The following is a 127,730-nucleotide window of genomic DNA, read 5'->3' as shown; positions in this document are numbered from 1 at the left end:
AGAGACCATGCTAATTTGGTAAATTTGGAAATTTAAAACAGACACCCAGTTTCTCTTTGCACCGTACACTTACCATTTGGGATTTTCATTTAGGAAGATATGTTCACCATTTACAAATCAACATTTTCAATTTCTTTTGAATTTTATTGTGGCATTAATCATGCACACTGATATGAAAATATAAATTAATGTATCATTTTCACACACCTATTTAGCATTTATTTACAAAGTGGCACTGATAATCCCTCATAACCACATTCTGTATTCTGATATCCTATCAAATTGAAAAGGCTTTTCTCCTGGAAACACTGGCTGGGTTCCCACTTGATAGGCCAGTTGCAAAGTAAAAAATGGCTATAAAGTAAGAATGTATGTGAAAAAAAATGTAGTTTTTTTTAGGTTAGCAAATGTGATTAGGGTTAGGTTTTAAAGAGATATGAGTTCCTCAGCTAAGGCGAGGCGACGCAACAAACAACGGGCGAACTCTGCTGGTTCACTCTGGGTTCATAACCCTTCCATAGACTTATACAATCATTATGACAACTCCCAGGGACATCCCCGAACCGATCAGAGCTCTTGCAGCATGACGTGACGTTGTCCACCCAAATAAAGGATCAGAGAATGAGTAGTTGACACACAGAGAGAAAGACAAAAGTTGAACTGTTTTTCTCATTCATTTCTTCCAAAATTGAGAAGCAATTGTTGTATTTGAAAAAATACAGTGGGGTGAACAAGTATTTGATACACTGCCGATTTTGCAGGTTTTCCTAATTACAAAGCATGTCGTTTTTTCTACTTATAGTAGCATGTAATTTTTATCATAGGTACACTTCAACTGTGAGAGACAGAATCTAAAACAAATCCAGAAAATCACATTGTATGATTTTTAGATAATTAATTTGCATTTTATTGCATGACATAAGTATTTGATACATCAGAAAAGCAGAACTTAATATTTGGTACAGAAACCTTTGTTTGCAATTACAGAGATCATACGTTTCCTGTAGTTCTTGACCAGGTTTTCACACACTGCAGCAGGGATTTTGGCCCACTCCTCCATACAGACCTTCTCCAGATCCTTCAGGTTTCGGGGCTGTAGCTGGGCAATACAAACTTTCAGCTCCCTCCAAAGATTTTCTATTGGGTTCAGGTCTGGACTGGCTAGGCCACTCCAGGACCTTGAGATGCTTCCTACGGAGCCACTCCTTAGTTGCCCTGGCTGTGTGTTTAGGGTCGTTGTCATGCTGGAAGACCCAGCCACAACCCATCTTCAATGCTCTTACTGAGGGAAGGAGGTTGTTGGCCAAGATCTCGCCATACATGGCCCCTCCATCCTCCCCTCAATACGGTGCAGTCGTTCTGTCCCCTTTGCAGAAAAGCATCCCCAAAGAATGATGTTTCCACCTCCATGCTTCACGGTTGGGATGGTGTTCTTGAGTGGAGTTTAGACCCAAAACGCTATTCTTTGTCTCATCAGACCACACAACCTTCTCCCATTCCCCCTCTGGATCATCCAGATGGTCATTGGCAAACTTCAGACGGGCCTGGACATGCGCTGGCTTGAGCAGGGGGACCTTGCGTGCGCTGCAGGATTTTAATCCATGACGGCGTAGTGTGTTACTAATGGTTTTCTTTGAGACTGTGGTCCCAGCTCTCTTCAGGTCATTGACCAGGTCCTGCCGTGTAGTTCTGGGCTGATCCCTCACTTTCCTCATGATCATTGATGCCCCACGAGATGAGATCTTGCGTGGAGCCCCAGACTGAGGGTGATTGACCGTCATCTTGAACTTCTTCCATTTTCTAATAATTGCACCAACAGTTGTTGCCATCTCACCAAACTGCTTGCCTATTGTCCTGTAGCTCATCCCAGACGTGTGCAGGTCTACAAGGTGTAGAGGTTTGGCTTGGAAAGGTTTTTCACCTGGTCACAGACAGATAATGTGTTGTGCACTGAAGTCCACAAGAGAAGGGAAAAGGTGACAGGAGGAGAGCACATAGATCGCTGCTAGAAGGAATTATATATACAATGATCAAAGTGACCATGCTGTTTTTATGAGGCTGATGTGAAAGTGAACTGATAATAATAATCCTCCCTCGTCTTAAATGACACCAACCACCACTGATACTCAGTGTATATTAATTAATTGGTGAGGGCACTAGAACAGTCTGCAGCACCCGGCCTCACCCTGCTGGACTTGGAAATCAAATGTCTACTGTTTGCAGATGATCTGGTGCTCCTGTACCCAATCAAGAAGGGCCTACAGCAGCACCTAGATCTTCTGCACAGATTCTGTCAGACTTGGGCCTTGACAGTAAATCTCTGTAAGAGATGTAATGGTTTTCCAAAAAAGGTCCAGTAGCCAGGACAACAAATGCAAATTCCATCTAGACACTGTTGCACTAGAGCACACAAAAAACTATACATACCTTGGTCTAAACAAACAACACCACAGGTAACTTCCACAAGGCTGTGAATGATCTAAAAAGACAAGGAAAGAAGGGCTTTCTACTTCATCAAAAGGAACATAAAACTCAACATCCCAAAATTATTCAGTTATATAACCCATTGCCCTCTATGGTTGTGAGGTCTGGGGTCCACTCACCAACCAATCATTTACAAAATAGGACAAACACCCAATTGAGACGCTGCAATAATTTTGCACGCCCAATTTTTCAGTTTTTGAAGTGTTAAAAAAGTTTGAAATATCCAATAAATGTCGTTCCACTTCATGATTGTGTCCCACTTGTTGTTGATTCTTCACAAAAAAAATACAGTTTTATATCTTTATGTTTGAAGCCTGAAATGTGGCAAAAGGTCGCAAAGTTCAAGGGGGCCGAATACTTTCGCAAGGCACTGTATATACTTTGTGTACAATGCAAACCCCAAACAATGCATGCAGAGCAGAATTTAGGATGATACACGCTAGTTATCTACATCCCCCAAAAGAGCTGTTCAGCTCTACATCCACCTAACCTATGAAATAGTCCCCTCAGCCAGCTGGTTCTGGGGCTCTGTTCACAAACACAGACCCCGAAGACAGCTACACAATGACCTAAGCAAAACATATAGGTATTTGACACACTGAAAAGAATCAACCACAAAAACAGAGCAAATGTGAATGCTATCTGGCTCTTAACAGAAAGTACACAGGGGCACAACAACTGCCCACTGTGACTGACTCCAAAGTAAGAAAATCCTTGACTATGTAGAGACTCGGTGAGCATAGCCTTGCTATTGAGAAAGGCCGCCGTAGCCTGTCTTCTCTCGAGAGCCATATCTGCCTATGTGCATCCTGCCCACAAAATGAGGTGGAAACTGAGATGCACTTCCTAACCTCCTGCCAAATGTATGACCACATTAGAGACACATATTTTCCTCAGATTACACAAATCAAACATTCATAAACTCCCATATCAGTTTGGTATTTCAGACTGTGCAATCACAGCAGCAATCCCCGGGTCGTTGCTGTAAATGAGAACGTGTTCTCAGTCAACTTACCTGGTAAAATAAAGTGTTACATTTAAAAAATAATTTAAAGCAAGATTTGTGGTACGCTGCCATGAGAAAAGGGCAACTGGTGGAGCACAAACAACATTCTAAATACCACCAATATGTATCTGTTTATCTTCCCTTACAATTCATACTACTACTATTTTCACATAGCTGATAATAACAGTTGTCTTTTTTTTCAAATATTGAGTGCAATGTTGATGTTTTTGTGTCTTCTCACTTTGGTTTACTGTTTATTTCACTTGTTTTGGCAAAGTAAACACGTTTTCCATGCTAATAAAGCCCCTTAGAATTGAATAAAGAGCCAGTTATTCCAACCTGATCTCGCATCCTCCAGCTTTTGTGGACAACGTGTAAGTTTGAGCGGATCACTCAAACTTGGTGACCTTCTGTTGGAGAAAGTGGTAACTGCATCTTTGTCTCCTTTTCCCCTTGTTGTAGACATGAGACGTGACATTTTGACTTTCTGTCCTCTTTTCCCCCATGTTGTAGACATGAGACGTGACATTTTGACTTTCTGTCCCCTTTTCCCCCATGTTGTAGACATGAGACGTGACATTTTGACTTTCTGTCCTCTTTTCCCCCATGTTGTAGACATGAGACGTGACATTTTGACTTTCTGTCCCCTTTTCCCCCATGTTGTAGACATGAGACGTGACATTTTGACTCTGTCCCTTTTCCCCCCCATGTTGTAGACATGAGACGTGACATTTTGACTTTCTGTCCCCTTTTCCCCCATGTTGTAGACATGAGACGTGACATTTTGACTTTCTGTCCCCTTTTCCCCATGTTGTAGACATGAGACGTGACATTTTGACTTTCTGTCCCCTTTTCCCCCATGTTGTAGACATGAGACGTGACATTTTGACTTTCTGTCCTCTTTTCCCCCATGTTGTAGACATGAGAACATTTTGACTTTCTGTCCCCTTTTCCCCCATGTTATAGACATGAGAGGTGACATTTTGACTTTCTGTCCCCTTTTCCCCATGTTGTAGACATGAGACGTGACATTTTGACTTTCTGTCCTCTTTTCCCCATGTTGTAGACATGAGACGTGACATTTTGACTTTCTGTCCCCTTTTCCCCCATGTTGTAGACATGAGACGTGACATTTTGACTTTCTGTCCCTTTTCCCCCATGCTGTAGACATGAGACGTGACATTTTGACTTTCTGTCCTCTTTTTCCCCCATGTTGTAGACATGAGACGTGACATTTTGACTTTCTGTCCCCTTTTCCCCATGTTGTAGACATGAGACGTGACATTTTGACTTTCTGTCCTCTTTTCCCCCATGTTGTAGACATGAGACGTGACATTTTGACTTTGTCCCGTTTTCCCCCCATGTTGTAGACATTGACATTTTGACTTTCTGTCCCCTTTTCCCCCATGTTGTAGACATGAGACGTGACATTTTGACTTTGTCCCCTTTTCCCCCATGTTGTAGACATGAGACGTGACATTTTGACTTTCTGTCCCCTTTTCCCCCATGTTGTAGACATGAGACGTGACATTTTGACTTTCTGTCCCCTTTTCCCCCATGTTGTAGACATGAGAGGTGACATTTTGACTTTCTGTCCCCTTTTCCCCCATGTTGTAGACATGAGACGTGACATTTTGACTTTCTGTCCCCTTTTCCCCCATGCTGTAGACATGAGACGTGACATTTTGACTTTCTGTCCTCTTTTCCCCCATGTTGTAGACATGAGACGTGACATTTTGACTTTCTGTCCCCTTTTCCCCATGTTGTAGACATGAGACGTGACATTTTGACTTTCTGTCCCCTTTTCCCCCATGTTGTAGACATGAGACGTGACATTTTGACTTTCTGTCCCCTTTTCCCCATGTTGTAGACATGAGACGTGACATTTTGACTTTCTGTCCTCTTTTCCCCCATGTTGTAGACATGAGAGGTGACATTTTGACTTTCTGTCCCCTTTTCCCCCATGTTGTAGACATGAGACGTGACATTTTGACTTTCTGTCCTCTTTTCCCCCATTTTGTAGACATGAGACGTGACATTTTGACTTTCTGTCCCCTTTTCCCCATGTTGTAGACATGAGACGTGACATTTTGACTTTCTGTCCCCTTTTCCCCCATGCTGTAGACATGAGACGTGACATTTTGACTTTCTGTCCCCTTTTCCCCCATGTTGTAGACATGAGACGTGACATTTTGACTTTCTGTCCCCTTTTCCCCCATGCTGTAGACATGAGACGTGACATTTTGACTTTCTGTCCTCTTTTCCCCCATGTTGTAGACATGAGACGTGACATTTTGACTTTCTGTCCCCTTTTCCCCCATGTTGTAGACATGAGATGTGACATTTTGACTTTCTGTCCTCTTTTCCCCCCCATGTTGTAGACATGAGACGTGACATTTTGACTTTCCCCCTTTCCCCCATGTTGTAGACATGAGAGGTGACATTTTGACTTTCTGTCCCCTTTTCCCCATGTTGTAGACATGAGACGTGACATTTTGACTTTCTGTCCTCTTTTCCCCCATGTTGTAGACATGAGACGTGACATTTTGACTTTCTGTCCCCTTTTCCCCCATGTTGTAGACATGAGACGTGACATTTTGACTTTCTGTCCCCTTTTCCCCCATGTTGTAGACATGAGACGTGACATTTTGACTTTCTGTCCCCTTTTCCCCATGTTGTAGACATGAGACGTGACATTTTGACTTTCTGTCCTCTTTTCCCCCATGTTGTAGACATGAGACGTGACATTTTGACTTTGTCCCCTTTCCCCCATGTTGTAGACATGAGAGGTGACATTTGACTTTCTGTCCCCTTTTCCCCCATGTTGTAGACATGAGACGTGACATTTTGACTTTCTGTCCCCTTTTCCCCCATGTTGTAGACATGAGACGTGACATTTTGACTTTCTGTCCCCTTTCCCCCATGTTGTAGACATGAGACGTGACATTTTGACTTTCTGTCCCCTTTTCCCCATGTTGTAGACATGAGACGTGACATTTTGACTTTCTGTCCCCTTTTCCCCCATGTTGTAGACATGAGACGTGACATTTTGACTTTCTGTCCCCTTTTCCCCCCCATGTTGTAGACTCACCTCACGAGAAGCAGTGCATGATCAACACCATTCTCAGCAATGAGATCTGCTGGAAGTGATCTACTTTCTCTCACTCTGGGGGTAAGATATAATTTAAACATCACAGATATAAATTCCCACTGTGCCCATATGATAAAATGCAAATGTGAATTGTGTTGTATTACTGAATGAAACTGTGAGGAGATGCACTCAGACCAGCCTTTGTGATTGAACTTTGGTACAGGCAGGGATGACTTGAGCCTCCAGAAAGTAAGACAAGGGGTTAGAAACAATTTGAACATCACAGATATAATAAATTCCCAATATGCCCATGATAAAGTTAAAGTACATGACTTTAGTTGGCTTTGAGCAAAACTAGAATGTAATATAACCTATTCTGATGTGTGGTGTGTGTGAACTATGTGGAATATGTTGGACCATTTGATTTCCTGAAAACAGGTACTGACTTGTGGCGTGACGAGAACGTTGATCGAGTGCCTCCCGCCACCCCCCTCACCCCCAAAAAAAACAGATTGGAATAAAACCTCAAGGTAAGAACAAAAACTAATTTGTGCAAAAACTATTTACAAGATATTTTACAGATGTTCACTGTTGCAGTGCCAACATTTGGAGCATGCGGTCCTTGAACAACTCCTCTAGTCCAGCATTATGAGTCTGCCAGAGGTCGTCACGCATTATCAGTCTGCCAGAGGTCGTCACGCTGAATAGGGATGGTGATGGAGGCTTTGGTGGTCCAACAAAGAAGCAGGTGTCCCTTCCAGTGATGTGGAACTACCTGGTGCTAGTAAGGATGGTCTTCATGGAGGCTATAAGACCCTCCCAACTTGATATAGAAATCCTTTGACTTCACTGCCTCTTCAATGGTCAAGTCCCTTGCTTGCACCGTAAGGATACTTCACCTCCACCACCACTGTGTTTCCCACCAGACCATCCGGTGAGGCACCCAGGATCCCAGACCCTGTGGCCCAAAGCCCTGACCCCTGTGGCCCAAAGCCCTGACCCCTGCACAACCATCTCTGTAGCTATTTTGAATGGCTTGATGCCGCCCTCTTTGTTATCTGTGCCCCCACTTTACAGACAACAACCCCATCCAACGACTAAACACCTTGAAATGCATTTGTTGTAAGAAAGGTGCTATAACCGTTAGTTAATCTTTATTTAACTTTGCAAGTCAGTTTTAAGAACAAATTCTTATTTACAATGACGGCCTACCCCGGCCAAACCCGGACGACGCTGGGCCAATTGTGCGCCGCCCTATGGGACTCCCAATCACAGCCGGTTGTGATACAGCCTGAAGTCTGTAGTGATGCCTCAAGCACTGAGATGCAGTGCCTTAGACTGCTGCGGCACTCTACAATACAGTTGAAGAATATTTAAGTGCAGTTTTTCCATAAACCTTTCATTGATAACTTGGGATTTTAATCACTTGACATATCAATTATATATTGGAAAGGATCCTATAAATCAAGACTGTGAATGAATGTACCTCTCCAAATAAATAAATACTGTGCCTCTGAAGATGTTCTCTGGCCAATAGAGGCTGGATGTCTAAAAGTCCATTCTGAATGTCAATAGATTTTTTTGATTCATTCTCATCAATGACAACATTCTCGAACTGAGTTATCACTCATCGGAATCTGGTATCCTGGGTAATCTGGTTAGTGATTATGTGTCTCTTTCCTTGTATAAATGTTGACAGCTGTACAGAACATTGTATTGCTAAGATGCTAAAACTTAACTTGATAGCTACACTCACCGACATAGGATAAAGTATATCCCTCATGCTGGCCCTGACCAAACTGCTAAATTTCCCCTCACTAGAGCTGCACTTCTCCACATGGCCAGACTTCTAGTTAGTGGTCTTCTCCCCTTGTAACGCTCTTACGCTCATGCTTGAAAAAATGCCATACGATCTGAAAGACGACATACTGTACAAAGCAATTATCCAGGCTAAATAAGTATCTACTGCTCTGCTAACTAGCTAGCTAAGATGGAGAATATGAATGAGCCGGACAGATTTGTCTGGAACTCTCCACTTTACTGTAGTACAATTTGAATACATGTCACGTTCAACTACGGATACCTGTATAGTACATGACATCCCTCTTCATGAAAGAATGCCTCAAGCTAAACTGAAACAAAGAAATAAAACTTGACGCTTTTTATTTTATTTTTTTCAAATCAGCTTCCATTCAATTACAACACATTGTCCCCATTCTTTTCACTTATATCAAATCAAATGTATTTATAAAGCCCTGCTTACATCAGCTGATATCTCAAAGTGCTATACAGAAACCCAGCCTAAAACCCCAAACAGCAAGCAATGCAGGTGTAGAAGCAAGGTGGCTAGGAAAAACTCCCTAGAAAGGCAGGAACCTAGGAAGAAACCTAAAGAGGAACCAGGCTATGAGGGGTGGCCAGTCCTCTTCTGGCTGTGCCGGGTGGAGATTATAACAGAACATGGCCAAGATGTTCAAACGTTCATAGATGACCAGCATGGTCAAATAATAATAATCACAGTGGTTGTAGAGGGTGCAACAAGTCAGCACCTCAGGAGTAAATGTCAGTTGGCTTTTCATAGCCAATCATTCAGATTATCTCTACCACTCCTGCTGTCTCTAGAGAGTTGAAAAAAGCAGGTCTTGGACAGGTAGCAGGTCAGGGTTCCATAGTCACAGGCAGAACAGTTGCCACTATAAGGAACATAAACTAAGTAAGTCTGTGCTGCATGTCTTTTAGTTGGAACTTTCATCTCTCTACCTGATCTAGTTGTCTGACACGGTTGTAACTGTCTCTGAGGTGTGTCAGGCTCGTACGTACAACACCTGTTCTGGAAGTCACATTTTGTTAAAGATCCCCAAAGCACACACATCCCTGTGTCCCTCTTTTCAGTTCACTGCAGCTAGCGACTGGAACGATCTCCAACAAACACTCAAACTGGACAGTTTTATCTCAATCTCTTCATTCAAAGACTCAATCATGAACAGTCTTACTGACAGTTGTGGCTTCTTAGCGTGATCTATTGTTGTCTCTACCTTCTTGCTCTTTGAGCTGTTGTCTGTGCCCAATAATGTTTGTACCATGTTTTGTGATGCTACCATGTTGTTGTTAGGTTGTGTTGCTACCATGCTGTGTTGCTGTCGTGATGTGTGTTTTGTCCTATATTTTTATTTTATAATCCTAGGCCCCTGTCCCCACAGGAGGCCTTTTGCCTTCTGGTAGGCTGTCATTGTAAAAAAGAATGTGTTCCTAACAGACTTGCCTCGTTAAATAAAAGTTCAATAAAACAAGCATGTGATCTTGTTAGATTTTGACTGATCATCATCATCATCCACGAGTGTTTGTGATCCCAGAGTCAGCACTAATCACGGACTCAGTTTGTGAAAATGCTTGTTCGCTCGTATTCAGTATATTCTTCCATTCAGCGTACGACAGCTGGTTGCCACGTCTCCTCTCTGGAGCGTAAGGTATGTCTGGTAATTGTCTTGTTTGTCTCTCGTAGTATCTTTTCTGTTTAAGCTGTCTGTTCTTCAGCTTGGCGTGGATTTGAACGTTCCCTTCAGGAGTCAGTAGGGTGGTAGAGGTTGGCAACTTGGACTTCAGCCGTCTTCCCATTAGTAGAAGGGGCTGGTGAAAACCCTATGCCCTCTAGTGGTGTGTTGCTGTACTCCAGTAGCGCTACGTAGAGGTCACTCTTTGTGCCTTTTTAAGCAGGTTCTTGACAGTTTGCACAGTTCTTTCCAACTGTCCATTTGACTGAGCGTGTCCTGGACTGGAAGTTGTGTGCTCGAACTCCCAGCAAAACATCTGAACTTGGCGCTTGCATATTGTGGACCATTGTCGGAAACGACAACATCTGCTATGCCATGCCTGACTAATCTAGACTTCATGGCTGTGACGACACATCTGCTCGTAGTTTCAGTCCGTTTGGTGAGCTCTGGATATTTGGAGAACTAGTCGACACAGAGAAGATACTCTGAGATGTTGTAGTGAAACAGATCAGTGCCGATCTTTTCCCACAGTCTTTCTGGTGGACTATGTGGAAGCAGTGGCTCTCGGGTTGCTGCTCTTGTTGGCGTTACAGACAGCGTACTGAGACACAATGTCCTCAATCTGGGTTGACATACCTGTCCTCAATCTGGGTTGACTAACCTGTCCTCAATCTGGGTTGACTAACCTATCCTCAATCTGGGTTGACTAACCTGTCTTCAATCTGGGTTGACTAACCTGTCCTCAATCTGGGTTGACTAACCTGTCCTCAATCTGGGTTGACTAACCTGTCCTCAATCTGGGTTGACTAACCTGGTCAATATAGAATGTCTTTTGCACTTTCTTTGCACTTGCCTCTTCCCAGGTGTGATTCGGCACCTGTTCAGCATTTTCTTGTCTCAGTTGATTTGGTACAATGAGTTTTGCGGCTTTGAACATCAGTCCTGATGTATAGCTGATTTCCTCCTTGAAAATGTCCAGCATGGATGGATTTCTTTGGGAACCACACTCTTTTCACTGGGCCATCCACTCATCGTTGTTACTCCCAGCAGTTGCATTGTGGGATATTCTACTGTTGCTTTCCTGAAGGCTTGTAGCTTCTCCTCTGAGATTGGCAGCGGAGGTGTTATCCAGTTTACCTCCAACTCCTCTCCCAGCAGATCTTCGTGTTCGTTGAAGTTGGCTCTACTGTAAGCGTCTGCTAAGTGCATTTCTTTGCCTGGCTTGTAGGTGACAGTGAGACTGTATCTTTGAAGTCGGAGCAACATCCTCTGCAGCCTTGAAGGAGTGTGATGCAGCAGGCTTCTTGAATATGCTCTCGAGAGGCTAGTGATCACTCAACACCCCTCTGCCATGATCGATGGAACTTTCAGACTTGTACCCCATATCAACTGCCATACAACAGCTCTACCATCTTGGATGGAACTCCTGAACTGGCATCTAGTAAAAGTAATAGGGGTTTATTCATGTCATAGACTATGGTAAAAAACAAAAACAAAAACTGTAGTTGCCATTCAGTGGATCTGTTGCATATCAACGTTGAGTGATGAGCCACCATTAGCATCTATCATCTGGTTTCAGACCACTGGCCAGCATCTGCACCATCTTGGGCATCTGCACCATGGCCCTCATCTGGTTTCAGTAGGACTGACCACTGGCCTCCATCTGGTTTCAGACCATACCTGCACCATGGCCCTCCTGACCACTGGCATCTGCACTAGTAAAAGTAGCATCTGCACCATGGGGTTTATTCACCATGGTCATAGAACTTCCATGTTGGTTTCAGACCATTTTTGCACCATGGCCCTCATCTGTTTTCAGACCACTAAAAAATCTGGTTTCAGAACTGGCCAAAACTGGCCCTTCTGGTTTCAGACCACTGGCCATTAGTTTTTGTTTCAGACCACTGGCCATTAGCATTGCACCATGGTGTCACTCAAGTATGGCTTTTCAGACCACTGGCCATTAGCAGCACCATGGCCCTCATCGTTCAGACCACTGGCCTCATCTGCACCATGGCCCTCATCTGGTTTCAGACCACTGGCCATTAATGATGGCCCTCATCTGGTTTCAGACCACTGGCCATTAGCAAAGCCCTCATCTGGTTTCAGACCACTGGTAGCAGAATGTTCTCATCATCTGGTTTCAGACCACTGGCCATTAGCATCTGCACCAGTGTTCTCATCATCTGGTTTTGCCATTAGCATCTGCACCACGGACCTCACGTTCTCATCATCTGGTTTCAGACCACTGGCCATTAGCATCTGCACCACGGACCTCACGTTCTCATCATCTGGTTTCAGACCACTGGCCATTAGCATCTGCACCATGGCCCTAGTTCTCATCATCTGGTTTCAGACCACTGGCCATTAGCATCTGCACCACGGACCTCACGTTCTCATCATCTGGTTTCAGACCACTGGCCATTAGCATCTGCACCATGGCCCTCACCTCATCATCTGGTTTCAGACCACTGGCCATTAGCATCTGCACCACGGCCCTCGTCTCATCTGGTTTCAGACCACTGGCCATTAGCATCTGCACCACGGCCCTCACGTCTCATCTGGTTTCAGACCACTTTATCTCTGTCATTACCATTTTACATTTCTCCTGTTTAGTTTTAGCATTGTACTCGCTCGTTCTGTGCACCAGCAGCTTGACCAGTCTGCGGTCATGTTCCTCCTTAGTTTCACCACAGACCAACAAATGATCGATGATGACGTCGACGACTCCATCCAGGGCTTCAATCATCTGTGCCAAGGGTCTCTGGAACACCTCAGACGCAGATGAGACACTGAAAGGGTAAACACACAAATCAGATTACATTGTTTAATAGTCACATGTACAGGGTTGCAGGTGTGATTGCAGGGTACAGTGCAAATCTTCAGCTTGGAGCTCCAACATGCAGGACTAAAGTGAAATAGAATAATGACAATGGTCCTAAATAGAATTGAAGTAGAACTATTGGGCATGTTGAAGTTACAGATCTTGGAACTTCTCGAAGTAAAGTTTAATCTGTCAGAACTCTTGGTTCGCGGCCAATACAGAGAATATCTTAGCGTTTGGCATGTTGGACACAACTTCCTCAACAGTGAGCAGTTGGTATTGTTCCTGTTTGATCGCTTTGTTTATTTTATTATTATTATTATTTTTAAATTGTAGTCTTCTGTCTAATGTATTTTGCGTTATATATGTCGGACCACAGTAAGACTAGCGGTCGCCATTGGCTAATGAGGATCCTAATAAATCACGTCAAATCTATACATATCCGGATCGTGTTAGGTTTGTCCACAGTGACCATACTACTAACCCTGTCTGTCAGTTCTGTTTGCTTAGTGATTCACTTCCTTGTGTCCGCTCTGTTTAGTTCCTCAGCGATCTTGTCTTTGAGAGGAACTGGAACCTTTCTCTGGGTGTGTTCAACTGGTGGGTCTAACTGTATATGACTGTATATGACATGGTCCTGGCATGCATCCTAGACCAGAAAACAGATCTTCAAAGTCTTTCAGTATGTCAATATCTTTGAATGTGATATTTTGTTTTATATATATTTTTTATTTCACCTTTATTTAACCAGGTAGACAAGTTGAGAACAAGTTCTCATTTACAATTGCGACCTGGCCAAGATAAAGCAAAGCAGTTCGACACATACAACGACACAGAGTTACACATGGAGTAAAACAAACATACTGTCAATAATACAGTATAAACAAGTCTATATACAATGTGAGCAAATGAGGTGAGAAGGGAGGTAAAGGCAAAAAAGGCCATGGTGGCAAAGTAAATACAATATAGCAAGTAAAACACTGGAATGGTAGTTTTGCAATGGAAGAATGTGCAAAGTAGAAATAATAATGGGGTGCAAAGGAGCAAAATAAATAAATAAATAAAATACAGTAGGGAAAGAGGTAGTTGTTTGGGCTAAATTATAGGTGGGCTATGTACAGGTGCAGCAAGATGAGATAAGGGGGGACTTTGTAGATGACATGGAGCCAGTGGGTTTGGCGACGAGTATGAAGCGAGGGCCAGCCAACGAGAGCGTACAGGTCGCAATGGTGGGTAGTATATGGGGCTTTGGTGACAAAACGGATTGCACTGTGATAGATTGCATCCAATTTGTTGAGTAGGGTATTGGAGGCTATTTTGTAAATGACATCGCCAAAGTCGAGGATTGGTAGGATGGTCAGTTTTACAAGGGTATGTTTGGTAGCATGAGTGAAGGATGCTTTGTTGCGAAATAGGAAGCCAATTCTAGATTTAACTTTGGATTGGAGATGTTTGATATGGGTCTGGAAGGAGAGTGTTATGTGTTCTGTTCACCATGCTTAGTTGTAGACATTGCTGGAGCATCTCTTTCAATCATCTGTAACTCAACCTTGTGTCTATGTACTATGTACACACCGATTCATGACCCAACGGCGACATCTGCTGGCAGTTTTCAGTTGGACTGCTTCAACTTTTCTCTGTCCAAGCGAGTTGAAGATATTACTTTGCATTCAGCGTTACAAGTGTCAAGCTTGTATGTTACATCTTAGTTGTTTATTCTCAGTCCATTTATTTTTGTCACCGTCCATATCTACTGACACCTTGGTTCGAATCTTGGCTGTATCACAACCAGACGTAATTGGGAGTCCCATAGGGTGGCGCACAATTGGCACCAGCGCCGTCCGGATTTGGCCGGTGTATGCCATCATTGCAAAACATTATTTGTTGTTAACCGTCTTGCCTAGTTAAATAAAAGGTTAAATTTAAACAAGAATATATATCTGATGTGACAACTTCAATGTGTTTTAATTTTCCAGTAATCTCAACTTCAATTGTGCCTAGGAACATACTGTCATTCTCCTCACTGCTCAACGGTGTGCATTATCCTCGGTTGGCTCTAATATTCTTCTTCTTTTGGCAGGATTTACATACTTGACCATAGGCTGGGCATTTTCTGTGCTCATGCTTGCAACCACATCTATTGCAATTTACACACATGTTTAGTTCATCTTGAGTTGCCTTTACTCTGTTCTTCTTGAACCTCTGCAGTACTGATACTTTTTATATGGTGTACTTCAACTTCCTCATTGACCATTTTTACCCGACTGGACGTGATTTTACTAGCACAACACACAATATCTTTAGCCAATGTGAGATCTGCCTCTTTCAACAGCTTGTCTCTTTTTCTGTTTCAGCGTGGCAATTGTCTTTCTCGCCTTCGGCAAATTCAAACCTGTTGCATACCTTGATTGCCTCCTCTCCCGCGATGTCTAGAACGTAGCAGATTGCACTTTTTCCTCCTTTTCAGCAATGCCACTCGCGGTCAGAAACAATTCAAACTTGTGTATCCAAATCTTCCAGTCTTCAACAAAAATGTCCTTGTAGACAAGCTAGATGTTGGTTGTAACAGAGCCATCTTCTATTTTTCGCGGTTTATTCTGACACCATGTTATGTTGTTACAATATTAATGAGCCGGACAAAAAAAAGTACAGTATCTCCAAAGTTATAAAAAAAATCTAGTATCTCTGCCCGTGCCTGTTTACCACAGGGTCATTGCTATCCGGGTTCCCTTGGACGTCCCTACCACACATTGAATCTGTTAAATGGTTATGGTTACGTTAGGGGTTTTAGAGTAGGGACAAAGATATTTATAGCCCCTTCTGTCTGTGTTAGGGACGTCCCAATGATTCCAACACTGACACTTGCCACAGAGGCTTGTAAAGCCAATGAAAACAACCTCGGGAGTTTAAATGTCCGTTGAGCAAACCAACGCTAAAATGGGGGAGAGAGGCTAGGGCTGTATTTGAAAATGTATAAATTATGCAAATACAAAACATATTAGCAGTTTCTATGATATTACCATAAATTCCTGATATCAATACAACGTTTGATATATACACTAAACCTTTACTATGAATTTCAGGATACGAACGTTTGACTTAACCCCCCAACCATTATCATGTTGGAATCTTCCCATGTCAAAGTTGACGTGCTTTACTGTCATGTCTTTGTTGCTTCAATGCTAGCAAGTCCAGCGCGAAAGTGATTGAGCACAGTTGTTTTTAAGAAAGAAATAACAAATTCAACAATTTCTGTAATAGGTATGTATGCATTTGATTAATTACATATAATTTGTATTCATTTGATAACGAACCAGCTCATTGCTAGCTAGTAAAGTTAGCAAGTCATTCATCCATGCTAATTAGCGAAATAGCTAGCTAGCTTGCTTGCTAACCAGTGAATAGCTATGCTATCTTGACTATCCATAATGACTTTTAATACGCCAAATCCAGTGGGTTAGCCAACATTGATGTTGATTTTAAGTATACTATAGACGAAGTCGGAGTTAGAATGTGTGTTGGCTGTTTACTTTGTTGACAAAGCAGCGCTGGTTGTCTGCTAACGTAAGCTAGCTAGCTGCCAAAGCGCCTCTAACTACTTGTCTAGGACAAATATCCTTTTTGAGTTCTCGCCCCGATACACTGTTGCTAATTCTACAAAGCCAGGCAGTTTACAAGAATGATGTGCTATATCCAAATCAGAATATTAATGTCTCATCAACATGAATATTGATCTATCTAACAAAGTAAATCCAAGATGGAAGAAAAGCTGTATGGATCAGTGCCTGTCCCCTCGGAATATCTTCAACAGTGGTGAGTTCTTACGCCGTCAAAAACAAGAAGCCCAGGACATTTTGAACGAACTCCCTCCTTCATCCCCTGAATGGCAAAATGTTATGAATCTGAAATAACAGCATGTTTTTGTTTGCTTCTGATGGATTGTGCTATCTGAATCACCTAAATGCTTTGAATTGAGTTTACCACAGAACGACCTGTCTTTACTTGCAAGCCTAGATAATTGTAAGACTGAATTATGAGGACGAATTGTGCAATTGATACTATCAACAGTTATGATAAAAGTGTGGGTGTGGGTGTGTGTGTACACCCACACTGGCCAAACCCAGATGGCGATGGGCCAATTTTGCACATACAGTCTGCATACACACACACACACATATATATATATATATATATATATATATATATATATACATATCACATATAGACTGGCTTTCCAGTTCAGCGTCATCTAGGTGATACCATGCAGGTGCTGTGCTTCCTCAAACTGTTCAACATGCAGGTGGTATAGGCAATAACAGGTTGCTTCTATGCTGTAGAAGCTGTGTCTACTGTAAGCTACCATGTGAATATGGTGGAGGTAGGTCTACCTTTTCTGGACCTTCTGGTACCTTTGAGGAGTCTGGGATTCTGAATGTCCTCGAGGGCATGGTGTATTTGTTTCACAGGACTCACAAATATATTTACAATATTTATACTGGGGCTCTCACTGCAATATATTTTGGCTGTAGAATTAATACTGGGGGTTCTTTTCTTTTGTCTTCCTTGTACAGGATTCAGTCAGCTCAACAGCTTCAGGCTCTGCAGGGCCAGTATCCGGGCATCAACCATCACCACAGTCCTCACCCTCACTACACAGAGGAAACAAGAGAGGAGAGAGTAATGACACATGCACATATGGCTGTCAATGATGAGCTCATGGCTCAGCAAGAACCTGCCAACTTAGCGAAAGGTACCCTGCTTCTTCATTCCCACAGAGCTGTATTCAATAACAATAAGGACATGATCCTCAATGTATTGCTTGCCCAATGGATTTGAAGTTGATTTATTTGTGAGAGAAGTGTTCTTTTGATGCATTTCCCCACAGATTAAAAACAAATGTAAAACAAGTGTAACTCTTGTTTTTGTCGCACTGCTTAGCTTTATCTTGGCCAGGTTGCAGTTGTAAATAAGAACTTGTTCTCAACTGGCCTACCTGGTTAAATAAAGTTGAAAAAAAAATACTTCATCAACAAATTGTTTGGAAGGTTAACAGCAAGGTGATTGGGAGTTCTCTCTACCTCTTGCAGCTCCAGCGAAAAAGCGAGGGAGAACAGCACAACCAAAGGAACCCAAGCCACCCAAAATTCCCAAGCCCCCCAAGGCCAAACCGGGCCCCAAGCCCAAGAAAGGCAAGGAGGGTCAAGAGGCTGACGGCACGCAGGAGAAGATGGACGAGACCGTCCAGAAGGTCAGGAAGAAACGAGACCGATTCAAGGGCATGACGGAAGATGAGGTCATGAGCAGAACTCTGACTGACATTCTTGACTACAACTTGGACTATGTCATTGTGAGTTCTACCTGTTTGTCACTTTATGCCAGACATTATTATTATTATTATTATTAATGATATGAGACTGAAAATCGAGCTACTCATTTGTTTCCAGCTGCAAAATGTTTTCTGTTGCAAGCCCTAAGGCAGTGTTTCCCAACACTGGTCCTCCAGTACCCCCAACAGTACACTGTTTTATTGTAACCCCGGACAAGCACACCTGATTCAACTTGTCAACTAATCATCATGCCCTCAATGAGTTGAATGAGGTGTGTTTGGATACAATTAAACTGTGCACTGTTGTAGGTACTGTAGAACCAGTGTTGAGAAACACTGCAATAATGAACACAACCCAGTTGCATGATGTGAATCTCTCTGTTCTAGATTGGAATCAACCCAGGTCTGGTGGCAGCCTATGTTGGACGATGGTTCCCTGGCCCTGGAAACCATTTCTGTAAGTTGCTTTAGTAGATATTTAGTCTTGATTTGGTGTGTGAACAGCTGTCAGGAACTCTTATTTTGAAAATATTTTCTATTTTTAGTCTGCGCTTTCATTATCTCGACACCGTTTATGAATCAACTGAAATCGCAAAACTTTAAATTCAAGGCATCGTAACTGCAATGTTTTCCTATGCTTAGGGAGCAGAGCATTACAAAGTTGACCTCAATTTCAGAAGAATAATGGTACGACAAATTTAATGAGAACATGTCCTCATCAGGGAAGTGCCTGTTCTTGTCTGGATTCACTGATGAGCAGCTCAACCACATGAGTGACACCAGCCTGCCAGCGAAATATAAGATCGGTTTCACCAACATGGTGGCAAGGACAACGCCTGGAAGCAAAGACCTTTCAACGTAAGCTTAGGAAGAAAATAATCAAATCCTTAAGTCAGTCAGCAATGTGCTGAGAGATGACGAGTGAGACAATAGAGTATATGTCAAACAGTGGCCACACGGCAACATATAAATGGAATACAGTGTTTGACATCTTATGTTAATTCACAGCAAAGAGCTACGTGAGGGTGCCTTAATTCTTGTGGAAAAGCTGAAGACGTACAAGCCTCTCATAGCTGTTTTCAATGGAAAATGTAAGTAGCCACAAAAACCCTGCTAGAGAGGAGAAAATGCCAGTTGCAAGACCTTTCCATTGAAATTCCATATTAAGCGTTGAAATTGTTTCTTTTCAGGTATCTATGAAATGTTCTGCAGAGAGATGTTTGGAAAAAAGCCCAAGAAACTTGACTTTGGTCTGCAGCCACACAAGATACCTGACTGTGAAGTGGTAAGGGCTCTGCTTCCTGATAGTCTGATGTGGTGCTCTGTTACCTGGTAGTCTGATGTGGTGCTCTGTTACCTGGTAGTCTGATGTATAAGACTTCCTGTTCGTGGTTTATTGGGGGTGTGGCTTTCAGTTAGTTAATTTTGGCCACCCATCCCATGAAAGTGAATGTCATTTCAGTGCGCTGCTTGCTATGAATTCTATATGATGGTGCATGTTTAGGTTAAGACACTGACAAGTAGAGCGTAATATCTTTATTTTTCTTTGGCGCAATCTGATTGGGTGGGCCTGACTCCCCAGTGGGTTGGCCCAGGCTTGTGCGGGTGATTATTAACCCCCAAGAGTTGATTGACGCACCGGTGCGTCATAGTAACATTAAACAATGGCCATCTAAATCAGTTAGTTTAAGGTAGAAATCTTTTCTCTTTTTTTTGCATTGGATGCGTCTCCATCCACCACATCTGCCGATGTGGAACTTCTGCATCCGCGGTAAAAGGTGGCAGAGCTAGAGCGGTATTTGTCAGACCATGAGACGTCCCGAAAATCACTTCTCACCAAAACGTATGTAGCATATTACTACCACTGTGTGTCACGGGACTCGTCTGAAGTCGGTACAGTCGATGTGCCAACTTTTTGTTTGTAGGGTCCAAACCACTTGGGTTACAAACTAATGTGACCCCACTGTTGAAAGGGGAGATTCTCACGAACACGATGGTGTTCTCCGTTTCTCTATGACCCCCATGGGACTCGTCTGAAGGTAACCTGGTACCAGCTTTTTTATTTTTATGAATGGAAGTATCAATCAAATCAATTACATTTATTTATAAAGCCCTTTTACACCAGCAGATGACAGTGCTTATAAAGAAACCCAGCCTAAAAACCCAAACAGCAAGCAATGCAGGTGTAGAAGCACGGTGGCTAGGAAAAACTCCCTAGAAAGGCAGGAACCTAGGAAGAAACCTAGAGAGGAACCAGGCTCTGAGGGTGGACAACCGGGTAGAGAGGAACCAGGCTCTGAGGGTGGACAGTCCTCCTCTGGCTGTACCTAGAGAGGAACCAGGCTCTGAGGGTGGACAGTCCTCCTCTGGCTGTACCGGGTAGAGAGGAACCAGGCTCTGAGGGTGGACAGTCCTCCTCTGGCTGTACCGGGTAGAGAGGAACCAGGCTCTGAGGGGTGGACAGTCCTCCTCTGGCTGTACCGGGTGGAGATTGAAGGTACCCAAAAAAGGGGTTAAATATGTATAAGAACTAAAATATTTCCTGAGCTTTCTTATCTCTTAGATCTAGGACAAACATATCAAAACCTTATTCCTTATGATACATTTTTAACTTTGTTTGCAGCTTTGTCTTTGTTTGCTGCCATATAAATGTGTTATTCAATTAGTTTCTCTGGGATATAGTAGTTCAAGCAACAACAAAAAAATATATACATACATACAGTGGGGCAAAAAAGTATTTAGTCAGCCACCAATTGTGCAAGTTCTCCCACTTAAAAAAAAAGAAAGGCCTGTAATTGTCGTCATAGGTACACATCAACTATGACAGACAAAATGAGAGAAAAAATCCAGAAAATCACATTGTAGGATTTTTAATGAATTGATTAATGAATTGATTTGCAAATTATGGTGGAAAATAAGTATTTGGTCACCTACAAACAAGCAAGATTTCTGGCTCTCACAGACCTGTAACTTCTTCTTTAAGAGGCTCGCTCCTCTGTCCTCCACTCGTTACCTCTATTAATGGCACCTGTTTGAACTTGTTATCAGTATAAAAGACACCTGTCCACAACCTCAAACAGTCACACTCCAAACTCCACTATGGCCAAGACCAAAGAGCTGTCAAAGGACACCAGAAACATAATTGTAGACCTGCACCAGGCTGGGAAGACTGAATCTGCAATAGGTAAGCAGCTTGGTTTGAAGAAATCAACTGTGGGAGCAAATATTAGGATATGGAAGACATACAAGACCACTGATAATCTCCCTCGATATGGGGCTCCACGCAAGATCTCACCCCGTGGGGTCAAAATGATCACAAGTACGGTGAGCAAAGAACCACACGGGGGGACCTAGTGAATGACCTGCAGAGAGCTGGGACCAAAGCCTACCATCAGTAACACACTACGCCGCCAGGGACTCAAATCCTGCAGTGCCAGATGTGTCCCCCTGCTTAAGCCAGTACATGTCCAGGCCTGTCTGAAGTTTGCTGGAGAGCATTTGGATGATCCAGAAGAAGATTGGGAGAATGTCATATGGTCAGATTAAACCAAAATATTACTTTTTGGGTAAAAACTCAACTTGTTGTGTTTGGAGGACAAAGAATGCTGAGTTGCATCCAAAGAACACCATACCTACTGTGAAGCATGGGGGTGGAAACATCATGCTTTGGGGCTGTTTTTCTGCAAAGGGACCAGGACGACTGATCCGTCTAAAGGAAAGAATGAATGGGGCCATGTATCGTGAGATTTTGAGTGAAAACCTCCCATCAGCAAGGGCATTGAAGATGAAACATGGCTGGGTCTTTCAGCATGACAATGATCCCAAACACACCACCCGGGCAACGAAGGAGTGGTTTCATAAGAAGCATTTCAAGGTCCTGGAGTGCCTAGCCAGTCTCCAGATCTCAACCCCATAGAAAATCTTTGGAGGGAGTTGAAAGTCCGTGTTGCCCAGCAACAGCCCCAAAACATCACTGCTCTAGAGGAGATCTGCATGGAGGAATGGGCCAAAAACGTTTGACCTCTGTCATTGCCAACAAAGGGTATATAAACTTTTATTGACCAAATAGTTATTTTCCACTATAATTTGCAAATAAATAAATGTAAAATCCTACAATGTAATTGCCTAGATTTTTTTTCTCATTTTGTCTGTCAAAGTTGAAGTGTACCTATAATGATAATTACAGGCCTCATCTTTAAGTGGGAGAACTTGAACAATTGGTGGCTGACAAAATACTTTTTTGCCCCACTGTGTATCTATATATACAGTGCTTTACGAAAGTATTCGGCCCCCTTGAACTTTGCGACCTTTTGCCACATTTCAGGCTTCAAACATAAATATATAAAACTGTATTTTTTTGTGAAGAATCAACAGCAAGTGGGACACAATCATGAAGTGGAACGACATTTATTGGATATTTCAAACCTTTTTAACAAATCAAAAACTGAAAAATTGGGCGTGCAAAGTTATTCAGCCCTCTTAAGTTAATACTTTGTAGCGCCACCTTTTGCTGCGATTACAGCTGTAAGTCGCTTGGGGTATGTCTTTCAGTTTTGCACATCGAGAGACTGAATTTTTTCCCCATTCCTCCTTGCAAAACAGCTCGAGCTCAGTGAGGTTGGATGGAGAGCATTTGTGAACAACAGTTTTCAGTTCTTTCCACAGATTCTCGATTGGATTCAGGTCTGGACTTTGACTTGGCCATTCCATTGTAGATTTTGCTTTATGTTTTGGATCATTGTCTTGTTGGAAGACAAATCTCCGTCCCAGTCTCAGGTCTTTTGCAGACTCCATCAGGTTTTCTTCCAGAATGGTCCTGTATTTGGCTCCATCCATCTTCCCATCAATTTTAACCATCTTCCCTGTCCCTGCTGAAGAAAAGCAGGCCCAAACCATGATGCTGCCACCACCATGTTTGACAGTGGGGATGATGTGTTCAGGGTGATGAGCTGTGTTGCTTTTACGCCAAACATAACGTTTTGCATTGTTGCCAAAAAGTTCAATTTTGGTTTCATCTGACCAGAGCACCTTCTTCCACATGTTTGGTGTGTCTCCCAGGTGGCTTGTGGCAAACTTTAAACAACACCTTTTATGGATATCTTTAAGAAATGGCTTTCTTCTTGCCACTCTTCCATAAAGGCCAGATTTGTGCAATATACGACTGATTGTTGTCCTATGGACAGAGTCTTCCACCTCAGCTGTAGATCTCTGCAGTTCATCCAGAGTGATCATGGGCCTCTTGGCTGCATCTCTGATCTGGTCTTGGTAGATTTGCAGTGGTCTGATACTCCTTCCATTTCAATATTATCGCTTGCACAGTGCTCCTTGGGATGTTTAAAGCTTGGGAAATCTTTTTGTATCCAAATCCGGCTTTAAACTTCTTCACAACAGTATCTCGGACCTGCCTGGTGTGTTCCTTGTTCTTCATGATGCTCTCTGCGCTTTTAACGGACCTCTGAGACTATCACAGTGCAGGTGCATTTATACGGAGACTTGATTACACACAGGTGGATTGTATTTATCATCATTAGTCATTTAGGTCAACATTGGATCATTCAGAGATCCTCACTGAACTTCTGGAGAAAGTTTGCTGCACTGAAAGTAAAAAGGGGCTGAATAATTTTGCACGCCCAATTTTTCAGTTTTGATTTGTTAAAAAGTTTGAAATATCCAATAAATGTCGTTCCACTTCATGATTGTGTCCCACTTGCTGTTGATTCTTCACAAAAAAATACAGTTTTATATCTTTATGTTTGAAGCCTGAAATGTGGCAAAAGGTCGCAAAGTTCAAGGGGGCCGAACACTTTCGCAAGGCACTATATATATATATATATATATATATCTTTAAATATATTTTGTTCATTAAAGGGGTCCTAAAATGTAAAATCAAATTGCTAAATGATCCATAGTATGACCATCTTAAAACAATTCCACATGTCGGCTTAGACTTTTTAAAGAATGAACTATGATCATTGGGCATACAGAGGAAGTACAGTACCATTCCCCTTTTGAAATGACACCGTATAACCCTGCCCTCTCCCCGACAGGCGTTGTATTTGATGCCGTCGTCCAGTGCCCGCTGTGCCCAGTTCCCCGTGCCCAGGACAAAGTGCACTTCTACATCAAGCTGAGGGAATTAAGGGACCAGCTCAGGGCGTGGCCAGAACAGACGACATTCAGGAGTTGGAGTACACCTTTGACCTGGGACTGGCCAAGGGTAAGAGAACGTACTGCAGAGTGCTCTGAGTATTCAATTACATTTACATGAAAGCACATCAAATGTCAATTATTATTAAAAGGTGAATTTTAAAATGAAAAGCCATCACAGTTCTGCCCAGTCTCATGACCTTGTTCATCTGAGTGAGCTGTATGAGAACAGTCTTGTTCATCTGAGTGAGCTGTATGAGAACAGTCTTGTTCATCTGAGTGAGCTGTATGAGAACAGTCTTGTTCATCTGAGTGAGCTGTATGAGAACAGTCTTGTTCATCTGAGTGAGCTGTATGAGAACAGTCTTGTTCATCTGAGTGAGCTGTATGAGAACAGTCTTGTTCATCTGAGTGAGCTGTATGAGAACAGTCTTGTTCATCTGAGTGAGCTGTATGAGAACAGTCTTGTTCATCTGAGTGAGCTGTATGAGAACAGTCTTGTTCATCTGAGTGAGCTGTATGAGAACAGTCTTGTTCATCTGAGTGAGCTGTATGAGAACAGTCTTGTTCATCTGAGTGAGCTGTATGAGAACAGTCTTGTTCATCTGAGTGAGCTGTATGAGAACAGTCTTGTTCATCTGAGTGAGCTGTATGAGAACAGTCTTGTTCATCTGAGTGAGCTGTATGAGAACAGTCTCATGACCTTGTTCATCTGAGTGAGCTGTATGAGAACAGTCTCATGACCTTGTTCATCTGAGTGAGCTGTATGAGAACAGTCTTGTTCATCTGAGTGAGCTGTATGAGAACAGTCTTGTTCATCTGAGTGAGCTGTATGAGAACAGTCTTGTTCATCTGAGTGAGCTGTATGAGAACAGTCTTGTTCATCTGAGTGAGCTGTATGAGAACAGTCTTGTTCATCTGAGTGAGCTGTATGAGAACAGTCTTGTTCATCTGAGTGAGCTGTATGAGAACAGTCTTGTTCATCTGAGTGAGCTGTATGAGAACAGTCTTGTTCATCTGAGTGAGCTGTATGAGAACAGTCTTGTTCATCTGAGTGAGCTGTGAGAACAGTCTTGTTCATCTGAGTGAGCTGTATGAGAACAGTCTTGTTCATCTGAGTGAGCTGTATGAGAACAGTCTTGTTCATCTGAGTGAGCTGTATGAGAACAGTCTTGTTCATCTGAGTGAGCTGTATGAGAATAGTCTTGTTCATCTGAGTGAGCTGTATGAGAATAGTCTTGTTCATCTGAGTGAGCTGTATGAGAACAGTCTTGTTCATCTGAGTGAGCTGTATGAGAACAGTCTTGTTCATCTGAATGAGCTGTATGAGAACAGTCTTGTTCATCTGAATGAGCTGTATGAGAACAGTCTTGTTCATCTGAGTGAGCTGTATGAGAACAGTCTTGTTCATCTGAGTGAGCTGTATGAGAACAGTCTTGTTCATGTGAGTGAGCTGTATGAGAACAGTCTTGTTCATCTGAGTGAGCTGTATGAGAACAGTCTTGTTCATGGTAACAGTTTGTTTGTTCCATAGAAATACGTTTATTTAATTTTGTGTTTTCTCCCCCCTACAGAGGACGCCAAGAGGATGGCGATTAAAGAGGAGGCGTACGACCCGGGCTATGAGGCGGCCTTTGGCGGCGCATATGGCGAGGGTGGGCCGGGGCCTGAAGAGGGCCAGAGCAATGGCAACGGGCACTGTAACTTCTCGTCGGCGGAAAACACAGGTCAGTACAGAGATGCCTTGATGGACCTTAGAACTGGGATAAGCAGTAACTAGTTATATGGTATAGGCTCCCCACAGCAGGGTTGTCGATACACACACCTGCTGAGTACGGCTGGGTGGAGGACCGGAGGGGGGGGCGGGGCAGCGCCCCTCTTTTAACTCATATCTTTTCATGTTTTAACACCTGTAACTGTCATTATCTGCAATCTAGAGCAAAAAAAAAAAGACCTGAGATGATAACATAAAGTAATGATTCTGTTCCATTCTTTGGGGAGAACCCTGCCACAGGACACGCATTAAAAATGGCAGTTAACACAAATGACAAAAGTATTTAAGCATCCTCACCTTGAAATGAGTAGATTCCAGGAGGTATTGTGATCCACACACTGGATGTGTATGTACCCTGAATACCTCCTCCCTGGACACTGTTACCCGTCTCTGTTGGAGAGCTGGAAGTAATGTGGCTGATATTCTAGCCAGCCCTTCAGAAGGCAACCATGAAGTGCCATATTGTGTATTCCTGTCCAAGATGTTCAGATGTTTAGGAGTGTCTCGGGGTTGATGTGGAATGCAGGGATAGTATACTATAGAAACACAGTCACATTGCTGTTGGCCTAAATAAACAAGACTGAATGATGTTTTGAATCCAACTAGCCAGCCTATAGAATATTTTGAATCTCACTGTCGAGCTAACTGGGACATAACCTGATATTAATGAGTCATTAATATTAAAGACTAGGGTTTTTCCTACCATTATACACTTTCTGTACCATACCGGGATATATGGTATTACTTTAAAGGGACGCTATTTGTGATGTTTTTTTTTACGCACAAAACAATTTAGGCATCATGGATCTTGATCCAGGAAGGGGTTGAATATCTCTGTTCTAACCAAGAAGCTTGATCTTACCACCTAGACACTTAGCTAGCAAGTTAGCAAAACAAAATGCATAGCTGGAGCCCTGAGATGGATATCATTTGTTTGACACATCTTAGATAGTTAACTTGTAGTTACAAGCAGTGGCGTAGCACGCACCCCCGTGAGGTTGGGGGGGGGTGAAAATCATACCTTCAGTAATACCCTGGTATACTGTATATCGTCCAAGCCTATTAAAGAGTACGAGGATTGCTGTGGTCTGTAATGTACCTAGGAGACACATGCCAGAGACTACAGATGAAAAATGAGCTATCCCGCTAAATCTGGTGCAATGACATGTCATACATGGTCCATGACAAGTAAACAATAAACACCAGGGACAACCGTAGTCAGCCAGTCCAATAAACACCAGGGACAAACGTAGTCAGCCAGTCCAATAAACACCAGGGACAACCGTAGTCAGCCAGCCCAATAAACACCAGGGACAAACGTAGTCAGCCAGTCCAATAAACACCAGGGACAAACGTAGTCAGCCAGTCCAATAAACACCAGGGACAACCGTAGTCAGCCAGCCCAATAAACACCAGGGACAAACGTAGTCAGCCAGTCCAATAAACACCAGGGACAACCGTAGTCAGCCAGCCCAATAAACACCAGGTTCAACCGTAGTCAGCCAGTCCAATAAACACCAGGGACAACCGTAGTCAGCCAGCCCAATAAACACCAGGGACAAACGTAGTCAGCCAGTCCAATAAACACCAGGGACAACCGTAGTCAGCCAGCCCAATAAACACCAGGGACAAACGTAGTCAGCCAGTCCAATAAACACCAGGGACAAACGTAGTCAGCCAGTCCAATAAACACCAGGGACAAACGTAGTCAGCCAGCCCAATAAACACCAGGGACAAACGTAGTCAGCCAGTCCAATAAACACCAGGGACAACCGTAGTCAGCCAGTCCAATAAACACCAGGGACAAACGTAGTCAGCCAGCCCAATAAACACCAGGTTCAACCGTAGTCAGCCAGTCCAATAAACACCAGGGACAAACGTAGTCAGCCAGCCCAATAAACACCAGGGACAAACGTAGTCAGCCAGTCCAATAAACACCAGGGACAAACGTAGTCAGCCAGCCCAATAAACACCAGGGACAAACGTAGTCAGCCAGTCCAATAAACACCAGGGACAACCGTAGTCAGCCAGCAACACCAGGGACAAACGTAGTCAGCCAGCCCAATAAACACCAGGTTCAACCGTAGTCAGCCAGTCCAATAAACACCAGGGACAAACGTAGTCAGCCAGTCCAATAAACACCAGGGACAAACGTAGTCAGCCAGTCCAATAAACACCAGGGACAACCGTAGTCAGCCAGTCCAATAAACACCAGGGACAAACGTATTTCAGCCAGCCCAATAAACACCAGGTTCAACCGTAGTCAGCCAGTCCAATAAACACCAGGGACAAACGTAGTCAGCCAGTCCAATAAACACCAGGGACAACCGTAGTCAGCCAGCCCAATAAACACCAGGATCCAGGGACAACCGTAGTCAGCCAGCCCAATAAACACCAGGATCCAGGGACAACCGTAGTCAGCCAGTCCAATAAACACCAGGGACAAACGTAGTCAGCCAGTCCAATAAACACCAGGGACAACCGTAGTCAGCCAGTCCAATAAACACCAGGGACAACCGTAGTCAGCCAGCCCAATAAACACCAGGATCCAGGGACAACCGTAGTCAGCCAGCCCAATAAACACCAGGGACAAACATAGTCAGCCAGTCCAATAAACACCAGGGACAACCGTAGTCAGCCAGTCCAATAAACACCAGGATCCAGGGACAACCGTAGTCAGCCAGCCCAATAAACACCAGGATCCAGGGACAACCGTAGTCAGCCAGCCCAATAAACACCAGGGACAAACGTAGTCAGCCAGCCCAATAAACACCAGGGACAAACGTAGTCAGCCAGTCCAATAAACACCAGGGACAACCGTAGTCAGCCAGTCCAATAAACACCAGGGACAACCGTAGTCAGCCAGCCCAATAAACACCAGGGTCCAGGGACAACCGTAGTCAGCCAGCCCAATAAACACCAGGGACAAACGTAGTCAGCCAGTCCAATAAACACCAGGGACAACCGTAGTCAGCCAGTCCAATAAACACCAGGGACAACCGTAGTCAGCCAGCCCAATAAACACCAGGGTCCAGGGACAACCGTAGTCAGCCAGCCCAATAAACACCAGGGACAAACGTAGTCAGCCAGTCCAATAAACACCAGGGACAACCGTAGTCAGCCAGCCCAATAAACACCAGGGACAAACGTAGTCAGCCAGCCCAATAAACACCAGGATCCAGGGACAACCGTAGTCAGCCAGCCCAATAAACACCAGGGTCCAGGGACAACAGTAGTCAGCCAGCCCAATAAACACCAGGATCCAGGGACAACCGTAGTCAGCCAGCCCAATAAACACCAGGGTCCAGGGACAACCGTAGTCAGCCAGCCCAATAAACACCAGGGTCCAGGGACAACCGTAGTCAGCCAGCCCAATAAACACCAGGGTCCAGGGACAACCGTAGTCAGCCAGTCCAATAAACACCAGGGACAAACGTAGTCAGCCAGCCCAATAAACACCAGGGTCCAGGGACAACCGTAGTCAGCCAGCCCAATAAACACCAGGATCCAGGGTCAACCGTAGTCAGCCAGCCCAATAAACACTAGGGACAACCGTAGTCAGCCAGCCCAATAAACACCAGGGACAACCGTAGTCAGCCAGCCCAATAAACACCAGGGACAACCGTAGTCAGCTAGCCCAATAAACACCAGGGACAACCGTAGTCAGCCAGCCCAATAAACACCAGGGACAACCGTAGTCAGCCAGCCCAATAAACACCAGGGACAACCGTAGTCAGCCAGCCCAAGCAGGGCATATATGCTCAATTGTGACAACAAATGATGTATACAAAACAAGTAGAAGGCCAAAATGAAAGATTCAAACAATGTCCTCCTCACTCTGCAATGACCTGCTAATCACCCGCACCTGTGAACAATCACAAACTTATGTTGCTGTCACTCGCAGCACCTAGTCCGGATGCTGCTGCCCCCTATGTGTGATTTGTAGTGGACGGGTTTATCTTTGGCCTAGGTAACATGGTCCAGTCACCTCAGATGTTATTTTATTCTAGTTTCAGACGCTGTCGAGAAGGCAGACACTTCTCAACTTCCTGCCGCCACCGCCGCTGCCACAGAGGGACAACTCCCGGACGGACAGTGGATGATGCAGTCTTTTGCTGATCAGATTCCAGACATTGGGGGCTCTAAAGAGCCCCAGGCATGGGCGGGCAATGTATAAGGAAGGGGATAGGGCTACTAACTAGCCCTATCTGGACGTACAGAGACCTCAACCCACACATCCTTAATCCCTTCCTTCAACAAGACACTGCACCTCAGTTTGAAGACTCAAATTGTAGCCTTTTCATTTTTTTGTCAAGTTGTATTAGCCATTTTATGGATTTACACATTTAACTACTTGATAGATGGAATTTTGAAAATTGAGGATTTTTTAAATTCAAATATTTTATCCTGTTTTGTCATCATGTGTGTTTTGATTGGTGGTCTTTTAATGTGAAATCAGGGACTTGACAATGATTCTTGATTGTCTTTGGAGATTGTCACCTATTTAAATCTTTTGCTTATTTTGTTGTCATACTGTACTTGGCCACAGGATGGCACAGTAGGTGTAAGCAAAGCGGGACACTTCTGATATTACAAATGGCCCTAAATCAGACTTTTACACATGAACAGTCAGTCCCAAATGAACCTGTGGCAAAACACACACACTGTATGCAACTGGAAGTCATGCATAGTGAAGTGTAGGATTAGAGAACAGGTACTGAGTGATATGTGAACAAACTAAACATGGTCCAAAAGTGATTCCACAGAGAGCTGTTTTATAGTGGATTTACATTACTGAAGGTGGGTGCTGTTCTCTTGTTGCTTTATGATCCGTTTAGTATGTTTCTGAACATTTTTGTTCATTAAAGCTTAAAATCCTTAAAACGTTACATACATACATACAGTGGTTTAGTCAGCCACCAATTGTGCAAGTTCTCCCACTTAAAAAGATGAGAGAGGCCTGTAATTTTCATCATAGGTACACTTCAACTATGACAGACAAAATGAGAAAAAAAAATCCAGAAAATCACATTGTAGGATTTTTTAATTTATTTATTTACATATTATGGTGGAAAATAAGTATTTGGTCAATAGCAAAAGTTTATCTCAATACTTTGTTATATACCCTTTGTTGGCAATGACAGAAGTCAAACGTTTTCTGTAAGTCTTCACAAGGTTTTCACACACTGTTGCTGGTATTTTGGCCCATTCCTCCATGCAGATCTCCTCTAGAGCAGTGATGTTTTGGGGCTGTTGCTGGGCAACACGGACTTTTAACTCCAAAGATTTTCTATGGGGTTGAGATCTGGAGACTGGCTAGGCCACTCCTGGACTTTGAAATGCTTCTTACAAAGCTACTCCTTCGTTGCCCGGGCGGTGTGTTTGGGATCATTGTCATGCTGAAAGACCCAGCCACATTTAATCTTCAATGCCCTTGCTGATGGAAGGAGGTTTTCACTCAAAATCTCACGATACATGGCCCCATTCATTCTTTCCTTTACACGGATCAGTCGTCCTGGTCCCTTTGCAGAAAAACAGCCCCAAAGCATGATGTTTCCACCCCCATGCTTCACAGTAGGTATAGTGTTCTTTGGATGCAACTCAGCATTCTTTGTCCTCCAAACACGACGAGTTGAGTTTTTACCAAAAAGTTATATTTTTGTTTCATCTGACCATATAACATTCTCCCAATCTTCTTCTGGATCATCCAAATGCTCTATAGCAAACTTCAGATGGGCCTGGACATGTACTGGCTTAAGCAGGGGGACATTTCTGCCACTGCAGGATTTGAGTCCCTGGCGGCGTAGTGTGTTACTGGTGGTAGGCTTTGTTACTTTGGTTCCAGCTCTCTGCAGGTAATTCACTAGGTCCCCCTGTGTGGTTCTGGGATTTTTGCTCACCATTCTTGTTATCATTTTGACCCCACGGGGTGAGATCTTGCATGAAGCACCAGATCAAGGGAGATTATCAGTGGTCTTGTATGTCTTCCATTTCCTAATAATTGCTCCCACAGTTGATTTCTTCAAACCGAGCTGCTTACCTATTGCAGATTCAGTCTTCCCAGCCTGGTGCAGGTCTACAATTTTGTTTCTGGTGTCCTTTGACAGCTCTTTGGTCTTGGCCATAGTGGAGTTTGGAGTGTGACTGTTTGAGGTTGTGGACAGGTGTCTTTTATACTGATAACAAGTTCGAACAGGTGCCATTAATAGAGGTAACGAGTGGAGGACAGAGGAGCCTCTTAAAGAAGAAGTTGCAGGTCTGTGAGAGCCAGAAATCTTGCTTGTTTGTAGGTGACCAAATACTTATTTTCCACCATAATTTGCAAATAAATTAATTAAAAATCCTACAATGTGATTTTCTGCATTTCTTCTCATTTTGTCTGTCATAGTTGAAGTGTACCTATGATGCAAATTACAGGCCTCTCTTGTCTTTTTAAGTGGGAGAACTTGCACAATTGGTGGCTGACTAAATACTTTTTTGCCCCACGGTATATCCATTCATTCTTGAAGTATATATATATTTTTTATAAATGCCTCAGGGGCTTAGTTCAACTGTCGTACCCCACCAGAACCTCAAATATAGGCTTGTTTTACTCCAATGTTTTTAAACAAACACTGTATAGACTCAACATGGTTCAAACTATAATTGTGATACCATGGATGGTCAGTCCTTGCATCCATAGTTCAGTCTGAATTTGAGTGGATTCATTTCTTTATGCCCATCCCTCAGATTTTTTAAAACCAAAACAGAGGCGAGTTGATTACATTGTTTTAAATGAAGGACTTTTAGATGTCAATGTTCCTCGTGGAGTTTTTCTATTTTACTTGAAGTTATTTTGTTTAACTTTCCAGCCTGAAAAGATTTGGTCGTCTTGGTTTGGCCGGGTTCTGACGGTTTGACTGATCTTCATGCATGTCAAGACATTTTCATCCGTCTGCATGCTCAATGAGTCAACCCTAGATCGTATTTAGTTAGGAAAATGTTTTAAATGTGTTTGCAACTGATTCATCTTTTTTGGTTTCTTATTAGAAAAAACGGATTGTCTTCTGTTTGGTGCCTATGAGAACACCACCCTGTTCTTTCTTTAAACTGTTTCATATTGTACATTACAATACTCTTTGCACAAGTTTTAACTTCTGAGATACTGCACATGATCCCTCTGGGTAAATGTATGGATGCACGCTGTGAGAATAACTGGGTAATATGACTTTTTTTTATTTTGAAATGCGTAGCTGTTCCAGTATGTCAGAAATAATAATACTTTAGCATTACAGTTCTACATCAGTAGTCGAAGTTTGTAGGCGTGAAGCTACTACAGCATCACAAAGGTTTATACCGTGAGATGGATTAGGGTTTAAATAGTTGTGGCAGCTACAAGCTACCTCACCTTTTAATTTCCTCACCCGTTAATTTCCTCACCCTTTAATTTCCTCACCCTTTAATTTCCTCACCTTTTAATTTCCTCACCCTTTAATTTTCTCATCTTTAATTTTCTCATCTTTAATTTTCATTACCCTTTAATTTCCTCACTCTTTAATTTCCTCACCCTTTAATTTCCTCATCTTTAATTTCCTCATCTTTAATTTCCTCATCTTTAATTTCCTCATCTTTAATTTCCTCATCTTTAATTTCCTCATCTTTAATTTCCTCACCCTTTAATTTCCTCACCCTTTAATTTCCTCACCCTTTAATTTCCTCACCCTTTAATTTCCTCACCCTTTAATTTCCTCATCTTTTAATTTCCTCACCTTTTAATTTCCTCACCCTTTAATTTCCTCACCTTTTAAATGTTTCTTTATTTCCTTTTATTCTGGACTGGTTTAATTTTTGTGACCAAATGTGGATAAAAAAAAAGAAAAGGGATTTTCCCAATTTGTGTGAATGGAATTGGTCATACATGCAGTTACTGTACGTAAATCCTCTTTGTTAAAAAGACGAAGGCTGGGATTCAATCAGAAACCAGGATTTTAGCTTTAAAGGACGTTTCCATTTGAGACATCTGCAGCATTTACCTTGAATGCGATCTCTGTAAAAGCAGTGACGTTGCTGAATGCTGCAGCATCCCTACAGACCCTGGTTCGATTCCAGGCTGTATCACAACCGGCCATGATTGGGGTGCGCAAAATTGGCCCAGCGTCGTTAGGGTTTGGCCAGGGTAGGCCGTCATTGTGCTTCAACATCTGCGTAGCTTGCTGTTTGGGGTTTTAGGCTGGGTTTCTGTATAGCACTTTGACATCTGCTTATGTAAAAAGGACTTTATAAATACATTTGATTGATTGAGAATAAGAATTTGTTCTCGACTTGCTTAGTTAAATAAAGGTAAAAATACATTTTAAAAAAGCAGCATTTTCTCTTTCCTGGTGACGACACACAAAATTATTTTGCTGGTCAATGTTCGCTACACACCTCAGTCTGAGACTGCTATCGTGGAAGTCGTTTGTGATGACGAGGGGTCTGAGAGGTGTTGTACAAAACAAAGTCATCAGTGATTCTACCAATCAGGGTATTAAAGCCAATGATGAATTTACCACAGACTATCAGTTTAATTGATTAAATGGTTTTGAAAATGGAATGAGGCAAAATCAAGTGGGACCATTCTAGCCAATGAGAGGGCAAATATGCGTGTTAGGCATAAAGTTAGCAGTGTGGTTAAGGTAATGTTTTTAAAAAATGTAATACTTTTTTTTTTATTGTAGAAAAAGGCAGATTTTTTATTATTTTGTTGCTGCGGTAACTCGAAGCCCTTGACATAAAGTGCTTTTTCTCAAAGTTGCCAGGATGTTGGTCCTTCTGTGGCTCAGTTGGTAGAGCAGGGCTCTTGTAACGCCAGGGTAGTGGGTTCGATTCCCGGGACCACCCATACGTAGAATGTATGCACACATGACTGTAAGTCGCTTTGGATAAAAGCGTCAGCTAAATGGCATTTATTATTATTATTATTATTATATTATGTTACGTGTCCTACTTCTGGTAAAAAACCTTATCATTACAAAGCTTATATTCCAGCAAATAAGCCATTACATTTTTTGCTAACCAAATACGACAGCTATTGACCTCCATACAGAAAGTCCTCACTTGGAGGCCAATTATTATTATTATTTTTAAACGCTACAATCTGAAGAAGACAGATTCTGGGTCCAGTTAACCCTTTCACTTCACGTCTTCCTCTCTGGCTTTACCCACGTGGGTTCTGGCTCTGGCCATCGGTTTCTGGACCAATCAGACGGCCCTGAATGCCTTCGGGGGAAAAGTCGGGAATGTACACAGATACAGACTCCTTGCAGAGAAGAAAGGAACATGCTGACCACACCGATCACAATGAGCGTCTGATTAGTCAGACGCTAAAACAGAACTTTGTTCTATTTGTGACGCTTGACGCGCTGCAAGTCCCGCCTCTCCCATCTCATTGGTTTCTAGGAGCATATACCCACGTGGGTGATTGAAAGATGAACTGAGGTCCACACTCCAGTCCAGTTGGTGGTGGTAATGCACCTTAAAGTTGGTTGCCAACCGCCATATGAAGTCCAGAGAAGAAGAAGAAACTCACGAGCGGTCTGGTCAGCCTGTGCCGTCCATGTGCACGGCATAGCGTTTGACCGGTGCAAGGAGTCAGGGCAACATTTTGTCCACAATGTGATCGGATTCAAACAGTAGCGGTGAATATCACTGTTCTAGCGTGATTGAAATGTAAAAGCGATGTTTCTGCGTTCGCAGAGACTGCATCCATTGTACAACTAAATGTTCCGGTTGTCAGGGGAAATGGAATGAGAGCCAGTGATAGGACTTCTACATTTGGACATTAACAAGAAGATTCCTCCTTCACATTTACTGGATTGGTTGAACATTGATGTTTTGTGTTTTTTTCTCTCGTCAAGACCAGGATGTAGGGGATCTAGTTTCAGGAGTTTATTTTTTACGCCCTCTATGGTAAACGCTGCATATGTCTGCTCAATCGAAAATTACCTTTACATTTCAACTAACACTACAACACTGACCTTTACATTTCAACTAACACTACAACACTGACCTTTACATTTCAACCAACACTACAACACTGACCTTTACATTTCAACTAACACTACAACACTGACCTTTACATTTCAACCAACACTACAACACTGACCTTTACATTTCAACCAACACTACAACACTGACCTTTACATTTCAACCAACATTTCAATTTCCAACACTACAACACGGACCTTTACATTTCAACCAACACTACAACACGGACCTTTACATTTCAACCAACACTACAACACGGACCTTTACATTTCAACCAACACTACAACACTGACCATTTTACATTTCAACCAACACTACAACACTGACACTGACCTTTACATTTCAACCAACACTACAACACTGACCTTTACATTTCAACCAACACTACAACACTGACCATTTACATTTCAATTTCCAACACTACAACACTGACCTTTACATTTCTGACCTTTACATTTCCAACACTACAACACTGACCTTTACATTTCAACCAACACTACAACACTGACATTTCAACTAACACTACAACACTGACCTTTACATTTCAACCAACACTACAACACATTTCAACTAACACTACAACACTGACCTTTACATTTCAACATTTCAACCAACACTACAACACTGACCTTTACATTTCAACCAACACTACAACACGGACCTTTACATTTCAACCAACACTACAACACTGACCTTTACATTTCAACCAACACTACAACACTGACCTTTACATTTCAACTAACACTACAACACTGACCTTTACATTTCAACCAACACTACAACACTGACCTTTACATTTCTAAACCAACACATTTCAACAACACTGACCTTTACATTTCAACCTTTAATTTCACTACACAACACTGACCTTTACATTTCAACTAACACTACAACACTGACCTTTACATTTCAACTAACACTACAACTGACCTTTACATTTCAACCAACACTACAACACTGACCTTTACATTTCAACACTACAACACACTTTACATTTCAACACTGACCTTTACATTTCAACCAACACTACAACACGGACCTTTACATTTCAACCAACACTACAACACTGACCTTTACATTTCAACCAACACTACAACACTGACCTTTACATTTCAACCAACACTACAACACTGACCTTTACATTTCAACCAACACTACAACACTGACCTTTACATTTCAACCAACACTACAACACTGACCTTTACATTTCAACCAACACTACAACACTGACCTTTACATTTCAACCAACACTACAACACTGACCTTTACATTTCAACCAACACTACAACACTGACCTTTACATTTCAACCAACACTACAACACTGACCTTTACATTTCAACTAACACTACAACACTGACCTTTACATTTCAACCAACACTACAACACTGACCTTTACATTTCAACCAACACTACAACACTGACCTTTACATTTCAACCAACACTACAACACTGACCTTTACATTTCAACCAACACTACAACACTGACCTTTACATTTCAACCAACACTACAACACGGACCTTTACATTTCAACCAACACTACAACACTGACCTTTACACCAACACTACAACACTGACCTTTACATTTCAACCAACACTACAACACTGACCTTTACATTTCAACTAATTTACAACACTGACCTTTACATTTCAACTAACACTACAACACTGACCTTTACATTTCAACCAACACTACAACACTGACCTTTACATTTCAACCAACACTACAACACGGACCTTTACATTTCAACCAACACTACAACACTGACCTTTACATTTCAACCAACACTACAACACTGACCTTTACATTTCAACTAACACTACAACACTGACCTTTACATTTCAACCAACACTACAACACTGACCTTTACATTTCAACTAACACTACAACACTGACCTTTACATTTCAACCAACACTACAACACTGACCTTTACATTTCAACCAACACTACAACACTGACCTTTACATTTCAACCAACACTACAACACTGACCTTTACATTTCAACCAACACTACAACACTGACCTTTACATTTCAACCAACACTACAACACTGACCTTTACATTTCAACCAACACTACAACACTGACATTTTACAACACATTTCAACCAACACTACAACACTGACCTTTACATTTCAACCAACACTACAACACTGACCTTTACATTTCAACCAACACTACAACACTGACCTTTACATTTCAACCAACACTACAACACTGACCTTTACATTTCAACCAACACTACAACACTGACCTTTACATTTCAACACTACAACACTGAACACAACACTGACCTTTACATTTCAACCAACACTACAACACTGACCTTTACATTTCAACCAACACTACAACACTGACCTTTACATTTCAACCAACACTACAACACTGACCTTTACATTTCAACACCAAACACTACAACACTGACCTTTACATTTCAACCAACACTACAACACTGACCTTTACATTTCAACCAACACTACAACACTGACCTTTACATTTCAACCAACACTACAACACTGACCTTTACATTTCAACCAACACTACAACACTGACCTTTACATTTCAACCAACACTACAACACTGACCTTTACATTTCAACCAACACTACAACACTGACCTTTACATTTCAACCAACACTACAACACTGACCTTTACATTTCAACCAACACTACAACACTGACCTTTACATTTTTACAACACATTTCAACCAACACTACAACACTGACCTTTACATTTCAACCAACACTACAACACTGACCTTTACATTTCAACCAACACTACAACACTGACACTTTACATTTCAACCAACACTACAACACTGACCTTTACATTTTTCAACACAACTTTACATTTCAACCAACACTACAACACTGACCTTTACATTTCAACCAACACTACAACACTGACCTTTACATTTCAACCAACACTACAACACTGACCTTTACATTTCAACCAACACTACAACACTGACCTTTACATTTCAACCAACACTACAACACTGACCTTTACATTTCAACTACAACACACCTTTACATTTACAACACTGACCTTTACATTTCAACCAACACCTTTACATTTCAACCAACACTACAACACTGACCTTTACATTTCAACCAACACTACAACACTGACCTTTACATTTCAACCAACACTACAACACTGACCTTTACATTTCAACCAACACTACAACACTGACCTTTACATTTCAACCAACACTACAACACTGACCTTTACATTTCAACCAACACTACAACACTGACCTTTACATTTCAACCAACACTACAACACTGACCTTTACATTTCAACCAACACCACAACACTGACCTTTACATTTCAACCAACACTACAACACTGACCTTTACATTTCAACACTGACCTTTACATTTCAACCAACACTACAACACTGACCTTTACATTTCAACCAACACTACAACACTGACCTTTACATTTCACTACAACAACACATTTCAACAACACGGACCTTTACATTTCAACCAACACTACAACACTGACCTTTACATTTCAACCAACACTACAACACTGACCTTCATTGCTATGGATTGAATCCTTCATTTATGTAGATGTGTCACTCTGATGCTTAGTGTGCTTAGCAGGTTATAGACATGTCAAGTCACATCCCTTTTCACGGGGCTGGATAAACATTCAGTGGTGCTTCAACACAGACCATTATAAGTTTCGATCATCCAAACCAGTCAGGTCTCTTTCCCAAGAGCACCACACCCATGTTCAGTGGTGCAAATATTCCCTCCCTTGCACCTATGTTACGAGAATTATGTTCTCAAAGTTCATAAATCAATTCAATTAAACTACTCAGTCTGCTGATCAGGATTTGTAAGATACTGATCGAAATGAAACAGACAGAGGCCCAGCTAAAATAGTCAATAAGTTTTATTCTCTAGAGCGCGCTGGCCTGTTGTACAAAAAAAATAATTTTATACAGGCTTCTCACGCACACACATTCACACAAACATACGCACCCACATTCACACTAACATTAGCACACAATGTCCTGCTACCCAGCCGACAAAGATTAGGGGATTCTTCAAGATAGGGAGACCGAAACCCTGGGAAGTAATCTCAGTGGCCTCAGCCAAGGAGACAGAGACCCTGGGAAGTAATCTCAGTGGCCCCAGCCAAGGAGACAGAGACCCTGGGAAGTAATCTCAGCGGCCCCAGCCAAGGAGACAGAGACCCTGGGAAGTAATCTCAGTGGCCCCAGCCAAGGAGACCGAGACCCTGGGAAGTAATCTCAGCGGCCCCAGCCAAGGAGACAGAGACCCTGGGAAGTAATCTCAGTGGCCCCAGCCAAGGAGACCGAGACCGGTTTTGTATGGTTTGCATGGTTTGCATGGTTTTGCATGGTTTTGTATGGTTTGCATGGTTTTGTATGGTTTGCATGGTTTTGTATGGTTTGCATGGTTTGCATGGTTTTGTATGGTTTGCATGGTTTTGTATGGTTTGCATGGTTTGCATGGTTTTGTATGGTTTGCATGGTTTTGTATGGTTTGCATGGTTTTGTATGGTTTGCATGGTTTGTATGGTTTGTATGGTTTTGTATGGTTTGTATGGTTTTGTATGGTTTGCATGGTTTTGTATGGTTTGTTTGCATGGTTTTGTATGGTTTGTATGGTTTGCATGGTTTTTGGTTTGTATGGTTTGCATGGTTTTGTATGGTTTTGTATGGTTTTGTATGGTTTTGTATGGTTTTTGTATGGTTTTGTATGGTTTGCATGGTTTGTATGGTTTGTATGGTTTTGTATGGTTTTGTATGGTTTGCATGGTTTTGTATGGTTTGCATGGTTTGCATGGTTTTGTATGGTTTGCATGGTTTTGTATGGTTTGCATGGTTTGCATGGTTTTGTATGGTTTGCATGGTTTTGTATGGTTTGCATGGTTTTGTATGGTTTGCATGGTTTTGTATGGTTTGTATGGTTTGCATGGTTTTGTATGGTTTTGTATGGTTTGCATGGTTTTGCATGGTTTTGTATGGTTTGCATGGTTTTGTATGGTTTGCATGGTTTGCATGGTTTTGTATGGTTTGCATGGTTTTGTATGGTTTGTATGGTTTTGCATGGTTTTGTATGGTTTGCATGGTTTTGCATGGTTTTGCATGGTTTTGCATGGTTTTGTATGGTTTGCATGGGTTTGCATGGTTTTGTATGGTTTGCATGGTTTTGTATGGTTTGCATGGTTTGCATGGTTTTGTATGGTTTGTATCTTTGCATGGTTTTGTATGGTTTGCATGGTTTTGTATGGTTTGCATGGTTTTGTATGGTTTGTATGGTTTGCATGGTTTTGCATGGTTTTGTATGGTTTGCATGGTTTTGTATGGTTTGCATGGTTTGCATGGTTTGTATGGTTTGCATGGTTTTGTATGGTTTGCATGGTATGGTTTGTATGGTTTGCATGGTTTTGTATGGTTTGCATGGTTTTGTATGGTTTGTATGGTTTGCATGGTTTTGCATGGTTTTGTATGGTTTTGTATGGTTTGTATGGTTTGCATGTTTTGCATGGTTTTGTATGGTTTGTATGGTTTGTATGGTTTGCATGGTTTGTATGGTTTGCATGGTTTTGTATGGTTTGTATGGTTTGCATGGTTTGCATGGTTTTGTATGGTTTGTATGGTTTGCATGTGGCATGGTTTGTATGGTTTGCATGGTTTTGGTTTGCATGGTTTGCATGGTTTTGTATGGTTTGCGTGGTTTTGTATAGTTTGTATGGTTTGCATGGTTTTGCATAGTTTGTATGGTTTGCATGGTTTTGCATGGTTTTGTATGGTTTGTATGGTTTGCATGGTTTTGTATGGTTTGTATGGTTTGCATGGTTTTGTATGGTTTTGTATGGTTTGCATGGTTTTGTATGGTTTGTATGGTTTGCATGGTTTGCATGGTTTTGCATGGTTTGTATGGTTTGCATGGTTTTGTATGGTTTGCATGGTTTTGTATGGTTTGTATGGTTTGCATGGTTTTGCATGGTTTGTATGGTTTGCATGGTTTTGTATAGTTTGTATGGTTTGCATGGTTTTGCATGGTTTTGTATGGTTTGCATGGTTTTGTATGGTTTGCATGGTTTTGCATGGTTTTGTATGGTTTGTATGGTTTGCATGGTTTTGCATGGTTTTGTATGGTTTGTATGGTTTGCATGGGTATGGTTTGCATGGTTTTGTATGGTTTGCATGGTTTGTATGGTTTGCATGGTTTTGTATGGTTTGTATGGTTTGCATGGTTTTGCATGGTTTTGTATGGTTTGCATGGTTTTGCATGGTTTTGCATGGTTTGCATGGTTTTGCATGGTTTTGCATGGTTCTGTATGGTTTGCATGGTTCTGTATGGTTTGCATGGATTTGTATGGTTTGCGTGGTTTTGTATAGTTTGTATGGTTTGCCTGGTTTTGCATGGTTTTGTATGGTTTTGTATGGTTTGCATGGTTTTGCATGGTTTTGTATGGTTTGTATGGTTTGCATGGTTTTGTATGGTTTGTATGGTTTGTATGGTTTGTATGGTTTTTGCATGGTTTTGTATGGTTTGCATGGTTTTGTATGGTTTTTGGTTATAGTTTGTATGGTTTGTATGGTTTGCATGGTTTTGTATGGTTTGCATGGTTTTGTATGGTTTGCATGGTTTTGCATGGTTTTGTATGGTTTCGTATGGTTTGCATGGTTTTTTGTTTATGGTTTGTATGGTTTTGTATGGTTTGTATGGTTTTGCATGGTTTGTATGGTTTGCATGGTTTTGTATGGTTTGTATGGTTTGCATGGTTTTGTATGGTTTGCATGGTTTTGTATGGTTTGCATGGTTTTGTATGGTTTGTATGGTTTGCATGGTTTTGTATGGTTTGCATGGTTTTGTATGGTTTGCATGGTTTTGTATGGGTTTGTTTGGTTTGTATGGTTTTGTATGGTTTGCATGGTTTTTGGTTTGCATGGTTTTGTATGGTTTGCATGGTTTTGCATGGTTTTGTATGGTTTGCATGGTTTGTATGGTTTGCATGGTTTTGCATGGTTTGTATGGTTTGCATGGTTTTGTATGGTTTGCATGGTTTTGTATGGTTTGCATGGTTTTGCATGGTTTTGTATGGTTTGTATGGTTTTGTATGGTTTGCATGGTTTTGTATGGTTTTGTATGGTTTGTATGGTTTGTATGGTTTTGTATGGTTTGTATGGTTTGTATGGTTTTGTATGGTTTGTATGGTTTGCATGGTTTGTATGGTTTGCATGGTTTTGTATGGTTTGTATGGTTTGTATGGTTTGCATGGTTTTGTATGGTTTGCATGGTTTTGTATGGTTTGTATGGTTTGTATGGTTTGTATGGTTTGCATGGTTTTGTATGGTTTGTATGGTTTGCATGGTTTTGTATGGTTTGCATGGTTTTGTATGGTTTGTATGGTTCGCATGGTTTGTGTGGTTTTGTATGGTTTGTATGGTTCGTATGGTTTGTGTGGTTTTGTATGGTTTGTATGGTTCGTATGGTTTGTGCGAGTACCTACGTGCTCCAGACAGTACGGGAGAAAGAAGACTAAAACTCAAAGGACACCTTATTACCCATATCAGAGTCCTATTCATTAATATTAACACTGACCAAAACTTAGGCAAACAATATGCAATGAAAAACAAAAATTAACATTTCTTATTGGGCAACTTCAGGTAGGCCATTCCTGTTTGAGTCTAATTTCCTTTGTTTGGTGCCTAATGAACAGGCAACAACCCAGCTTAGGTGTAGTCCTAATGAACAGGCTACAACCCAGCTCAGCTGTAGTCCTAATGAGCAGGCTACAACCCAGCTCAGCTGTAGTCCTAATGAACAGGCAACAACCCAGCTCAGCTGTAGTCCTAATGAACAGGCTACAACCCAGCTCAGCTGTAGTCCTAATGAACAGGCTACAACCCAGCTCAGCTGTAGTCCTAATGAACAGGCTATAACCCAGCTCAGCTGTAGTCCTAATGAACAGGCTACAACCCAGCTCAGCTGTAGTCCTAATGAACAGGCTATAACCCAGCTCAGCTGTAGTCCTAATGAACAGGCTACAACCCAGCTCAGCTGTAGTCCTAATGAACAGGCTACAACCCAGCTCAGCTGTAGTCCTAATGAACAGGCTACAACCCAGCTCAGCTGTAGTCCTAATGAACAGGCTATAACCCAGCTCAGCTGTAGTCCTAATGAACAGGCTACAACCCAGCTCAGCTGTAGTCCTAATGAACAGGCTATAACCCAGCTCAGCTGTAGTCCTAATGAACAGGCTACAACCCAGCTCAGCTGTAGTCCTAATGAGCAGGCTACAACCCAGCTCAGCTGTAGTCCTAATGAACAGGCTACAACCCAGCTCAGCTGTAGTCCTAATGAACAGGCTACAACCCAGCTCAGCTGTAGTCCTAATGAACAGGCTACAACCCAGCTCAGCTGTAGTCCTAATGAGCAGGCTACAACCCAGCTCAGCTGTAGTCCTAATGAACAGGCTACAACCCAGCTCAGCTGTAGTCCTAATGAACAGGCTACAACCCAGCTCAGCTGTAGTCCTAATGAACAGGCTACAACCCAGCTCAGCTGTAGTCCTAATGAGCAGGCTACAACCCAGCTCAGCTGTAGTCCTAATGAGCAGGCTACAACCCAGCTCAGCTGTAGTCCTAATGAGCAGGCTACAAACCAGCTCAGCTGTAGTCCTAATGAACAGGCTACAACCCAGCTCAGCTGTAGTCCTAATGAACAGGCTACAACCCAGCTCAGCTGTAGTCCTAATGAACAGGCTACAACCCAGCTCAGCTGTAGTCCTAATGAACAGGCTACAACCCAGCTCAGGTGTAGTCCTAATGAGCAGGCTACAACCCAGCTCAGCTGTAGTCCTAATGAACAGGCTGCAATCCAGCTCAGGTGTCTCACACACAGAGGATCACATCCATTTCCTCCAGGTAACTAAACTACATGTGATATGAAATTTTAACTCAACGTGGTTCTGTTCTCTCTCTCTCTCTCTCTCTCTCTCTCTCTCTCTCTCTCTCTCTCTCTCTCTCTCTCTCTCTCTCTCTCTCTCTCTCTCCAGAGTTATCTGTCTCTTTTTTTCTCTGTCTCCAGAGTTATCTGTCTCTCTCCAGTATCAGTGTATCTTCAGACTTACCCAGCATCGTTGTCAGTCCTCTTCAGTACTTTGGAGATGTGAGTAAGACTGTGTCTGAACTGAGAGAGAAACTAGAAGACTTCCTTAAAGGAGAATGGAACAAGATCTCCACTACAGGTGTGTTGAAAATAATAAGAACATCAACTTTAGACCATTGAAAGTTCCCTACTAGTCAAATACATGGGGAATATGGTATGATGATAACATTCCCTCTCTCTGTCAATGTGTTTGTGTCTGTAGTGAATATAGTGGATGTTGTACTGCCTCCAGAGCCCAAGACCAGAGAACAGTTGTTACAATGTGAGTCTCTTTATTGTGAAGTAACTAACAGTCTCTTTTTACTGACACTCCTAACAATCCCTCTAGAAATATATAGCAATAGTAGATCTAATCAAAGACTGGATATCTATCTGACTCCTCATAGTTCTCTGATTTGATCTCTGCTGTGCTCTAATCAAAGACAGGGTAGATACAGTATCTGACTTAACTTATTGTTCTAACTCCCCTCATTGGTCTCTGCTCTTCTCCCAGATTCCTGTCAGCTCACACTGGACCCAAACACAGCATACACACAACTCTCTCTGTCTAAATGGAACAGAAAGGTGACCTATAAACGTGAAATCCAACCATATCCTGACCATCCAGACAGATTCACCAACCACTACCAGGTTTTGTGTAGAGAGGGTCTGTCTGGACGCTGTTACTGGGAGGTGGAGTGGAGTGGTATGTTGATATAGCAGTCTCATATAAAGACATCAGCAGAACAGAGACAGGTGGTATATTTGGACTCAATAACAAGTCCTGGAGTTTACAGTACCAGTGCTTTAATGATGGTTATTGTTTCAGACACAATAATGTTAAGACTAAAGTATCAGGCCCTCAGTCCTCCAGAGTAGGAGTGTACCTGGATCACAAGGCAGGTACTCTGTCCTTCTACAGTGTCTCTGACACAATGACCCTCCTCCACAGAGTCCAGACCAAATTCACTCAGCCCCTCTATCCTGGGTTTTGGCTACGTAGTTGTAAAAGTACTGCTGAGCTGGTTAAACTGTAGTAGGGTCCACATAGATACTAGTCATGCTGGTGTAGTCTATAGCTGAGCTGGTTAAACTGTAGTAGGGTCCACATAGATACTAGTCATGCTGGTGTAGTCTATAGCTGAGCTGGTTAAACTGTAGTAGGGTCCACATAGATACTAGTCATGCTGGTGTAGTCTATAGCTGAGCTGGTTAAACTGTAGTAGGGTCCACATAGATACTAGTCATGCTGGTGTAGTCTATAGCTGAGCTGGTTAAACTGTAGTAGGTTCCACATAGATAGTAGTCATGCTGGTGTAGTCTATAGCTGAGCTGGTTAAGTTGTAGTAGGTTCCACATAGATAGTAGTCATGCTGGTGTAGTCTATAGCTGAGCTGGTTAAACTGTAGTAGGGTCCACATAGATACTAGTCATGCTGGTGTAGTCTATAGCTGAGCTGGTTAAACTGTAGTAGGGTCCACATAGATACTAGTCATGCTGGTGTAGTCTACAGCTGAGCTGGTTAAACTGTAGTAGGGTCCACATAGATACTAGTCATGCTGGTGTAGTCTATAGCTGAGCTGGTTAAGTTGTAGTAGGTTCCACATAGATACTAGTCATGCTGGTGTAGTCTACCGCTGAGCTGGTTAAACTGTAGTAGGGTCCACATAGATACTAGTCATGTTGGTGTAGTCTATAGCTGAGCTTTTTAAACTGTAGTAGGTTCCACATAGATACTAGTCATGCTGGTGTAGTCTATAGCTGAGCTGGTTAAACTGTAGTAGGGTCCACATAGATACTAGTCATGCTGGTGTAGTCTATAGCTGAGCTGGTTAAACTGTAGTAGGGTCCACATAGATACTAGTCATGCTGGTGTAGTCTATAGCTGAGCTGGTTAAGTTGTAGTAGGTTCCACATAGATAGTAGTCATGCTGGTGTAGTCTATAGCTGAGCTGGTTAAACTGTAGTAGGGTCCACATAGATACTAGTCATGCTGGTGTAGTCTATAGCTGAGCTGGTTAAACTGTAGTAGGGTCCACATAGATACTAGTCATGCTGGTGTAGTCTATAGCTGAGCTGGTTAAACTGTAGTAGGGTCCACATAGATACTAGTCATGCTGGTGTAGTCTATAGCTGAGCTGGTTAAACTGTAGTAGGTTCCACATAGATACTAGTCATGCTGGTGTAGTCTATAGCTGAGCTGGTTAAACTGTAGTAGGGTCCACATAGATACTAGTCATGCTGGTGTAGTCTATAGCTGAGCTGGTTAAACTGTAGTAGGGTCCACATAGATACTAGTCATGCTGGTGTAGTCTATAGCTGAGCTGGTTAAACTGTAGTAGGGTCCACATAGATGCTAGTCATGCTGGTGTAGTCTATAGCTGAGCTGGTTAAACTGTAGTAGGGTCCACATAGATACTAGTCATGCTGGTGTAGTCTATAGCTGAGCTGGTTAAACTGTAGTAGGTTCCACATAGATGCTAGTCATGCTGGTGTAGTCTATAGCTGAGCTGGTTAAACTGTAGTAGGGTCCACATAGATACTAGTCATGCTGGTGTAGTCTATAGCTGAGCTGGTTAAACTGTAGTAGGGTCCACATAGATACTAGTCATGCTGGTGTAGTCTATAGCTGAGCTGGTTAAACTGTAGTAGGGTCCACATAGATACTAGTCATGTTGGTGTAGTCTATAGCTGAGCTTTTTAAACTGTAGTAGGGTCCACATAGATACTAGTCATGCTGGTGTAGTCTATAGCTGAGCTGGTTAAACTGTAGTAGGGTCCACATAGATACTAGTCATGCTGGTGTAGTCTATAGCTGAGCTGGTTAAACTGTAGTAGGGTCCACATAGATACTAGTCATGCTGGTGTAGTCTATAGCTGAGCTGGTTAAACTGTAGTAGGGTCCACATAGATACTAGTCATGCTGGTGGTGATGGCCCCCAGATATAATGGTCTGTTTTTCTGTACAATAATTTGTCTGACTGTAGAGTTGAATTAAAATGTTTATAATTATTTTTATCAAATACAATGTTTTAATCTTGTACATTTCCATGAATCATGATGGGTGGTGTTGATGTATATTGGTTGTCATTCAGAACCATTGATATGTTTTCTCAGTTTTCTTAATCTATGTAATTCTCATTAGTGGCATTGAACAGGTAGTATCACTAACTAACTAAACTATATGGTCTGGTTTCCCAGACACAGATTAATCCTAGTCCTGGACTAAACAGTATGTTCAATGTAGATGTCTGGGAAACCAGCCCTAAATGTGTCATCTTTCATCCTCCCATACTGCTCAGTCAAGCAATATTAAACCTGTCCAGCAGGTGGTGGTATTGACCAAACAATAAAACCAGCAGATATCTTGACTTGCCACTCAGTATATCAGTAATGTTCAGAATAGTGCTTTAATATCATTGGAGATTGATGGTCTTTTTACTCCACGATCCAGAGTCAGGAACAGATGAAGTTAGGTCTGCTACTGTTCAGTGATTAAATATGATTTATGGTGATGGGAAATAAAAAATACAACACTAAACTTAATCTAGTAATAGTTTTCCTTTGTTATTTATTCCAAGGTGTGTCTTTAACTTCTAAATGTATTGTGTGGAGGTGAGCTAGTGGTGTGGCTGATAGAATGAAAAGGGAGGATGGGAGGGGAAATGGGCAGATATATCAGCCCATGCCAACACCAACCCAATGCTTTTACATTTGTGAGGAGTAGTGAAGGAATCCTACTCTTCAGGAGGAAGGAGAGATTATCGGGACGTCCCCATGGAGTGATGATAGAGGGATGAGAAAGAGGAGAGAGGTAATGGTTGTACTCCCCCATGGAGTGATGATAGAGGGATGTGAAAGAGGAAGAGGTAATGGTTGTACTCCCCATGGAGTGATGATAGAGGGATGGTAATGGTTGTACTCCCCCATGGAGTGATGATAGAGGGATAGATGGTTGGATGATGAAAGAGGAGAGAGGTAATGGTTGTACTCCCCATGGAGTGATGATAGAGGGATGTGAAAGAGGAGAGAGGTAATGGTTGTGATGATAGAGGGATGTGAAAGAGGAGAGAGTTAATGGTTGTACTCCCCATGGAGTGATGATAGAGGGGATGGTTGTACTCCCCCATGGATGATGATAGAGGGATGTGAAAGAGGAGAGAGGTAATGGTTGTACTCCCCATGGAGTGATGATAGAGGATGTGAAAGAGGAGAGAGGTAATGGTTGTACTCCCCATGGAGTGATGATAGAGGGATGTGGAAGAGGAGAGAGTTAATGGTTTTACTCCCCCATGGAGTGATGATAGAGGGATGTGAAAGAGGAGAGAGGTAATGGTTGTACTCCCCCATGGAGTGATGATAGAGGGATGTGAAAGAGGAGAGAGGTAATGGTTGTACTCCCCATGGAGTGATGATAGAGGGATGTGAAAGAGGAGAGAGGTAATGGTTGTACTCTCCCATGGAGGGATGATAGAGGGATGTGAAAGAGGAGAGAGGTAATAGTTGTACTCCCCCATGGGTGATGATAGAGGGATGAAAGATAGAGGGATGTCCCCCATGGAAAAGAGGATGTGAAAGAGGAGGTAATGGTTGTACTCCCCCCCATGGAGTGATGATAGAGGGATGTGAGGATGAGAGGAGAGAGGTAATGGTTGTACTCCCCATTGAGTGATGATAGAGGGATGTAAAAGAGGAGAGAGGTAATGGTTGTACTCCCCCATGGAGTGATGATAGAGGGATGTGAAAGAGGAGAGAGGTAATGGTTGTACTCCCCATGGAGTGATGATAGAGGGATGTGAAAGAGGAGAGAGGTAATGGTTGTACTCCCCATGGAGTGATGATAGAGGGATGTGAAAGAGGAGAGAGGTAATGGTTGTACTCTCCCATGGAGTGATGATAGAGGGATGTGAAAGAGGAGAGAGGTAATGGTTGTACTCCCCCATGATGATAGAGGGATGTGAAAGAGTGATGATAGAGGGATGTGAAAGAGGAGAGAGGTAATGGTTGTACTCCCCCATGGAGTGATGATAGAGGGATGTGAAAGAGGAGAGAGGTAATGGTTGTACTCCCCCATGGAGTGATGATAGAGGGATGTGAAAGAGGAGAGAGGTAATGGTTGTACTCCCCCATGGAGTGATGATAGAGGGATGTGAAAGAGGAGAGAGGTAATGGTTGTACTCCCCCATGGAGTGATGATAGAGGGATGTGAAAGAGGAGAGAGGTAATGGTTGTACTCCCCATGGAGTGATGATAGAGGGATGTGAAAGAGGAGAGAGGTAATGGTTGTACTCCCCCATGGAGTGATGATAGAGGGATGTGAAAGAGGAGAGAGGTAATGGTTGTACTCCCCCATGGAGTGATGATAGAGGGATGTGAAAGAGGAGAGAGGTAATGGTTGTACTCCCCAGGGAGTGATGATAGAGGGATGTGAAAGAGGAGAGAGGTAATGGTTGTACTCCCCCATGGAGTGATGATAGAGGGATGTGAAAGAGGAGAGAGGTAATGGTTGTACTCCCCCATGGAGTGATGATAGAGGGATGTGAAAGAGGAGAGAGGTAATGGTTGTACTCCCCCATGGAGTGATGATAGAGGGATGTGAAAGAGGAGAGAGGTAATGGTTGTACTCCCCATGGAGTGATGATAGAGGGATGTGAAAGAGGAGAGAGGTAATGGTTGTACTCCCCCATGGAGTGATGATAGAGGGATGTGAAAGAGGAGAGAGGTAATGGTTGTACTCCCCCATGGAGTGATGATAGAGGGATGTGAAAGAGGAGAGAGGTAATGGTTGTACTCCCCATGGAGTGATGATAGAGGGATGTGAAAGAGGAGAGAGGTAATGGTTGTACTCTCCCATGGAGGGATGATAGAGGGATGTGAAAGAGGAGAGAGGTAATGGTTGTACTCCCCATGGAGTGATGATAGAGGGATGTGAAAGAGGAGAGAGTTAATGGTTGTACTCCCCAGGGAGTGATGATAGAGGGATGTGAAAGAGGAGAGAGGTAATGGTTGTACTCCCCATGGAGTGATGATAGAGGGATGTGGAAGAGGAGAGAGGTAATAGTTGTACTCCCCATGGAGTGATGATAGAGGGATGTGAAAGAGGAGAGAGGTAATGGTTGTACTCCCCCATGGAGTGATGATAGAGGGATGTGAAAGAGGAGAGAGGTAATGGTTGTACTCCCCATGGAGTGATGATAGAGGGATGTGAAAGAGGAGAGAGGTAATGGTTGTACTCCCCCATGGAGTGATGATAGAGGGATGTGGAAGAGGAGAGAGGTAATGGTTGTACTCCCCATGGAGTGATGATAGAGGGATGTGAAAGAGGAGAGAGGTAATGGTTGTACTCCCCATGGAGTGATGATAGAGGGATGTGAAAGAGGAGAGAGGTAATGGTTGTAGGTAATGGTTGTAATCCCCCAGGGAGTGATGATAGAGGGATGTGAAAGAGGAGAGAGGTAATGGTTGTACTCCCCATGGAGTGATGATAGAGGGATGTGAAAGAGGAGAGAGGTAATGGTTGTACTCCCCATGGAGTGATGATAGAGGATGTGAAAGAGGAGAGAGGTAATGGTTGTACTCCCCAGGGAGTGATGATAGAGGGATGTGAAAGAGGAGAGAGGTAATGGTTGTACTCCCCCATGGAGTGATGATAGAGGGATGTGAAAGAGGAGAGAGGTAATGGTTGTACTCCCCCATGGAGTGATGATAGAGGGATGTGAAAGAGGAGAGAGGTAATGGTTGTACTCCCCCATGGAGTGATGATAGAGGGATGTGAAAGAGTGATGATAGAGTGATGTGAAAGAGGAGAGAGGTAATGGTTGTACTCCCCCATGGAGTGATGATAGAGGGATGTGAAAGAGTGATGATAGAGGGATGTGAAAGAGGAGAGAGGTCATGGTTGGACTGGACTTATTTATTCTCTCATGACTTATTCTGTTTCAACATAACTGTATAACACAAACTAATTACATTCAAGGATTTATTATTGTATTTTTATTATTTATTTATATTTAACCAGGCAAGTCAGTTAAGAACAAATTCTTATTTTCAATGACGGCCTAGGAACAGTTTCTCGCATGGAATAGCCTTCATTTCCCAGATCAAGAATAGACTGACAAGTTTCAGAAGACAGTTAACGCCTGTTCAGGGGCAGAACGACAGATTTGTACCTTGTCAGCTCGGGGGTTTGAACTTACAACCTTCCAGTTCCTAGTCCAACGCTCTAACCACTAGGCTACCCTGCCACCTCTACACTCTAACCACTAGGCTACCCTGCCACCTCTACACTCTAACCACTAGGCTACCCTGCCACCTCTACACTCTAACCACTAGGCTACCCTGCCACCTCTACACTCTAACCACTAGGCTACCCTATTAAAGGAAACTTGTATTAAAATTCACCACAAAATGTACAGTTCATTCCATAGTTTAACATGGGAAATTGTCCCTCCCTCCTATAGAGTCATGGAAGTGTTGGATGAGACAGGACCCTGCCTTCACTGGGGGATGTTTGTTGGATCCGTCACAACAGGTTATGAGGACCTCATCCTCAAGCTGCAGTGCGCTCCAGTTTCCAACAGGGGGCAGTAGAACCCTATGGACCTGAAAGGGAAAGTGAGGAGTAAAAATTAAAGGTGATTTTACATGGATGTTTCCATAGAGACCTGAGTCATATTCACTAGGCATCAAACTAAAGAAAATGAACTCAAACAGGGAGGGACTAACTGAACTTGTCCAATAAAAAAGTTTGTTTTCATTTTCTTTTTGAAAATGTTTTGTTACAGCCCTAATTAATACGACCCTGGCAGAGTTGCAAAGAAAAAGTCATATCTCAGACTGGCCAATAAAAGGAAAGATTAAGATGGGCAAAAGAACACAGACACTAACAAAGGAACTCTGCCTAGAAGGCCAGCATCCCGGAGTCACCCCTTCACTGTTGACATTGGGACTGGTGTTTTGCGGGTACTATTTAATGAAGCTGCCAGTTGAGGACCATTGAGGTGTCTGTTTCTTAAACTAGACACACTCATATACTTGTCCTCTTGCAGGTTCACCTACGGAAACCTTGTTACGACTTTTACTTCCTCTAGATAGTCAAGTTTGATCGTCGTGCACCGGGGCCTCCCACTCCTCTTTCTATTCTGGTTAGAGACAGTTTGCTCTGTTCTGTGAAGGGAGTAGGACAAGACCTTCAGTTTCTTGACAATTTCTCGCATGGAATAGCCTTCATTTCTCAGATCAAGAATAGACTGACAAGTTTCAGAAGAAAGTTATTTGTTTCTGGCCATTTTGAGCCTGTAATTGAACTCACAAATGCTGATTCTCCAGACACTCAACTAGTCTAAAGGCCAGTTTTATTGATTCTTTAATCAGGACACAGTTTTCAGCTGGGCTAATATAATTGCAAAAGGGTTTTCTAATGATCAATTAGCCATTTAAAATGATCAACTTGAATTAGCTAACACAACGTGCCATCGGAACACAGGAGTGATGGTTGCTGATAATGGGCCTCTGTACGCCTATGTAGATATTCCATAAAAAATCCTCAATTTTCAGCTACAATAGTCATTTACAACATTAACGATGTCTACACTGTATTTCTGATCAATTTTATGTTATTTTAATGGACAAAAAATATACTTTTCTTTCAAAAACAAGGACATTTCTAAGTGTCCCACAACTTTTGAACGGTTGTGTATATTTGACAACTTTTACTTTTACTTCACTACATTCCTAAATAAAATTATGTACTTTTTACTCCATACATTATCCCCGACCCACAAAAGTACTAGTTACATTTTAGAATGTTTAGAAGGACAGGAATATGGTCCAATTCACACACTTATCAAGAGAACGTCCCTGGTCATCCTGTCTCTGATCTGGCGGGCTCACTAAACACAACATCTTTGTTTGTAAATTGTGTCAGAGTGTTGCAGTATGTAAAACAAGAAAAGGGTACAATATGGTTACATAGGTCATTTTACATTTTTGTACATTTACTTTTGATACTTAAGTATATTTATAACCAATTACTTTTAGACTTTTACTCAAGTAGTATTTTACAGGGTAGCTTTCACTTTCACTTGAGTCCATTTCCATTAGGGTATCTTTACTTTTACTCAAGTATGACATTTGAGAACTTTTATTCCACCAGCTGACTGCACTGTATTGAACTGAACTGAACTATACTGGACTGTACTGAACTGAACTATACTGTACTGAACAGAACTGAACTATACTGGACTGTACTGAACTGAACTGAACTATACTGGACTGTACTGAACTGAACTATACTGTACTGAACAGAACTGAACTATACTGGACTGTACTGAAGTGAACTGAACTATACTGGACTGTACTGAACTGAACTGAACTATACTGGACTGTACTGAACTGAACTGAACTGAACTATACTGGACTGAACTGAACTGAACTATACTGGACTGAACTGAACTATACTGTACTATACTATACTAAACTGAACTATTCCTTACTGTACTTTACTATACTGTACTATACTGAACTGAGCTATACTGAACTATACACTATTGTACTGAACTGAACTATACTGGACTGTACTGAACTGAACTATACTGTACTATACTAAACTGAACTGAACTATTCCTTACTGTACTTTACTATACTGTACTATACTGAACTATACTGAACTATACACTATTGTACTGAACTATACTGGACTGTACTGTACTGAACTGAACTATACTGGACTGTACTGAACTGAACTATACTGTACTATACTATACTAAACTGAACTGAACTATTCCTTACTGTACTTTACTATACTGTCCTATACTGAACTGAACTATACGGAACTATACACTATTGTGCTGAACTATACTGTACTGAACTGAACTATACTGTACTGAACTATACTGTAATGAACTGAACTATACTGGACTGTACTGAACTGAACTATAGTGAACTGAACTATACTGTATCAAATCAAATCAAATGTATTTATATAGCCCTTCGTACATCAGCTGATATCTCAAAGTGCTGTACAGAAACCCAGCCTAAAACCCCAAACAGCAAGCAATGCAGGTGTAGAAGCACGGTGGCGAGGAAAAACTCCCTAGAAAGGCCAAAACCTAGGAAGAAACCTAGAGAGGAACCAGGCTATGTGGGGTGGCCAGTCCTCTTCTGGCTGTGCCGGGTGGAGATTATAACAGAACATGGCCAAGATGTTCAAATGTTCATAAATTACTAGCATGGTCCAATAATAATAAGGCAGAACAGTTGAAACTGGAGCAGCAGCACGGCCAGGTGGACTGGGGACAGCAAGGAGTCATCATGTCAGGTAGTCCTGAGGCATGGTCCTAGGGCTCAGGTCCTCCGAGAGAGAGAAAGAGAGAAAGAGAGAAAGAGAGAATTAGAGAGAGCACACTTAAATTCACACAGGACACCGAATAGGACAGGAGAAGTACTCCAGATATAACAAACTGACCCTAGCCCCCCGACACATAAACTACTGCAGCATAAATACTGGAGGCTGAGACTATACTGTACTGAACTGCACTGAACTATACTGGACTGTACTGAACTGAACTATACTCTACTGAACTGAACTACTCTACTCTACTGTACGGAACTATACTGTACTGAACTACTCTTCTGAACTGAACTATACTGAACAATACTCTGCTGTAATGAACTATACTATACTGTACTGGACTGAACTATACCCTACAGTACTGAACTATACTGTACCGAACAATACTCTACTGTACTGAACTATTATCTACTGTACTGAACGGAACTATGCTATACTGTACTGAACTATACTATACTGAACTACTCTACTGTACTGAACTACTCTTCTGAACTGAACTATACTGAACAATACTCTGCTGTAATGAACTATACTATACTGTACTGGACTGAACTATACCCTACAGTACTGAACTATACTGTACCGAACAATACTCTACTGTACTGAACTATTATCTACTGTACTGAACGGAACTATGCTATACTATACTGAACTGTACTGAACTATACTGTACTGAAATGAACTTAACTACTCTATTGTACTGATCTATACTATACTGTATTGAACTATACTGTACATAACAATACTCTATACTATACTGAACTACTCTACTGTGCTGAACTATACTGTACTGTACGGTTGTACTGTACTGAACGATACTATACTGTACTGAAATGAACTTAACTACTCTACTGTACTGAACTATTCTCTACTGTACTGAACGGAACTATACTATACTGTACTGAACTATACTATACTGTACTGTACTGAACTACTCTACTGAACTATACTATACTGTACTGTACGGTTGTACTGTACTGTACTGAACTATGCTGTACTGAAATGAACTTAACAACTCTACTGTACTGAACTAGACTCGACTGAACTGAACTCTACTCCACTGTATTGAACTGAACTATACTCTACTGTACTGAACTATACTTTAATGTGCTGAACTATACTATACTACACTGAGCTGAACTATTCTCTACTGTACTGAACTATACTTTAATGTGCTGAACTATACTGTACTGAACGTAACTTAACTACTCTACTGAACTGAACTATACTGTACTGAACTAGACTCGACTGAACTGAACGCTACTCCACTGTATTGAACTGAACTATACTCTACTGTACTGAACTATACTCTACTGTACTGAACTAGACTCGACTGAACTGAACGCTACTCCACTGTATTGAACTGAACTATACTCTACTGTACTGAACTATACTTTAATGTGCTGAACTATACTATACTACACTGAGCTGAACTATTCTCTACTGTACTGAACTATACTATTCTGTACTGAACTGAACTATACTCTACTGAACTATTCTCTACTGTACTGAACTATACTATTCTGTACTGAACTGAACTATACTCTACTGAACTATACTCTGCTGTGCTGAACTATACTATTCTGTACTGAACTGAACTATACTCTACTGAACTATACTCTGCTGTACTGAACTATACTCTACTGTACTGAACTGAACTATACTCTACTGAACTATACTCTGCTGTACTGAACTATACTCTACTGTACTGAACTATACTCTACTGTACTGAACGTAACTTAACTACTCTACTGAACTGAACTATACTGTACTTAACTCTACTTTTCTTTCTGTGCCGTTAACTTGTGAAACATAGACATCTATGATTAGTTCAGATTTGGTCCAGATGTTTGTGTTGATCTTAGTTTGCAGGGGTATTTGGACTTTTTCCAATAGATATTTTCTAAAAACCCATTTCCCATCTGACTGACAAGAAATCAAAGCCTTTGCTTATTCAACATTTTTCAGATGGAGAATGGTTCAAATGTATATATGCTTTCATTTCTTAAATATAGACTACTCTACTGAACTGAACTATACTCTACTGTACTGTATTGAACTGAACCATACTCTACTGTACTGAACTATACTTTAATGTGCTGAACTATACTATATGATACTACACTGAGCTGAACTATTCTCTACTGTACTGAACTATACTATTCTGTACTGAACTATACTCTACTGAACTATACTCTACTGTGCTGAACTATACTATAGTTTACTGTACTGAACTGAACTATACTCTACTGTGCTGAACTATACACTACTGAACTATACTCTACTCTACTGTACTGAACTATACTCTACTGTGCTGAACTGAACTATACTGTACTCTGCTGTGCTGAACTATACTATACTGTACTGAACTATACTATACTCTACTGAATGGTTCAAATGTATATATATATGCCTTAATTTCTTAAATATAGACTCTTGGCTTTCATTTGACCCCCAATTTGGCATGCTTCTATGACCTTCACATGTTGGTTCTCATGGGTCCATTTACATGGAAATGACCTTCACATGTTGGTGCTCATGGGTCCATTTACATGGAAATGACCTTCACATGTTGGTGCTCATAGGTCCTTTCACGTGGAAATGACCTTAGACTACCGGTCTACTTTACTTTCAAACATGCTTGGCTATTGAATGAGCGATAGATAAATGGTCGTCTAATTGCAGTTGTGCAGCGGGAATAAACCAGTCATGTCAGAACATCTGATAGCGATTTAGATATAATACAAGTCAAGGAAACATATGAGGCTACATGTTGCTATGCCGTCTCCTTACTAACGGCAAATACATCTCTTTTAGCATTACATTTAAATGTTTTTATTAGCTTACCATTATTATAATTCCTGCTTGTCAAACGCCAACATTTCACCCAAGATAACAAGATTTGCTTGTAATACAATTCTTGAACCACTAGAAGTTCTAGTGTTAGTGTTCTTGTGTTCTGAGCTGTGTGTGGAGATATACATACTTTCCCATCAAGTTCAGACTTCATAAATACCAACCTTTTTGGGGAAAAATACAGCACGCAATGTTTAGTCTTTTTTGTATGTACGCACCTTTGATATATGAGGCCCTAGGTCATCAACTAGCTGAGGGCTGTTTGTTTTTTTATTGAGCGGATAGTCAGGTGGCGAAACACAATTATAAATAAATTGTAGACTGCAAATTGACCATGAGAAACAACAATTATGTGTTAGAATTTTTTGGAACAGGTTTCTAAAATGAAAATTACTTGGAGCTGATTTGCTGGTGTTTTTAGTCTCGTGTCCAACAATAAAAAACAAAAGGCCGACACCGGCCTCGAGGACGACCTGGAGGTCGAGGTGCAGGGTGATCCGGAAGGAACTCCCGCAGCATTGAAAGGTCCAACATGTCCTCCACCGGAACCCAGCATCTCTCCTCCGGAAAGTACGGTATGGTCCTTCTGTAGCTCAGTTGGTAGAGCATGGCGCTTGTAACGCCAGGGTAGTGGGTTCGATTCCCGGGACCACCCATACGTAGAATGTATGCACACATGACTGTAAGTCGCTTTGGATAAAAGCGTCTGCTAAATGGCATATATATTTATTATTTACCCCTCCCAGTCCACGAGGTACTGAAGGCCCCTTGCCCAACGAATGGAGAACGCCGGAGCCCCCTCTGGACAGAGGGCAGAGGGACCTCCCGCACCTCTGACTCCTGGAGCAGGTATAGCCACCAGGAGAGACACATGGAACGAGGGGTTAATACAGTAATCGGGGGGAAGCTGTAACCTATAACAAACCTTGTTCACTCTCCTCAGGACTTTAAATGGCTACACAAACCGCGGGCCCAGCTTCCGACAGGGCAGGCGGATGGGCAGGTTTCGGGTCGAGAGCCAGACCCGGTCCCCCGGTGCGAACACCGGGGCCTCACTGCAGTGACGGTCTGTGCTGGTTTTCTGGCGCAGCACGGCTCGCTGGAGGTGTACATTGGCGGCTTCCCATGTCTCCTCCGCGTGTCTGAACCAGTCTTCCACCACAGGAGCCTCGATCTGACTCTGATGCCAAGGCGCCAGAACCGGCTGGTAACCCAGTACGCACTGGAAGGGGGAGAGGTTATTGGAGGAGTGGCCGAGCGAGTTCTGAGCCATCTCTGCCCAGGGCACGAACGCTGCACACTCCCACGGCTGATCCTGGCAATACGACCGCAGAAACATGTGCACATCCTGGTTCACTCTCTCCACCTGGCCATTACTCTGAGGATGAAACCCCGAAGTAAGGCTGATCGAGACCCCCAGACCCTCGAAGTGAACTGGGGACCTCGATCAGACATTATTTCCGTCTGTAAAAAGGGCCTCTGCAGTCTGTAGGACCGTAGGGAGACGACAGGACTTAGAGAACCGATCCACAACAACCAGGATTGTGGTGTTTCTCTGTGAGGGGGGAAGATCGGTAAGAAAATCCAACGACAGGTGCGACCAAGGCCGCTGTGGAACGGGTAAGGGATGTAACTTCCCTCTGGGCAGGTGCCTAGGAGCCTTACACTAGGCACACACCGAGCAGGAGGAAACATAAACCCTCACGTCCTTGGTCAAGGTAAGCCACCAGTACTTCCCAGCTAAACAGTGCACCATCCAACCGATTCCAGGATGACCAGAGAAGGGTGACGTGTGGGCCCAATAGATCAACCGGTCACGGACATTAGATGGAATGTACAGGCGCCCAGCGGGACACTGGAGGGGAGCGGGCTATACAAGTAACGCCTGCTCAATGTCCGCGTCCAGCTCCCACACTACTGGCGCCACCAGGCAGGAGGCAGGGAGTATGGGAGTGGGATCCATGGGCCACTCCTCTGTGTCATACAGTCGGGACAGTGCGTCTGCCTTCACGTTCTGGGAACCTGGTCTGTAGAACAGGGAAAAAACAAAATAGGTGAAAAACATGGCCCAGATTGCCTGGTGAGTGTTCAGTCTCCTCGCTGCCCGGATGTACTCCAGATTGCGGTGGTCAGTCCAGATGAGAAAAGGGTGGTTAGCCCCCTCAAGCCAATGTCTCCACGCCTTCAGAACCTTGACAACAGCCAACAGCTCCCAGTCCCTCCCCGTAATAGTTTCGCTCCGCCGTGCTAAGCTTCTTCGAGAAGAAGGCACAGGGGCGGAGCTTTGGTGGTGTACCCGAGCACTGAGAGAGCACGGCTCCTATCCCGGCCTCGTCCACCTCCACTATGAACTCCAAAGAGGGATCTGGATGGGCCAGCACGGGAGCCGAGGTAAACAGAGCCCTCAGGTGACCAAAAGCCCTGTCCGCATCAGGTGACCACTGCAAACGTACCGGGCCCCCCTTCAGCAGTGAGGTAATGGGAGCCGCTACCTGAACAAAACCCCTGGATAAACCTGCGATAGTAATTGGCAAACCCTAGGAACCGCTGCACTTCCTTTACCGTGGTGGGAGTCGGCCAATTACGCACGGCTGAAATGCGGTAACTCTCCATATCCACCCCTGAGGTGGAGACATATGTTTCCATAGCCTCCGTCTCCACCTGTCACATGGGATACACGTGACTCCTGGGAAGTGCAGCGTCTACCAGGAGATTTATCGCACAATCCCCCGTCGATGGGGTGGTAATTGAGTCGCCTTCCTTTTTGAGAAGGCGAGAGCCAAATCGGCATATTCGGGGAGAATATGCATGGTGGAGACCTGGTCTGGACTTTCCACCGTAGTGGCACCAACGGAAACCCCTAAACACCTCCCTGAGCACTCTCGCAACCACCCTGTGAGAGCCCTCTGTTGCCATGAAATGGTGGGGTCATTACGAGCTAACCAGGGAAGGCCTAGTACCACGGGAAATGCAAGAGAGTCAATGAGGAAGAGACTGATTCTCTCCTCGTGACCCCCCTGTGTCACCATGCCCAGAGGAGCGGTGGCCTCCCTAATCACTCCTGACCCTAATGGTCGACTATCTAAGGCGTGAACTGGGAAGGGCATAGCCACAGGAACAATGGGGATCCCTAAACTGTGGACAAATGATCTGTCAATGAAATTCCCAGCCACGCCTGAATCGACAAGTGCCTTATGCTGGAAATGCGGGGAAAATCCCAGGAAAGGTAAAGTACAAAAACAAGTGAGCAACAGAGGGCTCTGGGTGAGAATGGTGCCTTCTCACCTGGGGTGACGCCAGAGTGCCCTGCCTGCTGCCTCGACCCCCAGAGGAACCAACCCGTATGACTTCTGCGGCCACAGATGGTGCACGAGACAGAACCTCCTCCGATCTCCCTGAGTGTAACGGATGTGAAACGGCTAGCTTAGTTAGCGGTGGTGCGCGCTAAATAGCGTTTCAATCGGTGACGTCACTTGCTCTGAGACCTTGAAGTAGTAGTTCCCCTTGCTCTGCAAGGGCCGCGGCTTTTGTGGAGCGATGGGTAACGATGCTTCGTGGGTGACTGTTGTTGATGTGTGCAGAGGGTCCCTGGTTCGTGCCCGGGTATGGGCGAGGGGACGGTCTAAAGTTATACTGTTACATGAGCGCAGCACCTCCCAGCTCCATGGGCATCGGAGCGGTGGTGCTGGGGGATGGAACCCCGATCTGGACGTCCGCGAGTAGCCAGCAGGTTATCCAGCTGAATGGACAGGTCCACCAGCTGGTCGAATGTGAGGGTAGTGTCCCTGCAGGCCAACTCTCGACGGACGTCCTACAGCGATATTGGTTGATCAGGGCCCTGTCCTTCCATCCCACTCCGGCAGCCAGGGTCCGAAAGTCCAATGCGAACTCCTGTGCGCTCCTCGTCTTCTGCCGCAGGTGGAAAAGACATTTACCTGACGCTCTGCCCGTTTCTGGTCGAAGACTTCCTAGAAACGACGGGTGAACTCCTCAAAGTGGTCCAGCACCGTATGTCCTTCCACCCACACAGCGTTGGCCCACTCCAGGGCTTTCCCCGAGAGGCATGAGACGAGGATGGACACCCTTTCACGGCCCGAAGGAGCCGGGTGGACGGTTGTCAGGTATAACTCCAACTGCAGCAGGAAACCCTGGCAGCGGGCAGCCGTCCCATCCCGGGGAGAGCGAGGCGAATCACACTGGAACCGGGTGCAGGGGGAGCAAGTGGAGGCTCCTGTTCTGCTGGTGGAGGTGCTGAAGGAACTCTCCGTCTCTCCCAGCGGTCCATCGCTTGGACGACGAGGTCCATGGCGGCGCAGAGATGGTGGAGCATCGCTGTGTGTTCCTGGACGCGCTCCTCGACCCCCATACCAGGGGCACCTGCTCCTGCTGACTCCATATTGTTGTGTGGAATTCTGTAAGGGGTGCGTAACCGGTGGCAGGGAAGTCAGATGCAGGAGAGCAGAACTAAGTAATAGCCGAAGCAGTTTAATAGCAAAACCAACGGCATAAAGAGTAACTAGACATGGGTACAAAACCCGTCGCGCACCAGTCAACATGGTCACACGCACTTACAATAAACAATTACACACAAAGACATTGGGGGAACAGAGGGTTAAATACACAACACTTAATGAGGGAAATAATAACCAGGTGTGTAGGAAAACAAGACAAAACAAATGGAAAATTAAAAGTGGATCGACGATGTCTAGAAGACCGGTGACGCCGACCGCCGAACACCACCCGAACAAGGAGAGGAACCGACTTCTGTGGAAGTCCCGGGGAAGTCCCACGGTGCCCAGGGAACAGTGGGTTAACTGACTTGCTCAGAACGACATATTTTTTTAAGTATTACCTCATTCTCAATGATCAGTCAATACATACATGTACAATATTCATTTCAACTACAGTATATTGTATCAATATCAAGTTCCCCCTCATTACAACCACTTATGAATTATTATAGACACATATAATCACATGTTATAACAAGTGTATTATAAGGCATTTTAAAGATCATTACAATAATTATAATATGTACTTCATAGAAACTGTTACCCTTTAAATACTCTAACAACTCACATTTGTTAGATTTTTTCCATATTAAGGGCCCTAACCTAGGAACTCAACACTTTGTCTCCTTCTAGACGTTGAGTGCAGTTTGCTCTCCCTCCCTCCAACCCCACCTTTCTGGCAGAACCAGGAAGTCCCTCCCCCTCCTAAAAACAATTTTCTGAGAAAACAAACTGATCTGAGTCTCTCTGTCGTCTGTCTCTGTGAGAGTGAACAACCGTCCAAATGGCTCAGCGAGGAGTTCTGCTGGACAAGGACCAGTTCTGTTGTTCTGTCTGTCTGGATGTACTGAAGGAACCAGTCACCATCTCCTGTGGACACAATTACTGTAGAAGCTGTATTGAGGGCTGCTGGGATCGGGAAGTTCTGAAAGGGGTTTATAGCTGTCCTCAGTGCAGACAGACCTTCAATCGAAGGCCTAATCTGAAGAAAAATAACATGTTGGCAGAGATGGTGGAGAAACTGAAGAAGACAGGACTCCAGGCTGCTCCCCCTCCTGCTCTGTGCTATGCTGGACCTGGAGATGTGGCGTGTGATTTCTGCACTGGGTCCAGAAAGCAGAAAGCCCTCATGTCCTGTCTGGTGTGTCTGGCCTCTTACTGTGAGACTCACCTCCAACCTCACTATGAATCCCCTGCTTTCAAGAAGCACAAGCTGGTCAAAGCCACCGCACAACTACAGGAGAAGATCTGCTTTCATCATGACAAACTGCTGGAGGTTTACTGTCGTACCGATCAGCAGTGTATCTGTCTGCTGTGTACAATGGATGAACACAAAGGCCATGATACAGTGTCAGCTTCAGCAGAGAGGACTGAGAAACAGGTAAGACTAGAACAACTTGTTGGTGACTGTCTGATAAACAAAGAATTAAATATACAGTTGGAACTAAGGCTGTTTGAATATGAGGTCATTCAAATGAAATCGATCCACAGCAGAACAAATATGGACACAAACCTTGAGTATATAGATATGTTAACCCAGATTCTCCAAATGTATCACCATTTTCTAATGTCAAACACTATTATCATCCTGAATGCCCTTTTATCAGTTCAAAGTTCAGTCTCAACCTCTTGATACATGTAGGCCCACCGTAAAAACGATAATCATTCACATAGCAACATAATATAATATTGTAAAGGGACTTACTCAATATTTTAGACCTTCCTCTCTATGGGCCCTATGTCACATGACTATACTATTGATCTACTGGACAAATAAACCTTGATTGCTCATTGAAGAGTGATTATCCACAGAGGCAGCTGGGGAGGAGTCAGCAGACGGTCCAGCAGAGATTCCAGGAAAGAGAGAAGGAGCTGAAGGATCTCCAAAAAGCTGTGAAGTCTCTCAAGGTGAGTATTGTTGACCAGAGCAGACACACCATTTCACTTCTCCCCTCCAGTCAGAGAGAGGGAGAGGGGCCCCTTCCCAATTCCATTGACCCCACTGTTGGGAACAGGCTGCCTGGACTGCTTCATGTAACCGACTGGGTTACCTCATCGCATAACCATGAGTAACCATGACAGACTCATGTCCCCTACACATTAAAATGGAGCTGTCTCTCGCTCTCAATTTAATTATATTCATAGGGCTTTATTGGCATGGGAAATATATGTTTACATTGCCAAAGCAAGTGAAATAGACAATGAACAAAAGTGAAATAAACAATCAGAAATTAACAGTAAACATTGCACTCACAAAAATGTCAAAGGAATAGAGAAATATCAAATGTTGTAATTCAAGTGCAAACAGAATGAGCCGTGCACCAGACCGAGTTTGGGAGGTGAAATGGATATGAATGAGGGAGAGTTAAGTGAGTGAGAAGGTGTGGTGAAGAGCTCAAAACCAGAGCCTGACATCAATGGACATGATAAAGAAGAATCTGGTGCAGTAGGAGTTACATTTTTGGAGAAAGTGGATCCATGACTTTTGGCAGATCCATGTGTGGTTTCAGGGTGGGTGGGAAAGGAGTTGGGTGCAGTTGAATCAGTGAAGGTAACCTGTAGTTTATTTTATTTTTTATATCTGTAGTGGATATTTGTTTGTTTCTTCTGACCAGAGGGAGTGGGCGCTCTGTGTCACGCAACTTGGGTCAAGGTCTGTTTCTTGCTTTGCTCTTAGGAACAGGGCACCATTGAAAGGAGTTTCAGGTGCAAAGTTCACAGTGATTTCGACAGAGTTTATAGGAGGGAGATTCCTAGATGTGGGAACTGTGCAGGAGGTCATGGGATAGAGGATTGTGTTGTTTTGGTGGATAACTGTAGGGGTGTCCATGTTGCTAGGGATCAGAAGTGTCCGGTGAGAGAGAAGCAGGTTGAGGTGGCTAGAGTCAGAGAGGTGCAGAGGGTGTCGTATGCTGAGGCAGTGAAGAAAGTAGAGGAGGATGGGTCAAGGGTGAGGGATCCTGAGAGGATCCCTGCGAGTAGTAGATCTGTGCAGCACAGAGGGATATGCCAACGAGTGATATATGCTTCAGTAAGGTTGGCTTCTTAGCGTTCATAGCAATGGTTATCAACTGTACCACAGAAATGGAACGTAAATCACAGAATATTGATGCTGTGGTGGCAGCTGCAGAGAAGTATTTGGTCACATGAGATTTGACTTCAGAAGAGTTCCAGGGTGTGTTGAGTGGTGGTGTCCCGTCCTCCCAGTCCGTTGGAATGGTGCAGGAGCAGATCGGGTCAAAGTAGTGGAATGGGGTAGTGGGTTTTTAATGAGTGTAGGGTTAGTTGGAAGCGTGTTTTTAGTATTATCAGAATTTCCCCTTTTACCATTTTGTATCACAAAGTAAAAATATATTCCAGTTGGGGGCGGTAAATGCAACATATTGGAAGCCAACCGCCTTTAGTTAAACTCCAAAGAAGAAGAAACGTTATATTAAGGGGAATACCTAGTCAATTGTACAACTGAATGCATCTTCTGCATTTAACCCAACCCCTCGAAATCAGAGAGGTGCAGAGGGCTGCCTTAATCCACATCCACTTCTTTGGCATCCGGGAAAAAGTGGGTTAACTGTCTTGCTTAGGAGCAGAACGACAGGTTTTTAACTTGTCAGCTCGGGTATTCGATCTAGCAATGTTTCGGTTACTGGCCCAATGCTCTAACCACTCGGCTGTGGCTAGTGTTGTAAAGATGTAAATTCAATTCAAGGGGCTTTATTGGCATGGGAAAAATATATTAACATTGCCAAAGCAAGTGAAGTAGATCATAAACTAAAGTGAGGAGTTGGTTCTGTGTGGGTGCTGTGGGTCGTGAGGCGGGCTACTATACTTATTCCTTACTTTTGGTTCTTGGAGGGTTTGTTTGTTGGTTTCCACTGTTTATTTGTTGGAGTTGAGTAGGGGTAGTTTATTTGGGCGGCGTGATGGCCATCATGTTGTCAGTGGAATGGCTGTCGCTTCCGAATGGCTTTCGGTACGTTCTGGAGAATGGTGTGGAGTACGTTTTTGCTCATGGTCGGCGAACAGGTGGGAGCGGAACATATACACTCTGCATCCAGAATGAACAAGGCGGTGGTTGTGGTAATGAAAAGTCTTGTATCCTGACTGGTTGCGAGTGGGGTGTAATTGTTCTGATTACGCCTATTTCGACCCCGTCAACAAGAGTAGTGGTGGCTAATCTGCCTCAGTTTATTACGTACAAACAGATCAACATGGAGTTGGTTTGTTTTTTTGTAAATTTGCAATTGGTTTTTGTGTGCTCTGGCTAGGTGCCAAGCCTTTTGCATTTTGGTACACCAGAAGTACATTAGTTTCCAATGGAACCCTGCGTTTTCCTTGCAGCGTTGCTTTGCAGAGGCAGTTGCAGTGCGTTCTGTGTGGTGTACACGTTGGATTTATCGAACGTATGTGTCAGACTGTATGTGTAGACAGAAAGGGGAGCAGAAGGTGAATGTTGAACTTCTGTTGCATATATATCCAGATGATGCTGCGTACTATTTTGAGGAAGACACTATTGGTGTTATCAAGGCATTCAAGGGTAATCAGGGAGTGCTGGTAACAGGGTTTGCTATCACAGATAGTTTATGGTGTTTTGAGGGGACATGGGGCATAATGCTAGTGCAGGGAAGCGCGACCAGCCGGCAGTGGGGGCTAGGACTCCGGGGGCTAGGACTCAGGGGGCTAGGACTCAGGGGGCTTGGACTCAGGGGGCTTGGACTCAGGGGGCAGAGCTCTGCTGAATTTTGACTTGTTCTATTGTCCAGCCTACTAGGACTCAAGTGGCAGAGCTCTGCTCGTCTGGATTGTATCTATACATTCTAGAATCAGCAGTCGGTTATTGAGGGCCTCCATTCTCCGAGTTGGGTTCAGACCATCATAGTGCCATGGCTCAGTTCTATGTTTCACCAGGGTCCAGACAGGCGTCCTATTGGAAATGACATGTAAAGGTCTTACGAGATACTACTTTTTGCTCAAGCTTCCAATGCTTTTGGGAGAGGTGGGGACAGCAGAAGGGGGAGTTTGAGTCTCTGCCAATGGTGGGATGTAGGGAAAACTCAGATTCAGGTTTTCTGTCAGCAGTATATAGATTTTTCCTCTTCAGAAGCCAGGAGAGTACTGGGGGAGCTTGAGAGGTTCATAAGTGTGGTGGAGGCTGAGCTGGTAGGGCAAGGTAGGGTGGTGCTGTTAGATAATCTATCTGAACTACTCAGGGACCATGCTGCTAGATCAACTATCTGAACTATTCAGGGACCGTGCTGCTAGATAATCCATCTGAACTACTCAGGGACCATGCTGCTAGATAATCCATCTGAACTACTCAGGGACCGTGCTGATAGATCAACTATCTGAACTACTCAGGGACCGTGCTGCTAGATCAGCTATCTGAACTACTCAGGGACCGTGCTGCTAGATCAACTATCTGAACTACTCATTGACCATGTTGCTAGATCAACTATCTGAACTACTCAGGGACCGTGCTGCTAGTTAATCTATCTGAACTACTCAGGGACCGTGCTGATAGATCAACTATCTGAACTACTCAGGGACCGTGCTGCTAGATCAGCTATCTGAACTACTCAGGGACCGTGCTGCTAGATCAACTATCTGAACTACTCATTGACCATGTTGCTAGATCAACTATCTGAACTACTCAGGGACCGTGCTGCTAGATAATCTACCTAAACTACTCAGGGACCGTGCTGTAAGATAATCTACCTAAACTACTCAGGGACCGTGATGCTAGATAATCTACCTAAACTACTCAGGGACCGTGCTGCTAGATAATCTATCTGAACTACTCAGGGACCGTGCTGCTAGATCAACTATCTGAACTATTCAGGGACCGTGCTGCTAGATAATCCATCTGAACTACTCAGGGACCGTGCTGCTAGATAATCTATCTGAACTACCTAGGGACCGTGCTGCTAGATAATCTATAAGAACTACTCAGGGACTGTGCTGCTAGATAATCTACAAGAACTACTCAGGGACCGTGCTGCTAGATAATCTACCTAAACTACTCAGAGACTGTGCTGCTAGATAATCTACCTAAACTACTCAGAGACTGTGCTGCTAGATAATCTATCTGAACTACTCAGGGACCGTGCTGCTAGATCAGCTATCTGAACTACTCAGGGACCGTGCTGCTAGATCAGCTATCTGAACTACTCAGGGACCGTGCTGCTAGATAATCTATCTGAACTACTCAGGGACCGTGCTGCTAGATCAACTATCTGAACTACTCAGGGACCGTGCTGCTAGATAATCTATCTGAACTACTCAGGGACCGTGCTGCTAGATCAACTATCTGAACTACTCAGTGACCGTGCTGCTAGATAATCTATCTGAACTACTCAGGGACCGTGCTGCTTGATAATCTGTCTGAACTGCTCAGGGACCGTGCTGCTAGATAATCTATATGAATGACCTAGGGACCGTGCTGCTAGATAATCTATATGAATGACCTAGGGACCAAGGGGCTTTCTTTTTACATGAAAGATAAAGGAAAACTTGTAAGAACTAGAAGGTCTGACTGTGGATTTTTATAAAATGTTCTGGGTAATTATTGGAAATTACTTGTTTTGTGTGTTGCGTGAGTGCGTCGGGTGGGGGAGCTACTACTAAGCTGAAGACAGGAGGCTTTGACTCGACTTAAAGATCTGGAAGCCTGTGGCATTGCGCTGTGTGGACTATAAGGTCTTTGCCAAGGTCCTCGCTAACAGGCTCAAGTCGTACCTGGCCTCTATTGTACACAAGGACCAAACGTACTGTGTACCAGGAGACTCAATCACAGACAATCTGTTCATAATAAGGAGAAATCCATTGATAGACTATGAATATCTGTTCAATGTGTTGTTTTGGTTGTGGGGAGAATTGTGTGGCTGCGTTCGAATGTTGTATTCTGGGGCTTCATGTATGGTCAAGGTGGGGGGAGGGCTCAGTCGGCCAGCCTGGGTAGGGAGGGGCATTCACCAGGGATGCCCTCTGTCGGGGCAGCTATACACTCTTGTTATTGAGTCCTTTCTGGACCTGCTACGCAGGAGGCTACAGAGAGTGTGGAAGCCAGGCACAGGGTTGGGGACAGGCATAGCATTGTCAGCATACCCTGATGACGTCTGTGTTGGTTAGGAATGAGCAGGAGCTACGGGCCCTGAATAGTTTGAGGGTGTACGAGGGGGCGTCTTCTGCTTAGGTAAACTGGGGCAAGAGTGAGACTCTGTTATGTGGGGCATGGAGGGACAGGGCACCTCCACAGTTTCCAGGGGGGTGGCAGTGGGGCTGTGAGTGACTCAAGATGCTTGAGGTGTAACTGGGCTCAGAGGGGTGGGTTAGGAAGAACTGGAAAGGAGTGTCACAAGCGGTGTTGTTGAGGCTGACGAAGTGGAGGTGGTTCCTCTCCCAAGTGTCATACAGAGGGAGGGTGCTGATCATCAACAACTTGGCAGCATCCTCCCCATGGCAGAAACTGTCCATTCTCAACCCCCCCGGTGGTCTGCTTGTGGACTTGGAGTGAAATAATTTATGCTGAGGGCGGCGGTGCTGTACCTGTCTGTCCAGGAGGGGGGACAAGGCCTTTTGGACCTGGAGAGCAGGGTGGCAGCGTTCTGACTCAAAGCAGCTCAGAGGCTACTGTAACGTATGGAGGTGGGCTGGAGGGAACCAGCATGTGCTCTGTTGAGGAGGTCTGGCGATTTGGGGCTGGATCAGCAGCTCTTCATCACGAAGAGACTCAATAGAGCAGGGGTCACTAATTTCTATGCTCAGTACCGAGGGCCTGGCAGCTGCTGAGGCCCAAACGAGAGGGAGTTGTGTTGCCTGGGCCGTGGGTGAGGGCTATCTTCCACAACCCACTGATCCTGTTGAGGTCCGCTCATTCAGCCACTCTGATAGGGACCTTAAATGGCAGCAGGCATCAAGAGACTAGCAGACCTGTGGCTGCCAGGGGGTGGAAACCCCCCCAAGAGTTGGCACAGCAGGCAGGACTAATGTCTCTTAGGCTGCTGCAAGTGACAGCAGAGACTGGGGACTGGCAGGAGAGTCTAAAGGACTTACTGACTTTTAACACTTTGAGCCTGGGGGACTTTTCAGAGGTGGGGGTAAGGTGCTGTACACCTTCACTGTCAAGGTTAGACACATCAGGAGCTTAGAGGGAGTGAAGGGGCATCAGTGAAAGGGTTTGTGGGGGCATGGCAGGTCATTGGGTACTGTATAATGTGATTGTGTGGCGGTTCTGGTGGCACGTAAAGTGTTTTTAGGAGGGGGGGTGTTAGTGTAATGAGGTTGGCTCATTAAAGTAAGGCAAGTCCGTTTCACGCTCTCTCTCTCCCTCTTTCTCTCATTCTCCCTCCCTCTCCCTATTAACAGATCTCTGCACAGGCAGCAGTGAAGGACAGTGATCAGATCTTTACTGAGCTGATCCGCTCCATTGAGAGAAGGCGCTCTGAGGTGAAGGAGCTGATCAGAGCCCAAGAGAAGGCTCAAGTGTGTCAAGCTGAAGGACTCCTGGAGCAATTGAAGCAGGAGATAGCTGAGCTGAGGAAGAGAAGTACTGAGCTGGAGCAGCTCTCACACACAGAGGATCACATCCATTTCCTCCAGGTAACTAAACTGTCTGTGATATGATATTAAAATTAAATTTGACACTCAATCATTTGGTGTCAAATGTAATTTTAATATCATATCACAGGCAGTTTCTCTCTCTCTCTCTCTCTCTCTCTCTCTCTCTCTCTCTCTCTCTCTCTCTCTCTCTCTCTCTCTCTCTCTCTCTCTCTCTCTCTCCAGAGTTATCAGTCTCTCTCCAGTATCAGAGCATCTTCAGACTTACCCAGCATCGTTGTCCGTCCTCTTCAGAACTTTAGAGATGTCAGTAAGACTGTGTCTGAACTGAGAGAGAAAGTAGAAGACTTCCTTAAAGGAGAATGGAACAAGATCTCCACTACAGGTGTGTTGAAAATAATAAGAACATCAACATTAGAACATTGGAAGTTCCCTACTAGTCAATATGGTATGATGATAACAATCACTCTCTCTGTCAATGTGTTTGTGTCTGTAGTGAATATAGTGGATGTTGTACTGCCTCCAGAGCCCAAGACCAAAGAACCGTTGTTACAATGTGAGTCGCTTTACTTTGAAGTAACTAACAGTCTCTTTTTACTGACACTCCTAACGATCCCTCTAGAAATATATAGCAATAGTAGATCTAATCAAAGACTGGTTATCTATCTGACTCCTCATATTTCTCTGATTTGATCTCTGCTGTGCTCTAATCAAAGACAGGGCAGATACAGTATCTGACTAAAATTATTGTTCTAACTCCCCTCATTGATCTCTCCTCTGCTCTTCTCCCAGATCACTGTCAGCTCACACTGGACCCAAACACAGCAGGAACACGCCTCTCTCTGTCTGAAGGGAACAAAAAGGTGACCTCTGCACGCCAAGTCCAACCATATCCTGGTCATCCAGACAGATTCACCAACCAGTGGCAGGTTCTGTGTAGAGAGGGTATGTCTGGACGCTGTTACTGGGAGGTGAAGTGGACTGGTAATGTTATTACAGCAGTCTCATATAAAGACATCAGCAGAACAAAGACAAATAATATATTTGGAGACAATAACAAGTCCTGGGGTTTACAGTGCTATAGAGGTGGTTATTGTTTCAGACACAATAATGTTGAGACTAAAATATCAGGCCCTCAGTCCTCCAGAGTAGGAGTGTACCTGGATCACAAGGCAGGTACTCTGTCCTTCTACAGTGTCTCTGACACAATGACCCTCCTCCACAGAGTCCAGACCACATTCACTCAGCCACTCTATCCTGGGTTTTGTCTCTGTGGAACTGCTGAGCTGGTTAAACTGTAGTAGGGTCCACATAGATACTAGTCATGTTGGTGTCGTTTATAGCTGAGCTGGTTAAACTGTAGTAGGGTCCACATAGATACTAGTCATGTTGGTGTAGTCTATAGCTGAGCTGGTTAAACTGTAGTAGGGTCCACATAGATACTAGTCATGCTGGTGTAGTCTATAGCTGAGCTGGTTAAACTGTAGTAGGGTCCACATAGATACTAGTCATGTTGGTGTCGTTTATAGCTGAGCTGGTTAAACTGTAGTAGGGTCCACATAGATACTAGTCATGTTGGTGTAGTCTATAGCTGAGCTGGTTAAACTGTAGTAGGGTCCACATAGATACTAGTCATGCTGGTGTAGTCTATAGCTGAGCTGGTTAAACTGTAGTAGGGTCCACATAGATACTAGTCATGCTGGTGTAGTCTATAGCTGAGCTGGTTAAACTGTAGTAGGGTCCACATAGATACCAGTCATGCTGGTGGTGATGGTCCCCAGATATAATGGTCTGTTTTTCTGTACAATAATTTGTCTGACTGTAGAGTTGAATTAAAATGTAATGTATGAAATAGAATGCTTTAATCTTGTACATTTCTATTAGTTGTCTATTAGTTGGCATTCAGAACCATTGATATGTTTTCAGATTTTTACCTTGTCAGCTCGGGGATTCGATCTTGCAATCTTTCATTTAATCACCCAAGACTCTAACCACATGCCGCACCATTCTCTGTCTCTATGTAATTCTTCCCAGTGGCATTGAACAGGTAGTATCACTAACTAACTAACTAACTAAACTATATGGAACAGGTAGTATCACTAACTAACTAACTAAACTATATTGGACAGACACAGTTTAATCCTCGTCCTGGGCTAAAAAGTATGTTCAATGTAGATGTCCATGAAACCATCCCTAAATTTGACATCTTTCATCCTCCCATATTGCTATGTCAAGCAACATTAAACCTGTCCAGCAGGTAGTGATATTGACCAAACAATATAACCAGCAGATATCTTGACTTGCCACTCAGTATATCAGTAATGTTCAGAATAGTACTTTAATATCATTGGAGATTGATGGTCTTTTTAATCCACTATCCAGAGTCAGGAACAGATGAAGTTAGGTCTGCTACTGTTCAGTGATTAAATATGATTTATGGTGATGGGAAATAAAAAATACAACACCAAACTTCATCTAGTAATAGTTTTCCTTTGTTATTTATTCCAAGGTGTGTCTTTAACTTGTAAATGTATTGTGTGGAGGTGAGCTAGTGGTGTGGCTGATAGAATGAAAAGGGAGGATGGGAGGGGAAATGGGCAGATATATCGGACAGGTGAGGGAGAGAAAGATTTTCATACATGAGTTAGTGCTCTGTTCCAAATAGCTCCCTATTCTCTGCGTAGTGCACTTGGCTTCTTTAGACCAGATCTAAAGTAGTGTTCTAGATGTGAGATTGTTTCTCCCTGTCATTACAACATGACAATATGGTCATGACTTTAGTGGTTTCCTCCTCTTTGTTTTTAGTGTTATTTTTATATGTGTGTTGTCAGGTTGTTCCTCTGTGTTCCTAATTGAAAATCCATTAACAATGAATCACTAACTAATGATATTCCAGTTGTGTTTAGACAACTTCATGTCTGACGTCCCCCAGTTCTGTTCAGACCCATTGAACTGGGTCACATTCTAAATGGTGACTTGTATTGATCGTCTATACTGGACCTGACTGTGGTTAACCAGACTGGAGGGGTTCTGATCACATATTCCCTCATCTCCACAATTTTACCTGATGTTCTCTCTCTGTGTCTCTCTCTCTCTTTCTCATACTCTCTCTCTCTTTAGAAAGCAGACACCCTCAATATGGTTTAATTCCTGTAGTTATCAGGACACATGGGGTGTGTTCCAATTATCTCTCCTTTCTAAATGTGAACTTGTCCACACCCCTTCATGGATTATAAAGGAAATGACTGGTATAGGAATGCTACACTTCAGAAGGAAGGAGAGATTATTGGGACACCCCCATGGAGTGATGATAGAGGGATGTGAAAGAGGAGAGAGGTAATGGTTGTACTCCCCCATGGAGTGATGATAGAGGGATGTGAAAGAGGAGAGAGGTAATGGTTGGACTCTCCCATGGAGTGATGATAGAGGGATGTGAAAGAGGAGAGAGGTAATGGTTGTACTCCCCCATAGAGTGATGATAGAGGGATGTGAAAGAGGAGAGAGGTAATGGTTGTACTCCCCCATAGAGTGATGATAGAGGGATGTGAAAGAGGAGAGAGGTAATGGTTGTACTCCCCCATAGAGTGATGATAGAGGGATGTGAAAGAGGAGAGAGGTAATGGTTGTACTCCCCCATGGAGTGATGATAGAGGGATGTGAAAGAGGAGAGAGGTAATGGTTGGACTCTCCCATGGAGTGATGATAGAGGGATGTGAAAGAGGAGAGGTAATGGTTGTACTCCCCCATGGAGTGATGATAGAGGGATGTGAAAGAGGAGAGAGGTAATAGTTGTACTCCCCCATGGAGTGATGATAGAGGGATGTGAAAGAGGAGAGAGGTAATGGTTGTACTCCCCCATGGAGTGATGATAGAGGGATGTGAAAGAGGAGAGAGGTAATAGTTGTACTCCCCCATGGAGTGATGATAGAGGGATGTGAAAGAGGAGAGAGGTAATAGTTGTACTCCCCCATGGAGTGATGATAGAGGGATGTGAAAGAGGAGAGAGGTAATGGTTGGACTCTCCCATGGAGTGATGATAGAGGGATGTGAAAGAGGAGAGAGGTAATGGTTGTACTCCCCCATGGAGTGATGATAGAGGGATGTGAAAGAGGAGAGAGGTAATAGTTGTACTCCCCCATGGAGTGATGATAGAGGGATGTGAAAGAGGAGAGAGGTAATGGTTGTACTCTCCCATGGAGTGATGATAGAGGGATGTGAAAGAGGAGAGAGGTAATGGTTGTACTCCCCCATGGAGTGATGATAGAGGGATGTGAAAGAGGAGAGAGGTAATGGTTGTACTCCCCATGGAGTGATGATAGAGGGATGTGAAAGAGGAGAGAGGTAATGGTTGTACTCCCCCATGGAGTGATGATAGAGGGATGTGAAAGAGGAGAGAGGTAATAGTTGTACTCCCCCATGGAGTGATGATAGAGGGATGTGAAAGAGGAGAGAGGTAATGGTTGTACTCCCCCAGGGAGTGATGATAGAGGAATGTGAAAGAGGAGAGAGGTAATAGTTGTACTCCCCCATGGAGTGATGATAGAGGAATGTGAAAGAGGAGAGAGGTAATGGTTGTACTGGACTTATTTATTCCCTCATTACTGACATTCTTTTTCAACATAATTTCATAAGACAAAATAAATAATGTTAGATAATGCTCACTTCTTCCTATAAGAGTCATTGAAGTGTTGGATGAGACAGGACCCTGCCTTCACAGAGGGATATTTGTTGGACCCGTAACAACAGGTGATGAGGGCCTCATCCTCCAGCTGCACAAAGAAAACCAGGGAATACAAACTTAATCAAGCACCGCTTATTTTATCATAAGTATTCAACATTATTATAAATAGTATTTAAACGCAGGTCTGTTTCCAATAATACAATGAGCCTGTAACATCTTGTATGATCTCATCAGGTAAAGGTGTTTCAAATGGAAGGGCAAGTCTCACCACTGAGAGGAAAACATCACTGGTCCACCTCTGCATCAGGTCAGCTATGTTGATCAGTACTGTCCCAGGGATGCTGGGAGCAGAGATGAACTCCCCTGACCTGGTACCACCTATGGAGTTGTCATTTTAATATCAGTTTAACCCCATTACTGCTATAACACACATACACCATGTTAATAGAATGAAATGTATCCAGGGTCCATTTATTCTACAATAGATTTACTGCCTGTGGATCACTTCTCCAAAGTGGTCTGAAATCAAGATGACTGCAGGTCTGAATCCTAAACTAATGGGGGGAAATGGCTCCATCTAATAAGATGGTATTTAGAGGTATGAACCTTTCTATTGGGGTGAACCATCCCCTTAACATACAGTACCAGTCAAAAGCTTGGACACGCCTACTCGGCCTAGGGCCTCATTGTCCGGCTGCACAAAGAAAGCCAGGGACTGCAGTGTGATACGGTGTTGTTTTCTCAATTAAACTTTTAGTGCAATGAGAAAAGACTGCGAATTCCCCAGGAATATGGGTGGAGACCAGAGCAATCGATCTCAGGCTCATAGATTAAGAGCATTTCGTAGATCACAGATTAACATTTTTCGGCACCACAAAATAAAGTAATCAATATAACGTGTACACATTACTCTCACAATTCGTACCCTTTGTACGCAATCTCTATCAACTAATACTGAATGCATGATCTTTTTAACCTTAGATGTTTTAAGATCCTCACATACTATGAACTTACTAATACTTTTTAATGTATAACAGACTATGAATATTTCCTTTAACCTGTCACATTTCCACATGTAACATCTTGTTCTTGATCTTATGAGGTAACGGTGTATCAAATAGAAGGGAAAGTCTCACCACTGAGAGGAAAACATCACTGGTCCACCTCTGCATCAGGTCAGCTATGTTGATCAGTACTGTCCCAGGGATGCTGGGAGCAGAGATGAACTCCCCTGACCTGGTACGCACCTATGGAGTTGTCATTTTAATATCAGTTTAACCCCATTACTGCTATAACACACATACACCATGTTAATAGAATGAAATGTATCCAGGTTCCATGTATGCTACAATAGATTTACTGCCTGTGGATCACTTCTCCAAAGTGGTCTGAAATCAAGATGACTGCAGGTCTGAATCCCAAACTAATGGGGGGAAATGGCTCCATCTAATAAGATGGTATTTAGAGGTATGAACCTTTCTATTGGGGTGAACCATCCCCTTAACATACAGTACCAGTCAAAAGCTTGGACACGCCTACTCATTCAAGGGTTTTTCTTTATTTTTTATATTTTCTACATTGTAGAATAATAGTGAAGACCTCAAAACTATGAAATAACACATGGAATCATGTAGTAACCAACAACGTGTTGAACAAATCAAGTGGAGGTCAGGTCATCTGATGCATCACTCCATCACTCTCCTTCTTGGTCAAATAGCCCTTACACAGCCTGGAGGTGTGTTGGGTCATTGTCCCGTTGAAAAACAAATTATCCCACAAATGATCCCACTAAGCACAATCCAGATGGGATGGTGAATCACTGCAGAATGCTGTGGGAGCTATGCTGGTTAAGTGTGCCTTGAATTCTAAATAAATTACTGACAGTGTCACCAGCAGAGCACCAACACACCTCCTCCTCCATGCTTCACAGTGAGAACCACACATACAGAGATCATTTGTTCACCTACTCTACGTCTCACAAAGACACGGCTGTTGGAACCAGAAATATTACATTTGGACTCATCAGAACAAAGGACAGATTTCCACAGGTCTAATGTCCATCGCTTGTGTTTCTTGGCCCAAGCAATTTTCTTATTATTATTGGTGTCCTTTAGTAGTGGTTTCTTTGCAGTAATTGATAGTCATTTGCATTTCACTTGATAGGAGATGGTGTGGGGGTGCTTTGCTGGTGACAGTGTCGGTGATGTATTTAGAATTCAAGGCACACTTAACCTGCATGGCTACCAGAGCATTCTGCAGCGAAACGCCATTCCATCTGGTTTGAGCTTAGTGGGACTACCATTTGTTCTCATCTGATTGTCTGTCAGGTGTCCCAACTTTTGACTGGTCCTGTAGTTTCTGTAGTGCAGGAAGTATGATGCCGTCCTAGTTCTGCTCTGTGTTCCTGCTCCAAGGAAAGACTCATCTCTGGACACTCTCACATACCCTGTTACCTGCTGCACTGCTCCCCACCTGCTCTGGTCTGTCTCTCCCAGTCTGGTACAGGTGTCCTCTCCTGCTCTGGTCTGTCTCTCCCAGTCTGGTACAGGTGTCCTCTCCTGCTCTGGTCTGTCTCTCCCAGTCTGGTACAGGTGTCCTCTCCTGCTCTGGTCTGTCTCTCCCAGTCTGGTACAGGTGTCCTCTCCTGCTCTGGTCTGTCTCTCCCAGTCTGGTACAGGTGTCCTCTCCTGCTCCGGTCTGTCTCACCCAGTCTGGTACAGATGCCCTCGACACTCTCTCTCTCCCCGGAGCTTTGCTCGCCTACATCATACATCGCTGACTTGTTAAATTATCTGCTGTTGGAATATTTGATTAGTAATATTTGCTATGTTTGTATTATTATTTAGGAAAAATGTTTATATGAATTCATAGCTCATTTAATGAGAGTTTGAGTTGAGTTTGTGTTGGCTACATGTCTTAGATTGCTTAGTGCTGTGTTTCTCTCAGGTCAAACGATGAGGCAATAAGTAACATGTTGCTGTTGTTCATGTTGCTGTTGTTCAAGCGTGTGGGAGAAACCACACGCTTGCTCTGTGAATGAGGAAATATATGACTGTTTCTCCCTCGAGTTTTGGGAGAAACCACACGCTTGCTCTGTGAATGAGGAAATATATGACTGTTTCTCCCTCGAGTTTTGGGAGAAACCACACGCTTGCTCTGTGAATGAGGAAATATATGACTGTTTCTCCCTGGAGTTTTGGGAACCTTAACCTTGGCTCCTCTTTAAATATTGTTGTATCTTGTTGTTATAGACCATATGCTACTGCTGGCTCTCTGGATTATATTTTCAGATTATCACAGCATGTCAACTCTGAGTTTGTCCTGATTGGTGATCTGAATCAGGATTGGTTAACATCTAGTTCTGATCATCTCAAAATTCTATGCAATACCTACAATCTCACTCAGATTGTCAACAGTGTAACGAGGTTGAATATAAAGTATCCTCTTTGATTGATTGGATTTTAACCAATACTCTTCATTGTTTTAATGCTTCTGGTATTTTTGTTTTTACAAATTACATCTGTGATCACTGTGCTATTGCCTGTGTGAGAGATGGTAAAATTCCGAAGCATTCTCCACATGTCATCACGAAAAGACACTGGAAGAGGTTTGATAATCAAGGTTTTTAACATGATGTATCTAGCATTGAATGGAATGAATCCCTGATGTTGAACTAGCCTTTTGTTACTTCCACAACGTATTCCAGTATGTATGCAATTGTCCCCTTTAAATAAATTCAGGTTGAAGGGCAGAGAGAACCCCTGGTTTACTGAGGAACTTACTAAAATCATAAGGGAACAAAATTCTATATGGGCTAAAGCAAGAGGGTCTGGTTCAGCGGGTGATTGGATGGCTTTTAAACGTCTTTGAAATATGGGTGTGGCTTTGATCTGAAAAGTGAAAGCAGACCACTACCTGAAATCTACTTCAGATCATTTAAATAATCCCTCCACATTTTGGCAAGTAGTGAAAGGTTTGGAGTGAAAAGAAGATTCACAGCTTCCCAAACTATTGTTGGTCGACACTCAGGTTGTAACTGAGAGAACCTCCCTTCTGAAAGCCTTGAATCAGCATTTAATAGATGCAGGCAGTTTAGATGCAGGAAGTTTTCGCCAGGTTCTCCTTCTCACCCGTCTCTGGTTCAGAAGTGTGTAAAGCCCTGAAAGAAATTGCTAGAAAGAAATCCCCTGGCCCCGATGAACTAGATCCCCGCTTCCTATACCTAGCTGCTGACATCATTGCTCCCCCCTATATTTTTAACCTCACGCTTGACATTAAGGAAATCCCCATGTTATGGAAATCTGCTTTTGTACTGCCTCTCCTGAAAGGTGGAGATCCTTCGCTACTTGACAAAGATGGACCCATATCAAAATTGTCTGTACTGTCAAAGGTACTGGAGTCCTTAGTTAGTAGGCAGCTGAAGGCCTACCTCCAAGAAAACAACATCTTAAATGAAATGCAGTCAGGCTTTAGGTCTGGCCACAGCACTGTTTCAGCAACATGGACGGTTTTAAATGACATCCACTGTGCTCTTGATAAGAAGTGTGTCTGTCTTTATTGATTTGTCGAAGGCTTTTGACACCATGGACCATGCTGTGGTAGTGCTAAGGTTAAAATACTGTGGAATTACAGGTCATGATCTAGATTGGTTTTTAAATTACCTATCAAATCGTACACAATGTGTAATGGAGGATGGTTATAAATCTGAGTCCATAGAGTTGTGCTCAAGTGTTCTGCAAGGTTGTATTTTGGGCCCACTGTTGTTCCTTTTGTATATCAACAACATTGGGTTATCATATTGAAACAGCAGATTTTTATGCAGATTATACTGTTCTTTATTCAAGTGGTAGTAGTTTATCTTTATCTTTTGAAAATGCCCTGAGAGCATTTAACATCATACAACAGAAACTGTATGATTTGAAGCCGGTTCTGAATTTCAAATGCCAGGCATGTTACTAATCATGTCATTGCTACATTGGCTGGACATAGTATAGAGCCAGTCAAAGTGTATAAATATTTGGGTGTGTGGGTTGATGTCAAACGGAGCTTCACTGTTCATGTGGAGAACTTGATAAGGAACTTGATAAGGAGATCTTGATAAGGAGAACTTGATAAGGAAGCTCTAGCTGAGAATAGGTTTTTATTACCGGCATAAGGCGTGTTTTTCTCTGGAGTTCAGGAAGGAGCTGGTACGATGTACATTACTGGCAGGTTTAGAGATGTTATATATATATGCAGGCCTCAACCACTACCCTTGATTCAGTATATCATTCAGCCCTCAGGTTCATTACTAATCAAAAATGTCTAACACATCATTGTGATCTCTACAGCGCCATTGACTGGTCGTCATTGACCTTGTGTAGGCTTAAACTACAGCAGGGTGCGTAAGTGGTGGCAGAGAGGTCAGGAGCAGGAGAGCAGAAATGGGTAATAACCAAAGATTTATTAAGCAAAACCAACGGCATCCAGAACAACAAGATAAATGGGCACAAAAATAACCCATCGTGTGCTCACGGGTCACGGGGAACGTGCACAAGCACTTCAATAAACAATCACACAAAGACATGGGGTGAACAGAGGGTTAAATACACAACAAGTAAAAAGAGGGAATTGAAGCCAGGTGTGTGGAAACACAAGACAAAACAAATGGAAAATGAAATGTGGATCGACGATGGCTATAAGACCTTCGGCAGAAGTCGGGTCCTCTCCTTGTTCGGGCGACGCTGATTTATAAGGCTATATTGGGTAAAATTACATTTTATCTTTGTTCTTTTTTAATCAGGTCAGTAAATAAATATCAATTACAGTCTTATTCTCATTTGCTTCTAACAGTAACAAAAATTAGAACAGGTAATGGTAGAAATAGTTTTAGTTACTCAGCTCCGTGGTCCTGGAATTCTCTCCTGAACATTTTAAATTTGATGATCTATATTCGTTGGTGGAGTTTAAACACTTGATCATTGTAAATATCGTAGAGTGTAATTGTCTTTAGGACAGCTGTTTTTTAGTCAAGACTTGTGTGTTTTTTAACGTAATATGTAATTGTTGTACTGTGTGTGTTTATAGTTTTGTTTAATGTTAGTGTATGTAAGTTGTTTTGTCTGAAACGTCGTTCCCCGTGCTGCTATTGGACCAGGTCTCTCTTGTTGTTGTACTGTATGTGTGTTTAATGTTGTGTTAGTGTATGTAAGTTGTTTTGTCTGAAACGTTGTTCCCCCTGCTGCTATTGGACCAGGTCTCTCTTAGAAAAGAGATGTTATCTCAATGAGAAAAACCTGGATAAATAAAGGTTAAATAATATATTTTTTTATGAATGGATAGCATACGATCATAGATACAATTTGGCCACATAAGCCTGCAAACATTTACAACAGCAAAATCACAATAATCACGAGAATGGCTTCAGATCAAAGTCGACGTTAAGACCAACGGGAGCAATGGTCTGTAAATTAAAGATCCAGACAGCCTCTCGTTTTAACAATAAATCGTCGAGGTCACGCCCTCTCCTAGGGAGGGTGGCATGTTCGGTGCCGATATAACGTAGGGACGAAATCGATTGGTTTGCAAGCAAAAAGTGGGCCGCAACTGGGTATGTCGGGTTTTTTAACCTAATGGTGCTACGATCGATCGCTCTTTCTTTTACCCAAATAATCCCCCCCCCCCTTGAACAAGTTATAAGATAACTGCCTGTCTGTCTACACTATGTATGTATGGAGGGGGAAGCCTGCTATTATCTGTCTATACTATGTATGTGATGTAGGAGGAAAACCTGCTATTATCTGTCTACACCAGTTGTCACAACCGGTAGATCTCGATCGCCATACGTTTCTGTAAAAAAAAAAAACTATAAAGTGTTTATATTTGTTTTATTAGTCTCGGGCTGTTGGTGGTAGGTGGAGCCAAATCAGCTGCCCTGCGCGCCGGGTAAGAAAACTGTTGTCATTTCATGTGTCTGAAGGAACAAACTGCCTTCCCGGTGGGCGTGGAGAGGAAATCAAGTGCACTATGCCCCGCTGGCCAATCTGATTCCTCAGATGACCGAGTCTGCAGTAACGTAGCAGGCATAAAAGAAAGCTGGGGCAAAATTAATACTTTGAGATTTCAAACAAATGACTAGTGAGAGACTGTCAACTAATACAGCAAAGAGCTGCTGTTTTTATGAGTTCATGTTTAAGTTCTTACTCAGCACTGTCAACACTTTGTATTCAACACTTTTATAAGCCATAAAATGCGCGTTGTTCCTATTTCCAGTCAGCGTTACAACAAGCAGTGCAGCAGTAATGAATGAGGAGGGACGTGTTTATATAGGCCTGCGTTGTTACTATTATTAGCGGCTTGGGTCTTTTTTAATATTGAGGAATATTTCACTTTCTCAGTTCATAGGAGTAACAACATGAATTTGTGCACGAGGCAGAAGTAATGCGGTGCGACTCGAGTTTCGCCATCAGCTGGAAGACTGTCCTTTTTGGTCAGTGTCAGTGGAGGAAAGAGAGAGTGGAGGGATGTAGAGAGATGGACCCTCAGTCTGCTGAGACTGACCCTCAGTCTGTTGCTCTCTCCCTCTGCTGAGACTGACCCTCAGTCTGTTGCTCTCTCCCTCTGCTGAGACTGACCCTCAGTCTGCTGCTCTCTCCCTCTGCTGAGACTGACCCTCAGTCTGCTGCTCTCTCCCTCTGCTGAGACTGACCCTCAGTCTGTTGCTCTCTCCCTCCGCTGAGACTGACCCTCAGTCTGCTGCTCTCTCCCTCCACTGAGACTGACCATCAGATGCAGGCACCATCATCCCAGTAAAATAAAAAGCTAATCATTTAAATGTATGCTCACTCAGCTGTGACTCAAGTAATACAACAATGGATCTATTACCGGTGTGATCATATAGCCTTCCTCAAATGTTTAAATATATATTTTTTTAAATTCCCGAACAACAATGCATTGGCAGGTAAATTCAAGCAAAGCCATTATGAGGTGATAATGTATTGGGCCTATAGTTTACTGTACATACCTCATTGCTACAGTACTGTTTTTAACTGGTTAATGTTACATAGGCTTACGTTTCTTAAGTCATGTTAATAAAGAATCAGAGCGGTAGATCTCTGCATTTTGACACAGAAAGTGATCTTGACTCAGAAAAGGTTGGTGACCACTGGTCTAAACTGTTATAATTAATAGCTTATCCCATGTTCTGTTTTCCCAAAATATTTTTGTACGTGAGCTAATAGCCTGCTGTGTCCTCCCTATTTCATGATGGAATAGATTCTAGATGTATTTTCGTCATGTCTGTTATGGCTTGATGGTTCCAATCTGTCTGTTGGCGAGCTGGCTGCATTTAGGTGAACTATGTGTCAGCCACAAATGTCAGCTTGCTACTCTGAATATAATTGTTTATATAACTTCTATTTGTTGGATTTGTATTGTTGAAATAAGTACAGGGTACTGCAGCTTGAACTGAGACAGCTGTTAGTTTAGTTTATTTGTTATCCCCCAGAATCAACCTTACAGTTCAAATGTTTCAGTGTAAATCTTGTTTGCATGAATCTAATACAGTATTATCATTCAGACAGCACATGAAACCTCAGAAATGCACCCAATTGATCTTTTAATTGTGGCCCAAATGTTCCCGTTCATTCAGGCAATTTACTGCCTTTAAGTCTCACTTCTACAGAGACCAGGGCTCCGGGCAGCCGAGCGGAAATGGAGGAAAACTCGCCTCCCTGCGGACCTGGCATCCTTTCACTCCCTCCTCTCTAAATTTTCCTCCTCTGTCTCTGCTGCTAAAGCCACTTTCTACCACTCTAAATTCCAAGCATCTGCCTCTAACCCTAGGGAGCTCTTTGCCACCTTCTCCTCCCTCCTGAATCCTCCCCCTCCTCCCTCTCTGCAGATGACTTCGTCAACCATTTTGAAAAGAAGGTCGACGACATCCGATCCTCGTTTGCTAAGTCAAACGACACCGCTGGTTCTGCTCACACTGCCCTACCCTGTGCTCTGACCTCTTTCTCCCCTCTCTCTCCAGATGAAATCTCGCGTCTTGTGACGGCCGGCCGCCCAACAACCTGCCCGCTTGACCCTATCCCCTCCTCTCTTCTCCAGACCATTTCCGGAGACCTTCTCCCTTACCTCACCTCGCTCATCAACTCATCCCTGACCGCTGGCTACGTCCCTTCCGTCTTCAAGAGAGCGAGAGTTGCACCCCTTCTGAAAAACCTACACTCGATCCCTCCGATGTCAACAACTACAGACCAGTATCCCTTCTTTCTTTTCTCTCCAAAACTCTTGAACGTGCCGTCCTTGGCCAGCTCTCCCGCTATCTCTCTCAGAATGACCTTCTTGATCCAAATCAGTCAGGTTTCAAGACTAGTCATTCAACTGAGACTGCTCTTCTCTGTATCACGGAGGCGCTCCGCACTGCTAAAGCTAACTCTCTCTCCTCTGCTCTCATCCGTCTAGACCTATCGGCTGCCTTCGATACTGTGTACCATCAGATCCTCCTCTCCACCCTCTCCGAGTTGGGCATCTCCGGCGCGGCCCACGCTTGGATTGCGTCCTACCTGACAGGTCGCTCCTACCAGGTGGCGTGGCGAGAATCTGTCTCCTCACCACGCGCTCTCACCACTGGTGTCCCCAGGGCTCTGTTCTAGGCCCTCTCCTATTCTCGCTATACACCAAGTCACTTGGCTCTGTCATAACCTCACATGGTCTCTCCTATCATTGCTATGCAGATGACACACAATTAATCTTCTCCTTTCCCCCTTCTGATGACCAGGTGGCGAATCGCATCTCTGCATGTCTGGCAGACATATCAGTGTGGATGACGGATCACCACCTCAAGCTGAACCTCGGCAAGACAGAGCTGCTCTTCCTCCCGGGGAAGGACTGCCCGTTCCATGATCTCGCCATCACGGTTGACAACTCCATTGTGTCCTCCTCCCAGAGCGCTAAGAACCTTGGCGTGATCCTGGACAACACCCTGTCGTTCTCAACTAACATCAAGGCGGTGGCCCGTTCCTGTAGGTTCATGCTCTACAACATCCGCAGAGTACGACCCTGCCTCACACAGGAAGCGGCGCAGGTCCTAATCCAGGCACTTGTCATCTCCCGTCTGGATTACTGCAACTCGCTGTTGGCTGGGCTCCCTGCCTGTGCCATTAAACCCCTACAACTCATCCAGAACGCCGCAGCCCGTCTGGTGTTCAACCTTCCCAAGTTCTCTCACGTCACCCCGCTCCTCCGCTTTCTCCACTGGCTTCCAGTTGAAGCTCGCATCCGCTACAAGACCATGGTGCTTGCCTACGGAGCTGTGAGGGGAACGGCACCTCAGTACCTCCAGGCTCTGATCAGGCCCTACACCCAAACAAGGGCACTGCGTTCATCCACCTCTGGCCTGCTCGCCTCCCTACCACTGAGGAAGTACAGTTCCCGCTCAGCCCAGTCAAAACTGTTCGCTGCTCTGGCCCCCCAATGGTGGAACAAACTCCCTCACGACGCCAGGACAGTGGAGTCAATCACCACCTTCCGGAGACACCTGAAACCCCACCTCTTTAAGGAATACCTAGGATAGGATAAAGTAATCCTTCTCACCCCCTTAAAAGATTTAGATGCACTATTGTAAAGTGGCTGTTCCACTGGATGTCATAAGGTGAATGCACCAATTTGTAAGTCGCTCTGGATAAGAGCGTCTGCTAAATGACTTAAATGTAATGTAAATGTACCACAAGAGAGATCAAAGATCTGTGAAAGCTGCTCCATTTCAATCAGCAGACAAAATGTTTATTTGCCCAATAGATTTTTGACTGAAGGATTGTTTGCTAGAGGGCAGAGAAATGAGTTATCCTTTTATGGGATGTGAAAAAACATATGCTGTTAAATGTACATTTGCGTCTCATTTATCCAGAACACAAAAACAGCTCCATCAAACATGCTTATGATACAGTGTTGGAAACACAAAGTGAAAATGTTCCTGAGGCCCCTGGTGTTTCTACAGACAACTACTTTTCCCAGGACTTGGAGGCAGGCGGCCCCTTATATAATTGACAGCTTAGGATAGAAAACACTCTAAAGTTTCCAAAACTGTAAAGTGAGTATAACAGAACTGATATTGCAGGCGAAAGCCTGAGAAAAATCCAATCCGGAAGTGCCTCATGTTTTGAAAGCGCTGCGTTCTAATGCGTCCCTATTGAGCAATGAATGGGCTATCAACCGGATTACTTTTTCTCCGTATTCCCCAAGGTGTCTACAGCATTGTGACATAGTTTACGCATTTATGTTGAAGAATACCTGTAAGCGGCTACATTGCGCAACTGGTCACCTGATTGCTCCCTGAGTGATTCTCGTGTAAAATACAGAGGTAGCCATTACTCCAATCGGTCCTACTGAATAACCAATTGTCCCGGTGGATATATTATTGAAAAGATATTTGAAAAACACCTTGAGGATTGATTATAAACAACGTTTGCCATGTTTCTGTTGATATTATGGAGCTAATTTGGAATATTTCTCTGCATTTTCGTGACTGCAATTTCCGGGCGATTTCTCAGCCAAACGTGAAGAACAAACAGAGCTATTTCGCCTACAAAAATAATATTTTTGGAAAAAAGGCACATTGGCTATCTAACTGGGAGTCTCGTGAGTGAAAACATCTGAAGCTCATCAAAGGTAAACAATTTAATTTGATTGCATTTCTGATTTCCGTGACCAAGTTACCTGCTGCTAGCTGGACAAAATGCTATGCTAGGCTATCGATAAACTTACACAAATGCTTGTCTAGCTTTGGCTGTAAAGCATATTTTGAAAATCTGAGATGACAGGGTGCTTAACAAAAGGCTAAGCTGTGTCTCAATATATTTCACTTGTGATTTTCATGAATAGGAATATTTTCTAGGAATATTTATGTCCGTTGCGTTATGCTAATCAGTGTCAGTTGATGATTACGCTCCCTCATGCGGGATGGGGAGTCACTAGAGGTTTTAAGAGATGTGAAGGAGTAGAGGATGGTGTTTTAGCAGATGGATGAGTTGGTAAGAGATGTGAAGGAGTAGAGGATGGTGTTTTAGCAGATGGATGAGTTGGTAAGAGATGTGAAGGAGTAGAGGATGGTGTTATATCAGATGGATGAGTTGGTAAGAGATGTTAAGGAGTAGGGGATGGTGTTATAGCAGATGAGTTGTGAGAGGTGCTTGATGTGCCATAGCTGGAGATCATCTGGGATCTCCCAGTATCAGGGCTCTGTGGAACATTTCAGCCGGAGTACATATTTTTGTCGATATTGCCGTGCTGCTGCTCCAGTTTCAACTGTTCTGCCTGCTGCTATGGGACCCTGACCTGTTGACCGGACGTGCTACCTGTCCCAGACCTGCTGTTTTCAACTCTCCAGAGACAGCAGGAGTGGTAGAGATACTCTGAATGATTGGCTATGAAAAGCCAACTGACATTTACTCCTGATGTGCAGACCTTTTGCACCCTCGACATCAACTTTGATTATTATTATTTGACCCTGCGTGTCATCTATAAACATTTGAACATCTTGGCCATGTTCTGTTCTAATCTCCACCTGGCACAGCCAGAAGAGGACTGGCCACCCCTCACAGCCTGGATCCTCTCTAGGTTTCTTCCTAGGTTCTGGCCTTTCGAGGGAGTTTTTCCTAGCCACCTTGCTTCTACACCTGCATTGCTTGCTTTTTGGGGTTTTAGGGTGGGTTTCTGTACAGCACTTTGAGATATCAGCTGATGTACGACAGGCTTTATAAATACATTTTATTTTATTTGTTTTAGAGGGAGACAAATATTTCAGTTCATAGGTTAGGGCCCTTCATTTGGAATAAATCTTACAAATGTGAGTTGTTAGAATATATAAAGCGTAACAGTTTCTATGAAGTACATATTATAATTATTTTAATGACCTTCATGCCTTATAATACACCCATGTGTTATAACACTGATTATAAGTGTCTATATTAATTAATTAGTGGTTGTAATGGGGGGGAGCTTGATATTTATACAATGTACTGTTGTTTAAATGAATACTGTATGTATTGACTGATCATTGAGAATGAATTAATACTTTACATTACTGTGTGGTTATTACTGTTAGGCCTATGGTCAGGGTTAGAGGTATTACATTCAGCAGTAACATATCTAGGACTTAAAAGAGAAGACGTTTTACAATCAGAGTTCTTTGTGTCTCTTCTTAGTCATACAGATACACATCTTATAGGTGGACGGGGTTATGGACATATACAATACATTATTTCTGAAACCAGATGAAATGAAACTGTCTTTCAGCAGGAAAAGCTTCTCTAATAATCCTAACCATGGCTTGGTGTCTTCAGAGACTGAGAGGTACAGAGACACACTGTCAAGATGACAGGTATCCTAGTGGTTTAGAGACTGAGAGGTATAGAGACACACTGTCAAGTCAAAACATCTGGCTCTGCTTTCATGTCCAAACCCCTTATTCTATTATTTTCTAGTCATTCTATTATATTCTAGTCATTCTGTTATATTCTATTCTGTTATATTCTATGATAATATATTATATCCATAGTCTCCACTCAGTATAGTGTTGTGTACATTGACTGTTTGTTGTGTACATTGATTGAATGGTTAGGACAATCTCTCTGTATTCACAGTTTAAATCCCAAGAGACCAGGAGACCTAAAGGAAGCCTTCAACACTGCATCCCTTCATCCAGACATAGTAAATAACGTCTGTGTGCCCGCCCGACCGCCTCTCTATTGTGACAGTTGTAGACACAGCCAACCTATCTGCTGTGGTTGTTGTTGCTATTAGTGTTCAGGTCAAGGTACAACGTGATTCACTCATTGAACTCATCAGGCTGATTGAACTCCATCTAGGAACAGAACTCACCAGGCTGATTGAACTCCATCTAGGAACAGAACTCACCAGGCTGATTGAACTCCATCTAGGAACAGAACTCACCAGGCTGATTGAACTCCATCTAGGAACAGAACTCACCAGGCTGATAGAACTCCATCTAGGAACAGAACTCACCAGGCTGATAGAACTCCATCTAGGAACAGAACTCACCAGGCTGATTGAACTCCATCTAGGAACAGAACTCACCAGGCTGATTGAACTCCATCTAGGAACAGAACTCACCAGGCTGATAGAACTCCATCTAGGAACAGAACTCACCAGGCTGATTGAACTCCATCTAGGAACAGAACTCACCAGGCTGATTGAACTCCATCTAGGAACAGAACTCACCAGGCTGATAGAACTCCATCTAGGAACAGAACTCACCAGGCTGATTGAACTCCATCTAGGAACAGAACTCACCAGGCTGATAGAACTCCATCTAGGAACAGAACTCACCAGGCTGATAGAACTCCATCTAGGAACAGAACTCACCAGGCTGATTGAACTCCATCTAGGAACAGAACTCACCAGGCTGATTGAACTCCATCTAGGAACAGAACTCACCGGGCTGATTGAACTCCATCTAGGAACAGAACTCACCAGGCTGATAGAACTCCATCTAGGAACAGAACTCACCAGGCTGATTGAACTCCATCTAGGAACAGAACTCACCAGGCTGATTGAACTCCATCTAGGAACAGAACTCACCAGGCTGATTGAACTCCATCTAGGAACAGAACTCACCAGGCTGATAGAACTCCATCTAGGAACAGAACTCACCAGGCTGATTGAACTCCATCTAGGAACAGAACTCACCAGGCTGATAGAACTCCATCTAGGAACAGAACTCACCAGGCTGATAGAACTCCATCTAGGAACAGAACTCACCAGGCTGATTGAACTCCATCTAGGAACAGAACTCACCAGGCTGATTGAACTCCATCTAGGAACAGAACTCACCAGGCTGATTGAACTCCATCTAGGAACAGAACTCACCAGGCTGATTGAACTCCATCTAGGAACAGAACTCACCAGGCTGATTGAACTCCATCTAGGAACAGAACTCACCAGGTCACCCAGAGGAATACATTGAACGTTGTCAAAGCCTGTCATCTTTTATATCCTACATTGTACAGTATATACCTCTGATTTCACTGTTCTTAAACAACTCTTCCAGGTCTATAGAAATAGTCGTCATGGGAAGGAGGGAGTGGATTCTGTGAGATCCAGTCGTCGTTCTTTCTGTGCTATAAGGACCAATTTGGAGATATTGACAAACTTACCATGTGACCTGGGGTGAAATCTATTGTAGGATAAATGGAACCTGCCTCCAGAGTGGCACAGTGGTCTAAGGCACTGCTTCACAGCGCTAGCTTTGCCACCAGAGATTCTGGGTTCGAGACCAGGCTCTGTCGAACCTGGAGACCCATGGGGCAGTGCACAATTTGCCCAGCGTTGTCTGGGTTATGGGATGGTTTGGCCGGCAGGGATGTCCTTATCCCATCGCGAATTAGCGACTCCTGTGGCAGGCCGGGCGCAGTGCATGCTGACACGGTCGCAAAGTGTACTGTATTTCCTCTGACACATTGGTGCAGCTGGCTTCCGGGTTAAGTGGGCATTGTGTCAAGAAGCAGTGCGGCTTGGTTGGGTTGTGTTTCGTGGGTGGCAAGGCTCTCGACCTTTGCCTCTCCTGAGTCCGTACGAGAGTTGCAGTGATGAGACAAGACTGTAACTACCAATTAGATACTATGACATTGGGGAGAAAGTTAAACGTAACTACGAAATTTTAATTTAAAAAAATAATAAATGGATCCTGGATCCGTTTCATTCTAGTAACATGTCTTATGTGTGTTATAAAAGTAATAATATTTAAAATAATGTTGAATACTTAATAAGCTGTGCTTGTAGTCAGAGTTCTCCACAGCACAGCTGGGGTAATACAGAGACATCAAGGTACTGCTTTACTCATCACCTGCAGGGGAAAACAACAATCAAGCCTGATTCACACAATAGGGCCCAACTGTACTGGCTCGAATATTTTATTTTCAAATTTTCATAGACACATGGGTCTAGAGGTCTCTAATGGTTGAGTCTTGGTCTGGGTCTCACTGGTTCTGTTCCAGTCTGTCCTTTCATCATCTCTGGTATATTCAGTGGTATATATTCAAACATCAACATCATCCACTCCTTAAAGGTTTCTTCTGCACTGTTCAAGTAAATGTAAAAAAAGAGATTGTTTAATGTATTCCTTGTGCATAGAGTTGTAAGGCTTTTTAATACTGATAACAACAACAACCAGACCTCTCTGTCTCCAAAGACACCCAGCCATGGTTAGGATTATTAGAGAAGCTTTTCCTGCTGAAAGACAGTTTCATTTCATCTGTTTTCAGAAATAATGTATTGTATATGTTCATAACCCCGTCCACCTATAAGATGTGTATCTGTATGACTAAGAAGAGATACAAAGAACTCTGATTGTAAAACGTCTTCTCTTTTTAGTCCTAGATATGTCTAGGGTTACTGCTGAATGTAGTAACTCTAACCATGACCCTAAACTGTAAAAAATGTACTGTAGAAATTACAGTAAATTAACGGCAAAAAAGTTCCCAGTACAAGTACTGTAAAACATTGATTTACTGTAAATTTGAATTACAACATGTTGCTGTAGATGTACTACAATAACTTACTGTTTATAAATAACAGCAATTTGCTGTATTTTTTGAGTACCTGTACACCTTTCTGATTACAATATATTATTGTGTCACAACTTCTGCCGAAGTTGTTGCCTCTCCTTGTTCGGGCGGTGCTCGGCGTTCGATGTCACCGGTCTTCTAGCCCTCATTGATCCATTTTTCATTTTCCATTGGTTTTGTCTTCTCTTCCCACACACCTGTTTTCAATCCCATTCATTACATGTTGTGTATATAACCCTCTTTTTCCCCTCATGTCTTTGTCAGAGATTGTTTAATTGTCAGTGTTGTTATTTTGTTGTGTTGGTGCGCGACGGGTCCTCGTACTCGTAAATTCCTTGTAAACGATGCCACTCTCTGCCTTTGTCATCCTTACTCGCACGGACAGTCCCATACCTCTTTCACTTCATGGGGAGTTGAGTTGTAGCAGGGTGTTGCTTTCCCTCTTCTTAGAGGCGTGCGTAACAGTATGATGTTGGCGAGCAAAACTCCGGGGAGAGAGAGAGTGTCAAGGGTATCTGTACCAGACTGGGAGAGACAGACCAGAGCAGGTGGGGAGCAGTGCAGCAGGTAACAGGGTATGTGAGAGTGTCCAGAGATGAGTCTTTCCTTGGAGCAGGAACACAGAGCAGAACTAGGACGGCATCATACTTTCTGCACTACAGAAACTACAGGACCAGTCAAAAGTTGGGACACCTGACAGACAATCAGATGAGAACAAATGGTAGTCCCACTAAGCTCAAACCAGATGGAATGGCGTTTCGCTGCAGAATGCTCTGGTAGCCATGCAGGTTAAGTGTGCCTTGAATTCTAAATACATCACCGACACTGTCACCAGCAAAGCACCCCCACACCATCTCCTATCAAGTGAAATGCGAATGACTATCAATTGCTGCAAAGAAACAACTACTAAAGGACACCAATAAGAAGAAGAGACTTGCTTGGGCCAAGAAACACAAGCAATGGACATTAGACCGATGGAAATCTGTCCTTTGGTCTGATGAGGCCAAATTTAAGATTCCTTGTTCCGAAAGCTGTCTTTGTGAGACGCAGAGTAGGTGAACAGATGACCTCTGCATGTGTATTTCCTACCGTGAAGCATGGAGGAGGAGGTGTGATGGTGCTTTGATGGTGACACTGTCAGTAATTTATTTAGAATTCAAGGCACACTTAACCAGCATAGCTACCAAAGCATTCTGCAGCGATTCACCATCCCATCTGGATTGCACTTAGTGGGACTCTCATTTGTTTTTCAACAGGACAATGACCCAACACACCTCCAAGCTGTGAAAGGGCTATTTGACCAAGAAAGAGAGTGATGTAGTGGTGCATCAAATGACCTGGCCTCTACTTGATTTATTTAACACGTTATTGGTTACTACATGATTCCATGTGTTATTTTTGAGTTTTGATGTCTTCCCTACTATTCTACAATGTAGAAAATAGTACAAATTAAGAAAAACCATTGATTGAGTAGGTGTGCCTAAACTTTTGAATGATACTGCATGTTAAGGGGACATTTCACCCCCCAATAGCAAAGGTTCATATCTCTAAATGCAATCTTATTAGATGGAGCCAGTTCCCCCTATTAGTTTGGGATTCAGGCCTGCAGTCATCTTGATTTCAGACCACTTTGGAGAAGTGATCCATAGGCAGTAAATCTATTGTAGAATAAATGGAACCTGGATCCATTTCATTCTATTAACATGGTGTATGTGTGTTATAGCAGTAATGGGGTTAAACTGATATTAAAATGACAACTCCATAGATGGTACCAGGTCTGGGGAGTTCATCTCCGCTCCCAGCATCCTTGGGACAGTACTGATCAACATAGCTGACCTGATGCAGAGGTGGACCAGTGATGTTTTCCTCTCAGTGGTGAGACTTTCCCTTCTATTTGATACACCGTTACCTCATGAGATCAAGAACAAGATGTTACATGTGGAAATGTGACAGGTTAAAGGAAATATTCATAGTCTGTTATACATTAAAAAGTATTAGTAAGTTCATAGTATGTGAGGATCTTAAAACATCTAAGGTTAAAAAGATCATGCATTCAGTATTAGTTGATAGAGATTGCGTACAAAGGGTACGAATTGTGAGAGTAATGTGTAAACGTTATATTGATTACTTTATTTTGTGGTGCCGAAAAATGTTAATCTGTGATCTACGAAATGCTCTTAATCTATGAGCCTGAGATTGATTGCTCTGGTCTCCACCCATATTCCTGGGGAATTCGCAGTCTTTTCTCATTGCACTAAAAGTTTAATTGAGAAAACAACACCGTATCACACTGCAGTCCCTGGCTTTCTTTGTGCAGCCGGACAATGAGGCCCTCATCAATGCAGGTACTGTATGCAGAACCATAGTAAAGCCCAGTATGGAATATCAATACAGATACTGAATGTAGAACCATAGTAAAGCCCAGTATGGACTATCAATACAGATACTGTATGTAGAGCCATAGTAAAGTCCAGTATGGACTATCAATACAAAGTGACCATTTAGAATCAAATCAAATCAAATGTATTTATATAGCCCTTCGTACATCAGCTGATATCTCAAAGTGCTGTACAGAAACCCAGCCTAAAACCCCAAACAGCAAGCAATGCAGGTGTAGAAGCACGGTGGCTAGGAAAAACTCCCTAGAAAGGCTAAAACCTAGGAAGAAACCTAGAGAGGAACCAGGCTATGTGGGGTGGCCAGTCCTCTTCTGGCTGTGCCGGGTGGAGATTATAACAGAACATAGCCAAGATGTTCAAATGTTCATAAATGACCAACATGGTTGAATAATAATAAGGCAGAACAGTTGAAACTGGAGCAGCAGCACGGCCAGGTGGACTGGGGACAGCAAGGAGTCATCATGTCAGGTAGTCCTGAGGCATGGTCCTAGGGCCGAGGTCCTCCGAGAGAGAGAAAGAAAGAGAGAAAGAGAGAATTAGAGAGAGCACACATAAATTCACACAGGACACCGAATAGGACAGGATAAGTACTCCAGATATAACAAACTGACCCTAGCCCCCCCGACACATAAACTACTGCAGTATAAATACTGGAGGCTGAGACAGGAGGGGTCAGGAGACACTGTGGCCCCATCCGAGGACACCCCCGGACAGGGCCAAACAGGAAGGATATAACCCCATCCACTTTGCCAAAGCACAGCCCCCACACCACTAGAGGGATATCTTCAACCACCAACTTACCATCCCGAGACAAGGCTGAGTATAGTCCACAAAGATCTCCGCCACAAATGAGGCCCAGTTCAATGAGAGGATGTCTTAACAGAACTGGGAGATGACAGACATGAAGTGGGTGGGTGGAGATCTAAGATTTTATTGTGCCAAACATTAAAGCACGATATTGTAATACATCTACACCCTATTCCCTACGTAGACCACTACTTTAGACCTGGTCAAAAGCACAATAGTGCACTATGTAGGGAATAGGGAACCATTTAGAACAGAGACAGTAATTCCCCTGAACATCTTTCTCGTCCTCATCTGGTTTCTTTAACAGCCATTCACTCCTCCCCTCTTCCTCCCCTCCTCCCTTTTCATTCTATTCTATCAGCCACACCACTAGCTCACCTCTACACAATACATTTACAAGTTAAAGACACACCTTGGAATAAATAACAAAGGAAAACTATTACTAGATGAAGTTTGGTGTTGTATTTTTTATTTCCCATCACCATAAATCATATTTAATCACTGAACAGTAGCAGACCTAACTTCATCTGTTCCTGACTCTGGATCGTGGATTAAAAAGACCATCAATCTCCAATTATATTAAAGTACTATTCTGAACATTACTGATATACTGAGTGGCAAGTCAAGATATCTGCTGGTTTTATTGTTTGGTCAATATCACTACCTGCTGGACAGGTTTAATGTTGCTGGACTGAGCAGTATAGGAGGATGAAAGATGACAAATTTAGGGCTGGTTTCCAGGACATCTACATTGAACGTAGTTTTTAGTCCAGGACTACGATTAATCTGTGTCCGGGAAACCAGTCCATATAGTTTAGTTAGTTAGTGATTCTACCTGTTCAATGCCACTGAGGAGAATTACATAGAGACAGAGAACCAATTGAGAAAACATATAAATGGTTCTGAATGCCAACCAATATACATCAACACCATACATCACAATTCATGGAAATGTACAACATGAAAACATTGCATTTTATTAAATATGAAAACAAATTATTTTAATGCATGAAATCTCTGAAGATCAAAACAGTCAAAAAAATATTTTGTAAAGAAAAACAGAGCAGAATGAATCATCACCAGCATGACTAGTATCTATGTGGACCCTACTACAGTTTAACCAGCTCAGCAATAGACTACACCAGCATTACTAGTATCTATGTGGACTCTACTACAGTTTAACCAGCTCAGCAATAGACTACACCAGCATTACTAGTATCTATGTGGACTCTACTACAGTTTAACCAGCTCAGCAATAGACTACACCAGCATGACTAGTATCTATGTGGACCCTACTACAGTTTAACCAGCTCAGCAATAGACTACACCAGCATTACTAGTATCTATGTGGACTCTACTATAGTTTAACCAGCTCAGCAGTACCAGAGAGCCAAAACCCAGGATAGAGGGGCTGAGTGAATGTGGTCTGGACTCTGTAGAGGAGGGTCATTGTGTCAGAGACACTGTAGAAGGACAGAGTACCTGCCTTGTGATCCAGGTACACTCCTACTCTGGAGGACTGAGGGCCTGATGCTTTAGTCTCAACATTATTGTGTCTGAAATAATAACCATCACTAGAGCACTGTAAACTCCAGGACTTGTCATTGTATCCAAATGCATTACCTCTCTCTGTTCTGCTGATGTCTTTATATGAGACTGTTGTAATAACATACACCCCACTCCACTCCACCTCCCAGTAACAGCGTCCAGACAGACCCTCTCTACACAGAACCTGGTAGTTGTTTGTGAATCTGTCTGGATGACCAGGATATGGTTGGTCTTGGCGTGTTTGGGACACCTTTCTGTTCCCTTCAGACAGAGAGAGACGTGTGCCTGCTGTGTTTGGGTCCAGTGTGAGCTGACAGGAATCTGCGAGAAGAGCAGAGCAGAGACCAATGAGGGTAGTTAGAACAATAATTTTAGTCAGATACTGTATCTACCCTGTCTTTGATTAGAGCACAGCAGAGATCAAATCAGACAAATATGAGAAGTCAGATTGATACCCAGTCTTTGATTAGATCTACTATTGCTATATATTTCTAGAGGGATTGTTAGGAGTGTCAGTAAAAAGAGACTGTTAGTTACTTCACAATAAAGAGACTCACATTGTAACAACTGTTCTCTGGTCTTGGGCTCTGGAGGCAGTACAACCTCCACTAAATTCACTACAGACACACAAACACATTGACAGAGAGAGGGAATGTTATCATCATACCATATTCCACATGTATATGACTAGTAGGGAACTTTCAATGGTCTAAAGTTGATGTTCTTATTATTTTCAACATACCTGTGGTGGAGATCTTGGTCCATTCTCCTTTAAGGAAGTCTTCTAGTTTCTCTCTCAGTTCAGACACAGTCTTACTCACATCTCCAAAGTACTGAAGAGGACAGACAACGATGCTGGGTAAGTCTGAAGATACACTGATACTGGAGAGAGACCGATAACTCTGGAGAGAGTGAGAGAGAGAGACAAAGAGAGAACAGAAGCAAATGATTGAGATGAATAGTTTCAGCATTCAGATCATTTCATATCACATGAATCAAGGCAGTTTAGTTACCTGGAGGAAAGTGATGTGATCCTCTGTGTGTGAGAGCTGCTCCATCTCAGTGCTTCTCTTCCTCAGCTCAGCAACCTCCTGCTTCAGTTGCTGCAGGAGTCCTTCAGCTTGACTCACTTGAGACTTCACTTGGGCTCTGATCAGCTCCTTCACCTCAGAGCTCCTCAGCTCAGCAAATATCTTATCACTGCCCTTCACTGCAGAGCGCTGTTGAGAGAGAGACTGACTTGTCTTAATTTAATGAGCCATCCTTATTACACTAACACCCCCACCCCTCCTAAAAACATAGTGTGTGCCACAACAACCTCCACACAATCACATTATACAGTACCCAACACCACAGTACAATACACCATCCAGCACCACATTCCAACCGTACATCCAACCCCTCCTCTCCAGCCGTACAGACAGCCCCTCCTCTCCAGCCGTACATCCAACCCCTCCTCTCCAGCCGTACAGACAACCCCTCCTCTCCAGCCGTACAGACAGCCCCTCCTCTCCAGCCGTACAGACAACACCTCCTCTCCAGCCGTACAGACAGCCCCTCCTCTCCAGCCGTACAGACAGCCCCTCCTCTCCAGCCGTACAGACAGCCCCTCCTCTCCAGCCGTACAGACAGCCCCTCCTCTCCAGCCGTACAGACAGCCCCTCCTCTCCAGACGTACAGACAGCCCCTCCTCTCCAGCCGTACAGACAGCACCTCCTCTCCAGCCGTACAGACAGCCCCTCCTCTCCAGCCGTACAGACAGCCCCTCCTCTCCAGCCGTACAGACAGCCCCTCCTCTCCAGCCGTACAGACAGCCCCTCCTCTCCAGCCGTACAGACAGCCCCTCCTCTCCAGCCGTACAGACAGCCCCTCCTCTCCAGCCGTACAGACAGCACCTCCTCTCCAGCCGTACAGACAGCCCCTCCTCTCCAGCCGTACAGACAGCCCCTCCTCTCCAGCCGTACAGACAGCCCCTCCTCTCCAGCCGTACAGACAGCCCCTCCTCTCCAGCCGTACAGACAGCCCCTCTTCTCCAGCCGTACAGACAGCCCCTCCTCTCCAGCCGTACAGACAGCCCCTCCTCTCCAGCCGTACAGACAGCCACTCCTCTCCAGCCGTACAGACAGCCCCCCTGAGCCCCCATTCCTCCTGAAACATCTCCACACTGTTGATCATTTTGTAAAACTCAAACTCATCCCGAAGGCATCAATGGTAATGGCATTACCCTCACCACCACTTGGCCCTGCCCTACTCTCTTCCCTCCTGGTACTCCCTCCAGCAGCCTGCCCTGTATCAGAGCTAGACCCATCCTCTGCCCCCTGAGTCCTAGGCCACACACTCTTCTCAATTTACATCAACAACATAGCTCAAGCAGTAGGAGGCTCTTTCATCTATTTATATGCAGATGATACAGTCTTATCCTCAGCTGGTCCCTCTCTGGATTTTGTGTTCAAAGCTTTCTTATTGTCCAACAAGCTTTCTTATTGTCCAACAAGCTTTCTTATTGTCCAACAAGCTTTCTTATTGTCCAACAAGCTTTCTTATTGTCCAACAAGCTTTCTTATTGTCCAACAAGCTTTCTTATTGTCCAACAAGCTTTCTTATTGTCCAACAAGCTTTCTTATTGTCCAACAAGCTTTCTTATTGTCCAACAAGCTTTCTTATTGTCCAACAAGCTTTCTTATTGTCCAACAAGCTTTCTTATTGTCCAACAAGCTTTCTTATTGTCCAACAAGCTTTCTTAGTGTCCAACAAGCTTTCTTATTGTCCAACAAGCTTTCTTAGTGTCCAACAAGCTTTCTCTTAACCTTGTTAGGAACACCTCCAAAACAAAGGTCATGTGGTTTGGTAAGAAGAATGCCCCTCTCACCACAGGTGTGATTACTACATCTGAGGGTTTAAAGCTTGAGGTCATCACCTCATACAAGTACTTGGGAGTATGGCTAGACGGTACACTTTCCTTCTCTCAGCTGCAGGCTAAAGTTAAATCTAGACTAGGTTTCCTCTATCGTAATCACTCCTCTTTCACCCCAGCTGCCAAACTAACCCTGATTCAGATGACCATCCTACCCATGCTAGATTACGGAGATGCCATTTATAGATCGACAGGTCAGGGAGATGTTCTTTACCAGTCGGCCATCAGATTTGCCACCAAAGCTCCTTATAGGACACATCACTGCACTCTATACTCCTCTGTAAACTGGTCATCTGTGTATACCCATCGCAAGACCCACTGGTTGATGCTTATGTATATAAAACACTCTTAGGCTTCATACCCCCCTATCTGATATATCTATTGCAGACCTCATCTTCCACATACAACACAAGTTCTGCAAGTCACATTCTGTTAAGGTCCACAAGCACACACATCCCTGGGTCGCTCCTCTTTTCAGTTTGCTGCAGCTAGAGACTGGAATGAGCTGGAAGAAACACTCAAACTAAACAGTTTTATGTCAATCTGCTTTGCTTTATCTTGGCCAGGGCGCAGTTGTAAATGAGAACGTGTTCTCAACTGGCCTACCTTGTGAAATAATATATATCTTTTTTGGACCTCTTCCAGGTTAGCCAGGTGCCATTTGTCTGTGCACCATGTTATGATCTTTGTCATAAAGATGCACTGGGTTCCTGGGATTCCTTACAAATCTGGTCAATAGTTTGTTGCCAAATGGCTGGGGATGATGCAATGCCAAACCCCCGAGCTAACAAGGTACTGTCGTTCTGCCCCTGAACAGGCAGTTAACCCACTGTTCCCAGGCCGTCATTGAAAATAAGAATGTGTTCTTAACTGACTTGCCAAGTTAAATATAAATAAATAAAAAAGGTTTGTAGATCAACAATTGCCTGTCAACACACCATTCAGAGACCCACACAACCAACTGTGATGGAATGAGAGAGAGAGACATCATTACAACACTGAACATAGACATAATATAATGTTTCTTCTTCTTTGGAGTTTAACGGCGGTTGGAATCAAATATGTTGCATTACCTCTATAATATCAAACTATACTATAAACTATAATATCAACTTTACTTCGTGATACAAAATGGGAAAAGGAACATTTAATGGAATAAACAAGAACAATACTAAAAAACACTCTTCCAACTAGCCCTAAAAACCCCCTACCCCATCCCACTACTTTGACCCTATCTGCTCCTGCACCATGACAACTAACCCTACAGTCATTAAAAACCCACTACCCCATTCCACTACTTTGACCCTATCTGCTCCTGCACCATGACAACTAACCCTACAGTCATTAAAAACCCACTACCCCATTCCACTACTTTGACCCTATCTGCTCCTGCACCATGACAACTAACCCTACAGTCATTAAAAACCCACTACTCCATTCCACTACTTTGACCCTATCTGCTCCTGTACCATGACAACTAACCCTACAGTCATTAAAAACCCACTACCCCATTCCACTACTTTGACCCTATCTGCTCCTGCACCATGACAACTAACCCTACAGTCATTAAAAACCCACTACCCCATTCCACTACTTTGACCCTATCTGCTCCTGCACCATGACAACTAACCCTAAAAACCCACTACCCCATTCCACTACTTTGACCCTGTCTGCTCCTGCACCATGACAACTAACCCTAAAAACCCACTACCCCATTCCACTACTTTGACCCTGTCTGCTCCTGCACCATGACAACTAACCCTAAAAACCCACTACCCCATCCCACTACTTTGACCCTGTCTGCTCCTGCACCATGACAACTAACCCTAAAAACCCACTACCCCATCCCACTACTTTGACCCTATCTGCTCCTGCACCATGACAACTAACCCTAAAAACCCACTACCCCATCCCACTACTTTGACCCTGTCTGCTCCTGCACCATGACAACTAACCCTACAGTCATTAAAACCCACTACCCCATTCCACTACTTTGACCCTGTCTGCTCCTGCACCATGACAACTAACCCTAAAAACCCACTACCCCATCCCACTACTTTGACCCTGTCTGCTCCTGCACTCTTCCAACTAACCCTAAAAACCCACTACCCCATCCCACTACTTTGACCCTGTCTGCTCCTGCACCATGACAAGTAACCCTAAAAACCCACTACCCCATCCCACTACTTTGACCCTATCTGCTCCTGCACCATGACAACTAACCCTAAAAACCCACTACCCCATCCCACTACTTTGACCCTGTCTGCTCCTGCACCATGACAACTAACCCTACAGTCATTAAAAACCCACTACCCCATTCCACTACTTTGACCCTGTCTGCTCCTGCACCATGACACCCTGTCTGCTCCTGCACCACAACTAACTAACCCTAAAAACCCACTACCCCATTCCACTACTTTGACCCTGTCTGCTCCTGCACCATGACAACTAACCCTACAGTCATTAAAAACCCACTACTCCATTCCACTACTTTGACCCTATCTGCTCCTGCACCATGACAACGACCTGGGAGGACGGGACACCACCACTCAACACACCCTGGAACTCTTCTGAAGTCAAATCTCATATGACCAAATACTTGTCTGCAGCTGCCAGCACTACGTCTATATTCTGTGATTTATGTTCCATTTCTGTGGTACAGTTGATAACCATTGCTATGAACTCTAAGAAGCCAACCTTACTGAAGCATATATCACTCGTTGGCCTATCCCTCTGTGCTGGCACAGATCTACTACACACAGGGATCCTCTCAGGATCCCTCACCTTTGACCCATCCTCCTCTACTTTCTTCACTGCCTCAGCATACGACACCTTCTGCACAACTCTGACTCCATCCACCTCAACCTGCTTCTCTCTCACAGGACCCTTCTGATCCCCAGCAACATGGACACTCCTACAGTCGACACACAACTTTATCCACTAAAACTACACAATCCTCTATTCCATGACCTCCTGCACACTTCCCACATCTTGGAATCTCCCTCCTACAAACTGCTGCAACATGACCATAAACGTTGCACCTGAAACAGCTCAGTGGATTCAACACAGTGGTCCTTCTGTAGCTCAGTTGGTAGAGCATGGCGCTTGTAACGCCAGGGTAGTGGGTTCGATTCCCGGGACCACCCATACGTAGAATGTATGCACACATGACTGTAAGTCGCTTTGGATAAAAGCGTCTGCTAAATGGCATATATTATTATATATATTATTATATATTAACACAAAGACTCTAACAGGATAACTGATATATCCTAACATGTCATGTTAAGACTCAAAATTCAAAAGGACTGACAGTGACTCCACTGTTTCACCACGCTCACCACCGGGTCTGCGTCGTACCAAACGGTGGTCATCACAAACACCAGGAGTCTTCAACTTCAATTGCTCCACCTCCACACTTAACACTACCCCAGAAATCATTCATTTCAATAGTGTCCTGTTCCCAAGACCAAAGCAAGAAACATATCCTGACCAATGTAAACATCTGTTTCCCATGCCAATATAACCCATTTGAAGAGAGAGAGAGAGAGAGAGAGAGAGAGAGCTCCATGTTAATGTATAGGGGACACGAGTCAGTCATGGTTATGTGATGAGGTAGGCCCGCTTGCGACTTCAAAATCAATGTCGGCCCAATGGTGTAACGGTCAAGATGTTGGTCTCTCCCGCAGTAGACCTGGGTTCATATCCCGTTGGTTACATTAAGCAGTCTATTGTCTGAAAGGGGTCCAGACAGCCTGTTCCCAACAGTGGAGTCAGTGGCATTGGATAGGGGCCCCTCTCCTCTCTCTCTGACTGGAGGAGAGAAGTGAAATGGTGTGTCTCCTCTGGTCAACAACACTCACCTTGAGAGACTCCACAGCCTGTTGGAGCTCCTTCAGCTCCTTCTCTCTCTCCTGGAATCTCTGCTGGACCTTCTGCTGACTCATCCTCAGCTGCCTCTGTGGAGAATCACTCTTCAATGAGCTATCAAGCTTTATTTGTCCAGTAGATCAATAGTATAGTAATGTGACATAGAGAGGAATTGTGATAGAAAAATTACATACTTATCTGATTTATTTGATATTAATAGTAAACAGTTATATAATTATCCAAGAGTAAGACTGGCCTGCTAAGGCTGAGATCGCTTGAAGCTGGCAATTGATTAATGTCTCGGTGATAAAATGCATGTGAGCCAAATGTCTCTGGTCTGACTGAGCCTGTATTCTATAGATAAGATTGTGTGAATGACTCGAGATAGAGAGAACCTGAAAAAATAGAATCCTTTCATCTGGGAAACTTATCCTGAAGGAGTAGAATAACCCCCCCATGCAGATAAACATCAGTATGAACACAGGGTGGGTTATAGTGCCCAATCTGCATGGGGGGCAGACATGGTTGATGCAGTTTTAGGTTTGGTATATAAAGACCCGGTATTCTCTGAATGATTCAAGCACTCGGTCCGACAGTCAAGACAATAATTCATCGATATTAAATAAAGATGGTAGTTTGAAGAAATGACAGAGTCTCTCTCAGTACTGACTTTCCACAACACTATCAAGCTGTATTTGTTCAGTAGATCAATAGTATAGTCATGTGACATAGGACCCATAGAGAGGAAAGTCTACAATCTTGATGGTCCCTTTACAATATAATGTTGATTTGCTGCTATTTGAATTATTATAGTTTTAACAGTCGGTGTAAATGTATCAAGGAGTTGATACTGAACTTTAGACTCATTAAAGGCCATTCAGAATGATAATAGTGTTTGACTTTAGAAAATGGTGATACATTTGGAGAGTCTGGGTTAACATGGCAATATACTCAAGGTTGTGTTCATATTTGTTCTTCCGTGGATCAATTTCATTTGAATGATTTCATATTTAATTCTTTGTTTAACAGACAGTCACCAACATGGTCTTACCTGTTTCTCAGTCCTCTCTGCTGCAGCTGATACTGTATCATGGCCTTTATGTTCATCCATCACACACTGATAACAGATACACTGCTGATCGGTACGACAGTAAACCTCCAGCAGTTTGTCATGATGAGAGCAGATCTTCTCCTGTAGTTGTGCGGTGGCTTTGACCAGCTTGTGCTTCATGAAAGTAGGAGATTCATAGTGAGGTTGGAGGTGATTCTCACAGTAAGAAGCCAGACACGCCAGACAGGACATGAGGGCTTTCTGTTTTCTGGTCCCAGTGCAGAAATCACACGCCACATCTCCAGGTCCAGCATAGCACAGAGCAGGAGAGGGAGCAGCCTGGAGTCCTGTCTTCTTCAGTTCCTCCACCACCTCAGCCAACATGTTATTTTTCCTTAGAGTGGGCCTTGGAGTGAAGGTCTCTCTGCACTGAGGACAGCTATAGACCCCTCTCAGAACATTGTTATCCCAGCAGTCCTCAATACAGATTCTACAGTAACTGTGTCCACAGGCAGTAGTGACCGGCTCCGTCAGTAGCTCCAGACAGACAGAACAACAGAACTGGTCCTGGTCCAGCAGAACTCCTTGTTGAGCCATTTGGATGGTTGTTCACTCTCACACAGACAGATGAGACAGAGACTCAGGTCAGTTTTGTTTCCTCAGAAGAGAGTTTGTGGGAGGGGGAGGGACTTCCTGGTTCTGCCAGAGGGGTGCGGTCAGCAGGGTAGCCTAGTGGTTAGAGCATTGGACTAGTAACTGGAAGGTTGCAAGTTCAAACCCCCGAGCTGACAAGGTACAAATCTGCCATTCTGCTCCTGAACAGGCAGTTAACCCACTGTTCCTAGGCTGTCATTGAAAATAAGAATTTGTTCTTAATTCACTATACACAAACTCAGTGAGCATAACCTTGCTATTGAGAAAGGCCGCTGTAGGCAGCACTGGCTCTCAAGAGAAGACAGGCTATGTGCACACTGCCCACAAATTGAGGTGGAAACTGAGCTGCACTTCCTAACCTCCTGTCAAATGTATGAGTCTTTTAGAGATATTTCCCTCAGATTACACAGATCCACAAAGAATTTGAAAACAAACCCAATTTTGATAAACTCCCATATCTACTGGGTGAAATACCACAGTGTGCAATCACAGCAGCAAGATGTGTGACCTGTTGCCACAAGAAAAGGTCAACCAGTGAAGAACAAACACCATTGTAAATACAACCCATATTTATGCTTATTTGTTTTCCCTTTTGTACTTTAACCATTTGTACATCGTTACGACACTGTATATATACATATAATATTACATGTTTTTATTCTTTTGGAACTTCGGTGAGTGTAATGTTTACTGCTCTTTTTTATTGTTTATTTCACTTTTGTATATTATCTACCTCACTTGCTTTGGCAATGTTAACATATGTTTCCGATACCAATAAAGCCCCTTGACTTGAATTGAATTGAAATGAGAGAGGGAGGGATTAGAAGGAGTAAGAGAGAGAGGGGGGGATAGAGAGAGAGAGAGGGGGAGATAGATAGAGAGATTAGAGAGAGGGATTAGAGAGAGAGAGATTAGAGAGAGAGAGAGAGAGAGAGAGATTAGAGAGAGAGATTAGAGAGAAAGATTAGAGAGAGAGAGAGAGAGAGATTAGAGAGAGAGATGAGAGAGAGAGAGAGAGAGAGAGAGAGAGAGAGAGAGAGAGAGAGAGAGAGAGAGAGAGAGAGAGAGAGAGAGAGAGAGAGAGAGAGAGAGAGAGAGAGAGAGAGAGAGAGAGAGAGAGAGAGAGAGAGAGAGAGAGAGAGAGAGAGAGAGAGAGAGAGAGAGAGAGAGAGAGAGAGAGAGAGAGAGATTAGGAGAGAGGCCACATTTAATCTGATCTGTCCTACAGGCCACATTTAATCTGATCTGTCCTACAGGCCACATTTAATCTGATCTGTCCTACAGGCCACATTTAAACTGTATTTTACCCACTCCTGATCAAGACCAAGCTAAATTAGAAATGGTGGTTTAGTGCTAGACTCAAAGATACGACTCTGCTGTGCTCTACAACTAAAGCTGCCTAACCAGTATAACAGATACATACCTTTATATGGCTCTGGGACACATCTATATACTGTAAGGCTCTGGGACACATCTATATACTGTATGGCTCTGGGACACATCTATATACTGTATGGCTCTGGGACACATCTATATACTGTATGGCTCTGGGACACATCTATATACTGTATGGCTCTGGGACACATCTATATACTGTATGGCTCTGGGACACATCTATATACTGTATGGCTCTGGGACACATCTATATACTGTATGGCTCTGGGACACATCTATATACTGTATGGCTCTGGGACACATCTATATACTGTATGGCTCTGGGACACATCTATATACTGTATGGCTCTGGGACACATCTATATACTGTATGGCTCTGGGACACATCTATATACTGTATGGCTCTGGGACACATCTATATACTGTAAGGCTCTGGGACACATCTATATACTGTAAGGCTCTGGGACACATCTATATACTGTATGGCTCTGGGACACATCTATATACTGTATGGCTCTGGGACACATCTATATACTGTAAGGCTCTGGGACACATCTATATACTGTATGGCTCTGGGACACATCTATATACTGTATGGCTCTGGGACACATCTATATACTGTATGGCTCTGGGACACATCTATATACTGTATGGCTCTGGGACACATCTATATACTGTAAGGCTCTGGGACACATCTATATACTGTAAGGCTCTGGGACACATCTATATACTGTATGGCTCTGGGACACATCTATATACTGTAAGGCTCTGGGACACATCTATATACTGTATGGCTCTGGGACACATCTATATACTGTATGGCTCTGGGACACATCTATATACTGTATGGCTCTGGGACACATCTATATACTGTATGGCTCTGGGACACATCTATATACTGTATGGCTCTGGGACACATCTATATACTGTAAGGCTCTGGGACACATCTATATACTGTATGGCTCTGGGACACATCTATATACTGTATGGCTCTGGGACACATCTATATACTGTATGGCTCTGGGACACATCTATATACTGTATGGCTCTGGGACACATCTATATACTGTATGGCTCTGGGACACATCTATATACTGTATGGCTCTGGGACACATCTATATACTGTATGGCTCTGGGACACATCTATATACTGTATGGCTCTGGGACACATCTATATACTGTATGGCTCTGGGACACATCTATATACTGTAAGGCTCTGGGACACATCTATATACTGTATGGCTCTGGGACACATCTATATACTGTATGGCTCTGGGACACATCTATATACTGTATGGCTCTGGGACACATCTATATACTGTATGGCTCTGGGACACATCTATATACTGTATGGCTCTGGGACACATCTATATACTGTATGGCTCTGGGACACATCTATATACTGTAAGGCTCTGGGACACATCTATATACTGTATGGCTCTGGGACACATCTATATACTGTATGGCTCTGGGACACATCTATATACTGTAAGGCTCTGGGACACATCTATATACTGTATGGCTCTGGGACACATCTATATACTGTATGGCTCTGGGACACATCTATATACTGTATGGCTCTGGGACACATCTATATACTGTAAGGCTCTGGGACACATCTATATACTGTATGGCTCTGGGACACATCTATATACTGTATGGCTCTGGGACACATCTATATACTGTAAGGCTCTGGGACACATCTATATACTGTATGGCTCTGGGACACATCTATATACTGTATGGCTCTGGGACACATCTATATACTGTATGGCTCTGGGACACATCTATATACTGTATGGCTCTGGGACACATCTATATACTGTATGGCTCTGGGACACATCTATATACTGTAAGGCTCTGGGACACATCTATATACTGTATGGCTCTGGGACACATCTATATACTGTATGGCTCTGGGACACATCTATATACTGTATGGCTCTGGGACACATCTATATACTGTATGGCTCTGGGACACATCTATATACTGTATGGCTCTGGGACACATCTATATACTGTATGGCTCTGGGACACATCTATATACTGTATGGCTCTGGGACACATCTATATACTGTAAGGCTCTGGGACACATCTATATACTGTATGGCTCTGGGACACATCTATATACTGTATGGCTCTGGGACACATCAATGGCCAAAAGTTTTGAGAATGACACAAATATTAATTTCCACAAAGTTTGCTGCTCAGTGTCTTTAGATATTTTTGTCAGATGTTACAATGGAATACTGAATTGGACCGACCACCCAGTGCTCCCGCACATTGGCTACCCGGGCTATCTGCATTGGTTACCCGGGCCATCTGCATTGGCTACCCGGGCTATCTGCATTGGCTACCCGGGCTATCTGCATTGGTTACCCGGGCTATCTGCATTGGTTACCCGGGCTATCTGCATTGGCTACCCGGGCTATCTGCATTGGCTACCCGGGCTATCTGCATTGGCTACCCGGGCTATCTGCATTGGCTACCCGGGCTATCTGCATTGGTTACCCGGGCTATCTGCATTGGTTACCCGGGCTATCTGCATTGGTTACCCGGGCTATCTGCATTGGTTACCCGGGCTATCTGCATTGGCTACCCGGGCTATCTGCATTGGCTACCCGGGCTATCTGCATTGGCTACCCGGGCTATCTGCATTGGCTACCCGGGCTATCTGCATTGGCTACCCGGGCTATCTGCATTGGCTACCCGGGCTATCTGCATTGTCTACCCGGGCTATCTGCATTGTGTCCCACCACCCGCCAACCCCTCTTTTACGCTACTGCTACTCTCTGTTCATCATATATGCATAGTCACTTTAACCATATCTACATGTACATACTACCTCAATCAGCCTGACTAACCGGTGTCTGTATGTAGCCTCGCTACTTTTATAGCCTCGCTACTGTATATAACCTGTCTTTTTACTGTTGTTTGATTTCTTTACTTACCTATTGTTCACATAATACCTTTTTTTGCACTATTGGTTAGAGCCTGTAAGTAAGTATTTCACTGTAAGGTCTACTACACCTGTTGTATTTGGCGCACGTGACAAATAAACTTTGATTTGAAGTATTATCACAAGCATTTCATAAGTGTTAAAGGCTTTTATTGACGATTACATGAAGTTGATGCAGAAAAAATATTTGCAGTGTTGACCCTTCTTTTTCAAGACCTCTGCAATCTGCCCTGGCATGCTGTCAATTAACTTCTGGGCCACATCCTGACTGATGGCAGCACATTTTTGCATAATCAATACTTGGAGTTTGTCAGAATTTGTGGGTTTTTGTTTGTCCACCTGCCTCTTGAGGATTGACCACAAATTCTCAATAGGATTAAGGTATGGGGAGTTTCCTGGCCATGGACCCAAAATATCGATGTTTTGTTCCCCGAGCCACTTAGTTATCATTTTAGCCTTATGGCAAGGTGCTCCATCATGCTGGAAAAGGCATTGTTCATCACCAAACTGTTCCTGGATGGTGGGAGAAGTTGCTCTCGGAGGATGTGTTGGTACCATTCTTGATTCATGGCTGTGTTCTTAGGCAAAGTTGTGAATGAGCCCACTCCCTTGGCTGAGAAGCAGTCCCACACATGAATGGTCTCAGGATGCTTTACTGTTAGCATGACACAGGACTGATGGTAGCGCTCACCTTGTCTTCTCCGGACAAGCTGTTTCCCCGGATGCACCAAACAATCGGAAAGGGGATTAATCAGAGAAAATGACTTTACCCCAGACCAGAACAACTTGTTGGTGACTGTCTGATAAACAAATAATTAACGATACAGTAGGAACTATGGCTGTTTGAATATGAGATCATTCAATTGAAATAGCCACGCAAAACAAATATGAACAAAAACCTTGATTATGTTAGCCCAGATTCTCCAAATGTATCACCATTGTCTAAAGTCAAACACTATTATCATTCTGAATGGCCTTTAATGAGTCTAAAGTTCAGTCTCAACTCCTTGATACATTTACACCGACTGTTAAAACTATAATCATTCAAATAGCAACAAATCAACATTATATTGTAAAGGGACCATCAAGATTGTAGACCTTCCTCTCTATGGGTCCTATGTCACATGACTATACTATTGATCTACAGGACAAATACAGTTTGATAGTGTTATGGAAATTCGGTACTTTCAGGTTCTCTCTATCTCGAGTCACACACACAATCGTATCTATAGAATACAGGCCCAGTCAGACCGGAGACATTTATCTCAAAAGCATCACTAATCATAGACTGGAATGTGGCTGTTTGGTTTTTATCACCAGGACATCAATCAATTCTCTACAAACGGTGTCAGTGGAGGAGGTGTTAAACCTATTGAAGTCATTACCTGGTGGTAAATCTACAGGTTATGGTCTTATGGACAATTCTTTGCTTCTATCAATTTTTTTGCTTCGCTGTGCTGCTCCCCAGATTGCAGTTCCACTGAGATACATATTTAATTGGTCACTGGAAAAGGGGATGTTTGCAGATGTATGGAAGCGTGCGAAACTGTGTCCTATTCCGAAAGACAGCAAAGAACCCATTACTCCTGCTAATAGTCGACCAATTAGTCTACTCCCTACACTCAGTAAGATATTGGAGCGTATTGTGAGTAGACAAATGTGGGAGTACATGGAAAAGAATGATCTGATTACAGCCAATCAGCATGCTTATCGCAAAAACCATTCCACGACACTGCATTGGTTGACATGACTGATCAGTGGCTCAATGATTTGGATAATGGCAAATTTGTAGGTGTACTATTTTTAGATTTCCGTGCAGCATTTGATTTAGAGGATCATTAAATAATTTTGACAAAATTAATGCATTATGGTTTTAAGGAGGTAGCATTGAATTGGGTAAAGTCATATCTAACTGACAGGAAACCTATATCCACCTATATCAATGGTTAATTTTCTTCCCCTAATGTGTTAAACTGTGGAATACCGCAGGGAAACTGCCTTGGCCCACTTCTTTATTTAAAATATACCAACGACCTTCCCTATGCCATGGTTGAAACTCAATCTACTATATTTGCAGATGATACTACAATTTATGCAGCAAGACAATCGATTCAACAGGTACAGCAGGCTTTACAAGGAGATTTGGAGAATATCAAGAAGTGGGTTTGCCAAAACAAACTTGCTTTAAACACCAAGAAAACCAAAGTTCTGTTGGTCTGTTCAACTAGGAAAAGGCCAAAACAGCATGGGATACAATTAAGCATGGGAGGAGTACAAATTGAAGAAATGGCAGAAACCAAACTATTGGGAGTGCAGCTAGACAGCTGCTTATCATGGTCGTCTCAAATAACTAATCTATGTAAAAAAAAAAAAATATTAAAACAGCATGCATAATCAGAAGGATAGCTAAATATTTACCAGGAAAAATTATTCAGCAAATAACACAAGCATTAATTGAGAGTCAGGTGAACTATTGTTCGGTGGTCTGGTGAAATGCATCATCTAGTAAAGTTAGGATGCTGCAGAATGCACAGCATAAAGCAGCAAGGATTGTTTTAAGGCGGAGATATGGTTCTTCTGTTGCAGTCATGGGTTGTTTTAAGGCGGAGATATGGTTCTTCTGTTGCAGTCATGGGTTGTTTTAAGGCGGAGATATGGTTCTTCTGTTGCAGTCATGGGTTGTTTTAAGGTGGAGATGTGGTTCTTCTGTTGCAGTCATGGGTTGTTTTAAGGCGGAGATATGGTTCTTCTGTTGCAGTCATGGGTTGTTTTAAGGCGGAGATATGGTTCTTCTGTTGCAGTCATGGGTTGTTTTAAGGCGGAGATATGGTTCTTCTGTTGCAGTCATGGGTTGTTTTAAGGTGGAGATGTGGTTCTTCTGTTGCAGTCATGGGTTGTTTTAAGGCGGAGATATGGTTCTTCTGTTGCAGTCATGGGTTGTTTTAAGGTGGAGATATGGTTCTTCTGTTGCAGTCATGCGCAGTGTTCTTGGTTGGTCATCAATCGACAAGGTCATTGAAAAAAACATGCTTATTTTATTTTATATTATACATCATTTAAAACGGCCAAGTTCTATTCACAACGGTATTCAGTCGGTAAGAGACAGACATTCCGTAAATACTAGGAATAGATTGTCCCCCATCTATGTGTTATCCAGACAGAACAGTATTCAGTTGGTAAGAGACAGACATTCAGTAAATACTAGGAATAGATTGTCCTCCATCTATGTGTTATCCAGACAGAACAGTATTCAGTTGGTAAGAGACAGACATTCAGTAAATACTAGGAATAGATTGTCCTCCATCTATGTGTTATCCAGACAGAACAGTATTCAGTTGGTAAGAGACAGACATTCAGTAAATACTAGGAATAGATTGTCCTCCATCTATGTGTTATCCAGACAGAACAGTATTCAGTTGGTAAGAGACAGACATTCAGTAAATACTAGGAATAGATTGTCCTCCATCTATGTGTTGTCCAGACAGAACAGTATTCAGTTGGTAAGAGACAGACATTCAGTAAATACTAGGAATAGATTGTCCTCCATCTATGTGTTGTCCAGACAGAACAGTATTCAGTCGGTAAGAGACAGACATTCAGTAAATACTAGGAATAGATTGTCCTCCATCTATGCGTTATCCAGACAGAACAGTATTCAGTTGGTAAGAGACGGACATTCAGTAAATACTAGGAATAGATTGTCCTCCATCTATGTGTTATCCAGACAGAACAGTATTCAGTTGGTAAGAGACAGACATTCAGTAAATACTAGGAATAGATTGTCCTCCATCTATGCGTTATCCAGACAGAACAGTATTCAGTTGGTAAGAGACAGACATTCTGTAAATACTAGGAATAGATTGTCCTCCATCTATGTGTTGTCCAGACAGAACAGTATTCAGTTGGTAAGAGACAGACATTCAGTAAATACTAGGAATAGATTGTCCTCCATCTATGCGTTATCCAGACAGAACAGTATTCAGTTGGTAAGAGACAGACATTCAGTAAATACTAGGAATAGATTGTCCTCCATCTATGTGTTGTCCAGACAGAACAGTATTCAGTTGGTAAGAGACAGACATTCAGTAAATACTAGGAATAGATTGTCCTCCATCTATGTGTTGTCCAGACAGAACAGTATTCAGTTGGTAAGAGACAGACATTCAGTAAATACTAGGAATAGATTGTCCTCCATCTATGTGTTGTCCAGACAGAACAGTATTCAGTTGGTAAGAGACAGACATTCAGTAAATACTAGGAATAGATTGTCCTCCATCTATGCGTTATCCAGACAGAAAAGAGAAATAGGCTAAATAACATTTAGATTTAGAGCAATACAGAAATTGAATAAATTAACTGAGAAAACTAGAAACCTTTCAATATATACATTTAAACATTATTTTAAAACAATTTAAATATAGTATATAGAAATGTTGTGGGACTATAGTAGATGAAGAATCAATCTTTTTTTTAGATTGACTATTTATTGGGTCATTATGCTAGTGTATTATGTATGTTTGTAATAGTGTATTATGTATGTTTGTAATAGTGTGTTATATGTGAAAGTGTGTTTGTATTATAAATTGTATTTTAATGTTTAAGGACTCTTGGAAGATAAGTCCAAATGGGGACTAAAAGAGATCCAAATCAAATCAAAATTGTCAGCTTCAAGCTCTCTCTAGTAAAACCCATGTCCTCTACACCCAGACTATCTCTAGTAAAACCCATGTCTTCCTCACCCAGACTATCTCTAGTAAAAACCCATGTCCTCTACACCCAGACTATCTCTAGTAAAACCCTTGTCTTCTACACCCAGACTATCTCTACTAAACCCCAGACGAGCTGCAGGAAGATAGAGTGGACACAATAAACCTCAGCCTTAGCAGGCCAGTCTTACTCTTAGATAATTATATAATTGTTTACTATTAATACCAAATAAATCAGATAAGTATTTAATTTTTCTATCACAATTCCTCTCTATGTCACATTACTATACTATTGATCTACTGGACAAATAAAGCTCGATAGCTCATTGAAGAGTGATTCTCCACAGAGGCAGCTGGGGATGAGTCAGCAGAAGGTCCAGCAGAGATTCCAGGAGAGAGAGAAGGAGCCGAAGGAGCTCCAACAGGCTGTGGAGTCTTTCAAGGTGAGTATTGTTGACCTGAGGAGACTTCTCTCTTCCAGTCAGAGAGAGAGGAGAGGGGCCCCTCTCCAATCCCACTGACCCCACTGCTGGGAACAGGCTGTCTGGACCCCTTTCAGAGAATAGACTGCTTAATGTAACCAACGGGATATGAACCCAGGTCTACTGCAGGAGAGACCAACATCTTGACCGTTACACCAAGAGGACATTCCCCACTGGGCCGACACTGATTTTGAAGTCACTTTTGGGCCTACCTCATCACATAACCATGAGTAACCATGACTGACTCAAATGTAGAGGTGTCCATGTTGCTGGGGATCAGAAGTGTCCGGTGAGAGAGAGGCAGGTTGAGGTGGATGGAGTCAGAGTAGTGCAGAAGGTGTCGTATGCTGAGGCAGTGAAGAAAGTAGAGGAGGATGGGTCAAAGGTGAGGGATCCTGAGAGGATCCCTCTGTGTAGTAGATCTGTGCCAGCACAGGGATAGGCCAACGAGTGATATATGCTTCAGTAAGGTTGGCTTCTTAGAGTTCATAGCAATGGTTATCAACTGTACTGCAGAAATGGAACCTAAATCACAGAATATAGACGTAGTGGTGGCAGCTGCAGAGAAGTATTTGGTCATATGAGATTTGACTTCAGAAGAGTTCCAGGGTGTGTTGAGTGGTGGTGTCCCGTCCTCCCAGGTCGTTGTCATGGTGCAGGAGCAGATAGGGTCAAAGTAGTGGAATGGGGTAGTGGGTTTTTAATGACTGTAGGGTTAGTTGTCATGGTGCAGGAGCAGATAGGGTCAAAGTAGTGGAATGGGGTAGTGGGTTTTTAATGACTGTAGGGTTAGTTGTCATGGTGCAGGAGCAGATAGGGTCAAAGTAGTGGAATGGAGTAGTGGGTTTTTAATGACTGTAGGGTTAGTTGTCATGGTGCAGGAGCAGATAGGGTCAAAGTAGTGGAATGGAGTAGTGGGTTTTTAATGACTGTAGGGTTAGTTGTCATGGTGCAGGAGCAGATAGGGTCAAAGTAGTGGAATGGAGTAGTGGGTTTTTTTAGGGTTAGTTGTCATGGTGCAGGAGCAGATAGGGTCAAAGTAGTGGAATGGAGTAGTGGGTTTTTAATGACTGTAGGGTTAGTTGTCATGGTGCAGGAGCAGATAGGGTCATAGTAGTGGAATGGAGTAGTGGGTTTTTAATGACTGTAGGGTTAGTTGTCATGGTGCAGGAGCAGATAGGGTCAAAGTAGTGGAATGGAGTAGTGGGTTTTAGGGTTAGTTGTCATGGTGCAGGAGCAGATAGGGTCAAAGTAGTGGAATGGAGTAGTGGGTTTTTAATGACTGTAGGGTTAGTTGTCATGGTGCAGGAGCAGATAGGGTCAAAGTAGTGGAATGGGGTAGTGGGTTTTTAATGACTGTAGGGTTAGTTGTCATGGTGCAGGAGCAGATAGGGTCAAAGTAGTGGAATGGGTTCGTGGGTTTTTAATGACTGTAGGGTTAGTTGTCATGGTGCAGGAGCAGATAGGGTCAAAGTAGTGGAATGGGGTAGTGGGTTTTTAATGACTGTAGGGTTAGTTGTCATGGTGCAGGAGCAGACAGGGTCAAAGTAGTGGAATGGGGTAGTGGGTTTTTAATGACTGTAGGGTTAGTTGTCATGGTGCAGGAGCAGACAGGGTCAAAGTAGTGGAATGGAGTAGTGGGTTTTTAATGACTGTAGGGTTAGTTGTCATGGTGCAGGAGCAGATAGGGTCAAAGTAGTGGAATGGAGTAGTGGGTTTTTAATGACTGTAGGGTTAGTTGTCATGGTGCAGGAGCAGATAGGGTCAAAGTAGTGGAATGGAGTAGTGGGTTTTTAGGGTTAGTTGTCATGGTGCAGGAGCAGATAGGGTCAAAGTAGTGGAATGGAGTAGTGGGTTTTTAATGACTGTAGGGTTAGTTGTCATGGTGCAGGAGCAGATAGGGTCAAAGTAGTGGAATGGGGTAGTGGTTTTTAATGACTGTAGGGTTAGTTGTCATGGTGCAGGAGCAGATAGGGTCAAAGTAGTGGAATGGGGTCGTGGGTTTTAATGACTGTAGGGTTGGTTAGTTGTCATGGTGCAGGAGCAGATAGGGTCAAAGTAGTGGAATGGAGTAGTGGGTTTTTAATGACTGTAGGGTTAGTTGTCATGGTGCAGGAGCAGATAGGGTCAAAGTAGTGGAATTGGGTAGTGGGTTTTTAATGACTGTAGGGTTAGTTGTCATGGTGCAGGAGCAGATAGGGTCAAAGTAGTGGAATGGAGTAGTGGGTTTTTAATGACTGTAGGGTTAGTTGTCATGGTGCAGGAGCAGATAGGGTCAAAGTAGTGGAATGGAGTAGTGGGTTTTAGGGTTAGTTGTCATGGTGCAGGAGCAGATAGGGTCAAAGTAGTGGAATGGAGTAGTGGGTTTTAATGACTGTAGGGTTAGTTGTCATGGTGCAGGAGCAGATAGGGTCAAAGTAGTGGAATGGAGTAGTGGGTTTTTAATGACTGTAGGGTTAGTTGTCATGGTGCAGGAGCAGATAGGGTCAAAGTAGTGGAATGGAGTAGTGGGTTTTTAGGGTTAGTTGTCATGGTGCAGGAGCAGATAGGGTCAAAGTAGTGGAATGGAGTAGTGGGTTTTTAATGACTGTAGGGTTAGTTGTCATGGTGCAGGAGCAGATAGGGTCAAAGTAGTGGAATGGAGTAGTGGGTTTTTAATGACTGTAGGGTTAGTTGTCATGGTGCAGGAGCAGATAGGGTCAAAGTAGTGGAATGGAGTAGTGGGTTTTTAGGGTTAGTTGTCATGGTGCAGGAGCAGATAGGGTCAAAGTAGTGGAATGGAGTAGTGGGTTTTTAATGACTGTAGGGTTAGTTGTCATGGTGCAGGAGCAGATAGGGTCAAAGTAGTGGAATGGGGTAGTGGGTTTTTAATGACTGTAGGGTTAGTTGTCATGGTGCAGGAGCAGATAGGGTCAAAGTAGTGGAATGGGTTCGTGGGTTTTTAATGACTGTAGGGTTAGTTGTCATGGTGCAGGAGCAGATAGGGTCAAAGTAGTGGAATGGGGTAGTGGGTTTTAATGACTGTAGGGTTAGTTGTCATGGTGCAGGAGCAGACAGGGTCAAAGTAGTGGAATGGGGTAGTGGGTTTTTAATGACTGTAGGGTTAGTTGTCATGGTGCAGGAGCAGACAGGGTCAAAGCAGTGGAATGGAGTAGTGGGTTTTAATGACTGTAGGGTTAGTTGTCATGGTGCAGGAGCAGATAGGGTCAAAGTAGTGGAATGGAGTAGTGGGTTTTAATGACTGTAGGGTTAGTTGTCATGGTGCAGGAGCAGATAGGGTCAAAGTAGTGGAATGGAGTAGTGGGTTTTAGGGTTAGTTGTCATGGTGCAGGAGCAGATAGGGTCAAAGTAGTGGAATGGAGTAGTGGGTTTTTAATGACTGTAGGGTTAGTTGTCATGGTGCAGGAGCAGATAGGGTCAAAGTAGTGGAATGGGGTAGTGGGTTTTTAATGACTGTAGGGTTAGTTGTCATGGTGCAGGAGCAGATAGGGTCAAAGTAGTGGAATGGGGTCGTGGGTTTTTAATGACTGTAGGGTTGGTTAGTTGTCATGGTGCAGGAGCAGATAGGGTCAAAGTAGTGGAATGGAGTAGTGGGTTTTTAATGACTGTAGGGTTAGTTGTCATGGTGCAGGAGCAGATAGGGTCAAAGTAGTGGAATTGGGTAGTGGGTTTTTAATGACTGTAGGGTTAGTTGTCATGGTGCAGGAGCAGATAGGGTCAAAGTAGTGGAATGGAGTAGTGGGTTTTTTTAGGGTTAGTTGTCATGGTGCAGGAGCAGATAGGGTCAAAGTAGTGGAATGGAGTAGTGGGTTTTTAATGACTGTAGGGTTAGTTGTCATGGTGCAGGAGCAGATAGGGTCAAAGTAGTGGAATGGAGTAGTGGGTTTTTAATGACTGTAGGGTTAGTTGTCATGGTGCAGGAGCAGATAGGGTCAAAGTAGTGGAATGGAGTAGTGGGTTTTTTTAGGGTTAGTTGTCATGGTGCAGGAGCAGATAGGGTCAAAGTAGTGGAATGGAGTAGTGGGTTTTAATGACTGTAGGGTTAGTTGTCATGGTGCAGGAGCAGATAGGGTCAAAGTAGTGGAATGGGGTAGTGGGTTTTTAATGACTGTAGGGTTAGTTGTCATGGTGCAGGAGCAGATAGGGTCAAAGTAGTGGAATGGGGTCGTGGGTTTTTAATGACTGTAGGGTTAGTTGTCATGGTGCAGGAGCAGATAGGGTCAAAGTAGTGGAATTGGGTAGTGGGTTTTTAATGACTGTAGGGTTAGTTGTCATGGTGCAGGAGCAGATAGGGTCAAAGTAGTGGAATGGAGTAGTGGGTTTTTAATGACTGTAGGGTTAGTTGTCATGGTGCAGGAGCAGATAGGGTCAAAGTAGTGGAATGGGTTCGTGGGTTTTTAATGACTGTAGGGTTAGTTGTCATGGTGCAGGAGCAGATAGGGTCAAAGTAGTGGAATGGGGTAGTGGGTTTTTAATGACTGTAGGGTTAGTTGTCATGGTGCAGGAGCAGACAGGGTCAAAGTAGTGGAATGGGGTAGTGGGTTTTAATGACTGTAGGGTTAGTTGTCATGGTGCAGGAGCAGACAGGGTCAAAGTAGTGGAATGGAGTAGTGGGTTTTTAATGACTGTAGGGTTAGTTGTCATGGTGCAGGAGCAGATAGGGTCAAAGTAGTGGAATGGAGTAGTGGGTTTTAATGACTGTAGGGTTAGTTGTCATGGTGCAGGAGCAGATAGGGTCAAAGTAGTGGAATGGAGTAGTGGGTTTTTAGGGTTAGTTGTCATGGTGCAGGAGCAGATAGGGTCAAAGTAGTGGAATGGAGTAGTGGGTTTTAATGACTGTAGGGTTAGTTGTCATGGTGCAGGAGCAGATAGGGTCAAAGTAGTGGAATGGGGTAGTGGGTTTTTAATGACTGTAGGGTTAGTTGTCATGGTGCAGGAGCAGATAGGGTCAAAGTAGTGGAATGGGGTCGTGGGTTTTTAATGACTGTAGGGTTGGTTAGTTGTCATGGTGCAGGAGCAGATAGGGTCAAAGTAGTGGAATGGAGTAGTGGGTTTTTAATGACTGTAGGGTTAGTTGTCATGGTGCAGGAGCAGATAGGGTCAAAGTAGTGGAATTGGGTAGTGGGTTTTTAATGACTGTAGGGTTAGTTGTCATGGTGCAGGAGCAGATAGGGTCAAAGTAGTGGAATTGGGTAGTGGGTTTTTAATGACTGTAGGGTTAGTTGTCATGGTACAGGAGCAGATAGGGTCAAAGTAGTGGAATGGGGTAGTGGGTTTTTAATGACTGTAGGGTTAGTTGTCATGGTGCAGGAGCAGATAGGGTCAAAGTAGTGGAATTGGGTAGTGGGTTTTTAATGACTGTAGGGTTAGTTGTCATGGTGCAGGAGCAGATAGGGTCAAAGTAGTGGAATTGGGTAGTGGGTTTTTAATGACTGTAGGGTTAGTTGTCATGGTGCAGGAGCAGATAGGGTCAAAGTAGTGGAATTGGGTAGTGGGTTTTTAATGACTGTAGGGTTAGTTGTCATGGTGCAGGAGCAGATAGGGTCAAAGTAGTGGAATGGGGTAGTGGGTTTTTAATGACTGTAGGGTTAGTTGTCATGGTGCAGGAGCAGATAGGGTCAAAGTAGTGGAATGGAGTAGTGGGTTTTTAATGACTGTAGGGTTAGTTGTCATGGTGCAGGAGCAGATAGGGTCAAAGTAGTGGAATGGGGTCGTGGGTTTTTAATGACTGTAGGGTTAGTTGTCATGGTGCAGGAGCAGATAGGGTCAAAGTAGTGGGATGGGGTAGTGGGTTTTTAATGACTGTAGGGTTAGTTGTCATGGTGCAGGAGCAGATAGGGTCAAAGTAGTGGAATGGGGTAGTGGGTTTTTAATGACTGTAGGGTTAGTTGTCATGGTGCAGGAGCAGACAGGGTCAAAGTAGTGGAATGGGGTAGGGGGTTTTTAATGACTGTAGGGTTAGTTGTCATGGTGCAGGAGCAGATAGGGTCAAAGTAGTGGAATGGAGTAGTGGGTTTTAATGACTGTAGGGTTAGTTGTCATGGTGCAGGAGCAGATAGGGTCAAAGTAGTGGGATGGGGTAGTGGGTTTTTAATGACTGTAGGGTTAGTTGTCATGGTGCAGGAGCAGATAGGGTCAAAGTAGTGGAATGGAGTAGTGGGTTTTTAATGACTGTAGGGTTAGTTGTCATGGTGCAGGAGCAGATAGGGTCAAAGTAGTGGAATGGAGTAGTGGGTTTTTAATGACTGTAGGGTTAGTTGTCATGGTGCAGGAGCAGATAGGGTCAAAGTAGTGGAATGGGGTCGTGGGTTTTTAATGACTGTAGGGTTAGTTGTCATGGTGCAGGAGCAGATAGGGTCAAAGTAGTGGAATGGAGTAGTGGGTTTTTAATGACTGTAGGGTTAGTTGTCATGGTGCAGGAGCAGATAGGGTCAAAGTAGTGGAATGGGGTAGTGGGTTTTTAATGACTGTAGGGTTAGTTGTCATGGTGCAGGAGCAGATAGGGTCAAAGTAGTGGAATGGAGTAGTGGGTTTTTAATGACTGTAGGGTTAGTTGTCATGGTGCAGGAGCAGATAGGGTCAAAGTAGTGGAATGGAGTAGTGGGTTTTTAGGGTTAGTTGTCATGGTGCAGGAGCAGATAGGGTCAAAGTAGTGGAATGGAGTAGTGGGTTTTTAATGACTGTAGGGTTAGTTGTCATGGTGCAGGAGCAGATAGGGTCAAAGTAGTGGAATGGGGTAGTGGGTTTTTAATGACTGTAGGGTTAGTTGTCATGGTGCAGGAGCAGATAGGGTCAAAGTAGTGGAATGGGGTCGTGGGTTTTTAATGACTGTAGGGTTGGTTAGTTGTCATGGTGCAGGAGCAGATAGGGTCAAAGTAGTGGAATGGGTAGTGGGTTTTAATGACTGTAGGGTTAGTTGTCATGGTGCAGGAGCAGATAGGGTCAAAGTAGTGGAATTGGGTAGTGGGTTTTTAATGACTGTAGGGTTAGTTGTCATGGTACAGGAGCAGATAGGGTCAAAGTAGTGGAATGGGGTAGTGGGTTTTTAATGACTGTAGGGTTAGTTGTCATGGTGCAGGAGCAGATAGGGTCAAAGTAGTGGAATTGGGTAGTGGGTTTTTAATGACTGTAGGGTTAGTTGTCATGGTGCAGGAGCAGATAGGGTCAAAGTAGTGGAATTGGGTAGTGGGTTTTTAATGACTGTAGGGTTAGTTGTCATGGTGCAGGAGCAGATAGGGTCAAAGTAGTGGAATTGGGTAGTGGGTTTTTAATGACTGAAGGGTTAGTTGTCATGGTGCAGGAGCAGATAGGGTCAAAGTAGTGGAATGGGGTAGTGGGTTTTTAATGACTGTAGGGTTAGTTGTCATGGTGCAGGAGCAGATAGGGTCAAAGTAGTGGAATGGAGTAGTGGGTTTTTAATGACTGTAGGGTTAGTTGTCATGGTGCAGGAGCAGATAGGGTCAAAGTAGTGGAATGGGGTCGTGGGTTTTTAATGACTGTAGGGTTAGTTGTCATGGTGCAGGAGCAGATAGGGTCAAAGTAGTGGGATGGGGTAGTGGGTTTTTAATGACTGTAGGGTTAGTTGTCATGGTACAGGAGCAGATAGGGTCAAAGTAGTGGAATGGGGTAGTGGGTTTTTAATGACTGTAGGGTTAGTTGTCATGGTGCAGGAGCAGACAGGGTCAAAGTAGTGGAATGGGGTAGTGGGTTTTTAATGACTGTAGGGTTAGTTGTCATGGTGCAGGAGCAGACAGGGTCAAAGTAGTGGAATGGAGTAGTGGGTTTTGAATGACTGTAGGGTTAGTTGTCATGGTGCAGGAGCAGATAGGGTCAAAGTAGTGGGATGGGGTAGTGGGTTTTTAATGACTGTAGGGTTAGTTGTCATGGTGCAGGAGCAGATAGGGTCAAAGTAGTGGAATGGAGTAGTGGGTTTTTAATGACTGTAGGGTTAGTTGTCATGGTGCAGGAGCAGATAGGGTCAAAGTAGTGGAATGGGGTAGTGGGTTTTTAATGACTGTAGGGTTAGTTGTCATGGTGCAGGAGCAGATAGGGTCAAAGTAGTGGAATGGGGTCGTGGGTTTTTAATGACTGTAGGGTTAGTTGTCATGGTGCAGGAGCAGATAGGGTCAAAGTAGTGGAATTGGGTCGTGGGTTTTTAATGACTGTAGGGTTAGTTGTCATGGTGCAGGAGCAGATAGGGTCAAAGTAGTGGAATGGGGTAGTGGGTTTTTAATGACTGTAGGGTTAGTTGTCATGGTGCAGGAGCAGATAGGGTCAAAGTAGTGGAATGGAGTAGTGGGTTTTTAGGGTTAGTTGTCATGGTGCAGGAGCAGATAGGGTCAAAGTAGTGGAATGGAGTAGTGGGTTTTTAATGACTGTAGGGTTAGTTGTCATGGTGCAGGAGCAGATAGGGTCAAAGTAGTGGAATGGGGTAGTGGGTTTTTAATGACTGTAGGGTTAGTTGTCATGGTGCAGGAGCAGATAGGGTCAAAGTAGTGGAATGGGGTCGTGGGTTTTTAATGACTGTAGGGTTAGTTGTCATGGTGCAGGAGCAGATAGGGTCAAAGTAGTGGAATGGAGTAGTGGGTTTTTAATGACTGTAGGGTTAGTTGTCATGGTGCAGGAGCAGATAGGGTCAAAGTAGTGGAATTGGGTAGTGGGTTTTTAATGACTGTAGGGTTAGTTGTCATGGTGCAGGAGCAGATAGGGTCAAAGTAGTGGAATGGAGTAGTGGGTTTTTAATGACTGTAGGGTTAGTTGTCATGGTGCAGGAGCAGATAGGGTCAAAGTAGTGGAACGGGGTCGTGGGTTTTTAATGACTGTAGGGTTAGTTGTCATGGTGCAGGAGCAGATAGGGTCAAAGTAGTGGAATGGAGTAGTGGGTTTTTAATGACTGTAGGGTTAGTTGTCATGGTGCAGGAGCAGATAGGGTCAAAGTAGTGGAATTGGGTCGTGGGTTTTTAATGACTGTAGGGTTAGTGTTCATGGTGCAGGAGCAGATAGGGTCAAAGTAGTGGAATGGGGTAGTGGGTTTTTAATGACTGTAGGGTTAGTTGTCATGGTGCAGGAGCAGATAGGGTCAAAGTAGTGGAATGGGGTAGTGGGTTTTAATGACTGTAGGGTTAGTTGTCATGGTGCAGGAGCAGATAGGGTCAAAGTAGTGGAATGGGGTCGTGGGTTTTTAATGACTGTAGGGTTGGTTAGTTGTCATGGTGCAGGAGCAGATAGGGTCAAAGTAGTGGAATGGAGTAGTGGGTTTTAATGACTGTAGGGTTAGTTGTCATGGTGCAGGAGCAGATAGGGTCAAAGTAGTGGAATGGGGTAGTGGGTTTTTAATGACTGTAGGGTTAGTTGTCATGGTGCAGGAGCAGATAGGGTCAAAGTAGTGGAATGGGGTAGTGGGTTTTTAATGACTGTAGGGTTGGTTAGTTGTCATGGTGCAGGAGCAGATAGGGTCAAAGTAGTGGAATGGAGTAGTGGGTTTTTAATGACTGTAGGGTTAGTTGTCATGGTGCAGGAGCAGATAGGGTCAAAGTAGGGGAATTGGGTAGTGGGTTTTTAATGACTGTAGGGTTAGTTGTCATGGTGCAGGAGCAGATAGGGTCAAAGTAGTGGAATTGGGTAGTGGGTTTTTAATGACTGTAGGGTTAGTTGTCATGGTACAGGAGCAGATAGGGTCAAAGTAGTGGAATGGGGTAGTGGGTTTTAATGACTGTAGGGTTAGTTGTCATGGTGCAGGAGCAGATAGGGTCAAAGTAGTGGAATTGGGTAGTGGGTTTTTAATGACTGTAGGGTTAGTTGTCATGGTGCAGGAGCAGATAGGGTCAAAGTAGTGGAATTGGGTAGTGGGTTTTTAATGACTGTAGGGTTAGTTGTCATGGTGCAGGAGCAGATAGGGTCAAAGTAGTGGAATTGGGTAGTGGGTTTTAATGACTGAAGGGTTAGTTGTCATGGTGCAGGAGCAGATAGGGTCAAAGTAGTGGAATGGGGTAGTGGGTTTTTAATGACTGTAGGGTTAGTTGTCATGGTGCAGGAGCAGATAGGGTCAAAGTAGTGGAATGGGGTAGTGGGTTTTAATGACTGTAGGGTTAGTTGTCATGGTGCAGGAGCAGATAGGGTCAAAGTAGTGGAATGGGGTCGTGGGTTTTTAATGACTGTAGGGTTAGTTGTCATGGTGCAGGAGCAGATAGGGTCAAAGTAGTGGGATGGGGTAGTGGGTTTTTAATGACTGTAGGGTTAGTTGTCATGGTACAGGAGCAGATAGGGTCAAAGTAGTGGAATGGGGTAGTGGGTTTTTAATGACTGTAGGGTTAGTTGTCATGGTGCAGGAGCAGACAGGGTCAAAGTAGTGGAATGGGGTAGTGGGTTTTTAATGACTGTAGGGTTAGTTGTCATGGTGCAGGAGCAGACAGGGTCAAAGTAGTGGAATGGAGTAGTGGGTTTTAATGACTGTAGGGTTAGTTGTCATGGTGCAGGAGCAGATAGGGTCAAAGTAGTGGGATGGGGTAGTGGGTTTTTAATGACTGTAGGGTTAGTTGTCATGGTGCAGGAGCAGATAGGGTCAAAGTAGTGGAATGGAGTAGTGGGTTTTTAATGACTGTAGGGTTAGTTGTCATGGTGCAGGAGCAGATAGGGTCAAAGTAGTGGAATGGGGTAGTGGGTTTTTAATGACTGTAGGGTTAGTTGTCATGGTGCAGGAGCAGATAGGGTCAAAGTAGTGGAATGGGGTCGTGGGTTTTTAATGACTGTAGGGTTAGTTGTCATGGTGCAGGAGCAGATAGGGTCAAAGTAGTGGAATGGGGTCGTGGGTTTTTAATGACTGTAGGGTTAGTTGTCATGGTGCAGGAGCAGATAGGGTCAAAGTAGTGGAATGGAGTAGTGGGTTTTAATGACTGTAGGGTTAGTTGTCATGGTGCAGGAGCAGATAGGGTCAAAGTAGTGGAATGGAGTAGTGGGTTTTTTAGGGTTAGTTGTCATGGTGCAGGAGCAGATAGGGTCAAAGTAGTGGAATGGGGTCGTGGGTTTTTAATGACTGTAGGGTTAGTTGTCATGGTGCAGGAGCAGATAGGGTCAAAGTAGTGGAATGGAGTAGTGGGTTTTAATGACTGTAGGGTTAGTTGTCATGGTGCAGGAGCAGATAGGGTCAAAGTAGTGGAATTGGGTAGTGGGTTTTAATGACTGTAGGGTTAGTTGTCATGGTGCAGGAGCAGATAGGGTCAAAGTAGTGGAATGGAGTAGTGGGTTTTAATGACTGTAGGGTTAGTTGTCATGGTGCAGGAGCAGATAGGGTCAAAGTAGTGGAACGGGGTCGTGGGTTTTAATGACTGTAGGGTTAGTTGTCATGGTGCAGGAGCAGATAGGGTCAAAGTAGTGGAATGGAGTAGTGGGTTTTTAATGACTGTAGGGTTAGTTGTCATGGTGCAGGAGCAGATAGGGTCAAAGTAGTGGAATTGGGTCGTGGGTTTTTAATGACTGTAGGGTTAGTGTTCATGGTGCAGGAGCAGATAGGGTCAAAGTAGTGGAATGGGGTAGTGGGTTTTTAATGACTGTAGGGTTAGTTGTCATGGTGCAGGAGCAGATAGGGTCAAAGTAGTGGAATGGGGTCGTGGGTTTTTAATGACTGTAGGGTTAGTTGTCATGGTACAGGAGCAGATAGGGTCAAAGTAGTGGAATGGGGTCGTGGGTTTTTAATGACTGTAGGGTTAGTTGTCATGGTGCAGGAGCAGATAGGGTCAAAGTAGTGGAATGGAGTAGTGGGTTTTTAATGACTATAGGGTTAGTTGTCATGGTGCAGGAGCAGATAGGGTCAAAGTAGTGGAATGGAGTAGTGGGTTTTTAATGACTGTAGGGTTAGTTGTCATGGTGCAGGAGCAGATAGGGTCAACGTAGTGGAATGGGGTCGTGGGTTTTTAATGACTGTAGGGTTAGTTGTCATGGTACAGGAGCAGATAGGGTCAAAGTAGTGGAATGGGGTCGTGGGTTTTTAATGACTGTAGGGTTAGTTGTCATGGTGCAGGAGCAGATAGGGTCAAAGTAGTGGAATGGAGTAGTGGGTTTTTAATGACTATAGGGTTAGTTGTCATGGTGCAGGAGCAGATAGGGTCAAAGTAGTGGAATGGAGTAGTGGGTTT

General features: G+C 43.5%; 2 protein-coding genes, 4 long non-coding RNA genes and 2 pseudogenes across 49 annotated transcripts; 6 read left to right on the top strand and 2 right to left on the bottom strand.

Annotated features, from left to right (window-relative positions):
* Positions 1 to 16,005: 16,005 nt before the first annotated feature.
* Positions 16,006 to 32,492, top strand: LOC118374271 (G/T mismatch-specific thymine DNA glycosylase-like; annotated as a pseudogene).
* A 3,181-nt stretch (positions 32,493 to 35,673) lies between these two features.
* On the bottom strand, positions 35,674 to 38,829 carry LOC127912082 (uncharacterized). Of its 33 annotated transcripts, XR_008080571.1 has the most exons (7): positions 37,853 to 38,221; positions 37,476 to 37,667; positions 37,017 to 37,048; positions 36,874 to 36,937; positions 36,778 to 36,841; positions 36,346 to 36,409; positions 35,674 to 36,298 (listed from the first exon to the last, which is right to left on the bottom strand). It is a non-coding gene; the product is annotated as an uncharacterized LOC127912082 (long non-coding RNA). The 33 variants fall into 33 exon arrangements; XR_008080557.1 differs by having other exon boundaries at positions 36,778 to 36,937; positions 37,476 to 37,571; positions 37,789 to 38,221; XR_008080566.1 differs by having other exon boundaries at positions 36,778 to 36,937; positions 37,476 to 37,539; positions 37,789 to 38,221.
* A 5,760-nt stretch (positions 38,830 to 44,589) lies between these two features.
* Positions 44,590 to 48,279, top strand: LOC118359342 (tripartite motif-containing protein 16-like protein; annotated as a pseudogene).
* Positions 48,280 to 49,581: 1,302 nt separating this feature from the next.
* On the top strand, positions 49,582 to 52,068 carry LOC127912081 (uncharacterized). Of its 3 annotated transcripts, none has more exons than XR_008080538.1 (5): positions 49,582 to 49,679; positions 50,292 to 50,515; positions 50,738 to 50,905; positions 50,961 to 51,072; positions 51,914 to 52,068. It is a non-coding gene; the product is annotated as an uncharacterized LOC127912081 (long non-coding RNA). The 3 variants fall into 3 exon arrangements; XR_008080537.1 differs by lacking the exon at positions 49,582 to 49,679 and adding an exon at positions 50,571 to 50,682 and having other exon boundaries at positions 50,200 to 50,515; XR_008080536.1 differs by lacking the exon at positions 49,582 to 49,679 and having other exon boundaries at positions 50,200 to 50,515.
* An 11,680-nt stretch (positions 52,069 to 63,748) lies between these two features.
* On the top strand, positions 63,749 to 72,925 carry LOC118377340 (tripartite motif-containing protein 16-like). Its single transcript, XM_052480761.1, has 6 exons — positions 63,749 to 64,393; positions 64,825 to 64,920; positions 71,374 to 71,607; positions 71,791 to 71,950; positions 72,062 to 72,121; positions 72,358 to 72,925. The coding sequence occupies exons 1-6, from the start codon at positions 63,797 to 63,799 to the stop codon at positions 72,864 to 72,866; spliced, it is 1,656 nt and encodes a 551-aa protein (XP_052336721.1). The 5' UTR covers positions 63,749 to 63,796; the 3' UTR covers positions 72,867 to 72,925.
* A 1,944-nt stretch (positions 72,926 to 74,869) lies between these two features.
* On the top strand, positions 74,870 to 76,357 carry LOC127912080 (uncharacterized). Of its 10 annotated transcripts, none has more exons than XR_008080526.1 (4): positions 74,870 to 74,957; positions 75,014 to 75,291; positions 75,794 to 75,851; positions 76,131 to 76,357. It is a non-coding gene; the product is annotated as an uncharacterized LOC127912080 (long non-coding RNA). The 10 variants fall into 10 exon arrangements; XR_008080533.1 differs by lacking the exon at positions 75,794 to 75,851 and adding exons at positions 75,402 to 75,459; positions 75,572 to 75,683 and having other exon boundaries at positions 74,874 to 75,291; XR_008080534.1 differs by lacking the exons at positions 75,794 to 75,851; positions 76,131 to 76,357 and adding exons at positions 75,402 to 75,459; positions 75,572 to 75,683; positions 76,019 to 76,032 and having other exon boundaries at positions 74,874 to 75,291.
* A 20,137-nt stretch (positions 76,358 to 96,494) lies between these two features.
* On the bottom strand, positions 96,495 to 106,000 carry LOC118377341 (tripartite motif-containing protein 16-like). The gene is made up of 6 exons (XM_035764228.2): positions 105,404 to 106,000; positions 104,337 to 104,441; positions 98,582 to 98,788; positions 98,311 to 98,470; positions 98,126 to 98,185; positions 96,495 to 97,889 (listed from the first exon to the last, which is right to left on the bottom strand). Exons 1-6 carry the CDS (start codon positions 105,998 to 106,000, stop codon positions 97,378 to 97,380), a joined length of 1,641 nt encoding a protein of 546 aa, XP_035620121.1. The 3' UTR covers positions 96,495 to 97,377.
* A 6,713-nt stretch (positions 106,001 to 112,713) lies between these two features.
* On the top strand, positions 112,714 to 113,458 carry LOC127912079 (uncharacterized). Its single transcript, XR_008080525.1, has 3 exons — positions 112,714 to 113,100; positions 113,144 to 113,272; positions 113,316 to 113,458. It is a non-coding gene; the product is annotated as an uncharacterized LOC127912079 (long non-coding RNA).
* Positions 113,459 to 127,730: the final 14,272 nt, after the last annotated feature.

The sequence above is a fragment of the Oncorhynchus keta genome, chromosome 26 (genome assembly GCF_023373465.1).
Source record: "Oncorhynchus keta strain PuntledgeMale-10-30-2019 chromosome 26, Oket_V2, whole genome shotgun sequence".
In the NCBI taxonomy this organism is placed as follows: domain Eukaryota; kingdom Metazoa; phylum Chordata; class Actinopteri; order Salmoniformes; family Salmonidae; genus Oncorhynchus; species Oncorhynchus keta.
Note: the sequence above shows the minus strand (reverse complement) of the source record. Positions and strands in the feature narration are given on the sequence as shown.

Excerpts from the sequence above, each read along its gene's own strand:
- LOC118377340 (XM_052480761.1), top strand. The coding sequence starts at position 63,797 with ATGGCTCAGCGAGGAGTTCTGCTGGACAAGGACCAGTTCTGTTGTTCT. Across the intron at positions 64,394-64,824 it reads CAGAGAGGACTGAGAAACAG|AGGCAGCTGGGGAGGAGTCA; the intron begins GTAAGACTAGAA and ends GATTATCCACAG. Across the intron at positions 64,921-71,373 it reads AAGCTGTGAAGTCTCTCAAG|ATCTCTGCACAGGCAGCAGT; the intron begins GTGAGTATTGTT and ends CCCTATTAACAG.
- LOC118377341 (XM_035764228.2), bottom strand. The coding sequence starts at position 106,000 with ATGGCTCAACAAGGAGTTCTGCTGGACCAGGACCAGTTCTGTTGTTCT. Across the intron at positions 104,442-105,403 it reads CAGAGAGGACTGAGAAACAG|AGGCAGCTGAGGATGAGTCA; the intron begins GTAAGACCATGT and ends GATTCTCCACAG. Across the intron at positions 97,890-98,125 it reads CAGAGAACAGTTGTTACAAT|ATTCCTGTCAGCTCACACTG; the intron begins GTGAGTCTCTTT and ends CTCTTCTCGCAG.